General features: G+C 38.4%; 8 protein-coding genes across 13 annotated transcripts in view; 5 read left to right on the forward strand and 3 right to left on the reverse strand.

Annotated features, from left to right (window-relative positions):
- Positions 1–13,748: 13,748 nt before the first annotated feature.
- On the forward strand, positions 13,749–25,462 carry lman1 (lectin, mannose-binding, 1). 2 transcript variants are annotated; one of them, XM_053478975.1, is made up of 13 exons: positions 13,749–13,989; positions 15,835–15,989; positions 16,080–16,187; positions 16,511–16,572; positions 16,699–16,798; positions 17,130–17,253; positions 17,662–17,720; positions 18,014–18,146; positions 20,114–20,307; positions 20,441–20,514; positions 23,237–23,393; positions 24,605–24,726; positions 24,958–25,462. In XM_053478975.1, exons 1-13 carry the CDS (start codon positions 13,794–13,796, stop codon positions 24,992–24,994), a joined length of 1,521 nt encoding a protein of 506 aa, XP_053334950.1. In that variant the 5' UTR covers positions 13,749–13,793; the 3' UTR covers positions 24,995–25,462. The 2 variants fall into 2 exon arrangements, with proteins under 2 accessions (XP_053334950.1, XP_053334951.1); XM_053478976.1 differs by having other exon boundaries at positions 13,750–13,989; positions 20,114–20,301; positions 20,444–20,514; positions 24,958–25,460.
- A 3,549-nt stretch (positions 25,463–29,011) lies between these two features.
- cplx4a (complexin 4a) lies at positions 29,012–32,250 on the forward strand. The gene is made up of 3 exons (XM_053478859.1): positions 29,012–29,265; positions 30,191–30,278; positions 31,631–32,250. Exons 1-3 carry the CDS (start codon positions 29,102–29,104, stop codon positions 31,856–31,858), a joined length of 480 nt encoding a protein of 159 aa, XP_053334834.1. The 5' UTR covers positions 29,012–29,101; the 3' UTR covers positions 31,859–32,250.
- Positions 32,251–35,823: 3,573 nt separating this feature from the next.
- rx3 (retinal homeobox gene 3) lies at positions 35,824–37,772 on the forward strand. The gene is made up of 3 exons (XM_053479111.1): positions 35,824–35,956; positions 36,736–36,971; positions 37,344–37,772. Exons 1-3 carry the CDS (start codon positions 35,830–35,832, stop codon positions 37,770–37,772), a joined length of 792 nt encoding a protein of 263 aa, XP_053335086.1. The 5' UTR covers positions 35,824–35,829.
- A 3,181-nt stretch (positions 37,773–40,953) lies between these two features.
- Positions 40,954–50,670, reverse strand: grp (gastrin-releasing peptide). The gene is made up of 4 exons (XM_053479189.1): positions 50,618–50,670; positions 45,973–46,291; positions 41,939–42,189; positions 40,954–41,214 (listed from the first exon to the last, which is right to left on the reverse strand). Exons 2-4 carry the CDS (start codon positions 46,109–46,111, stop codon positions 41,161–41,163), a joined length of 444 nt encoding a protein of 147 aa, XP_053335164.1. The 5' UTR covers positions 46,112–46,291; positions 50,618–50,670; the 3' UTR covers positions 40,954–41,160.
- A 1,177-nt stretch (positions 50,671–51,847) lies between these two features.
- Positions 51,848–76,474, forward strand: znf532 (zinc finger protein 532). 5 transcript variants are annotated; one of them, XM_053478867.1, is made up of 10 exons: positions 59,481–59,982; positions 60,213–60,280; positions 62,840–65,135; positions 65,311–65,492; positions 66,965–67,141; positions 68,716–68,878; positions 69,001–69,315; positions 71,064–71,176; positions 73,699–73,840; positions 74,461–76,474. In XM_053478867.1, exons 1-10 carry the CDS (start codon positions 59,893–59,895, stop codon positions 74,956–74,958), a joined length of 4,044 nt encoding a protein of 1,347 aa, XP_053334842.1. In that variant the 5' UTR covers positions 59,481–59,892; the 3' UTR covers positions 74,959–76,474. The 5 variants fall into 5 exon arrangements, with proteins under 5 accessions (XP_053334841.1, XP_053334842.1, XP_053334838.1 ...); XM_053478866.1 differs by lacking the exons at positions 59,481–59,982; positions 60,213–60,280 and adding an exon at positions 51,848–51,932 and having other exon boundaries at positions 74,461–76,473; XM_053478863.1 differs by lacking the exon at positions 60,213–60,280 and having other exon boundaries at positions 74,461–76,473.
- Positions 76,475–78,820: 2,346 nt separating this feature from the next.
- On the forward strand, positions 78,821–91,137 carry oacyl (O-acyltransferase like). The gene is made up of 15 exons (XM_053478036.1): positions 78,821–79,016; positions 81,463–81,596; positions 82,236–82,314; positions 82,703–82,838; positions 83,211–83,416; positions 84,399–84,581; positions 85,516–85,618; positions 85,952–86,053; positions 86,993–87,158; positions 87,402–87,481; positions 88,272–88,382; positions 89,584–89,707; positions 90,421–90,598; positions 90,755–90,897; positions 91,033–91,137. Exons 1-15 carry the CDS (start codon positions 78,821–78,823, stop codon positions 91,135–91,137), a joined length of 2,046 nt encoding a protein of 681 aa, XP_053334011.1.
- A 9,198-nt stretch (positions 91,138–100,335) lies between these two features.
- agxt2 (alanine--glyoxylate aminotransferase 2) lies at positions 100,336–109,257 on the reverse strand. Its single transcript, XM_053478628.1, has 13 exons — positions 109,183–109,257; positions 108,704–108,894; positions 107,637–107,760; positions 107,413–107,507; positions 107,130–107,223; positions 106,950–107,043; positions 104,901–105,001; positions 104,447–104,539; positions 104,153–104,285; positions 103,967–104,055; positions 103,703–103,852; positions 102,271–102,369; positions 100,336–101,444 (listed from the first exon to the last, which is right to left on the reverse strand). Exons 1-13 carry the CDS (start codon positions 109,237–109,239, stop codon positions 101,322–101,324), a joined length of 1,443 nt encoding a protein of 480 aa, XP_053334603.1. The 5' UTR covers positions 109,240–109,257; the 3' UTR covers positions 100,336–101,321.
- A 7,022-nt stretch (positions 109,258–116,279) lies between these two features.
- The window catches only part of prlra (prolactin receptor a), a 19,936-nt gene continuing 4,233 nt past the window's right edge, over positions 116,280–131,982 (reverse strand). The window contains exons 2-9 of the mRNA XM_053477888.1: positions 129,343–129,427; positions 128,521–128,653; positions 127,817–127,986; positions 126,090–126,262; positions 125,146–125,287; positions 123,614–123,710; positions 123,424–123,493; positions 116,280–119,289 (exon numbers count right to left, since the gene is read on the reverse strand). Coding sequence (XP_053333863.1) covers positions 118,381–119,289; positions 123,424–123,493; positions 123,614–123,710; positions 125,146–125,287; positions 126,090–126,262; positions 127,817–127,986; positions 128,521–128,653; positions 129,343–129,406 — 1,758 coding nt within the window. The 5' untranslated portion in view covers positions 129,407–129,427 and the 3' untranslated portion in view covers positions 116,280–118,380. The remainder of the gene's footprint in view (positions 119,290–123,423; positions 123,494–123,613; positions 123,711–125,145; positions 125,288–126,089; positions 126,263–127,816; positions 127,987–128,520; positions 128,654–129,342; positions 129,428–131,982) is intronic.

Here is a 131,982-nt window from a genome sequence, read left to right on the forward strand (position 1 = left end):
TGTAATATTAGTATATTTTTCTCATGGGTTTATTCCTGCAGCAGATTTAACTAAAAATAGCATTACCATGACAACCAAAACTATTTCAACAGCCATCAATCAATCAGCAACATTATCTAAGCCTTGTGTGTGTTTGCTTAGCCCACAGGTCCTGTGAGGTTGTAGCTCACCTAAAAGCTAGAAACTAGCCAGCTAACGCTAGATATATGGATCACGTTTGTGCTGATGAGCTGTCTCTCCTGGACGTGATGAGCTAGCTCAGATTGTTCCACTGAATTCAAATGGATTATTGAGCTTTCAGAGCCACGATGGCGTCCTCGTCCACTAGGTTTAGTGTGGACATCTTGGACACGACCACAATCAAGAAAGCTGAGCAGTTTCTGTTTCTCTTCAGCAACACGCTCAGGGTCTATATGAGACGAGTGCATAAGGCACTTACAGGACGCCAAACCATAAGGAGCTTCTAGAGTTACATCGTCTTTTAAAATGTTAGTTTAGCCGAATAGCACTCCCCGCTAATCTTTAATAATATTTAAATGGTCCGAGCATGGAGTGTGATGGTGGTCTCACATGCCTCTCTCATCTCTCCCCTACACACACACACACACCACATGTTCCCACTGTCCTATAATTCTCTTGCTTGTCCTGTAAATTCTTTTTGCATTTTTCATCTCCATCATGTTCATCTTGAGACTGTGATGTGTGTTTGAGCCTCTGCAGCTCTGCGCTGACCTTCTGTGTTTTTGCTGCATAACTTATCCTCAGTGGTGGGCAAAGTACACAAATCCCATACTTGAGTAAAAGTAAAGATAGCCCAGGTACAATATTACACTTAGAAAGAAAAATAGAAGTCTTTTATTCAGTTAAGTGCTTGAGTTTAAGTACAGATTTACTCGCCTTCCAATTTACTTAACGAAGTGAATTAAGTAGCATTATTAGACTATCAATTAAATTGAATAAAATTTTAGTTATATAGTGCTTTAAGGCCTTGTTCACACGGGCGTTAAAATCGAGCGTTTTTCTTGCGTTCGTAGCGTCCGGTGAGCGCGGATCAAGCGCAGAGTGTTTTCTACACGTAGGAGTCAATGAGAGTGTTCACACGGGCTCTGGTGACGTGCGTTTGTCCGGCTGCACGTTTATACGGCATTAAAAAAAAACGTTGCATGCAGCTTTTTCTTGGCGTTCAAAACCCAACGAACGCAAGGAAAACACTTCTAGTGCGTTTTCTTCACGTTTATTTTACGCTTCGGAGGACCGGATATATCCCATGATCCTACATGCTATACATAGGGGAAATGCGGAAAAGGGCAAAATAAAATAAATTGTTGAAAAACATACGCAGAAATTTTTGCATTTCTTCATAAACCACAAAAAAAAAAATCCTTAAATCCGACGTTGTGCAGTCAGAGGGTGAACCCAGTAGCAGCGGGATTTCATATCCAGTTCCCGACACACTGCCCCCACAGGTTAACACACAAACTACAATTTGGGCTGCAGGCTGACTTTAGACGGAGACAAACGAACGCCGGTGTAGAAGTCAATCGAGCGCCACTACAAAACACAACATAAACGTCTAGGACGTTCAGAGCACGTTCGGTTATCCAAAAATGTAACGCTTGTGTGAACAAGGCCTTAACAGTGGCCATTGTCTCAAAGCAGCTTCACAAAATAAAAAATATATATATGGAAATGTGTAGGAGAAAGTAAAAGTAAAAATCTGAGAAAAAAAATTATAGAATTTTTAATTTAATGTTAATAAAGTTAATTCTCAATGGTTATAAAAGGTATTTTTATGTTGGAAAGGTCTATATAAATATAACATGTAACATGCAATTCAAGCTTATTTTAGCATTTTTATGCATTTATGCAAACGTTATAAATCAAATACATTCTGTTGATTTTTTTTTCCCCACTCTGAAATAAACACCAATTCTTTACAGCATGGAGCGTTACAGAGTGTAAAAGCACTCGTCCGTTCTCTCCACCTTCCTCTTCTTCCTCCACATCATTTCACGCTCGGTCGATCTCGATCCTGCAGTAATGAGCCGTAAGTTGCGTTAAACCTCCAAATTCACCCAAATCCCTCTCCCTCTCCTCCACCGAGACCTGAACGACACCGGCTGTGATTTCTGCATGAGGGGAAAAAGCAACATTTTCATTTCCATTCCACAAACATCAGTGTGATTAGGATGAAAAAAGAAAACGAAACACACGGGATGGAAACAGTGGAGGGGGAAAATGTCATTCTAACCAGTCAGGGTTGAACACTTAATACTCAGTTTGCAATGTCCTTAAATTAACCTCAGAATTATTGGCACCTTCAAATTATCAAAAATAAAAATTACACACACGTATGGATCATTTAAAACCTTCAAGAAGTTTTTGTCTCCAATATTCATCGCAAAATCATGAACATGTGAAAATTATCATTCCTGGGTAAAAAAAAAAAAAAAACCTTCCTTTCAAAAAGTTATGTGATTAAATCTTGCTCTCATCAAGAAAATCTAAGCAATTTAAACATTAACAATTATCAGAGGATGAATGCATGAAATAAAAAAAAATAAAAATCATTATTAAATAGACCTAGACAAAAGAATAGAAGCAAAACACAAATCTAAAATAGGAAAGAAAGAAAACACATGAGGTGAGATTTGTGTTAAATAAAATATCTGTATTAGAACAAAACTTACCACTGCCTGAAAGTTCTTAGGAAAACATTAGTTTGGGTTATAAAAAAAAAAAAAAAAAAAAAAATATATATATATATATATATATATATATATATATATATATATATATATATATATATATATATAGTTTAAAAAACTATTCATCTGTCTGTTATAAAATAATATCGTACAAATTTTCCTACAAATATTGCTTTAAAATTAAGGTTGTCCACTTGAACAGAGATGTAACATTCATTTCCCCCCTTTATTGCGTTTATTTACACTGCATCCGGGAGGTATTCACAGCGCATGACTTTTTCCACATTTTGTTATGTCACAGCCTTATTCTAAAATGGATTAAATAAATTTCTTTCACAGAATTCTACACACAACACCCCATAATGACAACATAAAAAAGTTTGAGTTTTTTGCAAATTTATTAAAAATAAATACATTGAGAAAACACATTGAAAATTGAGCTCAGGCGCATCCTGTTTCCCCTGATCATCCTGTTTCCCCTGATCATCCTTGAGATGTTTCTGCAGCTTAATTGGAGTCCACTTGTGGTAAATTCAGTTGATTGGACATGATTGGGAGAGACACACACCTGTCTATATAAGGTCCCACAGGTGACAGTTCATATCAGAGCACAAACCAAGCATGAAGTCAAAGGAATTGTCTCTAGACCTCAGAGACAGGATTGTCTCCAGTTACAGAAAAGGTTACAGAAACATTTCTGCCTCTTTGAAGGTCCCAATGAGCACAGTGGCCTCCATCATCCGTAAGTGGAAGAGGTTTGAAACCACCAGGACTCTTCCTAGAGCTGGCCGGCCATCTAAACTGAGCGATCGGCGGAGAAGGGCCTTAGTCAGGGAGGTGAACCCGATGGTCACTCTGTCAGAGCTCCAGAGGTCCTCTGTGGAGAGAGGAGAACCTTCCAGAAGGACAAGCATCTCTGCAGCAATCCACCAATCAGGCCTATATGGTAGAGCGGCCAGACGGAAGCCACTCCTTAGTAAAAGGCACATGGCAGCCCGTCTGGAGTTTATCAAAAGGCACCTGAAGGACTCTCAGAGCGTGAGAAACAAAATTCTCAGGTCTGAGGAGACTCTCTGGCTGTACTGTAGATCAAAAAATAATTATGAAAAGTCATGAAAAGAGGAAGAATTGACATCTAAAGTCAACTTGCTTAAAATATAATCGGGAAGCTCAAACTTGCCATTTGTTCTGGTTAGTTTCTCAAGGATGGAAAAGCACAAAGAAAAAGCAGTTTTTGCCTGTAAAAAGAAAAAGGGATTTATAGACACTTTTTTGTTTGTTTTATTTAAGAATTTCTCGGAAAAATCAAAAATTTAGTTTGATAGTGAGGTCAAGTTTAATAAAGAGTTAATAATGTTAAAATTTAGATTTGTACATTTTCAATTTTAGAATTTTTTTCTTATTTCAAAAGTAATTTTTTTGTTTTTTTGTCATTTTTATGCACTGCTAAAACATTCATTTACTAAATGAAGTAATGTACTTGAACCGCTAGGTGGCAGTAAATACAGACAAATACTTTCGCCGGCATACTGAAACAGGAAAAAGTTTGAGTTTTGACCAGAAGGTGGCAGCAAAAGCCAAAATTAACACTTTACGATTGCTGTTGGTAAGAAATAAAATAGATACATTACACAAACATGCGTTACACAGAACTAATAATAATAATAATGATATTACACATGTAAATGAAATACATTTTAGGAGAATTTGTTTTATATTTTCAATATTTGTAATACTTATATAAGTTTTATAAATATTTAGGTGAAAAAAAAACTTAAATGTGTTGTTTTGGGTGTTTTATCTTATGAAAATTATACAGTTCAACTCTATCTGATTTTAAAAAATAGTAAAATTATATATATATATATATATATATATATATATATATATATATATATATATATGAATAAAGACATAATTTTCATATTCTGACATTTTGCTTCTGTACGTCACCACAACAGATACAAAAGTTCCTAGATTTTTTAGGAGTTCAGATGTAATTGGACAAAAATAACATAATCGTAAATATTACTTTTTGTATTTAAAAGCAAAAACTTTGCAGTCATTGAAACCTGAAACCCATAGACATCATTTAATGTTGACTCGCAGACACACACACACACACACACACACACACACACAGTACATATTTGGACAATGACAATTTTTAGATTTCTTCCTTTGTATATGACTTCAAGTGTGTATGATCAGTTTTAGTTTATATGTGAAATGCAAGGTTTTTTTTTTATATATCCGCAAATCATATAATATTTTTCTACATCAGCAATATGAACAATTATAATTTTTAATTCATTAAAAAAAGACACCAAATAAAGTAAAGTTATGTTGAATGTTGTGGAACGTCAGATTAGTTCCTATTATCACTTATGCTATGGCAGCTGTAAACATCTGCTAAACATCTGCTATTCATCAGGAATTCATTTGTTAAATCATTACCTCTTTCTGTTCTAAACCATTTCCATTTAAGGTGAATGATCTGGTATACACATCTATTTGAATGAGCTGCTGCTATAGAAACGATAACGTAATAAGAGGGCATTGATATTAAGTTTATAAGAGAATAATTGTATTAAAGAATTAAAAGTGCAGTCATAAAGTGTGATTAAGACGAGCTTAGTAGAACGTGTTACACAAAACCTTTAACCTGGATTGAATGCGTGTTTTGAGCTTGTAATTAGCGTGACATTTCTGAGCCTGTAATTAGCGCTCTATGGAAATGAGACGAGGTTAACGAAGTGTGTAAAAAGGGGTGCAGGATTAGCATCTTTTAGCTCATTCGCTGCTTTCACTGTTCGAACACAAACACATGGTGTTGTAACACAAACAGTGCAGGCCGGTCTTATCCCGATCCCCACTGTTCAGACGCAGATGGACAGCTTCCTGAATGAAGGACTTCGGCTTTACGGCAGACCTCGGGGGATGTCTCGCTCATTGGGGTGGGTGAGGGGAGCGCGAGGAGGGGGTCAGGCTGGGGCGAGGACACAAACACTCACTTTCAATCGCCCCTGCTGATGGAGGATAATGGGTAATGAGGGACACTCCAGAGAGAGTGTGTGACCTCTGACCCCTAGGCTGAGGTCACTCGGCATCGTCCGGCTGCGCCTGGTCAGCTAGGAGACTAAGTGGAAATGTAGTTTGAAGTCCGAATTTTTTGGCACCAATCGATTGGCGTCAGGTTGTGATCAGAAAAGCAAAGGTAACTACTGGTTACAAGCAGAAACGTGTCTCTGAACTAGAACAAAATATTACCAATAATTCCCAAAAATATGTGTCAAAATTATTGACACCCATCACCCTCTAAACAGCTCGTGCTGTAGTCAGGAAGGTGAAAAAAACTCCAATAACCACAATTTACAACCGTGTTAAGCCTCACAGTCTGCTAATCTTAATGTGGGTGCAAACTGCTCAGTTTCAGTCAAAGTTTTGTATTTCTCCTACTGTACATGCACCTAGTCTCTGTTTAAACTACTGTTTAATGCATATAAATATATAGGATTTGGGATTTTTTTTATATATATACTTATCTACATAATTCTCCAGGTAGCATCATTAACTTTTCCCCAGAACGTTTCCTTTCTTTTTGTTTCGACCAGATATTCATTAAGAAGTTAAGTCTCACAGCGAGGAGGAAACGTGACATTTAAATGACAAAAGAGATGCAAATGCTCCCTTTCTGCTTGGACACAATGCACTCTGTTGAGAGCTAATGGATTACTTAATGTGAGAATAACACTACAAATTAGCCAGGGCAAATATTTGGCCAGCCAATTATACGACCACAGAGCAAGAGGAAGTTATAAAGAAAGTGGTGGATTTTTATGGATAATGGGGTTTACAGGAGCGCACCGTTACTCCTTAAACATGAAGGATGTCTAGATTTTTTTTTTCCTTATTTAAAACTGAATTTAAAAAAAAATAAAATAAATTTGCCCCTTTCAAATGTTTTACTGCAGCTAAAAGTCTCATCACTGTACTGTGCGTAAAGTCCTCTTTCAATGTCCCTTTCACTCCTTCAATCACCAGAAATTTCATCACAAGACCTAATTTCAAATTATACGGCCCTTGTGGAATTTATTGTTAACACTTTAAAGCTGGGATATTAGGAAGGTTTTCCATCATAACAAATTTGACAGTTTGAGTGTTTTATTTTATTTAGAAAAATGAAGGGAACTGTATAAATTTGCATTTATTCAACATAAAAAATATTTTAGATTTTCAATTTAATCAGATAAACATAATGTAATCAGGTAAACAGGAAACAATTTAACAAAGTCAACATGTTCTAATGATTTTATTTAACATAATTTATTTGCTACAAATGTACATTATTTTAATGATATAGAATCAGGGTTTTTTATTAGTGAAATCCATCATGAATTAATTGCTATTGTAACAATATTTCATTAGTTTTCAATAATGTTTTTCATGATGATAAAATAAAAATCTGTCAATCTAATATAAAATATGATTGACACATTATTAATCATAAGTAAAAAAAAAAAAAAAAAAAACATAAATATTTCCCTACACATTTTTATTCAATTGTAATTTATTTCTCATACAGTATGGAAGGCTTTCATTTTTATATTTATTTTTGTTATTAACTAAATAAGAAACAAAAAAACAGACTGTACTGTATGGTTACTTTTTTTGTTTTTATAATTTTTTTCCTCATTCTTCTTTTTAACGTCCCAATAGGAAATTTTGGTTGTCAAAATGTGAAAACAGACGTTCATGTTACAAAATGTTGATATTCTGCTACATGAGCTAATAGACGCATACGATTGGTCACTCTCAGCATGATTGACAGGAGAGTTTAAGAATGCCGCTCCCACCCAGACAGCACAGCAAATATAATACATGTTTGACTGTTCAGTTACAATCTTTGGATGAAATTAGTTTTAATGCTAATAAAGAGATAAAGTGGTAACGTCGCCATGCAGTCATGCTAGTTTGCTAATCTTATTAGAGGAATTTTACATAACGGACCTTTAGAGTGTCAGAAGTTCAGGACCTCCAACAGATTTCCTCGTACACTTTATTTTATTTTATTTGACCTAACAATGTTCTACACACAAGGGACCTCCAGTGTGTGTGTGTGTGAGAGAGAGAGAGAGAGAGAGAGAGAGAGAGAGAGAGAGAAAAAGAGAGAGAGAGAGAGAGAGAGAGAGAGACAAAGGCGTAAAGAGAGAGAGCACATGTATTGAAACATTAGGCTGAAGTGGTCCAACACTGTCCTGTGTGAAGCCTTTTCTCACTATTCACGCTCACTAAAGTGCATTCAGGAGAGTGTGCTTCTCTCTCACTCTCTTTCTCTCTCTTTCATTCACTCCTTATTTCTAACCACGACAAAAAAAAACCCAAGTACTCAAAAAAAAAAAAAAACAATACAGAAAAGATTCCTTTATCTAGACGAGTGCTCACCTCTGCGCTCCCAACTCGCTTTTCAGATACCTGCACGCAAGAGAAAGGGGAAAGTTGAGAGAAAGCCAGAAACAAAGAGATCTCCTCAACTCTCCTCCATCCCCCCGTCCTGCTCGAGGAGGACTCTTTTATTCATCCAAAGCCTCTCATTAACTTTGCTCATGCTGTCTTGCTCTAGGGAGGAAAAAAAGCCACCAATTAGTCGCTCATCAGCTCCAATTAGAGAAGACAAAACATGGGGGAAAAAACTCGGCTCCTAAAGAAGCTGAAAAGACTCTGGACGATATTGTCCTCCTTCCTCGAAATAGACAGTTAGTGTGAAAGAAAATAGCATGAAAGGTTATCTTGTGTAAAAATGACCGAAAATTAAAGATGATGTAAAATATTAGAAGCGTTTTTACTTACGCTTGTCTTTTGATCATTTCAAGGATGTGTTTTACTTCTTGAAGTTAGCTAGCTGCTGCTAACAAGCTAACAAGGCAGAAGATTAAAAGAGCATGCTAACTCGTCACTTAAATCGACTAGATGCTGTTTTTGTAATTAGCAGATTAGTTTTAGTTCTGGATCAGTCCAGATCAACTTCTATTGTTGAGTAATTCATGATTTTATATAGAAATAATTTTAAACTAAAATGAACTGTAAATGTTTCCCAATGCTAATGGCTCGTTATGCTAACACCTGATCATCGAGGAAACCTTGAACCACATGTGTGTGTGTGTGCGCGTGTGTGTGTGTCTGTAATGTTGTGCAAATCATATATTAATTAAAACCAGAGTAAGTTAACTATTAACTATTTCTTTAAACGATTGACTATTTCTCTCTGTAAATCTACCTGTCTGTCTGTCTGTCTGTCTCTCTCTCTCTCTCTCTCTCTACACATCGAAGGTCAGAAAGTAAGACAGACAGAGAAAGACAGTGAAAAGGGGGTTAGAGAAAGACAGACATTGAGAGTGCAATACAAAGAAAGACTTTCTGTCTCACTCTCTCATATTTTCTGTGCATGTCTGTCTCTAACAGTGCTTAGTGTCTGTCCATCAGTCTCTCTCTCTTTGTCTCTCTCTGTATGTCTATCTATCTTACTTACTCCAAATGGTTTTCCTTTACTTTCTCTCCCTCTTTCTCTTTGTTTATTTCCGTTCGTATGTCTGAAATCTTCTGTCCCTCTTTGTATGTCCCTCTTTTGCACCTGTCTTTTTGCATTTTTCTCTCACTTTCTGTTTTTCCACCTGTCTGTCTTTCAGTGCAAACAAGTCCTTATCACGGTTCACTTCTTTCTGCGTATCAGTTTCTGAATGTCTGTCTTTTTGCGTGTTAGTGTGTCTTTTTCTTTCTCAATGTCTGTCTTTCTGTCACTCTCGCTCACTGTCTTTCTCTCTGTCCTTCTACTTTACTGTCTGTCTCTCTTATTTTGTCCCTTTCTTTCAGACGGTCACTGTCTGTCCTATTTTTCTTTCTGTCACTGTCTGTCTAATACTATTTTGTCCATTTGCCAGCATTTTTTAAATCTTTTTTAATCAGTCAGTCTCTTTCTTGCTGTGTGTCTCTGTCTTTCTTTCAGAGTGTTGTATTTTCTTTTCATTAAATCAAGTCTTCTCACTGTCCGTCTCTCTCATCATCTGTCTAACGCACTGTCCCGTGATTACACGTGAAAAGCTACAGTGTTTTAAAGAAGGTTTTAAGGGAGCGGTTAATGCGCCGCTTGCTTTTAATCCCCTTAAAGACATTAATTAACAAAGAGTGAAACCCTAATTTCCTGCAGTATGGGCAAAGCTAAATGAGCCTTACTAATAAAATAACCTCATTAATGTCTTTATTTGTTCACAGTAACTCATTGAGCATTATTCTGATGCTGTTTGAGCGGAGAGGAGGAGTGTGTGTGTTTAGGGGCGTCTGCTTTCACTCGTTTTGTTCCCTCCGTAGTGGGCAGGTCTAAATAATGAGGGCCACAGCCTGGGAGATAGAATTAGGAACGAGGGCCACTTCAACAAATATTTGAGCTCTTCTAAACCTAGCCCTTGTTCACCAATCACTTGTCCATTAATTACTTCCAGATGGGATTTTGTAGAATTTTTTTCTTGCCAAACACACATGCACACACATGCACACACACACTTTACAAACTCTTCCTGTGATAAGGACAGACTTCATTCTTTTGTCTGTTGTTTTTGTCATAGAACGTTAATTACCACACCAGCTTCTGCCTCCAGAGCGGCAACATTTAAATGTCCAACATGTAAATAATGTCGTTGCTGCCTGCAAGCTGCTATTCAAATTTTATTTGTCACATACACAGTCATACACAGTATGATATGCAACGCTTATACGACCACCAGTGACCTTAAAAATAAAAGCTCATTAATAAGAAATAAATATGAATTAAAAGAAATACAAATGAAAATAAATTGAACTAGGATAAAATAAAATAAAAAATATTCAGTACAAATAAAAATATTCTATACAATATAGAAAAATATAGAAAATATAGAAATTTTAGTGTAAATAAAGAAAAAAGGCTGGGGGGGGGGTGCAAATATGCATGAAAGTGTCATATTAAAGTGACTTGTGTGCAATGATTCAAGAAATGAATGAAATATGTAAGTGTGCATGATTGTGTCCATAAGTACCCATGAATGTTGTCCAGGATGAATGCAAAGAGACAGTGTCATAATAGTGGATGTTTAAAAAATGATATTACTCCTGTGTGGTGGTGTAATTGAGAGACCTTATCGCCTGCGGGAAGAAGCTCCTCCTCAGTCTCTCTGTGTTGGCCTTCAGGGAGCGGAATCGCTTTCCAGACCGCAACAGAGAGAACAGTCCATTGTTGGGATGGCTGAGGTCCTTCACCATCTTCCTGGCCTTGGTCCAGCACCGCTTGCTGTAGATTGAGTGCAGGTCAGGGAGCTCGGTGCGGATGATGCACTCAGCTGATCACACCACCCTCTGTAGAGCTCGTCTGTCCTGCATGGTGCTGTTTCTGAACCAGGTCGTGATGTTTCCCGTCAGGATGCTCTCTATGGTGCAGGAGCAGAAATTCCTGTCACGCTGGAGGGCAGTCTGAAGTCTCTCAAGCGTCTGAGGTGCTAAAGATGCTGCCGGTCCTTTTTCACCACTGTGTTGATGTGACAGGACCATGCCAGGTGCTGTGTGATGTGAACACCGAGGTATCTGAAACTGTCCACTCTCTCCACTGGGCTCCTGTTGATGACGGAGGTCTGGTAGTTCCTCTCCTGCTTTGTACTGAAGTCCACTTTTAGCTCCTTTGTCTTGCTGACGTTCAGGAGGAGTTTGTTCCTCTGGCACCAGTTCTCCAGATTTTCAATCTCCTCTAGGTAGGCCGTCTCATCGTTGTTCGTGATCAGGCACACCACTACGGTGTCGTCAGCAAACTTGATGACGGTGGTGGAGTTGGTAGACGCCACACAGTATGTATGTGTACAAAGAGTACAGCAGGGGGCTCAGAACACAGCCCTGGGGGGCTACAGTGCTGAGAGTGAGGGAGACTGAGACATATCCGCCCATCCTTACTGCAGGTGCTCCACCTTGGTGGGGAGTGTGGAGGGAACTACGGTATTAAATACTGAGCTGTAGTTGACAAAGAATATTTAAACATAATTCCCCTTCCAAATGGCCAGGTGAGTGAGAGATGTATGGAGGAGATGAGAGATCATCTGTAGAGCAGTTCGGGCGGTATGCTAACTGTAATGGGACCTGTGTATTAGGTAGTGAAGAAATGATGAAGTCTCTGACCAGCCGTTCAAAGCACTTCATCACTACTAAGGTGACGACTACAGGGTGATAGTCATTAAGGGGAAGCAGGATGGGGTTTCTTCGGGACAGGAACAATGATGGACTCCTTAAAGCATGTGGAAATCACCGACTGGAATAAGGAGAGGTTGAATATCTCTGTAAACACACAGGTGCTAGATTGTCTGCGCAGGCTCTGAGGACTTGAGATGCCGTCTGGTCCTGCTGCTTTCCTGGTGCTCACTCTCCTGAAGGTTTTCCTCACATCATGCTTGGAGATGATGAATGGGTTTCCAGTGCTGGCATTGTCTTCCTGTCTTCCCGTTCACACCACTAGCATTAGCATCGCTAGTGTCTTCAGCTGCAGCCTCGAAGAGAGCAGCTCGTTTGCCAGAGTCACGTATGCGTTCATCATATACTGTATATATTTACTTCTTTAGTAGCTTTAAGGTAACCAAGTTAAAATATTTTTTCAACATCTTTAAAATCATTAAACTCAAATAATTTGGTCCCAGTGGTGCCATCTTTACAAACTGATTACAAATTTTTTTTTTTTTTTTTTAATTAGCTGTCGTGGGTGGCACGGTGGTTTAGTGGTTAGCACTGTCAATTTGCACCTCCAGGGTCCTAGTTCGAGTCCCGTCTCTGTGTGCATGGAGTTTGTCATGTTCTCCCCGTGCTTGGTGGGTTTCCTCCAGGTAGTCCGGTTTCCTCCCACACTCCAAAGACATTCAGATTAGGCTAATTGGTGTTCCCAAAATTGCCCGTAGTGTGAGTGTGTGTGCCCTGCAATGGATTGGCACCAATTATTCAGGGTGTACCCCAGCTAGTGCCCTATGTCTCCTGTGATAGGTTTCAGGACCCTCACGACCCTGTATACAGGATTAAGTGGTAAAATATAGGCCACGCCCCCTACCTGAGTCTGACACCAAACTGTAACCGATTTCCTTTTAAAATCAAGTCCTCACACGTTTGTGATATTATTTACTTTTGGTAACCAATTTGCTAATAGACACTTTTTTTTACTTTTTTTTCTTCACAGGTTAAAATGTACAGAAATTAAATTGATCAAATATATTCATCTTATTCATCAGTAATTTGAATGTTATTGCCAATCGGTCGGTGTGTCAAGAGTGTGTCATTCAAGAAATAAGAAGAAGTAATAATTGGCAAACTTCCGTCATATAATAGGGTATATTATATTAAACCAGTGTTAGAAATCATTGTTGATGGGGAAAAAAGTTTGTAGAAATAATTAAAAGTGGTCGGCTGCAGCTCCCCCTCGATGGGAGCAGCTGAAAGATTAACAACAACAAAATAATGTACTGTATGTCTTTCACATACACACGTGTATTTACCGTACACTATTGCGTTAAGTGTCTCTGTTGAGTGACGCGTATAACCACATATAATAAAACCCTGGCCCAAACCTCCCCATAACTTCACTTCTACTCATTTTGATTTCATTTACAGCCCAAGTTGACCCTTACACAGGTACACAGTTTTGCAGGAGTGCAAAAGTTTAATTCAATTCTGATTCTGACTGACAGAAGTAAATGTTCCTGAGACCATGAAATGTAAATATATCACTGAAAGAGGGGGTCCTCAAAACTTTTCTTTTATTTATACAGATTATATTTAATGGGATGGTTTAAAATAGTAAAAAATAAAAATAAAAAAAACACACACACATGAACACAAAAACACAAACACCCCTGTATGTGTATAACGTCATGCTGCGCCTGTGTGATCTTATGGACACGTAACAGTAACGTGCGGTTCAATGCGCGCGCTCGCCGCCGACCAATCAGAGAGCGCCCTGTTGGCCCTTCGGGGTTTTCCCGTCATCCTTTGCGCGCGCCGGCGGTTCGTCAGCAGCCAAACAGCTCGGGAAAGATGGCGGTGTCCATGGCGAAGCTCCTGCACGTACAGCGGTGTCTGCTGCTCGTCTCCGCGCTGCTCCACTGCTCGGCTCGGGGACAAACAGCGAGCGACGAGCCGCCGCACCGCCGCTTCGAGTACAAGTACAGCTTTAAAGGCCCTCACCTGACCCAGAGCGACGGAATGATCCCGTTCTGGGTTCACACTGGCAGTAAGTTCAGCCCTCAGCTCGGGTTAAGTTCAGCATGGATGTTCACTCACCTAACCGTGTGTGACTCTTTAACGATATCACTAGACAGGATTAAAATAATACTACTGATAATAACATGGACAACTTTAGAGAATTGCGCTGAGAGAGGATGCTGCGCTGTGTTGAGACTGCGCATGCGCAGTAAGTTGGTTAAACAAAACTTGGGTCAAGTTCACCCTGACTTCTTTTTCTTCTTCCCTTTTTTTTTTTGCTTTGTGCTTTAATTGTGTATTTAAAAGTAATCTTACTCACAAATACATTTAATGTGAATGCACTTAGCAGGCTAAACTCAAATAGCAAAATTATAACAGTTTCAGTTTTAAAATACAAACTCTAGATATTTATTTATCTTTATTCTCTTAATGATTTTTTTTAATGTGTAAACATAGCATGTAATTAAAAAATTCAGATGGCATGTTTTAAAAGAGCAATCACACACACACACACACAATCACACTCACTGCACAATTACAAAAGTGACAAAGGATTTTAAATGAAACTTTAAATCACAAAAAAAGTGCACACTAAAGTAAATAAACTGCATGATTGCAAATCTGTAAATCTTTTCATAACCGTTTGCAGATTCGAGCAGTATAATGCATGTGATCCAGAATCATTCCTGTTAGTGCTGGCTCAAGATATTTTATTAGGTGACCCTTATGAAATACCCTTACAAAGCACTGGAGACTCCTTCCGTAAAATGTTTAACACGCATTTATTCGCATAAATGTTTCCAGCCGATGAGCTTTTTAGTGAAAAAAAAAAAATGCAACGAAACAAATTCATCTGTAAATACCTGTGATTTGGTTTTTAAACATTCTGACCAATCAGAATCCTTAATGTAAAATCCACCAGAGAAACAGTTTCAGGAAAAGTGCAGACGACTTTCAGTAAAGCGAATCAGCAAAACTGACACACAAACTGCTTCTGATTGCGTCCTGAGATTTAAAAAAATTCCACATCAGATGGTTTCGTGTGCATCCTTACCCGGAAGTAATGGTGCAAGAAAGTGCTTTCAGTTTTAACACTTCAGCTTCTTAACCTTAAACGTTTTTTAAAAGAATGTAGTAAAGCGAGTCGAGTCAGCGAGACTGCACGTATTCTCACACACCTTACTTATCAGGGTCTGGTGCGCGGCTCAGGGTCAATATCTGAGCTACACACAGTGAAACATGGCCTCAGGGTGTTTTTTTTTTTTCCTTCCTTGTAGTTGCTAATGAGCTGTGATTGGAAAAGAGTTAAAATCAGAGAGTTCCTGTGAGGTAGGGGTAGTTGTTGCAACATGTTCTACGTTCTCACTAAAGCTGAGTGCAAATCTCAGAATCGCTGACTCGTCTCGTCTCAACTCGCGTTGACTTGCCTCGCACTTCACGACTTCATTTGGTGTGTGTCGTAGCACGTCAGCAAAACCTGAAGATAAGGTGCACACACACACCAAACAACATAATCGCTGATTAGGGATAAATGCGCACAATTCAAAAATCCTGTCCTCTCATGTGATAACTGTTCGTCACCTGACTCGCTTGATTTGTTTAGAAATAAAAGAAAATGTTGAGAATTAAAAGAATTATTATTTTGACATTTTTTCCCCCTTCAACACAGATGGAGAAAAAATAAACCAAATCCATGTGTAGAAAATATGCACGTGAGCACGGAGTTACTGACACAAAGCATTATTGAACCATATTATGATTTTGTCCCAAGAACATGATTAAAAGAATTTAAGCCAATTTATTTACCGAAGTCAAAATTCCCAGCTGCAATCATTTTCCTGAACTTTCAGCCTGATGTCGTCCTTTTTCCTAGACGCGATCCCAAGTGCAGATCAGATCCGGATCACGCCGTCTCTGCGCAGTCAGAGGGGCTCGGTTTGGACCAAATCCCCTGTGAACTTCGAGCACTGGGAGGCCGAGGTGGCGTTCCGTATATCAGGAAGAGGAAGAACTGGTGCTGACGGACTGGTAAGTTTTTTTTTTTTTTTTAAATGAACTTAGGAATCGTTGGATTTTAGTCTTTTTGTGTGTGTTTTAAAGCTGTGTGTTTGTGTGTAGGCCATATGGTACACACAGAATCAGGGTCTGGAGGGTCCTGTGTACGGAGCTGCTGATCAGTGGAACGGCGTGGGAGTTTTCTTCGACTCCTTTGATAACGATGGGAAGGTCGGTTCAAACGCCACTTAGTATTTTAATCTTTTGATAGGTTTAATTAAGGAAATTTAACATATCCTGTATACTCAGTAGTACTTTTGACTCATGAGTTTGAGAGTAAAATGTTAAGATTTTTCATAATATTAAATGTAACTGTAGCTCTGTTGTGAATTAATTTCAATTACATATTTAACTTTCTTTGGTGGTGGAGTTCGAATCTGGGACTTTCTGATCAATAGTCCAACGCCTTTTTGTAACCAATGAGTTTTCCCCATTTTTACCTAAATTTTCTGTAACGTAACACAAAATGTTCCTTTTTTTTTTTTTCATTTTAGAAAAATAATCCAGCCATCCTCGTTGTGGGAAATAACGGGCAACTTGTTTATGATCATCAGAAGTAAGTCAAGTGGATTATTTTTGTCCACTAATTAAATATTTAACAGTCTGTGTGAATGCGGTTATAACGAACTCGATGTATCTTACCGTCTTGGATTCAAACAATAAATCTTCTGTTGGCGCACAGCGATGGTTCGACCCAAGCCCTGGGTACCTGCCTCCGAGATTTCAGGAATAAACCGTATCCTGTCCGAGCCAAAGTCACCTACTACAAGAAAACGTTAACGGTAACGAGTTCATCATTTATAAATTATCTTAGCTTAATGATTTTCGATTTAATCCTCTACTTGCACTAATTAGTCATTAATTGAAGCAATTATTTTAAATGCAGTCACATCAAATATATTTTATATTTACAATTTTATTAATTTAATGATATATTTAATTTATTGAACTTTAAATGGTTTAAGACACATTTCAATAATACTGTCCAGAATGTCTTACCTTTGTGGGTGTGGCCTATTTTGTATGTGTTCTTGTTTATTGAATATTTATTTATTCGTTACATTTATCCGTAAATGTTTATAGTAAGACAAACATTTTTTTTTTTCTTCCCAGGTTTTGATTAATAATGGATTCACCCCAGGGAAGGACGATTATGAATTCTGTGCCAAAGTAGAGAACATGGTCATCCCATCCACGGGATATTTTGGCATTTCCGCTGCTACAGGAGGACTCGCAGGTCTGAGAACTAAAATAATCAAAACATTACACTGTAAAAAGCAATGTGTTTAAAAAAAAAAAAAAAAAGAAAAAAATTTCTTGCATTTTATATATTCTTATTTTACCCTTAATTTCTTTGTATTTTATCTTGTAAGTATACTTTTTGTCCATATATCTAAAGCAAACTTGTATCTTATAGCAATCTTATATAATCTAAAGCATTTTTTTTTCTTTTGTTTCTTTTTTAAAATGGTTATGATTTAAATCAAATTCTTTATATTATAAAATTAATTAAGTATATATAATTGTTTAAAATATTTGTATTTATAAATGCAGATTCTTTTTGTGACTTTTTCTTCCCTCGTCACGCTGCAGCTTGTTGCCGTTGTTTTATTTTTGGATGTTTTTGTTTGTTGATTTGTTCCAGATGATCATGATGTGCTGTCGTTCCTGCTGTTCAGATTAACCGAGCCTGGACAGAGCCTGGTACGCGTTTAGTTTCTTTCTCTTGCCACCACACACACCACACACATACACACACACACACACACCACTCCGGACTCACTTAAACAACGTTAAGAAAAAACCCTCGGTCCTTATTGCATAAGTGTTCACCAATTACTCCATTCTTTTGTGGACAGTAATTGGAGTAGGAGTGTGTGTGTATGTGTGTATGCATATGTTCATATATATATGTGTGTGTGTGTGTGTGTTGCGCTAGGCCTCCCGTGAGCTCTGAATGTGTGTTTTGTTTCTTTCTTTCCTTTTTTCATGTGAAGCCTCCACCTGAACAAGAGATTCCCAAAGAGGAGCAGGACAAGTACCAGGAGGAATTTCAGAATTTCCAAGAAGAGCTGGACAAAAAGAAAGAAGACTTTCAGAAGGAGCACCCTGACGTCCATGGGCAGCCCTGTGAGAGATACACACACACACACACACACACACACACACTACAGGTCCAACATGAAGTCCTGCTTTAACAACAGTGAGGACGTGATGGACAAATTAGAGAAAAATTAGGAAAGTAGGCTTCAATGGTGGCACACTGCTCTTAAAGTGCAGGTCAGCACACACACACACACGATGCATTTGTTTTGTATTCCCTTTTTTAATACCTCTTTAAGAAGTGCTGGTCTTTAATTAATGACAAATCAGAGTTAACCCTAAACACTCATCTGCTGTACTTCTGATTAAATCTCAGTCTTAACAAAAGACTTTACAGTGAGGACAAGATGCATAAATGTAGACAATGACCAGGACAAAGCGATTTTGGGAAAACCCATTAAACAAAATGAAAAGTAAGACTATAATCATGCGTCATTAACACTAGAGAATAATGTTATAGTCATTTCTTCATGGCACTGAGAGCAAGAGAAAGCAAAATAGGAAATTTTACATTGTGACTCGATTTTAAAGCTCCAGATCATTTTGAGATACTTAAAGCTGTGTTTTACTTTCAGTTGGTTTAAAAAATTTTTTTATCAATTATTTGTTTTAAAAAATGTGAGCTATGAAACTCACTTGAGGACTTGACTAATTTCAGCAAGATGCATGAAAGAATTATGGAAACTTATTTTAATCACTAGATGTGCCCACAACTTTGCTCATGTGGAATTTAATTGCACATTCATGAGCATGTTTTAAAAAATTTACAGTCCATCTGTTAAATTTTGCAATGGACAAACAAGAAGTGCGCGGAATGAAGGTGTGAGATTGCGTTTATTAAGTAGATTTTAATTGCACACTCAAGCAAGTGTTTAAAAAATGTACTGTTGAAATTTTGAGATGAAGTAATGATTTTTTTATGATAAGGGCGTTTAAGTAGCATATCTTTTTTTTTTTTTTTTGGGTGGGCCGATTGTGATTAAACAAAGCCTATATGTTACCTCAAGCTCGGCCAAATACACCTGTGAAAACCCCATTAAAATTCATTCAGTAGTTTTTATGTGATGCAAGAACAAACAAACAGAAAAACAAAAATTCCAAAAACCAACTACCTGGGAGCAGCCGAAAGACCAACAACTAGATGTGCTCTATTACTCATCTTGCGTCTCCACAATTATTATTTTGCAAATATCATTAATGTACAGACACGCCTACTTTACAGTTTTATTATATTATAATATTTTTGTGTATCAATTTTTTTTTCTTTTATAAATTCAATTTTAATTTAAAATGATAACATGAGAGATGTGATTCAGGTCTCAGCGCTGTATCTCTATAGATATAAATTCTAAAACAGTGCCACAGGGGAGCTACTTTTTGTCAGTCACTTGTTTCGTCTCCTTTTTGGTTAATTAACCAACAAACGTGACTTTATCTGGAGGCCACAATCACAATAATTCTTACCATTATGCTGCTGCTGGTTTGTTTTCGTTTGTTTGCCATGACTATAGTCGATGTACACACAGATTCATTCATTTTCTTTAGCTAACCTTTCTGAAAATTGTTTAAAATTCGCAAAATGTTTTTTCCCATGTAAATATAGCTAGTTGAATAAGAAATAAAATGTGCAATAATTAGCAGTATTTTTTTTCCTGTATTATTAATTTCAAGATACCAGGTCATAAATTTTTATAGAGGAATAAACTTTTCTAAACCTTAAAAACAAAATATAACCGCAGTTTATGGTGTGGCAGTTTTTTTTTTTTTTTAATCTTTTACGTTTATTAATAGATTAAGACAATGACACACCACTACAAAAATAAATACCTAAAGATTTATAGTGTAATCAGGATAAAGTTCTTCTGAGGGTGTTATAATATTTAAAATATTGTGTGTTTGATATCATGATGTGTTCGCGATGCTGCCGGTGTTAAACGGCTTGTTAGATATTCCGCCTGTGACGTTCCAGTGATGTAACTTTTTCTCTTCCTCAGTGGAGGATCTATACGAGAGCGTAAGCGACCGCGAAATCCGCCAGGTGTTCGAGGGTCAGAACCAAATCCACATGGAGATCAAACAGCTGAACCGGCAGCTGGCCATGATCCTGGACGAGCAGCGGCGCTATGTCTCCGTCATCACAGAGGAGATCTCCAAACGCTCGGGACAGACCCAGTCAGGGCAGGTAGGGCAGGAGTTGAAGACCACGGGGGTAAAACATAAGAGGAGTGCAATGAGAAGTGTTACTGCCACACACTATACAAACGTCCCAAAAGTGAATGAGATTGTGTTAAACCGTCTTGTGTTGCGTGCAGATGTTTGCTCAGGGTCCGAGTCAGGAACTGGACACGATCATGACGAACCAGCAGGAAGTCTTGCGCAATCTCAACGAGTTAAGGTGAGCTTAATGACGCGTCATTTCAACACAGGATTGAACACGACGTAAACGCCACTGAACACACTAAGTATAACATCGCACGTGAGCATGTGCAGAGACGTTTTCTGTGCGAAGACGTTTAGAGAAGGAGGCTTCATTGTCAGAGCAGTGAGGTATAAATACTTTGTGATGTATAAATTTCTAATGGACGTAACCCATGTGAAGATCTCCCGAAAAAAATCCTAAGTGAAATCCGGGACGACGTCGCTGCCGTAGGTCTGCACTAACCCCGACAGCTGAGGTGTCTGAGCACAAGTGAGTAATCCAGCATTAATCACTTCCTCAGGCGAAATCCTCCGTATGTGGCCATTGATGAAAATCACACGACCGTCTCCCCCCCAAACTGCCCTGAATAACAAACCCCAGTGACCCCCTGCTGGGAGGCTGCAGTATCAGAGCTTGTCTCCCCTCACACTCACTTTTGGTTGCTCTGACCTGCTGAGTTTCTCTCATGAAGAAGAAGAGGTGGAGGAGGAGTCATTACTTTCCAAGGCTGATATGACGGCTTGGCTGTGGTTTAAGGCTGGTCAGAAGGTTGTAAGTTAAAATCCCAGCACTGCCAAACTAACACGACTGATCCCTCAATCCAATGTTTCAGCACTTCTGAGCCTGTATAGCTCAGGCCGTAGAGCATCAGACTTTTCTCAGTGGTTAAAACATAGTACTATCAGTCACGAGGTCAAAGGTTCAAACCTTGTCAGTGTTCAGCCCCTGAGTAAGCCCTTAGCTGCTTAGATGCACAGTGAGATGGATGTAACTGACATGCTGTGAGTTTAAATCCCATGTTGCTTTGTATGCTTCTGAGTGGTGTTTCCAACAAATCTGCAACCGGTGCGATCTCGAGATCGAAGGGGATTAACAGGACCTTTGTCCAAGTTCAGCAGCTTTCAGAAGGCATGAAATAAACATTATAGAAATTTGTTATTCGTAAAGTTATTCGTAGGTGGGTTGTGGTGATTTGTAGTTAATTCGTGCCTTTTTGCACTTGTTGCAGATTATCCAAAATGCTCGAACGGTGCCTTGGACGAATCCTACACCATGTGGTCCGATGTTTTCCGCTTTCTCTAACTGCAACCAGTTGGAAGTTAAACTCTTTTTAACTGGAACTGAGCCATAAGGCTGAGAGGAATTTATCATACAGCTGAATCCTGTAAAAGAAGAGTTTAATCTGTCCTAAATACAGCGTAACTTTAAAAAATACTCACTCGGTGTAGCTCAGTGGGACTGCAGAAGTTTCATACAAGTCTCAGCTCAATTTGAATGGAATGAATTTTTGCACAGAATGAGGGTTGTGTGGAATTTGGCGTCATTTACTTACATTGTACTCGCGTTCTGACTGACAAACTACACAGTCAGTGTGCAGAACAGGAAAATTTATAACGACCACCACCTACTGTAACATACTTATATTCACCTCAATTTTGATTTAATACCGACTTAAAGAAACCTAAATTACATCTGTCGTTAGTCCTCAGTGTGGAGGTTTGCTCTTTTGGGTTAATCCGCTTCATATTGTTTGAATTACGTTGCAGATTTTTTTTTTCTCTGATCTTGTCTAGATTAGCAAAATAATCTTTAAAGATAAGCCTCTAACGCTGAATTAATCTATTGATTTGAGTGTACAGCTGATACGAAGGCTTTTGCCGTGCATGTAGGTCATTTAGAACAAATGTAGATTAGGTGAAGAGTTAACTGTGTGTCTCGGGAAGTTCTGGGATGTAATGCTCAGAGAAACGTTTGCAAAACAAATTCCTCTTTTTTTTGATTTTTTATTTAGTTTTATTTATTTATTTACTGACACTGGAGACTCCTTCCAAACATGTTACATAAATGTTCTTATGATTTCTGTGTTCGTGTGTGTGTGGTAAAAATTACTCAATAGCTTCTGACCATTTGAAATGTCACGTTCAGGAAGTCTCTCTTTTATTTATTCTTTTTATTTATTCATTATACATTTTTTATTTTATTTTTTATTTATATTTTTTAACCAGCCAGATATAACAATTTATGAATATTTTTCTTTGTTGCTTAAATACATGGTCAGTGGTTTTTGCTCCTTACATAAATACACAACCTGTCTCTGATTCTGTTCTAAATCAAATTATTATTTTTTTGTTTACTGAACAATGCTAAATGAAAGCATGACATCCCTTTGTCTAATTCCTTTTGTTGTAATTTTGTGCAATATGTTTAAGAAGGAGAACATGGATTGTGGGGGGATTAATTTAGCTGTCATTTAATGTTAGTTTTTAGAATAAAAGATTGATTGGGGTGGAGGATTAGAGGATTACATCAGGGAAGACATGGCGTAATATTTATTTTTATTTATGTTTGAAGATGTCCATAAAAAAGGGTTGAGTGTTTGGGTGCAGTGACAGTTACTGGCCACTAGACGGTCAGTGGCGCTGCAGACCCTTTTTACTCTGATTTATCAACTTTATAAAGCATTGTTTTTTCCAGAAAAGGAAATGCTCGGATTAAAATCCTGAAATAAATATAAACGTTAAATGATAGAGTAATTTAGCACCCTAATGATATATACCAGTTATTTCGATGATTTTTATATTTATTCTGAGACACTGTAATCACTGAGAATGCGAATGTCTGTGTTTTTGTATAATTTCTACACTTTTTAGTGAAAATCTAAACTTTGGTAACATTTTGTTGTGTGTGTGTTTAATAGGAACAGCTTTTCCGTGGCGGTGCAGCAGATGGGTGTGGCACAGCAGGGAAACGCCGGTGGTTTGGGCACGTACGAGGCAATCCAACACTTTAATGACATCAAAGAGCATCTGCATGTCGTCAAGCGAAACGTCGAGCACATCATCCAGAGAAACACGGTGAGCTCATAACCACATAAAAACATATTAATGTAGATTAATTAATGGAAAATAATTTTTTATTTTATTTATTTTATATTAAAAGACTTTAATGAAAGTATCTTTGGACCTGGGACTTGGTTTTAAATAAAAATTAAATCTAAAACGAAAAATAATGCATAAACTTAACTACACAAGCATTGCTTGGTCATTAATAATAATTATATGTATACTGTTGTATACAAGAATATAAACATTATTGTTTTGTTGTATTTATTTTCTAAAAGTGACACAAAGTTCTTTTAACACTTGAGCTGCGTGATTTGAGATTTCAATCAATTTTAATATTTTTTTTGTTGATTTGATTAAGTTTCTCAAATCAATGAATCGGTTTTCAATTCTGAATCGATTTAAACTTTTTAAATTGCTAAGATAAAATTGCAAAGGTCTATTGACAAATTCCTTAAAAGGCACAGCTTTAGTAGAACATATAAACCGCTTCCATCGTCTGCAAATACTCGTATTTTGGGAGACTATCACGTCTTCACCTTTTGAGTTGTGGGTGATTTAGTATGTTACTGCTACCTCCTGGGCTGGAGTGTGGGGCACAATATTTGCTTTGTACAAGACGTGACATGACTTTCTAATTAGTTATAGTAGTTTTTAATCATTTTAATATGTAAGACTGCTTGAGACAATTTTCACAGTAAACATTAAAGGTGTTAAATCGAATCAAATCGAAAAAATCTCAAGACAAATCTTAAATCAAAAATCCTAATGAAATTAAATCGACAGTCTATCTAGGATTTACAGCTCTATTTAACACTTTGCAGTGTAGATAGAAAAGGCCTTTTTTTTATATATATACCTAGAATTAGAATTTTTTTATTATTTTAATGTAGCGATGGAAAACCCAAATTCTATTAAACATATGCAAACTTAATCTCTGATGCTTTTAATACTTTTCCAAAGAACATATTAACACATAATAAGACCAAGCTTTTTTCTAGTACTATTTTTTTATCATTTATATATAATTATTTATTATTGTAATTTATTTTTTAAATAACCCATTTAATACAGTGACCTAAATGATGATGATAGTCATATGTCTGAGTGATATATTTGTCTGTGTGTGAAAGACTCAGTATATGATATGATATGATATGTCACTGTGAGTAATCATTTTGCTGTGGTTCATTTTGATCACGTTTGATCCGTTTCCTCCTCAGGCTCCAGCGGAGAAGCAGAAGTGTCCGGAGCATCCTCCTCCTCCACCCTGTCTCTCCACAGTCCACTTTGTGATTTTCATCGTCGTCCAGACGCTGCTGTTTTTCGGATACGTAATGTACAAGTGAGTTTTGTTTGGGACCAGCACTGTCAGAGAAATGGATGCAGGACGACAAAATTAGTTTTTCTTAAAAAATTGGACACATTTACTCACTCATTTTACTTATTTTTTTGTCTAGACTAAGTCATTTTAATGTTACATTTAATAAATATAAGAAATTAATTCTTCTGTTTGAGAGAATTGTAATACAATATATTAAACTAATGTAATATGCTTAAAAACTCTCTCTTTCAGAAGCCAACAGGAAGCAGCGGCGAAGAAATTCTTTTGATGAATTTTTCAGTGAACGCAGAGCACTCATCTAGTTTTGTTGAAAAAACAACATTGTTATAAGTTATTCTACTTGAAATCCTGAAGTATTTTTTAATTTGATCTGAATTGTACAGGGTGTAAATGAGTAAGTGTTTCTCTTTTGGTTGAAAGTCCCTTAAATTTCATGTATTAATATAATTGATTAGCGTTATGAATTTATCCTTCAGTCTGTATTGCTTCAGGAAATTAACCACTGTCCCTTTGAGATGTCACCCTACTGCAGAAACATGATCTTTTTATATCAGAAGTTGTTTGGAGGGGAAAATGCTGTCTATTCCTGAAGCCTTGTAGCCAAACTGCCAAAAAAATCTTTTTTTTTTCTTCTTTTTTTTTTTAAGAAAAACAATTTACATAAACAGAACACAAACCCACAAGAGCTGTCTCATTATTTATTACTGAACTTTGTGACCTCAGAATCTACACAGAAAGGTTTATTTCTTACATTTTACATTTATAATTTGTTTTATTAAAAAGATTTACAAATTTATTGGGGTTTTAATTTGTCATTGCCAAATCCTGGATTCTGATTGATCAGAGAAGGGGGTGTTTGTTAGGTTTCTACAACAGCAGAATGTTTTAAAGGAAAAGAGAAGCATGGGAGCAGTTTCTAGCTGCTGTAACCTGCAGGAACTTTAAAGGGGATTAAAATGATGTCATACTTTAATGAATAACATTATAATAACTAGCAAATTGCTTTAGGAGAAACAAAAAACTTTGCGGCAAATTTTTATAGAAAAAATCAACTTTTTGGGTAGTGTCAGTAACTAACTTCATGACTAAATTTATAGCAGATGTTTTTCAATTAGAAGTGTTTTTCAAACACTCAAATATTTTTTGAGAGTTTTGGCTCTAATTCATCTTACATATTTAATTTGCTGAAATGCGACTTTTGGTTAAGAGTTTTTAAGGCTGTATCATTTAATCTTAAGCCCAGATATGTTACTGCACAAACAACTGCTAGCTGATTTATATGACAAGGTGACACTATGCACTAAAATCTACAGTACATTCTGGTGTAAATAGACCCGAGTTGTAAAAGTATTTGTGAGAATCGCATGTTGCTTCTCCCGGTCATGAATGAGAAAGAGTCTCCTGGTGAGAGTGCTGTGTAAACGCTGATCATGCTCAAACCCCCCCGTTTTGCTTCGTTCACTCCAGCACATTGTGTGAGGTTAAGGATTAAGAGACACTTTCGCTGCCTCATTGATGCTCCTCTTCTCACAGTGCTCATTAGCTGTGTATGGGATTCGCTTAACGATTAAAAACAGCAAAAGGTGGAAATCCTCACCGCAGGAACTTCAACAAACACAGTAACACTACGTTTATTTGTTCAAAGGAGATTGGTTTGTAGCAGTTCCTGCCTTTATGCTCGATATCAGTTATTTCAGTCTACATTGGTCACTAAATATGTGACATTTTGTTATACTTGACGCATTTTATAGCATTAGTTAGTAAAGAAAATTATTGTTTGGAATTAAGCTGTATTAGGATGGATAAATTGGGTGGAAAAAGAGGTGGAAATCACTGTTTCAGTAAGGTCAAATTATAGGCCTGTGTTAACCAAAGAAAACAATAAAGGAGATTGGGTTAGGAACTGTCCAATGCATTATTAAACCCTGGAAGGCCAGTTCTGAACCCTCAACTTCACAGTACAAATGTGGTCAGAAAAATTAATTAATCCTGAATTAGTGTGATGAGAGATCACAGAAAACGCTTGAAGTTGCATGGTAAAACATCAGCAGTAGAAACAGTTAAAGAAAACAGTAGAAAGTTTAATAGTGAAAGTAAGAGCATTTCCATACACAGTGTGATGAGAACTCTCAGGATTGGGATTAAACAGCTGTCTGTCTATAAGAAAAAAAGTTTTTAAGTTTGCTAGGGAGCATAAAGACTGGACTTTAGAGTGATGGAAAGACCTGACGGGTCCAGACTGACCCTATTCCAGAGTGATGGGTGTGTCAGGGTGAGAAGGGAAGGACATGAAGCGATGCTCCCATCATGTATAGTGTCCACTGTACAAGCCTCTGGAGACAGTGTTATGATCTGGGGTTGATCACTTACTCAGGTCTAGACTCAGTAACGTTATGTGGAATAGAAATGATTTATCACATCTATGGAGTTTTTCTTTTATAATGCCACACACACTATTTTCACAGTATTGAAGAGCATGAGGAATTATTTTCGCACACGAACAGAACACCAGTGTGTGCACCACAATCAAAAGTACATGAAATAAACATTAGTGTGTGTGACTTTTCTTCTGGCCAGGCAGTGTGTACTTATCTGTATTTGCGATGTAGACGATGATCAGATTACAAACAAAATTAAATTTAAACCAAACCAAAAAAATTTGTACTTATGGTAATGCTAGCTATAAATTAGCTTTAATTTCTTTTGGCGCATCTAATCAGGGTTTAGCAGTAACCACAACACAACTGGAGGGAAAACTGCTATTGGTCAGATTTATTTTAAAATGGAAAAAAGTATACATCATTGTTATTAATTATGCTAATGCATTCTTTCTTGTAAAGATTTTACGTTTGTCCAACAAAATCAGTTTATATAAAATATAACTATAATATTCAAAACAAAGACCATCTAAATTTACAATAAATAGATGAAATGTATTAATGATAAGATCTCTACTCTTCTGCTCTTTAATGTGACAATTTTGAAAAAAATGTATCCTGGTTAATATTAAATATATAAAATAGTGATAAAAGAAACTGACCCCAAAAAAGCAAAAAATAAATAAATAAAATTCATGAACACTTGCTTGTGTGTTTTCTCTTTTAAGTGGTATCACTATTTTGGTATCTCTCTCTCTCTCTCTCTCTCTCTCTTTCTCTCTCACACACACACATTATCTATCTATCTAATTCCTCCACTACCTCTTGTTTACTCTCTCACTCTCTCTTTCATCAGATGATCCAGTGAAAGCAGGCACATCTGTCATGTTGTTTCCGGGTCACGTCTCTTATGTCATTTTCCTTTTCTGAGTTTAACTCCCCTGTCCATGGGTTCTCAGTGGTACGTCCCACTGTACTAAGCCATCCTGATAAAACTGTAATATACTGTATATTTGTTTCATGAGCTAAATAAAACACATGCAATGGACAGAATGTAAAGCAGTGTTTCAGACCTAAGTTTTGGTAAATTTGGTAAACGCAAGCACACAAAATGTCACTCATTTCACTCCTAAATCTCAGTTCAGTTCAGTGACCCCTCTGAATCATAGCTCCATGATGCAGGAAGTTAAAGGATGCTGGTCCATAAAATTCCTATAAGCGGGATGTTTTAGAGAACATGGCAAGCAAACCGCTTCTGGATTTATATTTTATAAGGATACTTGAATGTCAGTCGGTATCAGTACAATCGGTACCTGTTTCGATACTAAGCTTTAAATTTCATAGTTTTAAAAAAAAACAGTTCACAGTTAAACTCTTTCACGCACCTGCACTGAAAATACAATAAAATCATCTTTAATACTTAGATAGATAGATAGATAGTATATTGCTCTTTCAGGTATGATTCTTTAACACTTCATTTGGATTTGATTTTGATGATTTAATTAAAAATGATGCAGATTCCTGTTCCGTGTGCATTATCCTGAATCCTGTGACATGTTTTAGTATTTAAAAGATCTTTGACCTCCAGAGCTGAGCTACATCATGTGTTGTCTTCTTTATGTAATCTGAGCAGGCAGTCTTGTTTTTGAGACACACAGTGATGAACAGAGAGAAAAGCTCCAGAAAAAAGTCCAAACGCTGTCATCGTCTTTGATTTTGTTAGTTTTGGGGTTAATGGCTGTGGTCAGACATGTCTCTGTGCTTTACTGCTGTTGAAGAGAAAAACTCATGACCATCTGCTAAAGTTTAATCCAGATTACAGGCTCTCTCTCTCTCTCTTTCTCTCTCTCTCTCTCTCTCTCTCTCTCTCTCTCTCTCTCTCTCTCTCTGTGTGTCTTTGGCAGAAGCTGGTGGGTTAAACAAAGCTCCAAACTCTGCTGGATTGAAAACCTTACACCAATAAAACAAGGAGCTAACAGTCTCAGACAGGGGGGAAGATGGCGTTTCTTATTAAGAGCATGGTGGGGAACCCGCTAAAAGGGATGGGACTCGGAGGAGGAGAGGACAAATCCGAGGCAGACGCTCCCAAGGACCCGGCAGCGGCGGCTGGGATGACCAGGGAGGAATATGAGGAGTACCAGAAACAAGTGGTGGAGGAGAAGTAAGTCTCAACACACGACGGGTTTCCTAAATATCAATAAATTAAAAAATGATTGTAGTTGTAACTCCAAATGTGATGATGTGATATTTGTCCTACAGTTCTGGCTTTTAGGTAATAAAAAAAGAAAGTCATATGAACCCTTTTTAATCTCATCTCCCATGTTTTACTGCATTATAGAATAAACTGAAATGCAAAAACATTTGATGCAAAAACCTGAGCCTTTTCCGGTTTTGTTCTAGGTTTGATTATACGATAAATCACTGTGACATAATCCTGTCCTCTCTAATCCTCTCCTGAGCCGAGCCCATCAGTCAGCCATCATGTTACATCCGCTCAGACATTTAGTAAGAGAATAGAAGAGAATAAAACACTCTGTATGGTGTTGTTACAGGAAAATAATGTGATGAAGAGAAGTCACTGTTACAATCACAAAGTTGTACATTAACATTATAAAGTATAACAGCAATTTACTAACAATTACAATGTTTATTTATTTTAATGTTTATTTTTAAAATGATACTTTTTATCCATTTTTAGCTACAATTAATGTTTTGGAATATCACTGAAACGTGTTTGTGTTCTCATTTACATCAAACAACTACAAAAAGTGCAAAGAAGCATGAACTTCTCCACCTCAACTCAAGGTGTTGGACGACTTCAGGTTACAGTGTAGCGGTAATTCTGACACTGGAGACTCCTTCCATCGATGTTTCCTTAATGTTTCTCCTCCCCAATGTTGTTTAAAAAGTCTCTCGCACCGTATGAATAATGCAAGAGAAAGAATTTATTATATAATCTGGCACACAGCAATCATTTATCTTGTACTAAACGTAGATGACATTATAAGATGAGTCATCACACACTGGACAGTAAATCACTCTTAATACTGATTGCAGACCTAACCTGACCTTGTTGTGACCTTCAGGATGCAAAGAGATGCAGATTTTCTGCACAGGAAGGCAGAGAGGGCGACGCTCAGGGTTTGTCTTCGTGAGAAATACAGACTGCCAAAGGTAGGCACCTTCATGAACTTTTCCTTTGTTTGCTTTTAAATGATCTCCTGCCTAGTTTTTGATGAGCCGCAGTAAAACGTTCGAATGGTGCAAAAGTCTTAAAGAAGGATGTGCGTCCATAAATGACGATCTCGGGCCGAGGTGGCTCGGAGCTCACTGCAGTGAACAGCGAGTGGATCCATGAAAATCGATGCAAAAAAGACGCATCTGTGTGTGTGAACTGTACACACACTCATTCACCAACACCACTTACACATTACAGGATCTCAGCTGGGAGTTATTGCCACATGTTTGGGCGATTAAAGGAGTTCCTGGGAGGCTGGTGTTTCAGCATTACAGATACCACGTTTCAATTGGTATCCAAGCACTAGTGTGGTAAGGGTACTTGAACGCCACTTATAACAATCATCACATTATCACATGATTCATGTTCAGTAAGTCCAAGGTGTATGTTGTGGCCTGTTTGCGGCTTCCTGTGCTCAGATTTAGTGTTTATTTAAAGCTTTAATCCTTTACTGAGGTCAGTGTGGAGAAGAATTACACTAGAGATGGCAAACGTAAAAAAAAAAAATACACAATTCACTTTTGTAAAGCTTTAGCCTTGTTATTTAGTAAATGTAAAGTATATACAGGGATCTGATTTAGAGATCTAACACACTCATGTGATCAGAATTACATCATCTATTGTACAAAACTAAAAAAAAGCTAAAGTTTCAATTACTTTGTACAGCATGTTGAGGAATTTCCTATTTAATAATAATTACAATTATTTTCTGTAGCACATTTATATCACAACTTTAATACATTATAAGTGAAAATATCGTAAACATAAATGGATCTAACTTTATACTCATTAGATTGTGTTCAGGTTGGAGGTGTGTATCGATGCGGGGAGTTTATTCGACATGTTGGTCTGTGCTGACTTTGGTCATTGTTTCTCTACATTACCCACAATGCTGTTCAGCTACCTGTCATGTTCTTCTCCTCTATGACATCAAGCTACAAAGTCATCAACAGTTATTAGCAACAAGCTAGCCAGCTAACTGTGCTAATTATGTGTCGTTCTGTGAGCAGCCATGTTCATTCGACGCCACTAGCTAAACTTGAAGATCATCCTGAGATCCAGGTTGGAAATTCCAATTTAAGGGTGTTTCTGCTTTTTTTCCCCTTTTAGTCAAATACAGCATTAGCTCCCGTTCATCTCTACTTAAGAGTGATGCAGCAGCGTCCAGCTTTCTCATGTCTTCTTTTATAGATTCTGCTCAAGCAGATCATCATTTAAAGCTTTTAAATCTTATCTTATTTTATCTCATCTTTTTGTAAATGACCCTTTACCTCCTATGTGTTGTCAGAGTGAGCAGGACGAGAATATGCTCCAGATGGCTGGAGACGACGTTGATGTCCCCGAGGAGCTGCTGAAGATGGTTGACGAGGACGCAACAGAGGAGGAGGAGAAGGACTCCATCATGGGTCAGATACAGAACCTGCAGAACATGGACATGGATCAGATCAAGGAGAAAGCTTCGGCCACGTATAACGAGATGAAGAGCAAGGCCGAGGAGAAGTGTTGTGTCATGTAACGATCCTGATGAGACACGACACACTGAGAAAGAGAGAGAGAGAGAGAGAGAGAGAGGGAGAGATTCATATTCAGTATTTTAACCATGGGTGTGTATGATTATGTGTAGTATAACTGCCTCCATATGTGTTTATGTTTAAGTATGATCACTTATACTGTGACATAACATCTTCTTTATTGATAATAATCAACTATGCTGCTTTGTTTTTGATTTTATTTTTTATGTAAGTACATGCTATTTAAACTGGAAGTTATTGTTCTACGTTGTCTGGCCGAAAAAGCCACATTTCCAAAGTGTTGAAAAATCTGCCTGCATGTACCTGTTTTAAGAAATGTCCAACACATTATTAAAACCTTGGAAGAATCGTTTCGAGGATGATGAAAACATCCTGAATGAGCGTGATGGGAGATTACTTAAACACTTGATCAAGTTGCATGGGAAAAATTTTAATGGTACAAACCTGAGCTATGTTTCATAGTAAACATGCGTTTCCACACGCACACACACACACACATGCACGCACACACACACACACACACGCACACACACAGTGTGATAAGAACTAAACAGCTAAAGGAGGATTGGGACTAAACAGCTGTGTGTCCATAAGAAAACCACTTGTTAGTGAGACTCAAAAAAAGAGGCATCAGTTTACTAGGGAGCATAAAGATCAGAGCTTGGTTTTTGGGCCTAATTCCGTTAATGAAGCTTACGGTATTTTAAAACTATCGCAAAAAGTTGAAGGGAATTTGTAATTCTGTATTCTAACAATTATTATTATTATTATTATTATTATTATTATTATATTGATTCCCTGATTTGTCAAAAGTCTATACTTTTTTTCAGTATACAAATAAAACTGAATTTAATTAAACTGAATGAAATGAAAGATGATTGTCAAACATGGGAAAAGAGAGAACAGACATTAAGTGAACTTAATGATTTAAAATCACTTTTTTATAATTTAGTTTATGGCCACAATATGGTATTGGTGCTAAAAAAAAAAAAAAAAAAAAAAAAAACTACAGTAGGTAAATAAGTGGATTTTCAGATAGGATCATATGACATCATTTTTCATAATACTTAATGCTTCTTATCTCCCGATCAAATATTCATGCACATTTATATTTTTATCAGATATCAAAAATAAACACATTGGCTAAATACAATTTTATGCCCTTTTATGTAGTGTCCATACTTTTTAAAATTTTAATCTTTTAATGATCTTAATTGTCATTCAGATGAAATTTGGCCAATTTATATTTCACATGAAAAGACATAAAGTGTATTATTCTAAAATGCGAAATTGTTAAGAAATTGCAAAAATTTGACATGGTTACGGACAGTACAGATTTTTTTTGCTTTTACCAAAATCCGTCTCTTTTTTATTTAAGCAACAATTTTTACAGGCCAAATGCTTCTACAAGCTTACACCAAATTTTGCGTCAATACCCAAAGAAATATGAATAATTTGCATTTGAAATGATTATTGTTTGAATCGAGACAGTATAACACTGAATATGGCCACTTTTGGGGCTCATATAAAATCATCTCATTTTAAAATTTTGCTACAACTTAAATGTATAAACTTTAATTAAAATTTTCTTTGAAGCAGGATTGGTTATTTCCATGTTGCATAAACTTCAGAAGTACAATACACATTTTTTTCTATTATATGCATAACAAAAAATAAAATTAGCATCAATGCTGTGTTTCGGCCGTTAGTTTATACACATATATTTCTCCTTGGCTTGCACTCTTTTAAAATGTGTGGCATGAATTCCCCAATGGACAATTCGTTTGAAATTCTGGGGGGAAATTTATAGCTTTAGTTAAACTCGTTAACTATAACCTCATAACTTTTAAATAAACTCAGAGATTTTATTAAACTGGGGAAGCAGAGGTTGTCCTACAGGAAGCACTGGGAGTGTGTGGAGGATCAGTGTCGCACAAACTCCACGTGCGCAAAACCGCCACTGTATCAAATCAGCAATTTTTTCCTCCATCATTGTGTGTTTTTCGCTTTCACTGCTGAGAAGAAACTCAGAGAAACTGAAGGAGTCTGATGGACCATTCTGAGCTGGAAGAAGGAAATCCAAACAGTTCGAATGAAGCGGTTTTGTCCTGATGAGAGCGTTAATCCGCTTTCTCCCTGCGCGCGCTGCGGCTCTGCGCTTTTGTTCCGCCTGAATCCCGCGATTCCGCTCGAGATGGAGGAAGTTTCAATTCTTCCAATAAAGTGCACCTGAATCGCAGGTTACAGAAGTGTAACTAAACCCGCTCTCAGGAGCACGGAGCAGGGATTAGTGGCTTTCAACGTCCTAATTAACGCCTTCATTAAGCACTTTGGATTGTTCTCTTATACCTCTTATACCACACACACACACACACACACACACAGCAAAGCTGCACTTTGTCTAAGCTTTGCCGCTGTTTTTCCCCTCTTATACAGCAAGTCTAACGTGTGTCCAAAAATGTAGTGTATTATGAGCTCCTAAAAGACATAATTTTATACACTTTGGAACTTTTATAACATAACCAGATTTTAAATATCACAATAAGATGTGTTTTATTGCTTAAAATTGCGCGCATTAAACAGACTGTTCATGTGTAGGAAAATCATCGAAGGATAACTATAACTGGAAACCACAACAAGAAGAACAAAAACCGTCAAATGCGTTAATAAATGTTTAAATTTGCTAATGACTGAAGTAATATTTTAATGATGATGTAAAGTAATTTAGGATTGTCGCAGTTGATTTCATAGATGAAACAAATAACGCTTTTTCGGTTGTTGTTTAAAAAAAATAATAAGCTAACTTTTTTTCTTTAATTGAAATTTCATGTAGATAATTTGTTAATAAATATCGGAGACACTAAGAATGTTAATTAGTCTAGAAGTCATGAAATATTTCATGTTAAATTACGGTAAGGTTTACTATATGAGTGACCTGATTTATTTCTTTGTATAAATGCCTGAAATGTTTTAAGTAGTTTTAGCTGCAGTAGCTGTTTCATTAAACACAAGAATCCTTTTAAAATTAACATTTAAATTAAAACGATCCCAATTAACTTCATTAATTTATGTTTTAAAAAATTCTTTACATTTTCTTCATTTAAATAAATACTGATACACACACACACACACACACACACACACACACACACACGCAGAATGTCATTATACTTATGATAAATATTCGGATTCTATAGTCCTTAATAAGCGAGATATCAGAGGGGGGAAAGTCATATACACACCTGCTCAACAGGCCAAGACTAAGATTCCTCCCTCTACAACCTATTTAACATTTATTTATTTAAATTATTTATTGTGCTGAAAGACAGTGGATATGTAGCTAATAATAATAATACTAATACTAATAATAATAATAATAATAATAATAATAATAATAATAGGAATTATAGTTTTACTTAAGAATCTATAGAAATTAATATTATTAATTCAAATTAAATATTTGTGAAAATAATAAAAAAATTAAGAAATGTATTTTTTAAATTTCGGGAGAGTCGCACAGACACTAAAAGAATTCAGCGGGATAAACAAGTGATTTGATTGGGTTTCTTGTAAGGAGAGGAGCAAAACCAGAAGCCCCTGTTCCACCCTCTGACGTGTCCCGCGGTGATAGAGAGAGAGAGAGAGAGAGAGAGATGAAGAGAGAGAGAGAGAGAGAGAGAGATGAAGAGAGAGAGAGAGAGAGAGATCCTGCTGAGGAGGTCTGCTATAAAAACCCAGGAGAGAAGTGAGAGAGGGGAGACACCTGACACACTGGTGTTACTGCAGCAGATCAAAACACGGACTCACACCACTGCCCTGAGACCTTCAGCACAAATTCACTCAGACTTTTCTTTCTGGTAGCTTGGCAAAAAAAAGAGGCTTTTCGTTCATTATTATTTTTATTTATTTATTATTATTATTAAGCCTATTATTATTTCCGGGTGTTGAAACTTCAATGCGGTTTCTGGACTCAGAGATGATGGAGGAGAGAGTTTTAGGCCACCAAAGCAGAGTTCACAGCATCGAGGCTATTTTGGGCTTCAGAGAGGAGCAGAGCAGCCTGAAGAAGAACAGGATGGACAGTAAGTCAGGACTATTTCATTCCTGCGTGTGTGTGCAGAGGTCATGTGACCCAAGTAATGCAAAATAAACTGCAAAAACTTTAATTTTCTCGTGGTGTAAAGCTATCTTATTGTTTTATTTTATTTTTATTTAGCATTGTGTTCTGTTCTGAACCTAATAAGGGACAATATTAACCGACAAAAAGAGTAATCTTTTTAAACACAAAATTAAATGATTACAAATACCAACGTTGGTGTTTATGGTTAACAGTAAAAACCAGTAAAACACTAAACCTGGAGATGCTCTTAAAATGTATGTGTGTATGTGTGTGTGTGTGTGTGAGTGTGTGTGTGTGTGTGTGTGTGTGTGTTTAGAAAAGAGAAAGAGAAACATGCTGAAATAGGGCATTTCAGAAAAAGCATTAATTAATGATTTATTACAATGCCAATGAAAACATTTTTGTTGATGCTCATATATTAAATCTCATTTAATGACCTCCTAAAATTATAAACTGATTTTAATTACTATGTGTCAGTTGGACCACATGCAGTACATGTATATATGGATTTAACAAAATAATTGTTTGCAAAAATGTAGGTAAACTACAGTTTTTCGGTGTGTTTTGGGTTCAAAAGTCTTATTGCACTTATTGTGGACTGCAATCAGAGGGAAATTTACTGATTGTTTTTTTTTTTTTACTGTAGTTGTTTTTTACTTTAGAACCTTTTAGTATATATGTACCATTGCACAATTTTTTTGGGTTGTTTTATTTTAAAATAACATGTCCGCGTGCTCCCAGGTGTTCTTTGTGACGTCAGAGCCGGCGACCCGGTGAGCCCCGAGTTATCGGAAGGTGCCGACGTGAAGCTCTCGGACGAAGAGCGCGCGAAAAAGAAGCACCGGCGCAACCGGACCACGTTCACCACCTTCCAGCTGCACGAGCTCGAGAGGGCGTTTGAAAAGTCGCGTTACCCGGACGCGTGCAGCCGAGAAGAGCTCGCGCTCAAAGTCAACCTGCCGGAAGTGCGCGTGCAGGTGAGGCAGAAATATGGGGAGGAAGAATAAGAGAAAGGACATAATGCAGAAATAAAATAGATAGAAATATAGAAATATAAAAATAAAGAAAAACGTAAAGAAAGAGAGAATGAAAGAAGATACATATAAAGTATTGTGTATTTAAAGAATGGTTAAATTTTTTAATTTAATAAAAAAAATTTGCTTTGTTTTATTTATAAGTGCTTTTTCCGTTAAATTAGTTAATTAATTTTTTTTTTATATTACACTTTTAACAATAGTCATTGTCTCAAAGCAGAATATCCATGTCAACTATAGTGCATCTCGTACACCTGAAGTTTTAGCTCTCAGAGTTGTGTTGTAATTGGTGGTGACACGGTGTGTTTTTCGCAGGTTTGGTTCCAGAACCGTCGTGCTAAGTGGCGTCGTCAGGAGAAGTTGGAGTTGAGCTCCATCAGCCCCATCAAGCTGCAGGACTCATCTATGCTCTCCTTCCCCAGATCTCCTGCTCTCGAACCCTGGATTGCACCACCTTGCATCTCTTCCTCCACTTCTCCACTGCACTCCTTCCCACCGTTCTTTACCTCTCCAAACAGTTACACACCTCCATCTTTCCTCGGGACACCCACCATCAATCAAGCTCTGCCCCCAGTGGGAGCTCCATGTCCTACTCCTTCAGCTCCTCCTCCTCCACTTCCCTTTCACTGTTCAAGCTTCATGGACACACTGTCTCTGGAGGACGCTGACCCTCGCAACTCCAGCATCGTCTCGCTCAGGATGAAGGCCAAGGAGCACATTCAGGCCATAGGGAAGACCTGGTAGAGCCCACAGAAAAGGACTGGTATAGGAACGGCAAATCACTTCCATGCTCCCTGTAGACACTGTGAGAGCGAATCAGAAGTAAAAAAATACACTAAATACACTTCTCTATAACACATAAGAAGGTCTTTGTGTACGTGAAGGATTCGAGAACTGAGACAGAAGAGACTGTAAAACCGCAAATGGACATGTGTACGTTTGCTTTGTCATGACAATCACAACAGAGACTAAACAAGCTATAAAACAAAAAATCTTAATTTACACAATTTCATAGCACATTTTATACAAAAAAGCAACTTTATATAAAAGAATATAGAAGAATAAGCTTTAAAAATTATGCACATAAATGTCATAGAAATGTTAATGTTATAATAATAAAATATTTCTATAATAATAATGGGTATATTAATTCTAATATATAATTTGTAAAAATATATACATTAAAAAGCAAAAAGCAAAAATATGAAAGGGCACAAATTCAAAATGATCCAACATAGTTCTACAAGTCACACAACTCGGGTAAAAAGTTGATTTGGATAAAAGAAAATTGAGGTTCTATGTTAATTCCTAAAACACTGTATGTCTTAATCAGTATGCTTTTTTTGAAGCTACAGGTACTTTTAAAGCTAGCTATTAGAACCCTAAAAATACCCTGTAAAATAAAAAAAATAAAATAAATAAAAAAACAGATAAAATCATCAGTGAGGGTGAGGGTTAAAATAAATTTTTGTTTAAAGCATGCTTTTAGTGTTTCAGAAATCGGTTCCACCTGACATTTTAGACCTCGTAGCTGTTCTTATGACTTTATTCCACTTTGAAAAAACTACTCTGAAATGTACAATTAAGAAAGAAAATTACTGTTCAGAACTGATACGCTATGTAAAGTATGAAAATGAACAAAAAAATAAAGTGAATCAATTTAAAATATTAAAATATAAACAAACAAGCAAACATAAGATCTCTGTTTATAGTTATTTACATTTCTAAATTAATTTGATTATTCTTGCTTTTATAAGCTACACTTGATGTTGAATTATTATGGTATACAAAAATAAAATACACATATAAAATACAGCTATGCTGGAGTTGTCATTATGTGTTGTCATTATATATAAAGCAAAATTGCAAAAAATGAGTTCTGTTAATGAAAGAAGTGATTTTTAATAAAGCTTATTTACTTTGATCTCTGTAAAGGCAGGACAATCTATTTATTCATCTCCTCTGTTGCTTTGTGTAAACTGTGATTACAAATGAAGCTTGTATTTACCAAAATGTAAATATAAAATGTTCAGTAAACTCTCTCTTTTTTTTTTTTTTTTTTTTAGATATTTGAGTCTATTTAGTTCCTCTATAATTTGTGGAATGAGACAGTTTCAGAAACGTCATTCTTAAAGTTACACTCTGTGAAAGAAAAAAAAGAAAGAAAAAAATATACACAGTATTTCATTAAGCTTTACTGCCCTCTAGTGGTTCATCTTGGGAAATAAAAAAAAATCATGGAGCGTGATTGCTTTTCTTTCTTTGTCGCCCTCTAGCGGCCTTCTACCCATTCTTTTTTTTCTCTCCAAAGTTCTATCTGCATTTATATTTTATCTCTATTTTTAAATGTGGTAAATCAGGTGAATGTGCCTAATTTTCATCATGTTCTGCTATGACCTCTGCTTTTTCTTACAAAGCCCCAAAGTTATGGAATAGTCTTCCAAATAGTGTTCGGGACTCAGACACAGTCTCAGTGTTTAAGTCCAGGCTAAAAACCTATTTATTTAGCCGAGCATTTTTATAAATAGATTAGCCTTAGGTAAAGGAGCAGATCTGGGGGACTCATGGACGTAGAGTATTATGGTGAACTGGTATGTTTAGATGCTGTCTTCCTCACTCTCATTGATCACTCAGGTTTGTTGACGGTGAGGTGATTGGTTGCTTTACATCCCAGTTCCCCCTCATGTCTGTGTTTCCTTCTACTGTACCTCTCCCTTTTAGTTATGATGTTATAGGTACTGCCGGAGTCTCTGCTTGCACTCTGCATTAAATATACATTACATGACTGTGACCTAACTATTATCTTCTCTTCTCTTCTCCTCTCTTCTCTTTCGTGTCTTCACTTCTCTCTCTCTCTCTCTCTCTGTCTCTTTCTGTGGAGCTTCACATGTTGCTCCTGAGCTGCCAGTGATCCAGTTTGATAGTTCAGGACTGGAGTTTCCTACAGTCTACCTGAGCCTCCAATAACCAACTGGACTCCATATGAACTTCTCCACATCTCCTGTTATACTGAACTTCCCGCCTCCTAACACACAGTATGAGTGCAGATCAATCCCTGCTATCTGTTATCACCCAGATGAGGATGGGTTCCCTGTTGAGTCTGGTTCCTCTCAAGGTTTCTTCCTGTTACCATCTCAGGGAGTTTTTCCCTCAGCACCGTCACCCTCGGCTGGTTCATCAGGGACGAACTGACCATTTAGATTTTTATATATTTTCTCATATTTTATACACATTTCCCAAATGTTCCTTTGATTCTGTAAAGCTGCTTTGCGACAATAACCGATGTTAAAGAGCTATACGAATTAAATTGAATTAAATAATTACAGCTGCTTTATTGATGACTTTTTATCAGTTGACGTTATTTTTACTCACATTATCTGTTAATGAACAGGAGGTGACTGACTGACATATCAACAGGTGAAGACAATAATAGAGAATGCAAAGAGTACGAAAAGCAATAAGGCATTGATTCACTGTTGTGTTCTACCTGAGGCCAAAATGTCTCATGTCTTAAAAATGATTGTTAACCATGATTAAAAAACATTTATATTAAACACTTATTTAACAAAAAGATGGCAGATTTATGAAAACTGCTTCAGTCTCAGTAAGAACTTTATCCTGATCAGGAACATGAACGATTAAGAGTATAACCCATGAGCATTGAGTGTTTATAGCTATAAATGGATAAAATTAAGTCAAGTGTTTTGGTTAAAAAAAATTTATTAATTGTTTCGGTTTGAGAGGAAGAGTACCTCCACTACATCACATTCATCTTCGTGTTAATTATTTTTCAGAGTGTTTAAGTTTTTGAGCAAATTACTCTCATTAAATCACACTTGGTTTATTTCAGGGTTTTATTGAATACATTTAATGAAACATCGGTCACACAGACAGTTCAGAATTATTATTATTATTATTATTATTATTGTAGTAGTAGTTGGCCTATAAAACAAAGGCATAGAATTATATTCACTTACAAAAAATAGGACACGTTTGTGAGTTGATGTGATGATGCAGAATGAACAGACAGCGAGATTTAGGTGCTGATTCTCTAACAGAGTTGACTGTGAGGCAGCACCGTCACTTCTCAGCTGCTTCCAACTGGGTTATAAATCCGAAGTGACGCTGGTCTTCAGCTGGCGTCGGAGTCTCTCGTGTTTAACGCCAGTAACAAAAACCTTGCTGCCTGCATTGAGGAAAAAAAAAATAATGATAGATAGTATAATTCAGTAAATGTTGTGATAAACCTTTAAGCCTTTAATTTACATACATAATAGTATGTAATTTTTTTTAAAATATATTTAAAATATATTTAAATATCCTAAATATACATATAAAAACTTATATAGTATTTTTATATAATATATTTGTATATAAATATATAGTATTTTTTTATTTGGTAAATAAAAAAAAACTCATCTCAAATGTCACCACGAGGGCGAGCGTTAGTGTTTGTTCTGAAAAGAACAGTTTATCTAGTCATGGTCTGGATGTTAGGTAACAAAACAGACATGAGAATAACTTTGGGGGAAAACTACAAAGACAGATATTGCTGTTAATTAGAACAGTAATAAAAGGTTATGATATTGACATTTGTGAATTTCTTTTTTGTTTGGACCAACAGTTTGTTTTTCCACTATAATGTAAATATTATTGTGGTCAGTCTTCATATTGTTAGATGTAATTAAATGAAATGGAAACGTCAATTAGTCTAAGCTGCGTGTCTTCTGACTGTGGGAGGAAACCAGACTACCTGGAGGAAACCCCCCAAGCATGGGGAGAACATGCAAACTCCATGCACACAGACCTAATGGGGAAATCGAACCCGGACCCTGGAGGTGCAAGGCAACAGTGCCACCCAGCAGCACATGCATAATTAGGAATTTAAAAAATAAAACATATGAATGCACCTGATTGCTCTCCCTCTCTCTTGCCAGCTGCTCTTCCCATCGTCTCCTCAGCCCTGCCAGACGCTCTTGTCTTTCCCTCTTGTCTTCTGTCTCTCTCTCTGGTCCAGCCAGAAACTCCTCAAGAGCCTTCAGCAGTCTGGACGGCTGTGTGTGTGTGTCGGCTTGCGCTGTGAATAAATAAGCCTGAGCATCGACGTCGTGGTTGTCCGAACCCAGCGTCTCGTCTATGCTCTTCTTACCCATCAGGTGTCCTGTGGAGAACGCAGGGAACTATTTAAAGACACAAATCATGTCACCTACGGCTATAAATACTGGAAGAAGGAGCAGAAATTGTTGGTAAACCACACCCTAAGGGGCGTGACTTGGGGTTAAATACATCATAACTTTTACAATGTTGTTAATGTACAGTGTGGAATTAAAAATGTCATTAACTGTTCATGCTTTTATCATGTAGTTAGTTTTTCTATTTCTCTATGACCTCTCTGTTCTTTAAGCTTTACAGTATTTTTACCAAAAAAAAACATTAGCTGTTATATGAAGCATGTTTTTTATTAGCTTTATAGCGTGAATACTGATGAAGGAGAGCACTGTTGCTAGGCGACCAGGAAACACTGCATGTGTGTGTAAACCTGTCTATGCTAGTTATTGACTAAAGCTAATATCTTTGCTAGTCAGCATAAGGCATATACACACTTACTCACTCACTCACTCACTCACTCACTCACTCATCTTCTATACCGCTTTATCCTGTATTCAGGGTCGCGGGGGCCTGGAGCCTATCCCAGGAGACTTAGGGCACAAGGCAGGGTACACCCTGGACAGGGAGAACATGCAGGGAATCGAGCCTTAAACCATATACAGTATAACCATCACTTCTTTTTGATACAGAAAACTTCTGATAATTGCAAAAACAAATTATGGGGTTCCTCAGTATGACAAAACACCAGGAAGTTAAATTAGCGTGTCATGCTGAGTGTAACTCCGGTGAAATTTTAAAGCTCAGAAATCATAAAGAATATATATCTTTCCCTTAGAAAAGCATCACACCCCAGGAAAAAACTGTCACTCGGCCCGGAACAGGATTTATAATTTATAGCAAGCGAATAAAACATTTTAAATTTTAAATTTTGTAATTAGGTTTAAAATTCCCATAAAATATTTCTGATTAAGTATTTACATTTCATGAGAATTAGAAATACTGTAATATTCTTCATTTATCTCAGTCTCATGTGACGATCACAGAGGATTTCTACACTTAAAGTCGTTACAGTTTCGACAGCATTAAACTACTATTAAAAAAATAATTCAAAATGTAATAACTGGGGGTTTATAAAACAGACAAAAAAACTTTCAAATAGAAATGGAAAAACTATAATATAAAAATATAAAAAATAATCAACATTAGGCATTTAAAGCCTCTAATTAATGCTTACAGAGACATTATGCTGTAATTTGACCTCTTTAATGAGGGACGAATAAAAAGATCAACATGTAATTAATGTAATCGTTTATCCATATCATTTAATAGAAGCAAACATGTCAGAAAATAAGGAGTACACACACTTCATTAAGCTTTCTAAAAAAAAATCTTTTTTTTTAAATCAGTGATATCCATTTCGCTGCCTCTGAGCGCTACTTTAAATCACGAATAAACACAATGAGAACTGTACGATAATGAGAGCAGCAACGCAAAACAAAACACTTTAACCTCCTCCTGGGGCTCCTCTATCGAATCACGCCGTAATATGGCCGTCATATCCGTGCCCAAGGAGGCTGTTAGAATCACGAGCAGCAAATCGAGGAGATTATCAGCTTCTGCAGTCTGATATTAAATCATGAAGAAAAAACCACCAAGAAGCTCACAGTGGTTTAAAAGGTGAAATGTAAAGCAAGGTGAAACAAATAGAGGAAGAATTCAAGTAGTTTTGGACGACATTATATTATTAAATATAGTACAAGACAAAATTAAACCGGTTAAACATTTATAACAATGCATTGCTGATAATAATGACTTATTACAAAATTATCACAATACATATTTAACTAAAAGTGAATGATTATTGATTATTGGAGCATGCTAAAGTATAAACTATGCCACCATTTATACAGTATATACAGTATGTACAGAAGTTCATACTAAAATATGTATACATATTGTTCAGTGGTTTAAAAATAAAGATAAAAGCTGTATATTTTAGATCTGATCATTTTACAGAAATATATTAATTTGCATAAATATTAATCAAACTGCAACTTCACTGTATTCTTACTTGTTTGTTGACTGTTAAAAACGCGTTAACGAGAAAGGTAACGTTTAATAAGAAGCAGCATCGTTCCACATTTTATGTGATGTGACTCTAATAAACCGAAAAGTGGATATAAATTTAAAAAAACTTGCATTTTGGAGTCATTAGGATAATTAAGCAAGCTAAGAATGTTTTTTTTTAATTATTGATATTTGGTATTTGTAGTTATACTTGTGTTGAGTTGTTTAAAGGATATGATGTAAAAGTTAGAGTCTTGATTAATTTAGATGTAAATTGCTAAGTTGCACATAGATTTAATATGTTAATTAATTAATCAATTAATTACTAATTAAAGAAATGTAAAAAATTTTTTTTTTTAAATATGTATTTTTTTCTTTTTTGTGAAAGAAGTTACAAACATTCAGTGCGAGTATGATTATTCGATATGGTTTGGCGACGGTGCAAACACTGTAATGTACGCTGCAACATCATCATTCTGGTTCCACACAGAACCATGCAAAAATTGGTTCTCCAAACATGGATCTTCGAGGCATTATTTCTGGTTCTTTGACTTGAAGAGACAAAAATCCCTAAAGATCCCTAAATTCTGAACTTTTTAAGTATGTATGGAGGAGATGGTTTTACTCCAGTACCTCAATTAACTCATAACTAATAACTAGACTGAGGGAGCTTCTTCCCGCAGGCGATAAGGTCTCTCAACCACAACCACACCACTATGCAGAACTAACAATCTTTTCATCTTTTTCATAATTGATCAAATCTATCAATCTTCTTACATCCATGAACACTATGGACAATTACACGCTCACCTTCCTTCATATATACACTACATGTCGTACGTTTACATCCTGGACCAGTGCACAAAGACACTTTAATAACTTTGCACACCTACCTTCACAACTACACTACATTTTACAGTTTTATGTTTACATCCTGGACCAGTGCACAAAGACACTTTAATAACCTCTGCACAAAGTCACTTTGTTCTATGCATATTTGCACACCCAGTACAGTATATTTCAATTTGTACAGTAGATTTCTATTTTTGCACATCATATTTCTATTTTTATTTTTAGTTCTATTTTTTCTAGTTTAATTTAATTTTTTAATTAATTTCTATCGTATTTCTTTTATTCATATTTATCTCTTATTTGTAAACTTTAATTCTCTTCTAGGGTCAATGGCAGTCGTATAATGCATTTCACTACATTTCGTACTGTGTATGTTTGTGTATGTGACAAATAAAATTTGAATTTGAATTTGAAAATTTGAATTTGAAACTAATCAAGCCCTAATAAAAAGAACATCAATAAAAGTAATTCCTTCTCTTTCTGTTGCTCTGTTGCTCCTCTCATCCTCTCATCTTTCCTGCCTGTTTTATCCCGATGTTCTAATCCAATCTTCCTAATCACATTCACATCCCAAAGTGCAGTCAAGGTTTAATCAGACTTCCCTCGCCATTGTCTTTACAAACTAAATTAAATTGAATCAAGTTGATTTGCATAAAAGTATTAAATAAACTCCGTTTGACTGAACACCTCACAATGGGCTCACACAAACCTATTTACTATAGATAGTTATTTACTAGTTTGGCTTTAAGGGTTTTTGTTGTGCAGCCTCAAATGATAAAAGTTACTTCTATACCATTAAAATAAATGAATTTGTTACTTTAAAACAACTTAAACATCATCTTTGCATAAAATGCTCATCATGGTAAAGTGAATTAGTGTTTTCTAAATAAGAGATGAAAAAGAATGTCCTGCTTACCCACAGCCCAGTGGTTCCCGCGAGCGTACACCAATTTGCCTCTCTGTGCTTCGTTGTGCAGATCAGCGTCACAACCGAGGAAAAACAGCACCACAACCAACACCGACATCACGACTTTGTATCTCCACAGGTCGCACATGGTGATGGAGAGACGGCTGGACTTCTGCTACTCCTTCTGTGCAGTACGGTGGAGTGTGTCTGGGTCTGTGTGTGTGTGTGTAAGTGTGTGTGTGAGTGTTTGCTTGAGTGTGTCCGGGTGTCTGGAAATCAGTGTATTTATACCAGAGCAGGACAAAAAGCAGGTGAGCCGCTTGGATGCCTAATGACGTGCAAATGAACAACATGTCAATCAACACACACACACACAAACACACACACACACCCAAAAACATCATTCACCATTCATGGCAAAATGTCAAAGGCTTAATATGGTGATTAATATCATCAGAACCAGCCATCCACCCCTCAGCCCACAAACCCCCACCATCACCCCAATGACCAAAGAACCTTTCAAACTGATGCAATCGATACGGGAGCTATTTTCCAGGGTTTTTTTTTTTTTTTTCAGGTTTTTCATTTTCATTTTTTGTAAGAGTTTTCTTGTTCCCTTCTTTCCAGTGCATTATCAAAAGTAACAAAATGCATTAAATAGATTACATTCTGTTTTGAAAGTGTCAAATGGTCTCAATTTAAATACACCTGTTCCTCAAAGAAGTCACACACAACAAAGAACATCTTGAAAGTTCTGGGCTTTAAATGTTCCATTTAAATGAAATTTTATTCACACACTACTGGCAATCTGGGAAAGCCAGTTAGCTTAATCTACATGTCTTTGGGTTGTGGGAGGAAACTGGAGAACCAGTAAAGAACATGAAAACTCCATGCACACGGACCCCCGAGGCGGGAATCGAACCCAGACCCTGGAGCTGCAAGGCGGCCCAAAAATAATGGCCAAAATAATTTGGTATAACCATAACTAGGGGAAGGCATCCACCAAATGCCCCTGACCAGAGAAGCAAACAAGAGTGCAAGGATAACTCCGAAGAAGCTTGAGACCATAGCCCTGGCATACCATAACACAAGGCTTTGTGATGAGAAGAGTAATGAGAAGAACAAAACACTTTATGAAATATCATCTTGAGCTTTCTCTAAAAGGCACATGTGGAAGGACTGATAAGAACACAACTGTCTAAAAGCTTTAGAACTTTTTGTTAAATAAACTGGTCAGGATTGAAGATGTGATGGATGAAGTCAAATACTGAACTTTCCTAGAAGAAGAAAAAAAACTGTTCCAGTCGGCAAGGGATTTGAAACTGGGATGGACCTTTATGTTTTACCAGGACATGAGTTGTATCATCAACCTGCACTGGATGTGTTAGAAAGAACATCCCCTTCATGTGTGAAGGCAACTCTCATTAAGAAGATTGTCTGAATGAGAGTCAGATTCACATGGGGAGGGTGTGTGTGTGTGTGTGTGTGTGTGTGTGTGTGTGTGTGTGTGTGTGTGTGTGTGTGTGTGTGTGTGATTTCTCTTTAAGGATGGGCCTTGCAGGAAAACAAATGAGAATATTATGCTTTGAGTTTATGAAGAGAACATCTCCCTAAATCTTTAAATCTCACTGTTCAGAAACGGGTCAGGTTGGATCTCAGTCCAGTCTCTGAAACCAGGGAGGGTGAAAGCTAACACACACTTCCTCCCGGATATAAAGCCATTTGTATTTTATTTATATACATTATATTACATTTATATTTTGGAATTTGGCAGATGCTCTAATCCAAAGTGACTTACAAAAAAAGTGCTTTGAAGTTTACATCACTTAATAGATACTTACACTGGGTTACATGGTTACCAATTGAGTGCCATCAGTCAAACACAACTGGGAATTATTTTTTTTTTTTTACTTTTATACTTTTGTTTGTTTGTTTCTTTTTATATTTTTCTTAATTTTTTATACAATTCCCTTCTTTCCCTTTGTTCTTTTTTCTGTAAATAGACATTAAATAGAAAAACTTTCTTAGATAAAATTGTTTGTTTCTTCCATTACTTTCATTTTCTTGTTCTTGCTTTCTTTTTTTTTATTTTAATTTCTTTCTTTGCTAATTTTCTTAACCTTTTTAGTGTTTTCTGTTTGTTTGTTTCTTTCTCTTTCTTTTCTTTCTTCTCTTTTCTTTAAAAAAAATCTTTATTTCTTTTATTAATTATGTTACTGTTTATTACTTTATTTAGTTAGTTTCTTGATGTTGTTGCTGTTTTCTTTCTTTCTTTCTTCTTTTACCCATGAAAATATAATAAAATTTTTGGAAGGCTAACATAATCTGTCTAGTATTTTTGTGTATGTGAGGTGATCGAGGCTTGGGCAGGCAGAACGCTGCCCCTGGTTACTGGCCACAGACTTCGGAAAGCCCCTGGTCTTCTGCTTCTCTGTTGTGGAGTCTCCATCGCCGTTATCACTCTGTGTGTTCGAGTGTTTATGTTGCTAAGATTCTCCAGTCTTTCACTCAGCTTAGTGACAATAGTGTGACAGATGAAGAAGTGAATTGAATCACAGAGCGCAAACACCGTCGCTCAGGTTGATGAAAGAATATTACACACTCGGATAAGTCAGAGAAATCTCCTCATTGTCCTGAGGGCGCACTTCAGGGAAGTTAGAGTGGAGCTGATGGAAAAACAAACCCACAGACAAAAGCAGGGAATTAGCTCAGCATTCATCCCTGTAACTAACACACACACACACATGCACACACACTCACACACACAATTGCCTTATCCACCGTTGATCCCATCAGGGTTACTTAATATAAAGATACTACACAATCACAGGCGCACACACACGCACACATGCATGCACACACACACACACAAACAAGCTTTTCAGGAGCTGCAGTAACCTTTAACATGAGATGGTTTGCGATTCCCCCAAAGGCACAGTTATCTCTGGTTCTAAAAATCACACACACACACACACACACACACATTTTATTTTTACTCAAAATAAGTGAACAACATTAGACTTTTTGTTAATTTATTTTCTTTCTTCCTTTCTAATCTACAAGATATCTTCATTATGATCAACAGTCTTTCTCATTTATTATGTAAGGCTCAGATTGTAAGAAACAAAAATGGTATAAATTATTTTACAATCCATTCATACATCCATCCATACATCTAAAAAAAAAAATGATGTTGCAATATGTTGCAATTGATAGACTTTCTCCACTAGAGGGCAGTCTTTGTTTTGAATCAGTGGTTCCTGACCCTGGTCCAGGAGGACGTCCTGCCCTGCACATGAGTGTTTTCTCAGAGACAACTGATTGAACTAATCAGCTAATTAATAGCCTTTTTTTCAACTGAAGTGTGTGTGATAGAGCAGAGAACCAGGAGTGACAACCGCAGTTTTTAATCATACACTTCTGCATTAAATCTGCATTCATTTTTATTCTTCTTCTTTATAATCCTTAATTTTGATTAAAAACAGAAATTCCTATGAGTTTAATTAATTAATATTGCATTATTGTTATACAAACAGTAATACAATCACATTCCATTGTTGTTTTAATGCTGCATCTGTAGGTGTTTAACATAATAAGAACTTAAAACTAGTGATTCCATTTAAACCGTCGGGATGTGGTGGTGTTATAAATTACTGCCCAGAGATTTGAATTGTAGCAGGAACATGCTGAGAAAATTACATCATGGTGGTTTGGTTTCCTTTCATTTCCAAAAACACTAATTAAATGAATATTGGATTAGACTGATTTAAACAAATATGCATAGACCTTCTTACACAGAGGTATTCGTCACTGCACGCATAACCTGAAATGTAACCGCAATAAAAGCAAAGGATGAACTAGGATGAACTTTCCTAAACGATCTTGCCAAACAAACTTTCCAAACAATCAGGATTGGTGCTGAGCGATACATTAATGTGAATCTGGGCTGAAATGAGAGAAGCACATGGTCGAGGCCTTTAGAGCTCTCGCGTTATAGAGGAAACTTTCTATTAGAGATGAAAAGGTCAGACAGTAAAATGCTGCAGATGCAAATTTAAGAACACAGTGTAGGATGAGCTCAAGGTCAAGTGTCTCTAGAAATCTTGTCAAAAACAGGACCTTTTTGGTAAAGCGCTCAGATTATAAGGCTGGCTTTAAGTCAAAGAAAAAGAGAGTCAGAATTGTTAAATTTTAAGATGGATCAAAATAAATAGAATTATTGTTTGTTGTGTGCGAATCACCTCGATATACTTACCGTCTGGGCCCCAAACAACCAGGAGAGACAGACAAACAAACACACGCATGCAAGAGGTCTGAAGTTCTGTGTTTAGGAGAGCATATTTAAGCTTTTGGCCAGATTTCCTGGGTCACATACATCCTGTAGTGGTGGCGTAGTGGTTAGCACTCTCGCCTAACACCTCCTGATAATTAAAGCAGGTTAGACTAATTGACGTCCCAAATTGCCCATAGTGTGTTAATGTTGACCGGAGGTCATACTACAGTTATAAAAATGGGAATAAATACAGTTCCCAGTTCCACGGTTCCCAGTTGGACTACAGACGTTCCTAGATGGATTGAATCCTCCTTAAGATCACAGCTCCAACAGTTTCTAAAAGTAAAGAGGATGTGGCTGTACATTTTGTTGTTTGTTTACTTTTTATTCTATTGTGATCTCCGGTGTTCCCACAATGTGCTGCGGCAGGCAAGGGATCTACTGATGGACCCTGGAGAAGTTTTATAGACATTTATAGGGAACAGGGAAGAGGGAGTAGGGTGTGTGTATGTGTGTATAGGGAGTAAGGTGTGTGTGTGTGTGTATGTGTGTGTGTATAGGCTGTAAACAACTGGGAAAAGTCAATATGTAGGGGGAAATGGTCTCCATGGTTACAGGACCAGAATCTGAACATGAATAAAAGACATTTCGCATCATGTTAGTTTGAAACAACAACAACAACATTTAGATATCTGTAAACAAATGGGTTAACGGCACTTCCGGGTTCATCAGTCGCTTCCGGTCAGATGCGGACAGATTACCGCGGGGGCTTATGGGTATGTAAAATATATTATAATCACAAAAAATCGTTGATTACAAACAAAATACCATAATCCAATAAAAAAAAGATTAATCGCATTTTTATTTATATTATACTCCAATCGCGTGCTTGATTTGAAGCAGTTTAATGCAGTATAACTGTATAAAGTTATGTTTTTCCCCCGAGCAGGATTTATATAGATGTGATATATATAAACCATAAATATATATATATATATATATATATATATATATAAACCATAAATATACACGAACCACAACGTGTGTGTATTTTTTTTAACGTGTCATCCTGAAATGCGGCGCGAAAGGGATTGTGGGTAAGCTCCGTTGGGACCGCTGCTGACCAATGGGGATATTTTTCTGTCTGGGGTAAATACAGGACGGTTAAATCGTTCAATAAGTCGCTGTGTGGACATAAGGAACCTTTTGTCTCAAGTGGATTCGCAGCTTCTGTGTGAGAGTGCATTAAATGTCGGAGTATTTGTAGCTTTTTAACGCGAAAGCCGGATCGATAGGACACACGGGGGGTCACGTGACTGCTGGAGGATGCTGGGGGTGGGCAGCATCAGCATCATCAGCAGCAGCATCCTCTTTTGCAGTGTCTCCCAATGCCTTTCAGAATGAGAAAGCAAAATGTGTCCCTTATCAAAGCCTTTTTATTTCCTTTAAAGTGCATTTTGGTTTTTGTCGCATGAAATGCACTAATAGTTTTTTTTTTCTCTCTCTTTTTAAAAATCCTTTCCCTAATCCTTTTATCTTTAATGCACCTCATTTAACCCTGCTGTGGTGATGAATGGTGCAGCAGGAATCATGGCTGGCCTTCTTGCCACAGCCATTTATCTTTTTTTGTGCTTCCCATCTAAGGAAGAGAATTCTCCCATCTGAACAAAAAGCCCTGCTTTACAGTAGCACTCAGGTAGGTCATGATCCGTCTCCTGTTTGCTCTTTATTATAATGTTTTTTTTAATCAAATGTTACATTGTGAAGTTACACAAGGCCTAAGATTAGATTGTGCTTCTGCCGTATTAGACACACACACACACACACATGCACACACACACACACACACACTGCATGGGTATTCTGATACTGATACTGCTCGTTGCTTTTCCATTATGCATTTCTGTTTTAGAATGAGATTGTCCATTAGTCTACTGTTCGAAGAGATTTTATTCTTTCTTCATTCCTTCAATGGAGGTTAGAGGTTACATGGATTTGATTGGTTGTGAGATCTCGGGTACCTGCGGTTTATGTTTTCATTGGAAGCTCATCTGCAGCAGGTTTATTGACATTTTAAGAAGTTTGTTCATGCACATTTGTGTTTATTTAAAAAAATTAAGATGTGAGCTCTATTCATATTGTTGAGACGTGAGCTCTGTTGTTTGCTCTGAGTGATGTAATCATTACTGTCAGGCATTTTCCCTGTCTTAGCCTTATTTGGATGGGATTAGTTTAGTTTAGCAGTTTCTTAGTGATATACTTGTAGAATTTTAGTCCTGTACAAATCTCTTATGCTGAACAACTTTGCCATGTGTGGAAAAACTGAGCCATCTTTTGTAAAAGGACTTATGGTCAATATGTAAGTTATGTACAGTTAAAGTAATATTTTAGTAGTATATCCCATTTAGGGTGACATGTTAGTAAAGTTTGCAGTATATCCTGTAGAAAAAGAGTTTAAAAAAAGTTTTTAAAAAGTACATGTTACACAGCAGAGGCTGATGTAAGCCCAGTTGTAATGTCATTATCATCATGTCTGGATTTATTTCTGGTAATTGTTACCGACTGAGCGTTCCTGTCTCTGTAAAAGTTATGCTGTGTTTTACTTACTATAAAACAATGTGTAAAAATTATAACACGTAACATAAAGCAGAAAGAAAGGCTTTTTATTTTTTAAACAGCCAAAGCTGATGTAAGCCCTGTTTAAAAAGGATTTGTTAGACATGGGTAATTTAAGGTGATGTAAGTATGAGCAGAATCTCTGAAACTTTGGAAAAATCCCAGGTAACTTGTATCCCTTCTTATGTCTTAGGATTCCTAACATCCTGAAACAGTCACGGCAGAAATAACCGTCAGAGCCATTAGCTGTATTATACTGTACTGTTAGGATATAAACAATAAGACACATGGTCATCAATGTTATATCATTATATTAACAATATTAACCATACTTATCATATAATACCCAAAAGTAGACTCTCTTTCCTCTTTTAACTACATATAAAAAACACACACACATTCTTCTATTTACTTTATTAACACAGCTTGAGAGTCTTCATAACAGATCGTGACGTGAATACACTTTTTTTTTTTGGGTGCTATTTAATATCTGTCTGACTAAGGGTCCAGGAAAAGCAGATTATTTCACAGTGATGCACAGATCCACTCTGCTTTCCCCTACACACAGAATATAACAATGTAAAATAATAAAAAGAAATCAGGTCTCTGTGTGTGTGCATGGGAGAAAGGTTGAAGTTAAGAAGCCACCTCATCACGGCATTAAAGGTCAGGGTTTAAACTGAGCGCTCGTCCTCGGTTCGGCTGCTGTCTGAGAGATGAGGGAGATACGAGAGCTCTGAGTGTCATCTGATGCTGCGATATGAACCAAAATAGCGCGCAGGCATCATGTTACCAATCATACTGCAAACATGGGTGTAGCTTACGGATACAAGACGTGTTCTAGTAACAAACTGATGGTGGTCTTTTTATTTATTTATTTATTTATTTATTTATTTATTCATTCTGGATCGCCACAGTTCATCAGAGCATGCAGAGAAACGTTATCTCGAAGACTAGAATGTGTAACACTGACAATATGGAGTGTTAGAGCGCTCATTTTTATACTGCATGCGTAGTGGAATAGACTAATATCAACAGATTGAACTAGCGATTAAGGATGGTGTAAAAAAATATGTAGCGCATCCTTTGCAACATCACATGTGGTCACAAACAGAAATACAGCGAAACCTCGTCGTGCAATATAATCCGTTCCGGAGGTGAGCAGTTAAGGTGAAATGTCGTATTGTGAAACACATTGTCCCATAGGAAATAATGTAAATGCAGATAATCCGTTCCAGAAATATTACCAATATTGCTAATTTCCAACACTATTATCATATTTTTGCATATAAAAACAATTATAACATTTAGAAAAGACATGAAAAAGAGTTAAAATATGAAATAATTAGATATTAAACTTCTCTTATGATTCCTCTTGGCACCAAACTGAAAGCGGCTCCCTTTTCAGAATCAGATCAGAAAGAGTTTTATTGCCAAGTACGCTTACACGTAAAAGGAATTTGTTTTAGTGACAGAGCTTCCAGAACAGAAAACAAATGACAAGACAAAAACAGCACGACAAAAAAAAAAAAAAAAAAAAAAAACATTTGACATCAAATGGAGTAGAGTGTGAGATACTTTTTAAATAAGTTATATAAATATCTGAAATCTGTGGTATTATACAGTATATTGCACTATATTTATTGACAGTTGAAGTTTAACTGTTCATGAGGGAGATTGCCTGGGGAAAAAAACTGTTTTTGTGCCTGACTGTCCTAGTGTTTGGTGCTCTATAGCGTCGACCCGACGGCAAAAGTTCTAATAAAATGTGGCCTGGGTGTAAGGGGTCCAAAGTGATATTCCGAGCCCTTTTCCTCACTCTGGATGTGTACAGTTCTTGTGGCGTGGGCAGGGCAGTGCCGATAATTCTTTCAGCAGTCCGAACCGTCCTTTGTAGTCTTCTGATGTCTGTTTTCGTAGCTGAGCCAAACCAGACAGTTATTGAAGTGCACAGGACGGATTCAATGACGGCTGAGTAGAACTGTGTGAGCAGCTCCTGTGGCAGGTTGAATTTCTTTAGCTGGCGAAGGAAATACAACCTCTGGTGGGCCTTTTTAACAATAGAGTCAATGTGAATGTCCCACTTCAGGTCCTGAGAGATGGTCGTGCCCAGGAACCGGAATGACTCTACTGCTGTCACAGTGCTGTTCATGATGGTGAGTGGGGGAAGTGCAGGTGGGTTCCTCCTGAAGTCCACAATCATCTCCACTGTTTTGAGCGTGTTCAGCTCCAGGTTGTTGAGACTGCACCAGACAGCCAGCTGCTTAACCTCACTTCTGTAAGCAGACTCGTCACCGTCCTGAATGAGGCCGATGATTGTGGTGTCATCTGCAAATTTCAGGAGCTTGACAGTGGGGTCTGTAGAGGTGCAGTCATTGGTGTACAGGGAGAAAAGCAGTGGGGAGAGAACGCATCCCTGAGGGGCTCCAGTATTGGTGGTGTGGCTGTTGGACATGAATTCCCCCAGTCTCACTAGCTGCTGCCTGTCTGTCAGAAAGCTGGTGATCCAGTGACAGATAGAGCTAGGAACAGAGAGCTGGTTTAGTTTGGTCTGAAGCAGTGCTGGGATGATCGTATTAAAAGCTGATGAAAAGTCTATAAACAAGACCCTTGCATAAGCCCCTGGTTTGTCCAGATGTTGGAGGATGAAGTGCAGTCCCATATTGACTGCATCATCAACAGACCTGTTTGCTCTATAGGCAAACTGCAGGGGGTCCAGTAAGGGTCCTGTGATGTCCCTCAGATAGGCCAACACCAGTCTTTCAAATGACTTCATGACCACAGATGTTAGGGCGACTGGTCTGTAGTCATTAAGTCCTGTGATTTTAGGTTTTTTTGGAATGGGGATGATTGTGGAACGTTTAAAGCACAAAGGCACTTCACATTGTTCCAGTGATCTGTTGAAGATCTGTGTAAAGATGGGAGCCAGCTGGTCAGCACAGGATTTCAGACAGGCTGGTGTCACGCCGTCTGGGCCTGGAGCTTTCCTTCTCTTTTGTTTTAGAAAGATCTGGCGAACATCCTTTTCACAGACCTGGAGTGCAGGGGGGGAAGAGAGGATGGTTGCTAGAGGTGATAATGGTGGTGTAGAAAGAGGGTCAGGACAGGGGTGTGGTGTGAAACTGGGTGATAATGGTGGTGTAGAAAGAGGGTCAGGACAGGGGTGTGGTGTGAAACTGGGTGTTTCAAATCTACAATAGAACTCATTCAGGTCATCAACCAGTTGTTGATTCCCTGCAGAGTTGGGGGTTGGCGTCTTGTAGTTAGTGATGGTTTTCAGGCCTTTCCACACAGAAGCAGGGTCGTTTACAGAAAACTGATTTTCTAGTTTTTCAGAGTAGCTTCTCTTAGCCTCTCTGATTGCCCTTGTTAGTGTGTTCCTGGCCTGTTTGTACAAGATCCTGTCCCCACTCCTGTAGGCATCCTCTTTAGCCTGACGAAGCTGTCTGAGTTTTGCTGTAAACCATGGTTTGTCATTGTTATATGTTAAAAAAGTCCTGGTAGGGATGCACATGTCCTCACAGAAACTGATGTAGGATGTTACAGAATCTGTGAGCTCGTCCAGATTGGTGGCAGCAGCTTCAAAAACACTCCAATCAGTGCAGTCAAAACAGGCCTGTAATTCCTGCTCTGCTTCACTGGTCCATCTCTTTACTGTCCTTACTACAGGCTTAGCAGTTTTAAGTTTTTGCCTATAGGTCGGGAGAAGATGAACCAGGCAGTGGTCAGAAAGTCCTAAAGCTGCTCTGGGGATAGAGCGATATGCATCCTTTATTGTGGTGTAGCAGTGATCCAAAGTATTTTTGTCTCTGGTGGGGCATGTAATGTGCTGTTTGTATTTAGGCAGTTCACGTTTAAGGTTTGCTTTGTTAAAATCCCCAAGTATAATTAAAACCGAGTCCGGGTGTTGTTGCTCCGTGTCTGTGATGTGAGCAGCCAGCTGTTGCAATGCTGCGTTCACACACGCTTGTGGAGGGATGTACACACTCACAAGAATGAATGAGGTAAACTCCCGCGGCGAATAGAAAGGCTTGCAGTTGATGAAATATGCCTCTAGATCAGGACAGCACATCTTCTTCAATGGTGTCACATTTGTACACCAACTTCCTGCTATCTTCCTTGCTAACATTCTTGGGACCTATGGTGCAATGTCTTTACTAAATATTAAGAAGGGCTTTGCTTGGCTTTCCAAGTTTTTAACGGCTCTCGACCGTACGCGCAACTTACTTGGAATTTGTTTGTTCATATGGGAAAAAAACTGGTTCATATTTATTACAAAATTTCAGTTTTTAGGGCAAAATTTCGTAAGGGTTGGGAGTGTTTGTATGCCAAAGTTCCAGCATCAACCAGGTACAGAGTTTGTATACAAGTTTACTCACTCTATACCGCTTTATCTTGCATTTAGGGTCGCGGGGCGGAGCCTATCCCAGTGGCTTAGGGCACGAGGCAAGGTACACCAAATCCTGGTTGGGTGCCAATCCATTACAGGGCACACACACACATACATAAACACACTCACACACACTACGGGTAATTTTGGGAACGCCAATTAGCCTTACCTGCATATCTTTGGAGTGTGGGAGGAAACCAGAGTACCCGGAGGAAACTCACCAAGCACGGGGAGAACATGCAAACTCCATGCACACAGAGACGGGAATCGAGTCTGGCCTATACAAGTTTACATTGTGTAAATAATGTGTTTTCTTGGATCCGTGTTAACTTCTTAAATTTTGTTTTGTTTTGTTGTAAAATTGTAAAGTTAATTAATTAAGACGACAGTCTTATTAAACAGTCAAACTAATGGGAAAAAGTGAACAGTGTAAATCTTTGGTTCTATTTGGACAGGATTAGCTTTAACATGTTGAGGTTGAGTAATTCTCAAGGTGTTTGTTGGATTTTTTTTTCTCTAGTATGAGGCAGCAAGTAAACAGTCAGTGCTCAAAGTTGGTGTGTCAGAAACAGGGAGTAAATGTGGGGATCTGAGTGACTTTGACCAGGACACACACATTGTGCTGTCTAAACGACTGGGTCAGAGCGTCTCCAAAACAGCTGGACTTGTAGGGTGTTTCCAGTTAGTACGGTGGTTACATCAGTCACAGGGTCATGGGCACTCAAGGCTTTTTGATGTGTTTGTGGGAAGTAAAGGCACATCCCTCTGTCCGATCCCAAGGAAGAGCTACTGAAGGTCAAACTCCTGAAAAGTGAACGGTGGCTCTGAAAGACAGGACTCAGAACATGCAGTTCATCGCAGTTCGCTGTGTATGGAGCTGTGTAGCGGCGGACGGGTTAGGGTGCCCATGCTGCCCCGTGTGCTCCAACAAAAGCTCCTACAATGGACACGTGAGCATCAGAAGTAGATCACGGAGCAATGGAAGAAGGTGTGGCCTGGTCTGAGGATTCAGCTGGGAAACCTTGGGTCCTGACATTCATGTGGATGTTACTTTGACACGTACCACCTACCTGAACATTGTTACAGCTCTTCATGGAAACAAGGTTCTCTGATAGCAAAGACATGACAAAGAGTTCATGGTGTCGACTCGGCCTGGAAATTCTCCAGATCCTGTGTGTGGAAAAAATGTTTTGTTTGAGGATAACGACACTTCAGGAAGAGTTAAGAGCTCAATGTTTGATTACAAACAGAAAGCGCCTAAAGTAAAGGTGATGATAGATCGAACAGCTTTCTCTCTCTTCTACCCGACTGAGGTTTTAGAGATGAAAATAAAAATGACACACAACCACTAAACACCCAAAACTTTGTGCACCCCTGACCATCACACCCATTTGCGCATGTTGAACGTCTCGTTCCAGATTTATTTCTCCTTACCGCTATAATAATGCGCTCGACTCTTCTGGGGAGGATTTTGCACTGGATTTTGGGGTGTGTCCGTGGGGGTTTGTGTTTATTCAGCTACAGGCCCGGAGTGCAGTCAGTGTTCCAGTTCATCCCGAAGGAGTTCAGTCAGGAGGACACTCTAACCGTGACGCAGCAGGTCTACATGGAGCTGGCTTTGTGGATCTCACAGGACCGACCGACGTGCCGGATGGAGAAGTCTCTTAGAGAAAGCCTAGTGAGATGGTCTATGAGGTTGTGTAGAACACGTTGTAGTATAAGGAAGCACATGTGGGTGTTAAAGATGAATAAGAAGAAATGAAATAATAAAACTCCTCATTAGGATGCATTTTTGAATTGTAGTGTCATGGCAACACTAATGACCGCACGGTGTGTTTGGTTTTCTTTTTATTAAAAAGTAAGTAAATAATTTTTTTTTCTTTCCGACCTTAGGACATATTGTTATATACTTTAGCGTTAACATCACCCTCATTTTCCTGCTGTGTTTGTCTTTTCACTCGTTCCTCATCGTCATCATTCAATATTTTATTTGCCTCTGACTCACCGTACATAAAACTCTCCCGCTTTAATGATTGACGTGTGATTATATATTATTATATATTATTACCCAGCAGCGCGGTGAGTCTCAGGACCAGGCCCTGATTGCACACACACACACACACACACACACACACCCCTGCAGAGCCGTCACAGCTCTCTAGCCGCCATGATGCCAGGCCTTTGTTCTTTTTTTTTTTTTTTCTTCTTTTTTTTTCTTCAATCTTTCCACCAAAAAGGTACAAAACCCCAGTTTCCAATCCTTTCCTTCTTCATCTCTCTCTTTTTTGTTGTTTATTTCCAGCCTCTCCTATCGCCCCCAGCTCTCTGGCTTTCTGCAGCTGGTTGCATTTGCGAGCCAGTACTGTCTCTTCTGACACACACATACACACACACACACCACACACACACACACGTAGACAAAAGGCCAGAGCTGCCTGTCGAACACTGCCCCCTTTTTCCTTTGCATCTGCGAAGACACAGGGTGACCCACAGGACAGGAGGAAAGAGAAGAAATCAAAAACAATAATAAAACACACAGGCACACACAGATACTGAAACACACACACACAAACACTCACACACACACATACACACACACACACACACACACACACATATACATACATACTGAAAGACACACAGACACAGAATGGGGCCTGGATGGATCGGGATGCAGCGTTTGCAAGGACCTCGGAATCATGGAAGATTCCCAGTAGACGAGGGAGCAGAGAGATTTAGGGTAGGCACCAGTTCATGCATGTTTGCATTAGTGTGTGTGTGTGTGTGTGTGTGTGTGTGTGTGTGTGTGTGTGTGTGTGTTTATGGCCTTTTGTTTTCTCTCCCACAATCAGAGAAGACAGGATGCTTGTGTTGCCCAGGACTGAAGGGCAAGGCTGCTGCTGCTGATTTTAATTGACAAAAATACCCCCCGCTCTCTTTCTCTTTCTCTGTCTTTCATTCTGGGAGAAGACAAGGAAGGAGCGGAAGCAGGGACATCGGATAAAGGGAGAGGAGCATGAACCGGAGAGAGTGAGAGAGTGAGTGAGTGAGTGAGGGGGGGAGGTAGAGCAGGAAAACGGAAGAGCAAAAACCAGTGCTGCAGAATGGGGTAGAAACGGAGAGGCAAGAATCAAAAAACGAGGCCAGGTACCGAGCCGTGTTTACTGTTTACTACTCCTCCTTCATCTTGCTCTTTTTCTTTTCTCAGGGAGAGACAGAGGGACAGAGAGAGAGAGAGCGAGAGTGAAAGAGAGTGTGTGTGTGCACGATGCTCTTCGTTTCTGGCTTGTGTTCAGCTTTTGTTTCCATCTTAACCTCATCCGTCCATCCGTCCTTCCATTCCTCCATATGAACCCGTTCCTGAGCCTGGCACATGCATGTTCACCGTCCATGAGCGTTCCCGTTCCTGTTTTTCAGGCCTAATCCTTTCTTCAGAGGAGCACTCGAGATCCCGGGCCGTGAACACTCTATCCATGTTTAACATAGATCAGATCAGGAACGACGTTTTTTTCCCCCTCCTTTGATTGTATTTCAGCTTTTCTTCTTTTCAGCAACTGTGAGTAATCCTATTTACAGGTCATCACTCCAGGATCATCCAGACTCGACGCTGCATGACATCAAGGTTTCTGTCAATAATAAAAAAAAAAAAAATCTGACCTAACACGACTCTCTTGACAGGAATGTTCCAGTTCTGACGGAAATGTCTGTGTGTGTGTGTGTGTATGTGTGTGTGTCCTGTGAGGCTGCACTGCAGCACACACATTATGCGAGGGGACCGGAACCGGTTGAAACCGGTTTGAGGCAGATGGGGAACAATGCAGTGACTATGCTACAGGGCAGATAGCAAGGCTTTAAAAAAAATGGAGCAAAAGAAACCTGTTCCCAGGGTCACGTCAGGGTTTCATCAGGTTCTGCTTCCCATCGCAGGTTCCTGCGTGTCCGAGACAGGGCCGGATAGCACCAGCAGTCATGGCGGACGAGGGAAAAGTCACCATTAGCAGCTATTTTTATTATTTTTTTTCTCTCTGGGTCACGATATCAGAGCGTCTGTCCGGGCCGAGACGCTGTTTGTCAGGTGTAACGTGACCCGCGAGTGCTGCGAGGGGAAAAATGAGATTTTTTTCAGTGGAGAGAGAGACAGACAGAGAGAGAGCATGAGGGCGAGAAAGGAAGGAAGGAAGGAAGGAAGGAGGGAAAGAGGGAGGGAGGTGTTTGGTGGTGGCAGAGGGTGAGAGAGAGTGGTATGTTTGAGGGGGAGGAAGGAAGGAAAAAAGGATGAAAGGAGGTTGTTTTGCAGTAAAAATGGTCGGAAGCGAGGGTGAGGAGTGCTTCATTTGCATGCTTTCACTACTCTGTGTGTGTGTGTGTTTTTGTCAGGATCCCTGACTAGATCCTATCAGGTTGTGTTGCTTTGTGTGCTCTGGGGCATCTGATATTTCTGGTAGCTTTGCTCGCTGGCTCGTTTTGAGGCCTTGTTTTAAAACCTTCTGCCTCTCGGTTCTCCATCATACCATCCTCTTTTTCTTCTTTCTTTTTTTTGCTGTTTTTGTAACGTGTTTGTGAGTGTAGATGAATGTGTGTATGAAAGAGAAGAAGAAGGAGGAGGAGGTGGAGATGGAGGAGGAGGGAGAAGGCCATTTTGGCCCTGCCTGTGCAGAGCGTGCAGATGTTAATAACAGTAATGGAGGACATGCTGGCTGCAGTGAGCTTAACCTCTAGAATACAGGCAGCAGTGGGATTAGCGCTGGCAGCTAACCTGAATTAACCCATTCTCGTCTGTCTGCATTTCTTCTTGTTCCTCGATAAACTGTCATTTTTTCTTATCACAACACATTTTTAAAAGATGCATGGCCACATCTGCTTGTGATCCTTCATGGTACATCCAGGTTCTTCATTTAAGCAACTTTATTAAACCACTTTAATCTATCTTTATTTAAAGTATATCAATAAAACATCCTTAATCTTAAACAACATGACGCCTTGATGTGTAGATTGTCAATTAGGTCAGTTACAAAATGTTTTAATCTTTAAGAGTTATTCAGTTTTAGCTAACTTTGATTGGAAAATAATCATCCAAAGGGCCGCATGATGAAGCAGAGTGACTGTTACTATCCCAAAAACTGACACTGGAGACTCCTTCCATAAACGTTAAACAAACATCTACTTACAGGATAATGGATTAATTATTTATATAGTGGACCGTCTGGCCTACAAGTTCAGCATCCATCCATCCATCCATCTATACTGTTCATCCATCCATCCATACATCTATCCTTCCATATAAACATGGATAAATGGATGGATAAGATGGATGGCCCGAAGTAATAATGAGCTCGTTAATATACTCCAGTGATCTGCAGCTGCACCACAGTCATAGCAGCTGTCATAGAAAATTAATCAACTCCTTCTGGCCAATCAGAATCCCTAATGATAATAGGTGGTGCTATGATTGCAATCATGTTTATGCAGATAATTAATCTGTGTATATGTTAATAGTTTAAGGACAGTGTTCAAGTGCTGTGTATTTTATGCCAAGTGAAATTGTTTTGATGCCAAATTAATATCATATTTATTCTTTATCTCTTTCCCCCCCAAAGGGTGTTAGCTCATTTTCATAAGACCATGGGCGACATGAAAACCCCAGACTTTGATGATCTACTTGCGGCCTTTGACATTCCTGATATGGTTGACCCCAAGGCCGCCATCGAATCCGGCCATGATGACCACGAGGGGCAGCTCAAACAAAACGTCCACCATGATGAGGACTCCCACGTTCCCTCGACGCCTGATGTCGGAGTGAGCGTTATTGTCAAGAATGTTCGAAACGTGGATGCCAACGATCACTCACTTTCAGACAAAGATATCCATTCCTCAGTTGAAAACGGAATGCACAACGGGTTCATGGCCATGTCGCCTAACAACAGGTTGAGCAAAGATGGTGAGAAGAGTAAAAAAAGTGGAAATCATGGAACAGAAGTGACTGGCTCTAGGTACAACCAGTTTAGTCCCATTTCCAGTGCTGATGAGTTTGACGATGATGACAAGATTGAAGTAGATGACCCTTTGGACAGGCAAAACAGTTTACCTTGTTTCAGACCAAATCCTCTTACAGGACTTACATCTAAGCAAAAGGAACTTCCTTCTAACTTTTCAGGCAATGGTCCATCTAAGATGGGAACTAATGGCAATCACAGCCATTTAAAAACAGCAAACACCAATACTAATGGTACTTCAGGAAATCATAATGCCTATGATCCTCCAAAACTAAGAAAAACACAGGAACAACACAAAGAGGTGCTCAATGGCCAAGATGGAAAAGAAGCAAGGGAACCAGTTGGTGGATTAAATATGTCCAACCAGTCTCAATCCAAGTCTAAATCATCTTCTAAGCTCTCATCATGCATTGCTGCTATTGCTGCACTTAGTGCAAAAAAAGCCAGTACGGACTTGACAGCTGCTGAACCCCCTATTAGTAAACAGGACTCTCTAAAAGAGGCTAAGGAGAGTCCAAAGGTGACAGAAAAGATCCCAGAACAAGAATCAGCCCTGGAGCTTGCCAAGAAAATGCTTTCCAAACAGCCAGAGAGTCCTTGTAGTGTTACCAGTGAGAACAGCAGCAAAGGATCTCCATCATCGCCTGTTGGATCCACCCCTGTAATTCCTAAAGTGCGCATTAAAACTATCAAGACGTCTTCAGGCCAGATCAAGAGGACTGTCACAAGGGTGCTGCCGGAGTTTGACCCTGAAGGCCTAAAGAAGGGTATTGACTCGGGATCGATTGTGGTATCTTCCTTCTTGTCCTCCCCAACATCAAATTCTGTTTTATCATCTCCTACCCGAACAACACTCCCTACCACAGTGGTGACGACTTCCGGAGGTTCGACCATTGAAGTCACAAAGCAAATGACTATCAAGCCAGTTGCTACTGCCTTTCTACCGGTGTCTGCAGTAAAAACCGCCGGTTCCCAAGTAATCAATTTAAAACTGGCCAACAATACCACAGTAAAAGCCACCGTCATACCTGCTGCATCTGTTCAAAGTGCAAGCAGTGCCATTCTCAAAGCTGCCAATGCTATTCAGCAACAAACGGTTGTGGTACCTGCGTCCAGCCTTGCCAACAGCAAACTTGTGCCAAAGACTGTGCATCTTACCAATTTGAATCTCCTTCCCCAAGCTGCATCAGCTACCGAGCTCCACCAGGTTCTCTCTAAACCTCAGCAACCCATCAAACCTACCATGATGGCCACTCAACCGCCTAAGAAAGTATCCCGGGTGCAAGTCTTGGCCAGTTCTCAGAGTTCAGTAGTTGAGGCTTTCAACAAGGTCCTAAGCAGCATCAACCCTGTGCCAGTGTATGTTCCCAACCTTTGCCCTCCTTCCTCAGCGTGTATTTCGTTACCATCCCGTGGCTATAAATGCCTCGAGTGTGGTGACTCCTTTGCTCTCGAGAAAAGTCTAACTCAACATTATGACCGAAGAAGCGTTCGTATTGAAGTCACGTGTAACCACTGCTCCAAGAACTTGGTCTTTTACAACAAGTGCAGTCTCTTATCCCATGCCAGAGGTCACAAAGACAAAGGAGTGGTCATGCAGTGTTCCCATCTTATCCTAAAGCCCATCCCTGCTGAACAGATGATCTTGGCCCCATCGGTGACTTCTAGTGCCCCCATTTCAACTACAAATCACAGTTCCTCTGCAGGAAATCAGGGGAAAAGTGAGACGACAGTGATTTCGGCACCTTCTTCGGCTCCTGTAGTGGCTGCCATGCCCCTGGATGAAGATGCATCTCGGGTGTGTCGATCGAATTACAAGTGCTTGGAGTGTAACGAGTTGTTTCAGGACGAATCATCCCTGGCCATGCATTATCAGCAAGCTGCCGAGTCGAGTGGACAAGTATGTTTGAACACTACAGATTCACTAATATGAGAATTTAAAAAGCCAGCCTATAATAATTGTGCATGCAATGCAGTATGATACACACAGGACACGAAAACAAAACAATTTAATCTCTGTGTGTAGTTCTTCTGTTCTTTTACAGTACATTCTTTTTATTCTCCTTCTGCTGCAGAAAACCTGCACCATCTGCCAAATGCTGCTGCCAAACCAGTGCAGCTTCGCCTCTCATCAGCGAATTCATCAGCACAAGTCTCCGTACATCTGTCCAGAGTGCGGCGCCATCTGTCGCTCCGTCCATTTTCAATCCCATGTCACCAAGAACTGCCTGCACTACACGCGCCGAGTGGGCTACCGGTCAGTCCCCGCTTCAACTCATGCTGTCATTACTTCATTATGTCATCACTTCACATCATTGTTTGGAAACAGAAGCTTTTTTTGCTTTTCTTGTACATTTTGCTGAACTTCCCAGTTTATGAGGTAGGGGTATCCTGCAAGCATTAATCTTTCAAAATAAGTCATTATTTTACCATCAGCAGTAGCGTTGCCAGGTCTGATGCTTTAACTTTACTTACTTCATTCTGTGGGTAGCTTCTTTTTTTTGTCGATTGGTTTCGGTTTGCGATTATTAATACACAGAACATAAATTCAGCAATTCAGTGCATCCATTCTAATATTCTTTGTTTTAAAGTTATATTTACAAAATTGAGATAACCATCAATATAAAATGGCATTACATTAAAATATTACAGTGGTGGTGGTGGTCTTTCGGCTGTTCCCGTCAAGGGGTCGCCACAGCCAACCATCTGATCTGCACTCCAGAGGCTCTTCTTGACAGAACCTTCCCATTTTATCCATCTTTGGGAGTGTCAGTACATCCTGTGGCTGGGGTTTGGGCACTGGCTGGGAGTTGAACATTTGCCTTCCACTTGTCAAAAGCAGTTTTACCATACTTCTGTTGAATTTTAAATTATTCAGGTTGATTAATTTTAGGTGGATGTAGTGGTTAGCACTGTCGCCTTGCACTCCCATGGTTGAGGGTTAGATTCCAGCATAAGGTCTGTGTGCGTGGAGTTTGCATGATCTCCCCGTGCTTGGTGGGTTTCCTCAAGGTACTCCAGTTTTCTCCCACAGTCCCAAGACATGCAGATCAGGCTAACTGGTGTGCCCAAATTGCCCGTAGTGTGTGTGTGTGTGTGTGTGTGTGTGTGTGTGTGTGTGTGTGTGTGTGCCCCCATAATGGATTGGCATCCTGTCCAGGGTGTACCCTGCCTTGTGCCCTAAGTCTTCTGACATAGGCTCCAGGCCCTCCACGACATCTTTTAAGCACTGTAGAAGATGAAAGATTGAACAAATGATTAATTTTATGAGTACATACTGTAGCTAGGGATGCACCAATACTGACACCAATATCAGATATTAGTCTGATATTATGCTCAAATACCACTTTATGGCAAAGAATTTACACAATTTACCGGTCTCTCGGTGACAGGAGCAGACGCGTTTTTGTTGACTTTAAATAAGAGAGAACTAACATGGCGTTAACTGTAGCTGTAAGACGAGTTTAGCATTAAACTTTGAAGATTGTGGGCTGTATAAAGAGGAATCTCAACATCACTCTACACTATTTTCCGTAACAGCATGCCACTTGTTCCTTACTTATTTTGCTCTTTTACTGTACTTATTTTAAATCTTTTTAACCTGGCAACTCTGCTCAGCAAGTGTGGAGCTCTGAAATTACAGCAACAACCACTGTTAACACTTCTTATTTAACAGCATCAGCATAAGGTCCAATGCTTTTTTTTTTTTTTTGCTCTGTTCATCCTCAGATGTGTTCACTGTAGTGTGATCTTTGCGGACGTCGCTGCTCTAAAGTCACACACCCAGGGCTCGCACTGTGAGATCTTCTACAAATGCCCTATCTGCCCCATGGCCTTCAAATCTGCTCCGGGCACGCACTCCCACGCCTACACTCAGCACCCGGGTGTGAAGATCGGAGAGCCGAAGTGAGTCTTGTCTTCATTTCCTCTACACACTGTTTAGATTAGTGATTGTACACGTTTACCTGTATCATCATCTGATTTGGGAAGAAGAATATAAATGCCAGTTTGCTCCGAATGGCACAGTTTTTGAAACACTTAAATCATTCCTACAAATTGTTTTCTATCAATAGGGCACAGATTTGACTTGATAATCTAATAAGCGAGTCTAATGGGTTCCTACAGAGTACACCCACTTCCTCCTGTGATGTTTTGTTTCCCAAACAGTGACAGATCCAAAACAAATTATCTTGTACAGTAGCTTGTAGATGTTTTTTTTTTTTTTTACCTCCACACCCAGCATCTCTTCCACTAATCAGCACTCGCTAATGAAAAGAGCAGGTGGCTCCTTTGTGCTTCAGCATGACTGTCAGGAAACATAATCACACCTCGACTAAACAATCCGTAATAAAGAGCCGTGACATGTGTATTGACTCTCGCTGACACGTTTGAGTGAACGTCTTTCCATGCGGCCGTTTTTCGTCCATGTTACATGACGGGGAATTTTCCTCTTTAATAACAGATGTGAGTGTGATTGAAACACATCCTGTTCGGTTCAGCCGTGTTTGTTGAGCATGCTGTCATTTCCACGCTGCAGCAACGGGGTTGTTCGGTGTTTCCTCATTACTTTCAGTCTCTCCTGTTTAGTTGCTACCGGCATTTATAAACAATTTCAACAAAGTTTCTGTTTGGATTTAATTAAACAAGTAATTAAAAGGCTGTGATTGGATAATTACTGCAATGATTAATGAGTTTCAGCTGCTACAATTCTTTCTTCCCTAACTGATGCAGTGAGAAGCTTCTCATTTCTTAAGCAGCCATGTTGGAATCGGTATAATCTCAGTATTAGTGCTAATTTTAGACAATTTGTGTGCTACTTCTGAAATTTATGCAACATAGAAGTGACCAATCTCGCTTCCCTAAAAATTTCAAGTTGCTAACTTCTGCCGTTTATGAGAGATGATTTTATATGAGCCCCAAAAGTGGCCTTTTTCCAGTGTTATACTGTCTTGCTTCAAACAATAATCATTTAAAATGCAAATCATTCATATTTGCATATTCATAAAATGCATAAGCGATTTTTATTTTTGGTTTTCAGTAAAATCATAAAAAGAAAAAAATCTGTAGTGTCCGTAACCATTCATGTTGAATTTATATCGCAATATCTTAACAATTTTGCATTTTCGAATAAAATACTTTTTTCACGTTCATGTCTTTTCAATTGAAAAGCCACCTTTGCCCAGTAAGAAAGTACACACAGTGTGATGAGAACCCACAGGACTGGGACTAAACAGCTGCGTGTCCATACAGTGAGAGACAGACTGCTTATAGCTGCTATAATGCAAGGTTCTGCTCTAACATAACTCTGTTCACAGACATTCCAGAACCATAAATGGAACAAAACAAATATTAAACATTGTCCTTAGTGGGAAAAGTAAATATTCGTGACAGCTGATTGTTTTCCTGTAACAGCTTGGCACACAGTGTTTTATTATTTACACAACGGCCCCTTTTTCTTTTTTTTCCCTTTTATTTTGTAGGCTGATCTACAAATGCTCCATGTGCGATACAGTGTTCACCCAGCAGATTCTTCTCTACACGCACTTTGACCAGCACCTTTCCAGTCAGAAAGTGTCCGTCTTCAAATGTCCGGACTGCTCCATGCACTACGCCCAAAAGCAGCTCATGCTCGATCATATTAAGGTGATGATGGAAACGAGCGCGGCCATGTTCAAGATTTACTTTGATACCAATAACACTGTTTTTGTGTAGTGTTTATTTCGCAGAACGTTCCCCTTAAACATGTCTCCGTTCCCTTCTAACAGTCAACGCATGGGACGCTCAAGAGCATCGACGGTCCCCCGAACCTCGGCATCAATCTACCGCTCAGCAGCAAGCCCATCAACTCCATGACCCCGAACTCCAACAGCAAAGACTCGTGTCCCCTAAACAGCCTGGATAAAGGGGACAAGAAGACATCGTCGCCTTTGAAGAAAACCGGTAACGAGACTGACATCCACAAAAAGCCCGTCTCGTTGTCCATGTCATCCTCGTGTCCTGGCTGGACGTGTAAGGAGTGCGACCGTCTCTTCACACAGAGAGAAGTCTTCATCACTCATATGAAGAGAGAGCACGGGAAGGTAATAATGAGAGGAAACCCTCTGACTGTCAAGCTAATCATAAGTCCTGCATTTTAATTGTGATTTTAAATAATAATAATAATAATAAAAATAATAATAATAATAATTATCAATAGCTTCCAAAAGGACCTGAAAGAAAAAATATAGTATAGAATAAAAACATTTTTTTAGATGTAAAATAGTCCTTTGATTGCGAGATCTCACAAAACTTCATCCCGGGAGACTCTAAACTCAAAACTTCACCTCTCGGGTGCTTTAAACTGTGCTTGAAAACGCGATTTAAGACCCACCATCATCCTCTAGGTTTAACCAATCATGGACTGAATTGTTGTAACCAATCGTAACACAGAAGGCGGGAATTCCTTAAAGTTTTCCGTGTGTTCTTTTTTTACTATTTCAATAATAATCAACTCATAAACAAATAAATAAACCACTTATTCATACATACATCTGGTTTGGACTGACACTGAGGTTTAATATAATTAAATTTAATAACAAATATTTTCCTAAACTGCGCTTAAAAACACAATGATTCACATAGCTTAATGTTTCTAACCAATCGCAGACCAGACTGAATTGTTGTAACCAATCATAAGAAAAAGGCGGGATTATTTTAATATCATTATTTAGTCACCTACAGTAATTATATCTTAATGTGTTCAATAATTTTTTTATTGTAAAAATATAATGCTTAATTATTAAATAATGCAATTATATATCCATAAATAATAATAATAATAATAATAATAATGATAAGTAAATACCTTTATTTAAATAAAATAATAAATATTAACACAAATATTGTGCTAAACTGCACTAAAAATACAAATATTGACTACACTGATATACACTCACAATCTCTGCCATAAATTTTTTTTTTTCTTTTCTCCTTTCATGTATCATTATTTTTGTATTTTGTTTGATGATGTTCCTTAAGGACGTCAGTACAGGGCACTAAGGTCAAAGTAAAGTAATGAAGTGAGGTTAGTGTAGTGTTTTCTTCTTTCCTTACATCACTTTTCCAATAATTACTATTTATTAATAAATAATCACATGATGCATTTATCCATTTAAATTATAGTTAATTAAATGTCATGGACTAAGTTAGATCTTGAAAGTAAAAAGACAAAAAAAATAAATAATTATTTAGCTTGTAAGTTACCAAGAAACTGCAAAGATGTATAACATCCACATCAGAAACATGTCACGTATCGGCTCTGTGGTTGTATAACTGAGCTGCGGCGGCGCGAGCGGTGTGTATACAGCGTATAATTTGCGATAATCGGAAATCAGCGATGATAAGAGGGAACGTACGACTAGAGTTCTTTACCGTTCATGCCACTGAAGGTGAGGTGAAGTGGACTCCATGCACAAATAATGGCTCGTAAATGAACAGTCTGAGCCGCACCGCCATGAGCAGGATAATACTAGCCCTTTAAAGAAAAATAACACTCGTTAGCTAAGTCGTGACGCGCGTGCTGATAAGTTTAAAATGCACATTGAGGTGATTACAGCACCGACGAGGACCGAACAGCACGGACGGCTGATTGTTGTCACAAAACAGATCCATGAGTGCGTTTCTAAACTGTGTGTACTCGAATGATTAACAAAAGCCGTCTCTGCTGTGAGCACTAACGAGGCATTATTCGAAAGCTATGTAGGCTACATTAAAGTCAGAATCCATTCTCCACAGCAGAGTGTTTATAATGTTTCTGTCTTCGTCTTTTTATTACTTTTTCTCTTTGCAGCAACTGAAGAAACACCCGTGTCGTCAGTGCGACAAGTCCTTCAGTTCCTCACACAGTCTGTGCAGACATAATCGCATCAAACATAAAGGCGTCCGAAAAGTTTACTCCTGTCCGTGAGTATCGCTGAGACCCTGATGTGAATGATTAGAACAATTAAGATCTCATTTTTATATTTGTTTTTTCATCTATTCTAAGCTAAAAATAATCTGCTGATCTTTAATGTGATCAGTGATATTATTATTATTATTATTATTATGATTATTATTTGAGGTTGAAGCCCACGTACATGTCTGTGTGTCTCTCTGTACAGCAGAACTCTCTGTCTAACTTATTAATACAAAGAAATCCCATTCTGTAAGGTTGAGTATCTTACGCCTTGTTTACACTAAGTTGTCCTTCTTTGGTGCTCAGACAAATACACTCCCTGTTCGGTAATCGGAGAGTGAATCACAGATGAGAAATGGAAAAAGTAGATAAAAGGATAAAGATGAAGTTTTGTCTTAAAACCACTCCAGCGTGTTAAAATTCACTTATACCACTTCAGCGCTGTTATTTCAGCCAAAGTGAAAATATGAACTAATCCCAGTAAAAATATTCTAATTAATATCTATTGGTGCAGGTGTTTGTTTACATTGGTTAGCGCATTAGTAGATTATTTTAAAGTAGATTATTAAATCCCACACATAACTTTTCATAACATCACTTTTACTCAACATTTAGATTTTACTTATGGTGCAGATTAAACTTCAGGCAAAGATCTAAATACTGCAAAAGATTCAGTAAATTCTGTCCAGACAGATTTTGTCACAACGTCACACAAAACTGTCTGGACAGTCAGTGTATAATATGTAAAAGTTATCATTGAAAGAGTGAGTTTTATATATAAATATATATACAGTGGAATATGTGTGTGGGAATATGTGTTGTGTGGGAAGCCGAAAGGAGGAGGGGGTGGTAGGGGGGCTGTACAGGCGAGAGTGTGTGCACAAACGGAAACACTTATCTGTTTTCCTTTTTTAGGGTAAAGTGCATGTTAATTAATTATTTTTATGTATTTATTTTTTTGGGCTGTAGAACGAATAATTAGAGTTTCCATTATTTCTTATGGGAAAAGAGTGTTTTGTAATACGAGCCCGCTTCCAGGAACGAATTATGCTTTTAATCCGAGGTTCCACTGTAATATATATATATATATATATATATATATATATACAGTGGGTACAAAAAGTATTCAGACCCCCTTCAATTTTTCACTCTTTGTTATATTGCAGCCATTTGCTAAAATCATTTAAGTTAATTTTTTTCCTCATTAATGTACACAGCACTCCATATTGACAGAAAAACACAGAATTGTTGACATTTTTGCAGATTTATTAAGAAAGAAAAACTGCAATATCACATGGTCCTAAGTATTCAGACCCTTTGCTCAGTATTTAGTAGAAGCACCGTTTTAATCTAATACAGCCAGGAGTCTTTTAGGGAAAGATGCAACAAGTTATTTACACCTCTGCCATTCCTCCTTGCAGATCCTCTCCAGTTCTGTCAGGTTGGATGGTAAACGTTGGTGGACAGCCATTTTTAGTTCTCTCTAGAGATGCTCAATTGGGTTTATGTCAGGGCTCTGACTGGGCCATTCAAGAACAGGCACAGAGTTGTTGTGAAGCCACTCCTTCATTATTTTAGCTGTGTGCTAAGGGTCATTGTGTTGTTGGAAGGTAAACCTTCGGCCCAGTTTGAGGGCCTGAGCACTCTGGAGAAGGTTTCCGCATTCATCTTTCCCTCGATTGCAACCAGACGTCCTGTCCCTGCAGCTGAAAAACACCTCTACAGCATGATGCTGCCACCACCATGCTTCACTGTTGGGAAGTCTAGGGAGGGTTCTGGTCGTCCCAAACGTCTTCCATTTAAGAATTATGGAGGCCACTGTGCTCTTAGGAACCTTAAGTGCAGCAGAGTTTTTTTGTAGTTTATTTTGTAACCTTGGGTAACCTTTGGGTGCCTTGCCACAATTCTGTCTCTAAACTCTTCAGGCAGTTCCTTTCACCTCATGATTCTCATTTGCTCTGACATGCATTGTGAGCTGTAAGGTCTTATATAGACAGGTGTATGACTCTCCTAATCAAGTCCAATCAGTATAATCAAACACAGCTGAACTCAAATGAAGGTTAGAACCATCTTAAGGATGAACAGAAGAAATGGACAGCACCTGAGTTAAATATATGAGTGTCACGGCAAAGGGTCTGAATACTTGTGATATTTGACTTTTTCCTTTTTTAATAAATCTGTAAAAATGTCAAAAATTCTGTGTTTTTCTGTCAAAATGGGGTGCTGTGTGTACATTAATGAGGAACAAAATGAACTTAAATGATTTTAGCAAATGGCTGCAATATAACAAAGAGTGGAAAATTTAATGGGGTCTGAATACTTTTCGTATCCACTGTATACAGTATTTGCAGGTTGCAGGTCAGAACATCTCATTTACTGGAAATAACCCTCTCATGTTCATGTTTCTTAAATTTGAGTCATATTAGGTCAGATTTTGACAAAAGACATTTAAAAAAAAAAATTTTAATCAATGTACTAAGGTTTCTTTAGTTGAAACTCAGGGTTTTTTTGTCCTCATTTCTTCCTTCAGGCACTGTCCGGACTTCACACGCACTTTCACCAAGAGGCTGCTGTTGGAGAAACACATCCAGCTGATGCACGGCATTAAGGAAGCCGAGAGGAAGTCGGGTCCGGAGTCCGGCAGTATGGAGGAGTCCACTGTTAAAGACCAGGTGGATTTTATTAGCTAGCTCTAAGGAACAAGTTACGTTAAGCTAACCTGCATTTCTGATGTATCAATCAGGAGTGTACAGTGTAAACAGGAACACGTATCAGCTCAGGGGAATGTAACCTCTCTCCTTCACCTGTCCTGGATTAGTGTGGAAAAGTCAGAGGAATATAATGTTTTTCATAAGGTGTAAATGCTTCTGTTTACACTTCAGCTTCATCTGTTATTGAGGTTCATGTTAACGAGGTAAAAAGTAACGGCTAACTAACGAGCTCGAGATAAACGCCCTTCTGCCGGTCATGTTACGAAAATGTTTCCTAAACAACTAACATCCTAAATAAAAAAAGGATTTTATGATATACATAAAGGTTTCATTTAGTACATCTGGGTACAAACGAGCTTATATACTGTAGAGTGAAGGATACAGTGTGGAATTCATGAAAAATTATTCCACAAAACGCTCGGTCAAAGATATACAGTTGCGACTACGTTTTTTATAAATCGACTTGTGTGTGTAACACGACTCTGAATACTCGGAACTTTCCCTGTCTAAACACTAACAAAGGTTTTAGCTCTAAATTGTAAAGTTTGTATACACTCTCTGACATTTGTGTGTGTGTGTAGGTACGCAGTCCAAAGCGTAAGCTGAACTCTGACGGCGAGGACGCTGAAGAAGAAGAAGAGGAAGAGGTAGAGGAGAAGCGGCGCGAGGGAATTCCCAGTCAGGGGCGCACGGGCTCCTCGTGTCCGCAGCCCATGAAGAAGCTGAAGGTGAGCGTGTTAAAGACTCACCGGTGCGCCGTGTGCAGCTTCTCCACCACCGAGCTGCCGCTTTTCCAGAAGCATCTCCCGTCGCACAAGACGGACGGCTCGTCACACCAGTGCTCCGAGTGCGGCCTGTGCTACACGTCGCGGCACTCGCTCGCTCGCCACCTCTTCATCGTGCACAAGATGAAGGAGCCTCCGAGCGCCGAACAGCAGGAGAACGCTCCCAACGTGCCGGACACGCAGTGCAGGGTCTGCGGCAAGACGTTCGACACGGAGCCGGCTTTAAACACGCACATGCGCACGCACGGCATGGCCTTCATCAAATCCAAGAGACTGAGCGCGGCTGAGAAATGAGAGTTTCTGATGTCTGTAAAAAAACCTCAAACTCTCACATAGACTCGTGTTTGGGACACAATGAGAATCATGGAGCAGTAAAACTCGGGAAAACAGACTGGGATTTTATGGAAATGTAAAAATGGGAGATGTGCGGCAAAAACACGGCCTTAAACACAAATGTACATGTGGGAATACATAGAGCTAGTTGTTTTGTTCATTAAAATGTGAAAATGTGGATAGAAGGTGAACCACGGAGACGTCATACGTCTCGATCCTGCATCTCTGTACGCCTCACGTATAGCCGACTTCTATTATAAATACACATATATATGAAAAGTGTAAAGATATAAATAAGCACACTTGTGTGTTTGAGGATATGTAATATATTTAAAGTGGAATATGTGTATTTAAATATCTATGAAAAAGGCATTTTGTACACTTTATGATAGATGTTTGTATGGATGTCCCATAGATCTTTTATACGGCAGAAGTTTTATTTTCTATTAGACCCGTCTCGTCGTCGTGTTCTCGAGCGAGCCAAACGTGTCGAAAGCTGGTCGTCTTTACCAGGTTCCAAGCGCATCCGCTTGGCTTAAACGCGTAATTCATTTCGAGATCCTTTATTAAATTAAACTGTTCGTTCGGATTCAAAACAAAAAGTTTCAGACGGAATTTTACGGCAAAATGTGCAGCATGTGAAAAGCAAAGACGTGTTTTGTGTCTGCAAACCTCATGCACTGCGGAAAGCAAGAGAAATATTTTTAAACTTAGCAACACCTAGCTATAATTTCTTGAAAGATGATTACGACAAACCAAAATGGAAGATTATTAATCATTTTTATTTCTAGTTGAATTTTACCAAAATTGTAAACAAATATTTAAAGTATTCTATTTTCCCTGTTCTAATTTTCCTTCTTTAAATAAATCCTTAAAACTAGCAAAATTATCTGCCAATATAAAAAAAAACGATCTTATTTTTTGGGGTAAAATTTGATTAGAAATAAGTTCAATAATCTTATATTTAATTTGTTGTGAAATTATTTAAAGAAAATGTAGATAAATGTACCTCTGTTCAAGATATTTTCACTTGCCTAAATATTTTTTGCAAGTGTGTATAAATCATTACACTCACCTGCTCACAAAAACTGTATATTTCTTCACAGTGCCGTGCAAAAGTATTCACACCCCTTGAACTTTTCCACATTTTGTCACGTTTATGTATTTAAATGTGTTTTATTGGGATTTTATGTGATAGGCCAACACAAAGTGGCACATAATTGTGGAAGTGGAAGGAAAACGACACACACACACACACATACACAGACAAAAAAAATCTGAAAGTGTGCTGTGCATTTGTTTTCAGCCCCCATTACTCTGATACCCCTGACTGAACTGCACAGATCACCTTCAGACGTCACCTGATTAGTAAACAGAGCCTAAAAAAGTAGATAAAGAGTCCACCTATGTGTGATTTAATCTCAGTATAAATACTGTTACGTAAAAGCCCTCGCAGGTTTGTAAGAGAACATTAGTGAACAAACCGCATCGTGTTTCGTTAATGTTCTCTAACAAACCTCCGAGGGCTTCACGGAGCAGCTGTATTCATACTGAGATTATTTTAAATGTATAATTCTCCTTCCACTTCACAATCATGTATGAGTGCAGATCAATCCCTGCTATCCGTTATCACCCAGATGAGGATGGGTTCCCTGTTGAGTCTGGTTCCTCTCAAGGTTTCTTCCTATTACCATCTCAGGGAGTTTTTTTCTTTCCACTGTCCTCGGCTTGTTCATCAGGGACAATCATATCATTTTGATTCATACACGCTCAAATTTCCTACACAAGCTGCTTTGTTACAATGTCAATTGTTAAAAGTGCTATACAAATAAATTGAATTGAATTATGTCCCACTCTGGTGGTCTGTCACATACACTCACAATAAAGTACATTCATGTTTGCGGTTGTAACGTCACGGGATGTGGAAAAGTTCAAGGGGTGTGAATACTTTTGCAAGGCACTATACATCAGAATAAGTCTGTGTTAGCGTCTGAATTCAGCCCTCTGAGTTTACACCTGGGGCTAAACTCGTTCTTTAGGCCAAAATACTCTCTTCATTTTTTTTTCTTATCATGACTTTTTAGATATGATTTATTATGTAACCACTACAGATTCCTGATATTTTAGCACTTTCAGCCACTGCCAGAGGACCTTATCAAACCCATGTGTCCCAGCCTTCGTCTTATCCTCCTCTCCTGAAAGATCCTTATGAATTGAGTTTCATATCAGAGCTTTTTATTTTGTATTTTACTTTCTTTACTTTCCAGTTTCATCGTCATCTGCTGAAATACACGCGCAGGGCAAAACGCTGCATTACCGGTATGTTTTAGTACTCATGTAACCCCGTAAAATTCGGGTGAACATGTTCTGCCCTGCTATTCAGGTTCATTTTAAAGTCTTTCAAGCAGATTAAGTCTTAAAAAATATTTGCCAGATTTGTTTTCCTGCCAATTCACAGGTGTATCATTTAGCTGGGCCGCTCCATCGTCTCCGCCGGTTGTCCTGACGCGCTCGCGTTCCACAGAAGAATGTGTCTATACTCCTGAAAATGGAATGTTTTCAAAACTGTTACTCGTTAGCTAAGGTGTTTTTTTTTCAACATGTACATCTGGTGAGACATTAGATATTGTATAAGCAAATCACAACAATAAAATATTACAGTGCTGCATCTGTTCAGAATTTTCACACAGGACACAGGTTGGATGTATTTATGTGTGTGTTTTTTTTCTGTTTGTTAGTTTGTTTTTTTACTTTTTAAAGAAATGAACATTTGTGGGAAGACGTTTATTTGTGCATGAGAGAAGCTGTTTAACGATGGTCGTTTCATAGGCTGTCTTGCTGCTGTTCAGTAGACTCGTCCGATGTTTGTGTAAAAAAACCCACAAAAATAGTTATTGTCAATAAACAATACGAGAAAACAAACCTGAACTCTGATGTACTGTGGGGTTTTTATCTATCTGGCATTTAACGAATTGCAAAGATTGTTATCACACATACAGTATCGTAAAGTGCTGGGGTATTTAGTTATTGTTTAATTAAAGTATACTCATACCAACACATGGCCATTGAGAACTTGCTTATCAAAGTATAGATGAATAAGGAGGGGGTTTGTCCATTGGCCACACATTTTTATCAAACCTGTAGTCAGATAAAGGAACATTGTGGCATGTAAATGTGTGACAATAGTCGGGTGGATCAGGTGTAGATGTAGAGGCAGTTTCAGTAATGATGCAAATAAGGTAGAGCAGATCCGGTAACAAAACTTATACTGATGGAAAAGCAGATGGGTTGCAGATCAGGTAGCAATGATCATACAGATGGTAGTTTTGTTTGTGACTGGTACCCAAGGGTTGCAGATCAGGGAACTATTATGACATGGATGGAAGTGCAGTGAAAGTTGCACAAGGGATGCAGATCAGGTAACAATGACAGATGGAAGTGTTGGTTACAATAGTTACACAGAAAAAGGCAGATCAGGAAATAATGATGCCAGATTAAACGTTTGGTTGTGACACTTGCACAGGAGATGCAGATTAAGTAACAATGAAATCACGTATACAGTATAAGTGTTGTTAGTGACAGTTACAGTATACAGGGAATGCAGATCAGGTAACAGCAGTGAAACAGATGCAGGCATGATAACAACATGTACAACACAGTTATCATTACTGACAAATGATAGAAACTGGACGTGAAAACACACATTTATGTAACCAAAGCTCTGACCTTTGTCTCTGGATCCTCGATTTGCACGCAGGATTTAAAGAAGCCAGTAACATCTCCATCCTTCTGTAATCACATCTCCCGGCCGTGGTATTTAAACATGGTCCATCATAGCCGACCTGAGAGTGCAACGATGCTGCAGGTGAGAAAGACCGCTGTCCTCTCCACCCTCGGCCTCTTCTTCTGCTCCTGGACGGCTGCATGTGGACTCAACGTCACCGCCAGATGTGCTCGGGATGCTGTGATGTTCCTCACAGAACTGAAGAGAAATCAACCTGACAAATACGCAGTGCTCAGTAAGTCATAGCCTCATCCCTAAATTGTTATAATTATATTACTTCAAAAATTGATGATTATTACAGTACATTATTAAAGAACTGATAAAAAATAATTGATAACTGATAATCTTTTATACAGTAAAAAAAAGAATTGGTCCTTGTTTGCACTTAATGATCCATTCTTAATTTAATTAAACAATATATTGATTGGGTTTCTAATTATTATATTATACTATAGTGGGGGTGTGTGTGTATATATATATATATATATATATATATATATATATATATATATACACACAGTCCTGTGCAAAAGTCTTAGGCACATATTATATGCTGTACTAATTTTGTTATATATGTTTATCATGTCTGTATAATTATGTACAAAATCATTTAGTATTTCCATATATTAATTAATTTTTTTTAATAAATGATAGAATCTTTTAACAGCACTAATGGCTACAACACGGTGGATTTTTATACATTTATAGTTACATTTACAGTAACGTTGTGTTATATGACAAAAATACCAAAAAGTTAGGATAAAGATATAAAAATGTCATAGAAGAAATCATGAAGAGAAATATGAGATAAATTTGATTATAATCAATCTTTTTTCAGTTTACAAACCGTTAAACAGCTGTAAAGTAACCAAATTGCAAAAAAATAATAAAATTAGGCTTCATAGAGTATTTGTTATTTTCGTTTCACTTTATACATGTAATATAGCGTCTTGGAGTTTTTTGGTGTATGTTTTTATAACTGCTAACAGATAAAACTGATAACAGATTTGTTTTGTGGCTGCAACTATGAATTAATTGTTACTGTAAATAGATACATTTATTGTGCCATTCTGTAATAATTTAACAACTTGCTGTGTTATACAGTACAGCGCATCCGGGAGGTATTCACAGCGCATGACTTTTTCCACATTTTGTTATGTCACAGCCTTTTAAATTAAATTCATTTTTTCCACAGAATTCTACACACAACACCCCATAATAACAACATTAAAATAGTTTCTAGAGATTCTAGAGATGCAAATTTATTAAAAATTAAAAAATTGAGAAAGCACATGTACATAAGTATTTACAGCGTTTGCAAAATTGTGCTCAGGCGCATCCTGTTTCCCCTGATCATCCTGTTTCCCCTGATCATCCTTGAAATGTTTCTGCAGCTTAATTCGAGTCCCCCCTGTGGTAAATTCAGTTGACTGGACATGATTTGGAGAGACACACACCTGTCTATATAAGGTCCCACAGGTGACAGTTCATATCAGAGCACAAACCAAGCATGAAGTCAAAGGAATTGTCTGTAGACCTCAGAGACTGACTCAGTAGACCTGTCTCCAGTTACAGAAAAGGTTACAGAAAAATTTCTGCCTCTTTGAAGGTCCCAATGAGCACAGTGGCCTCCATCATCCGTAAGTGGAAGAGGTTTGAAACTACCAGGACTCTTCCTAGAGCTGGCCGGCCATCTAAACTGAGCGATCGGGGGAGAATGGCCTTAGTCAGAGAGGTGACCAAGAACCCGATGGTCACTCTGTCAGAGCTCCAGAGGTCCTCTGTGGAGAGAGGAGAACCTTCCAGAAGGACAAGCATCTCTGCAGCAATCCACCAATCAGGCCTATATGGTAGAGCGGCCAGACGGAAGCCACTTCTTAGTAAAAGGCACATGGCAGCCCGTCTGGAGTTTATCAAAAGGCACCTGAAGAACTCTCAGAGCGTGAGAAACAAAATTCTCAGGTCTGAGGAGACTCTCTGGCTGCTTTACCCTATAGGCCTGATTGGTGGATTGGTAATTTATTAATATAAAAATTTAAAATTTAAATTTAAATAAATTTAAATGCAAGTTAACTTGCCAAAAAAAAAAAATCCTCTCGGCCAACTGCAGATTAAACTAAAAGCATTCTATGAAACTTGAGGTTCAAGTGAAACCTACTGTATTAATGCTCAGAGCAGACGAGTCTATTTGTAATGAGGTAATACGAGAGCTTGTTGACAGACGGATAAAGTGTCTTGAAAAGCAAAAAGATTATGTTCAAGACGACGATGTATTCGTCTTTTTTAAAAATTTCTTTAAAAAAATTCTACAGCCAGAGTGCAGATCAATTTTGAAGAAACTAAAAATCAATTCTATATTTAATTGGTATCCGATGAGACCGAGCCAAGACAGGAGTGATGTGTGGTCTGTTCTTCATTCCTGTCTGGCTGCTGAGTTCTTGATCCATTTGTTTTCCAGCCAGGATGGAATGAGGAAACCCCAAGTACGGGGAGTTACAGTAATGAGACTAAATAGGCTTTAACTTCAATATTATAACTGTTTATCTAAAAACTGCCCCCTTTTTTAGAAACTTCTATCGAACTATTGTTTTCGCAAGTCAATCGTACTTTGCTTAATAATGAATCTGTTCCACGGCATTAAAGAGTCGATCAGTAAATCGTCTCCTCTGTGGTCTGATCAGTGTATGACGCATTCGGGAAGTTGGGCAGCGACGTCGAGGGCGGGAACGTGAACAGAGTCGGCTCTGTGCAGGAGTGTCTGTCCGTTAAAGGCCCTGGATTTGGAGGACGATACTGCCAGGTCTTTCTCAAACAGGTACCTTTATTTAATACTTATGGAAGGAGTCTCCAGTCTTAGTGGTTTGTACCAGTCAGAGCTGAAGCTGTAACTTTGCCTTCACAACTTTAATTTGTTTACATCTTACAAGTTTACATCCGAGGTTTGTTTACATACAAAAGAGGAACACTTCCGCACTATTGCACTTTAAAAATGTACGATATCACTGCTGTTCATCGGGGTCATGTGACGCTCCATGACGACCCTGTACTGCTGCTGTCTGCACATTCCACATACTTTATATACTTTATTTATACACTTCTTATTTTTTTACATTCTTACATTTTATATTCTTTACATATTTCTCCTTTGTACCTTACTTTATTTTATTTTATTGTAACAATAAAATAAAATAAACTTACTTACTTCCATTTCATGGTCACAAACATTGGTGTAAGCGTTTCACTGCGTATCATCCTGTGTATGGTTGTGTATGTGACAAATAAGAATATGAATTTGAAGACAGATAGACTTATTTAACAAATTGTGCTTTTCTTTTCTTGACGAGGAAAAGAAAAAGAAGCAAAAGTCCAGCTTCCAGCGGAGTAGGTCAGGATGATGTGGGAAATTGTTTCCTCTGTGTTTTCACGTTACTGATAACACAATGTTGTTATGTAGGGGGCGCTGGACTACTTTGTAGGTATTTGTGTTCCTGATTCCTGCAATGAAGCAGACGTGAGCACGCTTATTGTCCATGGTGAGAGATTTATTTGAAATCGAACAAAAAATAACCAAAATCTTTTGAGTCAGACAAAAGATAGAAAACTAAACAACAACAATTAGAGCCATTATTAAAATCATTTTAAGAAAGGGTTCCTCTGCTGCCTAAATACCTAATAAATACCTTATATTTATTAATTTAAATTAACCTCACTGGATCTTACATTTATTTTTGTTGAAAACTTGTTGAGAAATATAAAAATAGACTAAAACTTTATTTCAAAGCCTGTAGTTTTATTATAATTATTGCCAGAGTGTTTGTACAGAATTAATCAGTAATATATATTATTATTATATTATAATTTATACAAACACATATGATATATATATAATTGTATATATTATAATATACAATTTGTGTGTAGAAGATTTCCTACAGGGTCGGACCCCCGTCATTCCTCTTGTACCGGATCCGTTCACATCAGAACCAACACTGGACTTTCTTATGACTCAGTGTATCAGAAAAAACATCACACCTGACCTGTCTGCTGTAGTGTGTCTGTAAGTCTCTCTCTCTCTCGCACACACACACACACACACACACACACACACACACACACACACACACACACACACACACACAGACACATATTTTTCCTAAGATCCTCTAATTAGCATTGAAGCTACTGTATGTATCTCACTAAAAATTATTTCTCTGACTCAGAGAAATAAAAACCTTCGTAAAACTGGCTTCAGACGACCGTATGAGGCCGAGTTACCCAGTTAGTGAAGACGTTCTGAGTGTCGTGTGTGAATCCCAACCGCATAAAGGACGAGTGTTTCTGGCCTAAAGCACATGAACCACAGCCGGTTTAATGAAATGCATTGAATAAATAATGTCTTTTTTACAAACATGCCATGCTTTGTTCTCAGGTGTGTGTGTGTCGTGATGGTGGCTCTGCCGCTCGCGGTGACCGTCTGGGTTGCTCTGGTCCAGTGGAATAAAAAGAGAAAAGCCCGGTCAGAGGTTGAGCCCCTGAACTATGGAGCGATTCTGGTCAACAGTTCAGCCAATCAGAGCAAAGAATGCATTTTACTCCAAAACACACAACAGAGGGAGCAGGAGGGTCAAGACACAGGCTAGTACACACACACACACACACACACACACACACAGATAGAGAGAAATCTATCTGAACGAGAGAGAGAGAGAGAGACACATTTCCATGTATAGATTTGATGTCACACACATTCCCATATACAGACTCATTGAGTTCCATATTTGGCCTCAATATCCTAATATATTCCAATATGTGGTCGTAGCCCAAAAGCTCAAAGCATTTTACCTGTTATTTGTTTTCCTGTTTTTTTTTTCTTCTAATAAACATATATACTGTAAGGCTCAGGATTGTGCAGTATAGAGTGAAATATCCCCTTTTTCAGCACTAAATCAGCAATATGATGAACTGAATTTTATTTTATTTTAACTGACTATGCAAATATCAGTTCATGTGTTTATATGGTTGTTGTCAGTTGTTTCTATGACCAAAAAGAAATAATAATAATAATAATAATAATAATAATAATAATCTGCTTATTTTAAGAATTCAACATTTTGCAGCTTCATTCCCATATTCCAGCCAAAAATTTCCATATATGGTCTTGATGATGCCCACATTTTTAAATATAGAGTCATCAATGCCCACATTTCAATCACACCCACATGGTGCCCACATTTTATTACATGCACTTGTCCACATATGGTCTCAAATATATTATGTATACATTTCCATATATTGCCTTAATAAATATTCCATATATGGACATGTACGCTTAATAAAGAACAATTTATTTTAATTTAATTAATTACATTTAAAACAGACTCAATGCAACTGACATTTCTATATATGGAATCAATGTCCTCCATTTGTCCGTATATGGACTCAGTGTAACTAACATTTCCATATATGGACTTAATCACAGCTACACGGTACTCATATTTCCATACAAGTGCATGATGACACCTATACAGTATATTCATATAAGGACCCAATAATTCACACATTTTACTAAATGTCTCATTTTTTATTTCCTTCTGTGTCTCGTGTGTGTCTCTCTCAGGCCATGTGATGTCGTTCCTGCGTTCGCTCTCCGTCCGGGTCCGTGGTCTGTGTTTCGGTGACGGGGAGTGCCACGGTGTGTGTTCCAGAAGCAGTTATCCGTCTCTCAATGGTGTTCGTGTTCTCAGCCTCTTCTGGATCATCTGTGGACACACAGTGCAGCTCAGCGCCTGGAGCGGCCTCGGTCCGAACTGCACACACACTCACACACACACTCACTCACAGAGAAAGAGAGAGAGAGATAACCATATGCTGCGCGGTAAAATAGTATTTAGAGCTTAAAATAGAGTATTAGTGAAGGGTCGTTCATGAACGATTGGTTCTTTTTGAACGGATCTTTAATGTGACTTAGAAGAACAAGTCGTCTCGGAGAGTGATTCGTTCATTATCTACTGGGCGCACATGCACAAAGCATAGCAAAACCTTCATAGGTTATGTACAGGAAACAGAATTAAGTAGTTACCTTTGAGTCTTTGGTCCGAGTCATTCGTTCCTTTGTCACGCGACTCCCATAGACACTATGTGGTGCGATGGATTCAAAAGAACGAACGACTCGGACTAGAAGATATAAGAGTTGAGCTACTCGTTCAGTTTATTATAATATGGCCTTAGCTGCTTTTTATTATTTTCATTAATGGAACTATAGCCTAAAATTTGTGTATGTAGACGTGTTGGGGGTCTGTTTATTAAAAATGTAACATTTTATAATTGAACTAAATGACTCAAACAAAAGATTTGTTCATTTTGATGAGCGAGAAGGAAAAGATTAAAAGAGAAATGAAGCAAAATCACAATGTGTGAGAAATAAACTACAGGAATTTAGCACAGATTACATTCTTATCTATCCATATATACTGTATATATAATTTTTTATCTCTTTATAAATACAGTTAGTGTTCAGTGAAAAGAAGTTAGCTCCTGTTGTCACTTTTGTTATAGCAGCTATAAACATTATTTATACTTCATGCAAAATATAACATTATTATTTTGCATGAAGTTGATAATTACAATACACATAAAAATTATGTTGTAGAAAATTAATCAACGCCTCCTGACCAATTAGAACCCAGAACTGAGCAGCAGAGTGGTGTGTAAATGTTGTGTGTTCTGCGTTTTAGATAACAGTAAGCGCTGGAGGGCGGCGGTGGAGGACAATCCTCTGTACGTGGTGGCTTTCAGTGGACCAGTTTATCTCGCCGTCGATACGTTTTTATTACTTGGGTAAGAGTGGCAGGCGTATAATGTCATCTCTGTCTCGTATTAGTAAAGAAACTTAGGGCTGAAATAAATAACACCTGGTTTATTCATTTCATTTATTAATTTTGTAAATGTTTCTAATGCATGTTTTATGTTTTTTTTATTATTATTATTATTATTATTATTATTATTATTATTATTATTATCATTATATATTTTATCATTATATATTTTTATTAATATTTTTATCATTATTCTTATATTTATTCCTTTCATTTGTTAATTTTGTAAATGTTTCTAACGCATGTTTTATGTTTTTATTTTTATTATTATTATTTATTATTATTATTTTCCCAGGGGTCTCCTGAGTGCAAAGTCTTTTCTTGGCTGCGTCCAGAAATCGGATGACAAGCTGAGCCTCCGACTGATCGCTCACTTCCTGTTTAGAAGGTTCAAGAGGTTTGGGATATTTAAGACTTGTATTTAAGACTTGTACCTGTATTATTTTATTTAAAAATAGTTCATTTGCATAATATTTTATTAAATGTTGTTTAATAATTAAAATAAATAAATAATAAAAAAAACTTTTATGAAATATACATATATTTTTGTGGAACATGATTTTTACATGATTAAGCTTATTCTGTATTATTGTAGAAATTGTATTTAAATGTATTTTTGTATTTATTTTTATTGTTAATCATTATAATATTATATTTTGTATTATATTGCATGATGGTGCTCTAAAATTATTTTTATTATTATTATTATTATTATTATTATTTCCTTTATCTTTTAAAAAATATTTTCCATTTATTTTCTCAGTAATATTTAATACAAATATAAATTTCATATTATTGTTTTATAAATATATTTTGTCTTTATTTTGATTAATAATTTATGATCTCAGACTTCCTGTGCATTTTCTCTCTTTCTCTCTCTCTCCCTCTTTCTCTCTCTCTCTCTCTCTCTCACACACACACACACACACACACACACACACACACAGAACAAGGAATACATTTAAAAGTAAGTACAGTAAAACCTTGGATTGTAAGTAACTTGGTTTGCTAGTGTTTTGCAGAACGAGCATAACTTTTTTAATAAATAAAAAAAATCCTCTTTGATAAACAAGCAAGGGCTTGATATACAAGTACATCGCAATCGCTCTGTCTGCCGAGCGTCACATGATCACAACTGAGCGAATGGTTCTTCATCTGTGTTTCGATTATTTCTTATGGGGGAATTTCACTGTGATATACCAGTGTTTTGGTGTACACACACACACTTCTGGAACCAATCATCCCGCAACCCAAGGATTAACTGTATAATTAGATGTTTTCATGATTTTTTTTTTTAATGATCCCTTTTTATGTGTGTGTGTGTGTGTGTTTCCAGGATCCAGCCGCTGCACCTCTTCATCGTGTGTGCGATCGTTGCACTCTTCTCCTTCCTTCATGAAGGTCCGTTCTGGTTCACAGTCGAAGACCAAATACTGAATTGTAAAGAGTTCTGGTGGTCCAACCTGCTGCTCGTCAACAACCTGATTACCATCAAACATACGGTTCGGATCTCTCACACCTCACACACTCACATACACCCTTAACTTTCACACACGTTGTCTGAAAAGGTCCGACATGTTCGTCAGTATAAAAATTACAGATTATATTGATACACACACACACACACACACACACACACACCATTACACACATTAAAACTATAAATAAAATATAAGAATATAATAAATGTTTACACAGTACTGTATGAAACTTTAGTGTAAACATATGTTTTTCTTTGTTTGAAGTGTGCACCATGGACTTGGTACCTCTCAGTCGATTTCCAGTTCTATGCAACGACTCCATTCCTCATTTTCCTCTACAGACTGTGAGTTCATGCTTCTAAAACACACCTGTATTCGTCTGTCAGTGCCTACACAGTGCCCGAACTGATACTGAACTGAAAAATGCCACAAAAATGCTGGATACCATTTAGGAACAACTTTTTATTGAAAATATATACATATTTTTAAAATGAACTATATATTTGAGTTTTACATAAGTAAATAAGTAAATAGGTGATGAGCCTATTACGTTGATGAGACTCTTAGCCGCAGTAAAACATACGAACGGTGCAGACATGAATGTGAATGATGATCCCGAACCCTCCGCAGTCGTTTCTGTAAACATTCAGCAAGTGAAACGCCTGGTCCTTAAAAAACGATATATAACTTGTCATGGACTTGCAGGAGAGACGCAGCTGTCTGTGTGAACTGTACACACAATCATTCACCAACACCACTTGCACATTACAGGAACTCGGCTGAGAGTTATCGCCACGTACCCCTGACCTCGCTTTCAGGCATTTCCACATGTTTGGGTCATTAAAGGAGTTCCTGGGAGGCCGGTGTTGTAACGTAAAGCCGGCAGTTCAATCATGTCTCTGGCTTACTCAGAAAACTTTTTCCCTTAATAAAAATTTCAACCAAGCACTAGTGAGACACTGGGATAAGTGCATTAGTGTATTAGCAGATTATATAGAGACATAAAGGGAGTTTTTACTCCTGTTCTGTTATTCTGCACAATCAAAAGTCCTGCTTTGACTTAAACGCTATTGGTGTAATTGTATCAACGGACACTTAACAATAATCTTCCTTTGTTTTTTTTTGTTTTTTTAGGAATAAGCGTGTGTTGGTGGGCGTGGCTTTCACAATGTTGGTGATGTCGTGTGTTTCTAGTGCTTTAGTCACTGAGTTTCTGCACCTACCTGTTCACCAGCCCACAACACTGTGAGTAAACCTTGCTTAGTCACTAAATACAATCTCACACTCTTTCTATGTCCTTGCTCGTAACGCACACACACAAAATGCTCTTATCATCACACAAAACATTCATTTCTTTTAGTGTAAACCTGAGCCAGAGGTGCCAATATTTTACACCTTGAGTTTGTTCTGATTCTCTGCTGATAATAATGATAGATTTAACATAATAAATTAAATTATAAATTATAACAAATAAAAATAAATTAAGATAAATTGCACTTAAAACAATTATTTCGTCAATAATGAAAGATAAAGGTCTAATTTGATATTGTGCATTTTTAATATAAGAGCATAAAAATGTAATCTATCTTCTCTTACTTGATGCATCAGATGTTTTGAGTATTATTATTTATTAATAATTTAAAAAGTTGGTAAAAAGCTGTAACTTTCCAGACGTCTTCACGACGGAGGAGTTTACACTTTGCAATTTCTTCATAACAAAAAATGGTAAACTTTATTATTAGGCTTTTAGTAACGTCAAGAGACTTTAAATAAAAAAACGAGGCTGGTGAGAGAACGGGTGTTTATAGCTGCTATAACAAAAGTGAGAACATGTATCATTAACAGATCAGATATTAACAGAACATTATGAACATTCTGCACCTAGTATGCAAAATCCACTTTTAGTCATGTTTAGACGGTCAGATTTTCTCCCTACTGTGACCTCGGATAAGAAGTGGCCCCTCCCCTGGCTTGTTGTTCAGCTCTGCTGTTCCTTGGAGGGGCGTGGCTCAGCAGTAGCTCATTTACATAAAGACTGTATGAGTGAAATGGAGGAGATTGAGGTATAAAAAATGCTTTATCTGAGATGTACAGTATTTTAGCTGGAGCATTAACACACACACACACACACACACACACTTTCAGAGGGTCTCTGAGACTTGTGTTCCCTGTGTCTGAGACTAGTTAAAACAATTAATTAAAACTTGAATAAAATATAAAGTTATTTAAATAAAAAAAAAGTATTTAGTGACAAATTGCTGTAGAAATAAGTTACTTTCTTAATAAGTTTACTCTCATTTGATTGCTATTTACTGTGTACAAGAACAGTAGCAGCGGCGTGTTCAGATCAGCGAGCAGAGCAGCAGGCATCACGTCATTTATTCATTTTGAGTGATGGATGGTGTAAATGTACTTGTCTATGTGTTTCTCATCGTCTTCTCTTCAGTGAATATGAAAGTTACTTTGAGTATTACTACAACAAGCCGTACACCAGATATGGCCCGTACCTGCTGGGCGTCCTCGCGGGGATTTACACGGTGACCAAGAAGGAGGATCTCATAAAGCAGCGGGTAATGTGCATTAAACAACAGAGGAAATACAAAGAGATATTTTGGCATAATTGGGAATTAGCTTAGAGATCGCCACTAAAGTCTAAAGACGCCTGTGTTAAAATTTATACTTGATTTCGGAAGGCTGATGAAAATAAGTTGAGATGAGTAAATATTATTCAGTACACAAGAAGAGTTCATATGCTTTGACTTGAGTCAGTTCTCACATGTGAGATTTTAAATGCCTTTACTATACAATATACTGTAGTTACAGTAACATAAACTCTGCTCCATGCCTCCCTTTAGTTTTCAGGAGTATTTAGTAGAGATGGGGGAAAATTGATTCTGCAATGTCTCGCAATTTTCTTTGTTTGTGTGGAAATTTGTGTGTCACCACAAAACAAGTTTGTATCAAACGAATTGTTTGATTTATGGTTAGCACTGTGGCTTGGCACCTCCAGGGTCCGGGATCGATTCCCGGCCAGGCTCGATTCCCCTCTCTGTGTGTGGAGTTTGCATGTTCTCCCCGTGTTTGGTGGGTTTCCTCCGGGTTCTCCGGTTTCCTCCCACAGTCCTAAGATATGCAGGTTAGGCTAATCGGTGTTCCCAAATTGCCCGTAGTGTGTCTAGTGTTTGTTTTTTTATATTTGTTCGTTTTTGTTTCTGCTACAGTTTGTCTAGCGTTTATTTTAACGCGACTCCATTTGCATCTACGTCCCATCCTTCTTCCTCAGTGGCAGGCGGCTTCCGGTTGGTTCGTCTCTCTGTCCATCATGGCTGTGATAGTGGGATCTGCTTACTTGCTGAGGGGTCAAGGGTCACCCGGTCACACGGTGTATCAGGGGCTCCATCGCTCACTCTGGGCCCTCGCCGTGGCCTGGGTCATCCTCGCCTGTGAGCAGGGATACGGAGGTACCAGCACAATCACCATGTGGTCCGGATCAGACCACACGAACGTAACGGAACCACAGCAACCGGTTTATTCATCACATACAGGTTACTCGCCATGAAATTGGGTGCTCAGTAAACCTTCCGTCTGTGTGTGTGTGTGTGTGTGTGTGCGCGCAGGCTTTGTGAATAGGTTCTTGTCCATGCGTGTGTGGGTTCCTCTGTCCAACATCAGCTTCGCCTGCTACCTCGTTCACCCTCTTCTCATTTTACTCTACGACTCCAAACAGGAAACTCTCCTCCACTACACTGACCTGAACTTCGTAAGTGTTTTCACGATGCAATATATATCATATAATACATATATACATTTTTTATATACAGTGTAATCACAAGACCTATTGTTGAATGACGCGCTCTCTCTCTCTCTCTCTCTCTCTCTATCTCTCTCTCTGCAGTTCTATCTGTTCCTGGCTCACTCGGCCCTCACCCTGGTTCTCTCCTGGGTTCTCACTGTGCTGATTGAGAAGCCCTATCAGCTCCTGAGCTCACCTAAAGCATAAATACAGCAACAAGCCGGACTGGAGCACGATGGACTGAGAGTTACTCACATGCAGTGTGTGGATATAAATAAATGTAAAAAAGTCACTTCATGTTTGTTTGTTTTTGTACCTGAACAACATAAGTGTAAGTGTGTGTGTGTGTGTGTGTGTGTGTGAATACACATGAACATTGTGTTTTCAGATGTCACACGTTGCTGTTTGATGGTGAGTGTTGGGCAGAAAAGCGCAGCGTCAGTTTTGGCATTTTATTTGATCAATTTCCCTCTGAAGCTTTTATTCCGTGTTTGTTTCTGGACTCCTGCTGTTGTTCTAAATGAAAAAAAAAAAAACCATCAGAGACTTATAAGTGTTTTGATCTACGCGCTGGTGGTTTGCAGACCGCATGCTGACTCGCATAATCAACATTAAAAGACCTCTTAAGTTTTTAACAACAAGTCATTTCAAACGTTTGATGTAAATGAACTGATTTTAATATTGCTGTACATTTATAATCACGTTTCCTTACGAACAGGTTTGTGGAACTCAGTGAGGAACTGTGTATCGAGTGGGCAATTTTGCTTTTTTTAATGGTGTGTGTGTGTGTGTGCATCATTGTTAGCCAGTGATGTATCAAATATAAGAAAATTAAAGGTCTGCTTTAATAAAACACAGGTTTGAAAAGGAACTGAGAAACTTTTTCATGGAAGCTAAATTATGTAATATTTCTTTTAATTGGTTGTAAGTTAATAACTGAGTTTGGCTTCTTATTTAACTTATTCAATGTATTTAATTAAGTTTGAAAACTGATAACGCCTGACCAAAGCTGAGAATTTGATACCTTTAGAATTTTATGTAGTATTTTAGTAGATATTTAGGAATCATATAACAATTATTACAATAATTGTGTAAATGTAAGTGTAATTAGGATGTGGACAACATCTATAACAAAGAATACAAAGTAATTATAGATATAAAACTAGCAACAAATCAAATTTCAATATAATGTTTGTGGGAAAAAAAACAAAATAATTGTCTAGAATTATAAATACAGGATGTTACACTAGGCAAGTAAATGGAGGAGGAAACCTGAACAGGCCATGCGTGGTATAATAAATGTTTATCATGCACGACATATATCAAATTATCGAAAAAAGTAAGTGTGTAAATAAATAAATAAATAAGCAAACAAACAAACAACTTTTGTGTTGAGTGCATTTGAACCACACCTGATTTAAAAGGACTGTTCTCCAGAGGGTTTCTTAGTGAGACAGCGCCCTCTTGTGGATCATTTGAGATTATGTTATAGTTAAGGAAGGTCAAGAAAAATGTACCAAAAAATAAATAAATGCCTCTCTCATGAAGACCTTCCCAGGAAAACAAGGCCCAAACTGAGCTCTGCTGCAGAGGAGAAGTTCATTTAGAGTCACCAGCCTCAGAAATCACCAACTAACCTCAAACAGCACCTCAGATTAGAGCAGTGGTTCTCAAAGTGTGGGGCGCCCCACTAGTGGGGAATAGAGATATGACAGGTGGGGCGCAATGAACGGGAGGGAATTAGTGGAAAATAATATGAAAGTACCTTTTCTAATTCATGCTTTTCTTTATTGATTTTTTTCATCTTTATTTTCTTTATCGGACACTCGAAACTAAATAATGACACACAAAGAAATGGATTATTAATACAAGTAAATTAAAATAACATCAGAGAAAAAGTGGAACCATAGTGCAACAATAACGGTTTAACGTCGGCATGTTGATTGCAGAGGAACAATATATAAGGAAACATTCGGTATTATATATGTCATTTCATTTATTTCAATGTGTATGCTGATGTTTCTGTGTTTTTGTTAAACATTAATATTTTATCAGGCAGTACTAGTCTGGCATTTCTAGTTTCCAGTGCGGCAACAAAGTTGCTTTTTGATCCTTCAGGCGCTGAACAGAAGGGAAGATCAATATCGTTCTACGCTTTTTGTTGGTGTGCGGCGTTTTGCGATGATCCCTAAATCATTCGTTGTGCCGTAGAGAATAATGGTGTTTATAATTTTAAACATGTATAATTTAAGGCGGATGTAGCTTAAAGACAGTGTAGAGAGGAAATATATCTGGGTATCTTATTTGCGGGTTTATTTACGCAGCTATTGAATTCGGAGATGCGAATATCAAACTAACTTTACCGCGGACACAAACACGTGTTACGCGCTAAAATCCCCCCCTGCCACGGATTGACCCCCTACATAATCTCTATCAAATATTATATTAGGACATACATTCAAAGGTTTATTATAATCAAATATATTATTACTATTATAATTAACCCTAGGCACGTGACAGCCGTCGAGACGATTAATACAAATTCCCCCAAAATGATTATTTTATGGCACATTTATTTTGCAGGGGTTTGTCAATGTACAAATAACAAATTATTTATCACAAATTACACTAAATATTGTTTGTGGTGAAAAATGACAGGAAATTATTTTTATTATAAAATAAGCAATATAAAAATATACATGTGGTATATGAAAAAATATATAATTTATATATTTTGCCCCCTATACAACCTTTTTTTTATATTGCTTACTTTATAATTAAATTCATTTGTTATAATTTGTAATTTGTAAACCATAAACCTATGAATTTAGGTGGGCGATCCGTGGCCTAGGTCGGGGGCATTTTAGACCATAACACAGTAGCGTACTGTATGTAGTGAGCATAATAACATCAATGGATACATTTGTTACATGGACCACAAATAAGCAGGTGATTCAGCATCATCAGCCTAATCAACCAAAGATCCAGCCGAAAGGAAAACATGATGAAGCCTATGTTGCGCTTGAATTCATGGTGGGGATGGTGAGGGCAGAGGAGAGACCTCTGTGTGTTTTGTGTCTTAAACCGCTGGCAGCAGACAGCATGAGACAAAGTAGGAAGACACTTATCGACAACATCTTTTTTTGAAAGAAAGCTCTAGATAAGTGACGAAGTAAGCCTGTTATAACAATTGCACGTGTATTTTAGTTTTGAACTTGGTGTTATTTGATCTTATCGGTTTAGAAATTGATATTTCAATAAATAGTACACTTGGCCGTTTTCGTTATCATTTTGTTGACAAGTGGGGCTTGAAAATTCGCCCACCCCCTTAAGTGGGGAATGACAGAAAATGTTTGAGAACCACTGGATTAGAGCCGTTATGAAGCTTTACAGAGCAGAAGGAGCAGATATACATCTCAATATCAACATTTTGATTTATACACACTCACATCTCATACAAACTTCAATAACAATGCGACAATGTCAATTGTTAAAATGACTATACAAATAAAATTTAATTGATTTGAATTGAATATCAACTGTTCGAAGGAGATTATTGTGTATTTTGGATAAACGCCTTCAGTATAAAAATAAAATAATAATCAGAAACGACCGTGGAGTTAGAAGAGGTGTACAAACTTGTAGTAGGTAGTGTAGGTAGTGTGTGTGTGTGTGTGTGTGTGTGTATACCTGACCTTGTGCCCCTTGGATCGGCTTCGGGCCCCAGGGACCCTATAAATGATAGACATAGTGGAAAATGAATGTATGAAAAATAAAATAAATAAATAAATAAATAAATAAAACAGAGAATAAATATTGAAAAAAAAAATGTTTGGAAAAAAAGATGAGAAAAGAGGATTATTATTTCATTTATTTAATTATTTAATTATTTATTCTATAAAAGAATAAGTAGGAAAAGACCAAATACAAAGCCAAGAAAATACAAAAGACTGAGAAAGAAAAATCAATATTAAAATAAATCCATAGGAGGAAAGAAGGGGAAAAATCCTTGTATCAATTCAATTCAATTCAATTTTATTTGTATAGCGCTTTTAGCAATTTTCATTGCCGCAAAGCAGCTTTACACAGTCAAAAGAATTATTTAGGTTTGTATGAAATGTGAATTTGTATGAATCAAAATGGTCAGTTTGTCCCTGGTGAGCAAGCCGAGGGCGACAGTGGCAAGGAAAAACTCCCTGAGATGGTAATAGGAAGAAACCTTGAGAGGAACCAGACTCAACAGGGAACCCATCCTCATTTGGGTGAAACAGAAAGCAGTAAATGATCTGCATTATTACAGTGTGTAGGGTGGGAGGCAGTTCAGCTATAATAGCTGATGTTAATTGATGTTAATATGGAGTCCAGGTAGTTATTGAAGACCCAGGTAGACTTGTAAGAAGTTCCAGTCATGAACTATCGAACTGTCAAGTCCCCAGAGAAACAGTTGCCAACACCAGTCAAGGCCAGAACCATTTTCTAGGTGGAGAGAATCATTCCCAGACACCAGACGCATCCCAGAGAGACACACGGGGCATCCATGTGACGAGATCTTCAGCCAGAAGCGGGGCACCAGGATGGGTCAGACAGGTCCGGAGGGCAGCGGGAGTCTGGATCACTGGCAGCTCAGGAACGACATGTGTAGCTCGACAGAGAGAGAGAGAGAAAGAGTGAAAGGGGGGACAGGAGGAGAGAGGAAAAAGAAAGAGGGGGGGAAGAGAAGAAGAGGAGAGATGGCAAGTTAGGTATGGTCACAGTCACACAATGTATAATGTGAATGTATATTAACTGTAGAGTGCAAGCAGAGACTCCGGCAGAACTAACTATGACAGCATAACTAAAAGGGAGAGCCAGAAGGAAACACAAACATGAGGGCTTCCTGACATGTAAAGCAAACAATCACCTCACCGTCAGCAAACCTGAGTGATCAATGAGAGTGAGGAAGACAGCATCCAAACATACCAGTTCACCATAATACTCTACGTCCATGAGTCCCCCAGATCTGCTCCTTTACCTATGGCAAATCTATTTATAAAAATGCTTGGCTAAATAAATAGGTTTTTAGCCTGGACTTAAACACTGAGACTGTGTCTGAGTCCCGAACACTATTTGGAAGACTATTCCATAACTTTGGGGCTTTGTAAGAAAAAGCTCTGCTCTTGTATCAGGATCGTAGAGGCAGAACAGGCCGAATTAGTTTAGTTTGTAGTTAAAGAGATTTTAAAATTTCTTTCGATTCTATGCACACAGACGAACTTCACCATTAATGTTGGTTAATTAAATACTTAATGTATACCTAATGTATTTAATTAAGTTTAGCACATAAGTAACACTCTAAATTAGGATAAAAAAAAAACAGATAAAAAAAAAGTATATAATAAAATGAAATTTTATGTCACCTTTATGATTTTATCCTCACTGCTGTTCAAGGTGTGATGTGGCTCAGTGTGTTGATGGTCGACAGTTCGAGTCCAAACTCCACCAGGTTGCTGCTGTTGGGCCCCTGAGGGAGGCCCTTGACCCTGTGTAATGGCTGATTCTGCGCCCTGACCCCAGCCTACTAATAAAGCTGGGATACGTGAAGAATGAAAAATTTCACTAATGTGCAGTAATGTATATGTGATGAATAAAGGCTGAATTTAACCTCTTTTGCCCTTAGTTTCTGAAGCCTACAGGGGGCGCCACATGTCCTGTAGTTCAGAAAATCTAATGATCAACATAAGTGTCGGGGAAATGAGAATAAAAAACACAACACAAAATGAGAACACGAATCAGAGTGTTTATGTTCATGAGAGAATTCTAATGAGACGATAAAGACAATTCGCATTTCGTTTATTTTTGTTTGGTAGAATTCGCTAAATTCACTAATACTCACTCTAACTCATCTTTTATATAACTTTATCCTGTGTACATGTCTCAGGAGACTTAGGGCACGAGACAGGGTGCCAATCCATTGCATGGCTCTGGACACGAGGACACAGAGGGCGGGAATCGAACCCGGACCCTGGAGGTGCAAGGTGACAGCGCTAACCACTACACCATCACGCCGCCTGAACCTGTAATAGTTAAAAGCAATTTGCTTAAATTTCAGAATGTTTCAAAAACATAGGACCCCCCCCAAAAAAAGTAATAAAGTGTAACTTAGTGTAAATTTCCAAAACGCCTCAGACCTGGGCTTCACACTGTTTGTATCACAACACGTCTTTGATCTTCTGAGAAAATACAAACTAACTAAAGTTGAAAGATGGAAAATTAAACCCTTTAGTTGACACCTCACACAACCACACACACACACACACACACACACACACACAGGCGTGCACATATTCACACGACTCAGGGTAGAGCTGATCAGGTGTGTGTGTGTGTGTGTGTGTGGTTGTGTGAGGTGTCAACTAACATACACACACCTGCACATAATTACATAATGATGTTAAATTTGCATGCGCAGAGGAAGGAGGAACATAACAGGGTTTAAACAGAAGAAACAACAAACTGGTGCTGCGATGAAGCCAATGTATGTATTATAGAACAACACGTCTCACTTATTTATCTGTTTATAGTCAGGTTTAAACTTGTTAATTCCTGTTGTCGCTGCTGTTATAGCAGTAGTATGTATGTACACGCTCCCTCACCAGCTCCTCTTCATTTCATTCTCCTGAAGTTAAAATAAAGAATAAATGAAAAAGCTCTACAGTCGGAGCTGGAGAATTAATCAACACCATCTGACCAATCAGAGAGCAGAACTCACCAGCGCGGAGGTGTAAAAGCCAGCACTGGACAAAACCTGATGGAACGAGAAAGAGTTAATGAGCTCCCAGTGACTGGAATAAATGTTAAAAGTGTTGATGTTCAGGAAAAAAAGAAACTAATGACGTTCAACTCCGGCGTTCAGGAGACCAGACGGACAGGTGGGAGGTTTTAATGTTCTCTATTTTTAATGTTCTCTATTTTTAATGTTCTCCAAGGCACCAAAGCACATCGTTGAACAACACACAACACCCTGGGGCACATATGGAAATATGAAAAATATACACACACACACACACACGTCCACACGCCCAAACCACAAAGCCCACGTGCATGTAATGTGTTTTCAGCCTCTTTTCGGTGTTTAGTTTGTGCTTTCCTGCACTTTACTTGTTTGTGTTATTGATTTGTTTTGTTTGGGATAAAAACACAGGGTTAGAGAAGGATGCGGGTTCAAGTTCCGCAACACGACCAAAACAGCATCAGCGGTTATGTATATAACATGCGAGTGTGTCACATTTTCAGCATGTGTGTGTGTGTGTGTGTGTTTAATTTATTTACATGTATATAAATATGGAACAGCGACTGTATACATTATTGTGCTTCATCAGAATGTGACATCACATGGATGTAATGTTTTTCTATCTAACAAAAACACAAATTTCAGAAACTTTTGAAGTTGAAAGGAAAAATATGTATTTCATATATTAAATAAGAAATACATTTAAAGTCTAAGGTAAAGAATGTTATTGTAGGATATGTGTTCGTGTTCTAACATGAGTTATACCAGACTGGAATTACTGACAAACCGGCGTAAGTACAGAACATGACGTTTAAGGTCTGGCATCAATCAAATTATAAACATCTGGCTTAAATACTAAGTTCAATGGTTTATAAACTTTTAACCAATTAAACCTTTAAACAATTAACCACAATTAATGATTAAAGCTTTAATTTGAAGTTACTTTCTTATTGTTCAGTGTGGACGTACAGTACTGTTCATCAGGAAGTAAATAAATTATTTAGTAAACATTTAATCAAACTTAATATATTATGAAACTGCAGATAAAGTCTGATCTTTGGTTGACTTTTGGACATTTTGTTTGAAAATTATTTCAATTGCATTAAAAGTATAACATTTCATTCCCTTAGTACAGTAAATGAATTCCGTGCAAATCGCTGCGGTCTAAGAGGAACGAACCACAAGCGTGTTATTCTTTACTGAACAAACATTACTTCACTTTAGTCACACTGTCGTCACTGTGGGTTTTATTGGACTTTATGTCACCTATTATTTTTCAAGAAAAGCACAAATTTATCTAGAGTTAAAACACAGCTAAGTTAGAAATAAAAGGTGGTGAACGAAAAAACAAGGATAATGGATGGATAGATACAAGCCATAGAAATAGTCTATTTAATCTGTTTTTTATAAAAAGTCCATCATCTAAATACTCCGATTGAGCCGAGTGTAAACACTCATATGTTTGTTGTAAACAAAAAACAACAGCTTAGGACAAATAATTACCTTTGTCTTAAATGAATGCAGCAGAAACTTTCTCATTTTTAGCGTTGTTTATTTTATTTTTTCATCTGCTGGAGTGTTGCGCAATATCATTACAGCTTATCTAATCAACATCATCCTCAAGGTCGTGCTGTTGCACTGAATATCAGCACGCCTGTGGTGTGGCTCTGCTGTGTGTATTTAGGTGCAGATTGCGATTTGTTCCTTTATTTAATCAGCTCCTAACTAACTAACTAACTAACTGCGACTTGTGAAGCTCACGACCGTCAGTTAGCGATCGACAGTTGGTCTAATTAACAGGAGGTGAAAGTGGTTATTAGCGACACGCTTAGCAGCACTCTGTAGCTAAAAGGTGAAAAGAATAAACCATGAAGTTAAATGGAAACCCATATGGTGTTAAATGGAAAGCTAGTGCACCATGTAGTGCGCACACACACACACACACACTCTGTAGTGCCCTTGATCGGGGGTTAAAGAGGGATTTGGGATTCAGCCTCGTGTTAGAAGCTAGTTAGCATTCCAGCTTGGCTGAAGTGTAAATAAAACAACACCTTTTCTACGCCCACTCATATACATACAGTTACGCCTCACAGTGCTGTTACTGTCTGTCATCAGCACTCATGGAATAACGCCTCTCGTCCAATCAGATTACTCAGACGGAAATAATGGTTGTGTAATTGAAAAATCAAGCTCAATATAACGGGACGTTTCTAATTATGACAAAGGTAGATGATTTTTTTTTACTTATATGAAATTTAGAAATTTTTTTCAGGATGAACATATCTTTAAAACTAAAACCACGTCAGATGGAACCACGTCAGACCTAACACCACTCACCTGTTCTCCTCAGACTGATCTGGACGTCCGTAGTTTATCAGAACAAATCCATTAACAAACGTTTAACTTCTTGTATTCAGCGTACACACACACGTTCACTTTAATTTATTTTTTGTAAATACATATTTGCCTACAGATCCAGACTCTCAGGTCATCCTGTGTTTATGTGTGTGTGTGTGTGTACATAAATGTGTCTCTTATTTGCATGTTTCTCAACCAGATGTTCCCCAAAAATAAGTAAAAAAATGAAAGTATAAAGACGATCTTCGTTAGCGAGAGGAACTCGGCTCTCGCTCTCAGCTGGTGTTGATGAACTTTACAGTGTTTGAGGACGTTTCAGTGTGTTTGCGTAACAAAGCCTCTGTTCCAGGTGTTCGGGGAAATTCCAGGCACGAGCCCGAGCTTTTTACCGAATTTCACCAGATCTGAGAAATGTAAATGCTCCGTTTCATTCAAAACACAAACAGCAGGTGGATGAGAGCACACACACACACACACACACACACACATACACACACCACTCACACGCACACACATGAAGCACAGGCACAGACAGACAGACAAAAATGCTGACGTTCGAGTGTAAAGTGTGTGTTTAGGAAGATTAGTTAAGCGCCTGAGGCACGAACTCCAACGTCTGGTCCGTATCTCAGGTGTGTTCAGGGTCGCGGAGCAGAGATTATTTTTACAGATATCGGAAGACATTTAAATACTTAGAACGGTTATATCTACTGCTTTCATTTTTGTATTCGTGAATCAACACTTTAGACATGTTTTTTAAAAGTTTCGATTCCTTTACTTTGGATACAAGTGAGTGTTTATATTAGACAGTGTTTATTTTTTATTTATTTTAATAAAAGTGAATTTTATTTTCTTTATTCGTTCATTCATTAATGCTGGTGTTTGTGATCAGCGCTGAAACGAGTCTCTAAACTTCAACAGCTTCATCTATTACTGACTGTAAGACCCGGTGATTTGGGCCGAGCCATGCAGAGGTTAAAGTCTCTGAGCCTGGAGACCAGGTGGTGATCTGTGCTCTGTAGGGAGAAAGGAAAAGTGCATTACGGGTTGGTTTAGAGGAGAACCCAAGAGTCGGGCTTATTGCTGAACTTCTGTCCTCAGTAGAAGAATTGATTCTGTAAAGCCAGTGATGTGCTGATCGGTCCTTTCTAGATGTACTGTGTGTTGAACAGACCCAGAGTGATCAATGCTGTTAGACGTATTAAAGAGATGGACGTATTGGACTGATTTGGAACAGCATCAGGTTGTCAGGCTCGGTGTTTCATCAGCGGCTTCCTCTCTGGTCTCCTCTCCTCTGGGTGTAGTTGTGCAGCGCCTGATCGAACACGGCGATGAAGAAATCAGCATCGTCTTTAGTGATGCACATCGGTGGCTTGATCCGGAACGTCTGAGAGAGACCGGAGAGATCAGGAAGGAAAAAAAGAGGACGAATAGATCAGTACAATTCATTTATAGCTACATTGGCGGGAAAAGAGTTTGTAGAAATAGTTAAAAGGTTAAAAAATTATCTGCCGATCTTTAATGTAATCAGTGATATTACTATTATTATTATTATTATGATTATTATTTGAGGTTGAAGCCCACGTCCATGTCTGTGTGTCTCTCTGTACAGCAGAACTCTCTGTCTAACTTATTAATACAAAGAAATCCCATTCTGTAAGGTTTTAAGGTATCTTACGCCTTGTTTACACTAAGTTGTCCTTCTTTGGTGCTCAGACAAATACACTCCCTGTTCGGTAATCGGAGAGTGAATCACAGATGAGAAATGGAAAAAGTAGATAAAAGGATAAAGATGAAGTTTTGTCTTAAAACCACTCCAGCGTGTTAAAATTCACTTATACCACTTCAGCGCTGTTATTTCAGCCAAAGTGAAAATATGAACTGATCCCAGTCAAAATATTCACTTTATCTTTTCTAATTAATATCTATTGGTGCAGGTGTTTGTTTACATTCAGACAGTATATATATATATATATATATATATATATATACATTTTATATTACAGAGATTTTGTACATTATCCTAAATACGTGTTTCTAATTGGCTGGAAAGTTGATTTCACCATGACACTAGGACTAGTACGGTTGTTGTTTGAGTGTCACCATGACAACAGTCACCCTGTAACTCCTTCCCCCAACATCCCCCCCCCCCTCTCCCCGCAACGGACCCCCTTTTACACAATTTCCCCGGTCAGTCATGTTTTAATCTTCACCTGTCCGTAAATCCCTCCCTTGCCGATCAGCACGCCCATGTCCTTCGTGTCCTCCATGATCTCAGCCACGGCCTCGGAGGGAAGAGGATCTCGACTCGCCTTTTTAAAAAAGGAAAAAAAAAAAAAGTAAAAACATGAAACTATTTTAATGATTTTAATATGAAGCTCCGTCTTGTCTTTTTTGTATAACCTGTAAACACTGGGGTCAGTGATGAGACAAACCTCACAAACCCTAAACACACACACACAAACACACACACACACACACACTAATGTACCAGAGGAAGTACATGTGTTTTAATAATCTTATAAAGTTTATAAATCATCTCAGCTGAGTTTAAAAAAATGTGTTAGGGTTAACCTAGCTCTGAATCTCGCATAGTATTTACTCAAGTGTTAAAAAACTTCACCACACACACACACACACACACACACAGTGTGGTCCTTCTGCTGTGTTACGCTTTAAACACTTTCCTCACCACAATGTTATGATTAAGCTCTTTTCAGCTCACGTCTCATTAATGATTAACTGCAGTTTCATAACCTGGAAAAAGGGATCAGCTCATAAGCACGTACACACACACACACACACACACACACACACACACACACACACACAGTTTAGCAGTTCACCAACCTTGCTCAACAATTCTGTAATAAATCAAACACTTGTTGTCGTGCTGTAATTAGAAAGTAATCAGTGATGAGACCGGTGTGATGAAGCGGAGTCGCTGTTACCATGACAACGTTGATCATGTTCCTATAAGAGCCCCGCCCTGAAGTGTTTTATTCCTCTTACCCCACAGCGACTCACCAATCATTACAATCTTCTATACATCAAAGAATAACAATTTTACTTTCACAACTAACAATAAAGCAGTATTAGATATTTACTGTTTCAGCATCTAAACTCTCGTTTCCTCACGGTGCCGAGAGGAATCATAATTTAATGTTAAGTGAGATTTATTACATATTTTAGTTCATTTACACGTTTATCTAAATCTTTTGATTGTTTTTATATGCAGAAATATGATTAAAGAGGAAATCGGTAATATTACACAGGATACTGGTAATATTGGTAATATTTTTGTGTGGCTGGAATTGGCAGATTATCTGCCTTTACATTATTTCCTATATATTTTGCAATACGCAAAATTAGGCAAAATGTGGAAGTTTGAGTGTTTGTAAGTCACGTCTCGTACAACGTGTTAGTCTTTTTCCTGCCAACCATCTGCTCTACCCTCCAGTCCAGTAGGTGGCGGTATCGCATCCAACCGCACACAAACTCAGAAGAAGCAGTATTGCGCGATGCAAGCATTTTTTTATGTTCTGTAAAAGCTCTGGTTTATTTCCAATCTGTGAAGTTAAACCATTTACACATTTATCCTCCCAGTTTCTCCTCTTGCATGTGGAATAATGATCAAAAGCTCACTTTGTCCTTAACCATCTCCACGCCGATCATCAGTCCTTTCCCGCGAACGTCCCCGACGATCTCGTACTTATCGCGCAGTTTGGCGAGTTCCTTCAGCAGATGCGTTCCCACGACGACACAGTTCTCCTGGATCCGTTCCTCTTTAATCGTCTAACACACACACACACACACACACACACACACACACACACACATATATATATAATAACCCTCGTTATTCATGTCACATTTATTTCCTTATTTGGTAACAACACTAGCGCTCACGTCCAGGACGGCCGAGGCGACGCTGCAGGCCAGAGGGTTCCCACCGAATGTGTTAAAGTGAACGCCTTTTACAAAGGCCCGAGCGATTTCTACAAAATGAGAGAAAAAAAAAGACAAGCTCTGTTTCACTTTAGTGCTCAGTGCATTTGATTTGAAGTTCTTTAATTCTTTATAAAGCAGACTCGCCCTCGCTCGTGACGACGGCAGCCATGGGAAACCCATTGGCGATTCCTTTCGCCATCGTCACGATGTCTGGAACAACGTCATGGGCCTGAAAACCCCAGAAGTGACTCCCTGTGCGTCCAAAACCGGTCTGAACCTGATAGACCAAACAGACCAAATCAGAATCAGTTATTCTTTATATGACAAGACATATCGAACACAAGAAAGAACACGCAACGCGTAAATGAATAAGAAGAGAAAGAGACGTAAAGTTAATAATAATAATAATAAGAAGAAGAAGAATGTAAATATTTACACCTCATCAGCGATGCAGACTCCGCCTCTCTCTTTCACTAGCTTGTACGCTTCTTTCAGGAAGTTCTTAGGGTACTGGACGGTTCCCCCTACTCCCTGCAAAGAAGAGAAAAAATTAATAATCAGGAAGTGATGTGCTGTTCTGATGTTCTAGCACTTATAAACAACGTGTTTGGTTGCTCTTATACCACAACAACTGCTCTCTCAATTAGACTAACAATCACGGAAATCTCACCGGACCTGAACAGCAATGATGGAAAGTCCACAGCTTTACCTCTACCTACAGTAAGCTCTGTTACAGAGCACTGACACTGGAGACTCCTTCCGTGATAAGATAAATAAACACATTAGATTCATCTCTCCTTTTCCATACAGGTTTATGTGAATGAGCTTCAGCCTATTTGAACAAGCTATTGAAGTATACGCTACTAGCATTAGCATGTCCAGCAGTGCTAACCTGAATGGGTTCGGCGAAGAACGCGGCGATACGACTGGGTACGCTCGTAGCGAAAAACTCCTTCAGCTGCTCGACGTACCTGTCGTTGGCGCGGCACTGACCTGGGATCAGAACACAGCGTTAATGACACCGATTCAAAAAACTTTATAATATGTTACTCAATAGATACGTGCGAAGGTTTGTGCACCCGTACAGTTAAATTGAGTGATGTGTTTTACAGAGTGGAAAAAAGTCCTAAAGTTCTCCAAAAGCTTTGGATTGACTTGCTCTTGCAGGAGACATTCGATTTTCAACTTCAAATTTTGCCGCTTTCTTGTCGCTAAATCCGAAAGTTTACATCTTTCTCTTAAGGTCACATTTTAAATTTACGTTTTCTCTTCGTCTATCCAAACATCTCGGGGGAGTGTAAACTTTTTCATAGTCATAGATATTTTTTTTCACCTTAATTGGACCAACCTTTAGACAATATTAATTAATTTGCTTGTTGTTCTATTCACTCAGTTATGTATTTATTATGTATCTGCCTCTTTTACAAACATATTCCACAATCTCAGTAAATTAATGAAAAATCCGTCCTGACTACATTTTTGTTTTGTAGTTGATGCATTGTGTATCTTCTTACTGTAAATTAATTTTAAAGTTTATATCATCATATTTTAGACACATCTATAGCTTTATTCTATTTGTTGATTTACCCGTTTTGTTTTGTTTCTTCATTCATATTTTAATTCCTTTTTCTTGTAAAATGTTTCAGACACACTCGTCTATCTGCCTCTGTCTCACACCACCGAACTACTTACTTAGTAAAATACACAACGATTAAACTCCTGCTCAGAAAGAATTTATTCACATTACTGAAATTACTTGATTTATTTATGTTTATGTTGTTGTTTGTTAAATTTTTACTGTAAATTTGTGATCACAGCTTGTATTAAAAGCACAGCCGTTATAGCAGGCTGAATCTCAGTACAGGTTAGGGTTACTTAGACACGTGTGTGTGTGTGTGTGTGTGTGTGTGTGTGTGTATGTGTGTGTGTGTACAGATCTTATCCTGAAGAGTTTTACAGTATGTTAGTTCCGCAGTGTAAACACTAATAGATACTTTGCAGTGGTTATATCTGCGGTTATCAGACGTGATGATAAAAAAAAAAAGGTTAATGTTTCACCCTGTTATAAAACCTGACCTTGTACTAAAGTCCAAAAACCTTCAGGTTTTACTCAACTCAGCTCAGAGACCCCTTTAACTGGAACAATACTGTATTTACATTCAATGAAATAAATACAAATCCAACAAACTGACTTTAAATTATTTTTACACACTCAAACTACTAATACATCAGCCTTATTATCAAAAAATGTATTTATTTCAGCTTTTATTTCAACAATCAGGAAAACTTTCTTCTAGAAGAAAACAAATATTGTTAGAGATATTTTTTGAGGTTTGGACCAAAAGCATTTAGCTTGAGTTAAAAAAAAGATAACTAGACCATATATAATTATAATTATATAAAAAATGCCTAACTTATGATGATAACTATTATTATTATTATTATTATTATTATTATTATTATTATTATTGCACAGCCATATTAATAATATTTTTTATATAAGAAAAATAATCTTTTTAACCAAAAAAATTATAATAATAAATGACAGACCTCCTGATTGATCGACACAAAGTTTGTGTAACGGTGTGTGTATATTGTATGTTTGCATGTGTGTGTGTGTGTGTGTGTGTCTTACAAAACTCCCTGTAATAAGGCTAAAACCTGACTTGCCCATGTTTATATCACTGTACTGTACATAATATCTCACTAGAGATTCATCTTTCGTGGCTATAAAAGATCTTATAGGTTAGAGACTGTAAAAGTCAGGAACATTTCTGTGACTTTACGAGGACAATAAGGTCAGCGGAGACGTGATCGCTGAGGCCCAGTGGCGGTGGCGGCGTCCGGTCGTTATGTTAAAGTTAATATGACATGCAGGGCTAAGAAATGATTAAACTGTAGACCAGACATTATATTTGTGTGTGTGTGTGTGTGTGTGTACCAGGAGAGCAGCTGCACTCTCTGACTGTCTGAACAGGTGAGTCTCGGCAGTAACTCCCGCCCCACGGCCCCCTGAACACATCAGGACACATGGTCTGAAAAAGAAAGAACTCACAGCTCGCTCAGGAGGAACGTGACATCAGAACAGGAAGCAGCGGACAGGAGGCGGAGCCGTACGTACATTATAGCAGCCCAGGCCGGAAGCCACGGGGTATTTGTAGATGGAGTTAGAGGTCAGACCCATCGCTAGTGGACTTCCGCCATGATAGGAACCTCTGGAGCCAAAATAAACGCACAAAGGTGACTTTAAATTGTAGATTCAGTGATGGTTAACCAGGACGAGCTACTCTTTTACTTCTTAACACATCAAAAACATGCAGACGGAGACACGCTGACGATGCACCAGATGTGTGCTGAACGGAAAACAACAGCTGGATAAATGAGTCATTTTGATGAGAGTGAACCTGAGAGTGACGGCGTCGAAGTTCCCCGTGTGTAACCTGGCCATGAGCAGAGCGAGGTCATTGGCCTCCGAGCCGCTGTTAGTCAGATACACTACCTGGAAACACACAAATACATTTCTGTGAAAATCATTTGAATACCTGTCATCATTTGGCAGAGGCACCTATTTATCACCGCAAACTGCTTGTGCGCGCGCGTGTGTGTGTGTGTGTGTGTGTTTGTGTACTTTTAGAGGTTCAGGCAGATGTGAGACGAGTTTCTCTGCGTATTCCTGGATCTGAGGATAAACATAAATGGCCGTGGTGTGCCAAAGATGCTGGAGCTGCTCCTGGGCAACTTTTGTCACTTTCCTGGAACACACACACACACACAGATCTGACCTTTTAAATCCACACACATTGTTAAAATGACATTGGCACTAATTAAAGGCTTTACATTAAGTATCTAATCATTAGGTGTGTCCCAGTGTAAGGGTGTTAATTACATTTTACACTCATGATATACCGTATGAAAGGTTGTGTGTTTTTTTAGGGCTGTCAATATTACCTCGTTAATGCATATGATTAATCTAGAAATTTTAACGCCAATTAATGACCAAGTTTGACCCTAATGGCTTCCCATAATCACCAGGTGCTGTGCTTCTAGATGGAGATTTGGATAAAAGTTGTGTGCTCGAGCCACCTACAAGGGAAACTATTTTAATATTATAATATAAGACATAGAAGTTGTGACTCAGGAGGCTCAGGCTCACTGTTGTGTTTTTTGGAACTGAGGATCCGGGTTCGTGTCCTGCCATGGGTGGGTTGCCACGCCCCACACCACCTAGCTGCTGCATGCAGTGCCGGTTACATTCAAGCAATTTTAATTTAACGTTATTTATGATGTTATAAAACTGCATAATGTTTCCTCCAACCAGTTGGTCGTGCATTTTTTAAATTCCAGCATTTCATCGCGATTATTATAGAAGTAAATCAGAATATTAATAAATTCCAATTAATCGTGATTAATCACAGTCATAGTTTGTGATTAATCACGATTAATCGGAATTAATCCAACGGTTCATTTTGAAGAAGGAGAAGAAGAAAAATGAAGGCTTAAACTCCTAAAACAACGTCAATCTTTAAGGTTTCTTTGTTAATAAATTTTAACAGAGCTAAATGCATACTGTATAAAAACTGTGCATAATATAAAATTAAACATCCCTAGATTTTTTCGTTTGTATCTACCCAATAGCAAACGACTGTGAGGTAAAATAGCAAAACTGGAACGGTCTCAAGTAAGAGACGAGCTTACGGGTGGCAGTGTCCCAGGCTGACGGTGGCGACGCCCGCAAACATGTCCAGATAGCGCGACCCGTCTACGTCCCACAGATACTGCATGAAACCCTGATGGATGAACAGCGGCTTCTTGTAGTACGTCACCTTCATCATCATGCCATTACAGTTCAGCTTCCTGATCTCCAGCATCCGCTCCTTACTCATACCCTACACACACGCACACACACACACACACACTCCACGGTAATATTCATAGCTCATCGGAAAACCTCAAGTTAGTTCTTTACCTCAAACTGTTACAAAGCAGAGAAACTGGAGACTCATTCCATACGTGTCACATAAACACATTTCTCCTTACAGGAAACTTCACAGCAATGTATAAACAGATGTAACTTTAACGTGAGCGACACAGGAAGGGCTTCAGGACAGAGTGCACTGTAACATCACTCACTACCATCACCCATCACACCGCCGCGGTGAGCTCTGCTGCTTTACCTGGTACGTCTCAGGCGTAAAATTACACGGGGGCATCTGGACCTGCAGCTTCTTCATCACCGCCTTCTGACACAACGCACCTAGAAGAACAGTTATAACATTATTCCCTCTCGAATTCAATGACTTTTCGGGTGTGTTCCAGAACATCTTCACATCTTAAAATAACAACTGACTGTTGTTTTGAAGTTGTTGTTGTTGCTGTTATTTAATTACCCAATGTCGTATGTGTTATTTCATAATTTTAAAAGAATCCAGTATTGTTCTAGAATGTAAAAATAAATAGATAAGATATACCTTTATTTGTCCCACAGTGGGGAAATTTCTACATTACAGCAGAAAAGAACAATGTGCAAGCATAAAGTAGTGACAGTACTGTGACTATATATATATATAGATAGATAGATGGATAGATAGATAGATAGATATATACACTCACCTAAAGGATTATTAGGAACACCTGTTCAATTTCTCATTAATGCAATTATCTAATCAACCAATCACATGGCAGTTGCTTCAATGCATTTAGGGGTGTGGTCCTGGTCAAGACAATCTCCTGAACTCCAAACTGAATGTCAGAATGGGAAAGAAAGGTGATTTAAGCAATTTTGAGCGTGGCATGGTTGTTGGTGCCAGACGGGCCGGTCTGAGTATTTCACAATCTGCTCAGTTACTGGAATTTTCACGCACAACCATTTTTAGGGTTTACAAAGAATGGTGTGAGAAGGGAAAAACATCCAGTATGCGGCAGTCCTGTAAGCGAAAATGCCTTGTTGATGCTAGAGGTCAGAGGAGAATGGGCCGACTGATTCAAGCTGATAGAAGAGCAACTTTGACTGAAATAACCACTCGTTACAACCGAGGTATGCAGCAAAGCATTTGTGAAGCCACAACACGCGCAACCTTGAGGCGGATGGGCTACAACAGCAGAAGACCCCACCGGGTACCACTCATCTCCACTACAAATAGGAAAAAGAGGCTACAATTTGCACGAGCTCACCAAAATTGAAACAGTTGAAGACTGGAAAAATGTTGCCTGGTCTGATGAGTCTCGATTTCTGTTGAGACATTTAAATGGTAGAGTCAGAATTTGGCGTAAACAAAATAAGAACATGGATCCATCATGCCTTGTTACCACTGTGCAGGCTGGTGGTGGTGGTGTAATGGTGTGGGGAATGTTTTCTTGGCACACTTTAGGCCTCTTAGTGCCAATGGAGCATCGTTTAAATGCCATGGGCTACCTGAGCATTGTTTCTGACCATGTCCATCCCTTTATGACCACCATGTACCCATCCTCTGATGGCTACTTCCAGCAGGATAATGCACCATGTCACAAAGCTCCAATCATTTCAAATTGGTTTCTTGAACATGACAATGAGTTCACTGTACTAAAATGGCCCCCACAGTCACCAGATCTCAACCCAATAGAGCATCTTTGGGATGTGGCGGAACGGGAGCTTCGTGCCCTGGATGTGCATCCCACAAATCTCCATCAACTGCAAGATGCTATCCTATCAATATGGGCCAACATTTCTAAAGAATGCTTTCGGCACCTTGTTGAATCAATGCCACGTAGAATTAAGGCAGTTCTGAAGGCGAAAGGGGGTCAAACACAGTATTAGTGTGGTGTTCCTAATAATCCTTTACGTGAGTGTATATATCATTTTTGTTAATTAGAAAGCGTATCCAAACATTTAACTGGTACTGCATAGTACATACTGTTGATTGATTGATTATTATGAATAGTCAAATTACAACAAAGTTGTTTTATTTATTTATTTTTGAGGAAGGGAAGGTGACGGTGAGATGGAAGGACAGTGAGAGAGGAGTAGCATAACCATGTAAGCTGTAGTGTTAGTTTATGAGGACGTTATGTTTGTTTTTGCCACCTTTGCCACAGAAATCTTCTTGTTTGTCTTTGGGCTGTTCCCTTTCAGGGGTCGCCACAGCGAATCATCTGCCGCCATCTAACCCTATCCTCTGCATCCACTTCTCTCACACCAACTAACTTCATGTCCTCTCTCACTGCATCCATAAATCTCCTCTTTGGTCTTCCTCTAGACCTCCTGCCTGGCAGTTCCAACCTTAGCATCCTTCTACCGATATATTCACCTTATATTCATCTCTCCTCTGAACATGTCCAAACCACCTTAATCTGACTTTATCATGGGTTTGATAACTCTAACATGGGTTGTCCCTCTGATGAACTTACTCTTGATCCTATCCATCCTTGTCACTCCCAAAGAGAACCTCAACATCTTCAGCTCTGCTACCTCCAACTCTGCCTCCTGTCTTTTCTTCAGTGCCACTGTCTCTAAGCCGTAGAGCATCGCTGGTCTCACCACTGTCCTGTACACCTTTCCTTTCATTCTCACTTGACACTTTTCTCCACCCGTTCCAACATGCCTGTACCCGCCTCTTCACCTCCTTTGAACACTCTCCGTTGCTCTGGACGGTTGACCCTAAGTACTTAAAATCCTGCACCTTCTTTACCTCTGCTCCCTGTAGCCTCACCAATCCTCTTGGGTTCCTCTCATTTACACATATGTATTCTGTCTTGCTGCGGCTAACCTTCATTCCTCTGCTTTCCAGAGCATACCTTCACCTCTCCAAATTTTCCTCCACCTGTTCCCTGCTCTCGCTACAAAGCACGATGTCATCTGCAAACATCATAGTCCATGGAGACTCCTGTCTTACCTCATCTGTCATCCTGTCTATCACCAGAGCAAACAAGAAGGGGCTTAGAGCCGATCCTTGATGCAGACCCACCTCCACCTTGAACTCCTCTGTCACACCTACATCACATCTCACCACTGTCTTACAGCTCTCATACATGTCCTGCACCACTCTAACATACTTCTCTGCCACTCCAGACTTCCTCATACAATACCACAGCTCCTCTCTCGGCACCCTGTCGTACGCCTTCCCTAAATCTACAAAGACACAATGCAACTCCCTGTTACCTTCTCTGTACTTCTCCGCCAGCATCCTCAAAGCAAATACTGCATCTGATGTACTCTTTCTAGGCATGAAACCATATTGCAGCTCACAAATGCTCACCTCTGCCCCTAACCCAGCTTCCACTACTCTTTCCCACAGCTTCATTGTCTGGCTCATTAGCATGCAACCACAGGGACACAATCCAGGGTCTTTTTGTGCCAGTCTGAATAAAGGCAGAGGGTTGTGGCAGGAAGGGCATCCGACGTAAAAAAAAAAATAAATAAAAAATTGCCAAATTAAATGATGCCAATCTGCAGAACTCTGTTACTATTCTACATTACAGTATAAACCATGTAGAGAAAAATATATAGTTTTCCAATATTTGCTAGATTGTTCCACACTTGGGCGTCTTTGTTGGTGGTATACGTAAGTAATAGGAAAAGATCGAGCTTAAACGACATAATGTTTCTCCTGTGTGTGTGTAGACGTGTGTGTGTGTGTAATATTTTCAAGCACCTTCAAAGAACAATGCCAAACTCGCGGATTAAAAGCGGAACTGGCAATCCTGGCTACCAGCCGCTCAAACTTTTTATGGAATCCGCTTTGGAGTCGACTCCTGGAAACAGAGAATCGACTCTTTTCAAGAGCAGTCTAAGACTAAGGAGTCGTTCTCCAAACGCTTCGAATCAGAGACTCGACTCCTTTTTGAATTTTTAGAACGTTTTTTTTTTTTATCATTTAAACGTCAATAAAACGTTTCATGGAGTTACGTCATATCATTTAAACCGCATAATCTCCACGACCTAACTGACTGCTGAACGGTTACAATGCCGTTACCATGGATACGCTTGATCGGCCCTCATTTTTTTCTCTCCTGTTTTCCTTTTATACTTTTTCAAAATACAAAAAAAGATAACTCGGTTGATTTTCGCTCTGTAGTTCACTTCACCTCTCTTAGTTTAAACATTGAGTAGATACAATCGTTTTATTTGTGTGTGTGTGTGTGTGTGTCATAGGATGCAGAATATGTTTAAATGAATAAAATTTAAAATATACTCATACTAAATATTAATCCTTATGCCTATTATAGAGCAACGAAGCAATCTCACATAGTTCTTGTCATATTTCTTTGAATGCATTAGTTAGTACTCCAGTGTGCAGTGCGTCACATGGCCATTAAATCTCTCCTGTTTAAAGGTTTAGACATACTGTATCCTGATCCATAAGCACCTCCCTCAATCCTCATTTAGATTATTTTGAATGTAATTGCATGCTTTTTCTTCCTTTGCATAAAAATGTAGAGACACTCACCACTCAGTCTGTGCAGCTGCAGCACAGAGTCCACCCTATGTCCATGTCCATGTCTCCATGGACACCCTGCAGACTTCACTCGGCCAAGGACTTTATGCATTTTTTAAACAATAGACGTACTGTAGTTTTCTCGGTGAGTAGTTGTGGATAAATGTGTGTAATAGGTTTCCGATCTATTAAATGATTAGCAGGATGTGTGGAGAGAAGCGCACTGATGATAAACCGGTGGAGAAAAGCTGTTCCAAAGGTTAAGCTCAGTTGCTTTAGGATTGTTTGCTGCAGCTGGGGGTGTCAGAGGAGCAATAAACCCTTCAGCTGTTTCCACCAGGAGGGATCTGGAAAATAAGGCAGACAGACGGACAGATCTTTCTTTAATCAACCTTCTCAAAGGAACAATTTGACCAAAAGTGCAACTTACCCGGTTCTTCCTCTTTGATCCGAATGTAACTCATCATACAAATCTGTTTGGTGTTTAGATTCTTTAGTTTTGCACTGGTGCTATGAGACTAATATAGATATCTGGTAATGTACACTCACAGTTCAGCCCTGAGTCACGATCACATGATCACACCATCAGCTGGTGTAGGTTAAACCTGATCCCTGTTCCTCAGGTCACTAAATGTGTCTGGATGTGATCTGTCCAATTGATAATTAAATAAAATGCTGAGCTGGACCTGCTCCAGCCTGAATTCACATCAGATATACATACAGTAGAGTAAGTATCTGCACTGATCTTATGTATTTCTTGTATGTAGTTTATGCATTTCTTAGATTAATGGAAAAAAAAGTTTAAAAAACCTAAACAACAGTGTGTGACTGATGATACTTACAGTTAGTTTCCTAGTAGCCCAGTGTAAGGATCTACTGTATACAATGACAGAAACTTTTGAAAGTCGCTCTTATGCCTAATGATGAAATGTAAATGTAGAACTGAACCAGGACGAATCTATTTAGAGATGTTTGGGGAAGGTCTGGGCCAGATCAGAGCCAGGGTAGATCACGTAAATCATTGTTTATTGTTTGTTTATAAATCAATCAATCTTTCACGACAAAGATTTAATCGTCTGTCATTTATTAAACTGACGTTTAAATCCGTGAATCATTCTGTCATGGCTGAGGTTTGTTTTGACCCATTCATAAATCATTGTGTAATTCAGCGGACGCTTCCACCTGTTTGTGTCTGAATCCTTTTTCACCACCAGGACTTTTTCCTATCAGTAATGTTTTTGTCATGACCAGGATTTTCGTCGCTAGGATTTCCTCGTCTCTTATTCGTTATATCTAGAAGTCATCATCATTTTGTCACAAAAATGTAATCAGTGATTAAAAGAATGTTTGTTTTTTCTCTCTCGTTCCCGAGGATCAGCATCCAAACCAGTGACTCTGAGTATCTGAGATACTCTCTTTTCACGTTTATCAGTCGAGTTTGAGGATTTTATTCTGCAAAAGCATGACGCCACACTGTAATATTTTAACATTTGTATTTTTTTTATTTTGTGCTGTTCAGAAAAAACAGTTGGAGTAAAAATGATTCACGCAAAACAGAACATCGCACAGACTCTCTGTGTTTAATAATAGAAATGAGCATTACATCATGAACAGTGCAGTTCAAACAGAGTCTCTTTGACCAACGCTATGGTTCGGAGTGTGTTTATAAAGATTACGGCTCTTAGCAAGCTAGGAGAAGCGAGAAGATACACACAACAATGAAATAACAACATCTGGCTTCAGTTAGTAAAAGGGTTTTCAGAAACATACGCAACATTTTCACTTTAAAAGACCAAGAAATGATTTCCTGCGTAAATATTTCAACACCGCAGGTGATGCATTTACATTAATCACAAGGCAGCTGAGAGGATATTGTGTCTGAGTGTGTTTAATCGACACTGTCCTTTAATAAGCTTTAAAATTAACTTTAATTCTTAAATACTAACTTAATTTTAATTAAAAATTAACTTTAATAACCATTATAATGATTAACTGTGGTTCTGGTCATTATGGTTAGAGCTTTAAATGTGAAGACAAACATTCATAACCATGATAAATGTTTTTTTTTTGTTGTTGCTTTTTATTCATATGTTCATACAGTATAGTGATGACAAACTGATCAGGTAAATGAGCTGAAGGAGGATTATTCATTCTCTCTCTCTCTCTCTCTCTCTCGCTCTTAATGCAGCTTTAGCTTTAATTTGTGCTGTTTAATCTAAACTATGGCACCTCTGTGGTCGAGGGTTCGATTCCCACTTTAGGGTCTGTGTGTATGGAGTTTGCATGTTCTCCCTGTGCTTGGTGGGTTTCCTCCGGGTACTCCGGTTTCCTCCCACAGTCCAAAGACATGCAGATTAGGCTAACTAGCGTTGCCAAATCCTGCAGTGTGTGAATGTGTGTGTAAATGTTGACTGGAGGTCCTACCACGGTCATTTTAATGGCAATCAATTGAATGGTCACATTGGCCTCCATGGGCCGCAGTACAGTAGTCGGAGTCCAGAGGTTCCTACATGGATGATGGATGGAATCGAAAATATCACAAAGTGACCTCCATTTTCTCGACGCAGTAAGACATTATGGTCAGAGATAATTAATGTCCATCTCATATAAACCTGTGCTGTCTGGGGGATCTGAGGATACAGTTATTGATAACATGAATGATGTCATGAGAGACTTATAATGGGTACTAATGGGTACTATGGTATCTTTTTCTAAAAAAAATATTATTATTATTATTATTATTATTATTATTATTAATATTAATATTATTAATAATAATAATAATAATAATAGCAATGGGAATACTTATTATTATTATTATTATTATTATTATTATTATTATTATATGTTACACCTTTACAATCTTTTATTTTTTATTATTTTCAGTATGATTTTTTTATTTATACTAAAATATATATGTTTTAGCAAATGCTACACTTTTTGCAGTTTTTTATTTATTAATTTTTTCAGTCCTATACATCTTTTATTATTGAAAAAATCTCTTTTTTTTCATATCATTAGTCTCTGCTATGGTTATGACGTATAAATCAACCCGATTGTTGGAGATTTGTGCAAAAACTTACTGCATTTACAACATATCAAATGCCTAAAGTAGTCTTGGACCTAAAATGTACAGTACACACACACACACACAAGCAAAGTAAAATAGGACATCATCAGTAGTCCACATCAGTGATCTAAAAACAGAGGCTATGTTTGACTATCTGAGTAAAGAGATTTTTTTTTAAATAAGAAGCATTAAGAGAACCATTACCCCCACGTAATCAGACGGATCAAATAACCTATTGGAATTTTTAACTATGACTGTCCCACGATAATTGTAAGAAATGAACGCCATTAGACATAAAAGAGCGATACTTAGCCTTTAAAACAGAAATGAAATAAAAGCAGGCATTATTATACAATCCAGTGCAAATCACCGTCAATCAATTAGAACCCAACCTACAGTGGTTCATTTACATTACAGCATTTGGCCGACGCCCGGATGCAGAGTGACTTACATTTTTATCTTGTTATCTAAACAGTTGAGGGTTAAGGGCCTCGCTCAAGGGCCCCACAGGAACAACCTGGTGGTCGCGGGATTTGAACCTGGGACCTTCCGCACTGTAGTCCAATGCTTTAACCACAGAGCGACCCCTGACCTTTGGATTCAGTCCTCAAGAAGCTCCAGGATCGAATCCTGACACTGTAAGTGCCATGTGTTCGTGGGTCTGAAAGTCATTTGTGTTTTTTCCAGTTTTCACCCCCTAAAAAGTTATCAGATCTTTTCAAGTTCAAAGTTCGCTCGCATTAAGAACAATTTCAGATATTAAAATGAGATTTATTTTTATTAAATGAACACGTCATGAAATGCGTCGTTGGTGATGAAATCAAGTCGAGGAACTTTAGAACTTTGTAAATACTGTACAGTGGGGGAAAATAATCATTTGATCCCCTGCAGATTTTGTAAGTTTGGCCACTTACAAAAAGAAATGAACGGTCTATAAATTTTTTCATATAAAAGCATAGAGACTGAATATCAACTAACAATCCATAAAAAGCACATGATACACAGTTTATGAACTGAGTGGCATTTCAATTGGGGGAAATAAGTATTTGATCCCCAAGCAGAACATGACTTCATACTGGGTGGAGAAACCAAGTAGGACGTCTCCTTTAGTTGGTTTGCACTGATCTCAGGAGGGAGTTTGTTCCACTGGTCTTTACAGATCTTTTCTAAATCTAAATTTCTAAAGGTTTCGTGCCTGTCGCTTGGCAACTGGGAGTTTCAGCTCAGAGTTACAGGATTGAGGACTGGAGACTGACTGGGCCTCTCCATGCCCTTAATGTGCTTCCTCTTGAAACACTCCATGGTAGCCTTTTTAATTGATATTCTGTCTCTATCCTTTAAAATAATAATAAAATGATTTGATTTCTAGATCTAGATTTAGAAGGCTTTAAGCCCCGCCCACTTCATTATCAGCTCATATATCCCAGAAATGTCCCTTTTTATCCTAAATTACTAAATACGTGTGAGAATGTCAGCAATCAACTGGTGAAGATAAAAATGGTGTTAATAATAATAATAATAATAAAAATTTTAATCCCAGCTCACCCTGTAGTGTCTCACTTTACAGCTAAGAGGACAATAATATTCGTGTCCAGCGTTGCATCACTAAATCTTCAATTGACTGATTGCGGTTAAGCCGCCTGCACGCTTAAGTCTCCGCTACGAAACATCTTTGGAATCTGGTACTCCAGTTCAGTTCGCTCCTTCCGACGCAAGCACCACCCAAGCAGAGCCTGCAACGTTTAACATGGGCTTTGGTTCTGTAGTACAGACGTTTATCCCCAGGTATCTGGCATACCTTCTCAGAACTTCTGGTGAACTTTCAGAACCACAAGTGGATAGCAGATTACCTGTCCATCGATTTGTCCCTGAAAGCTCTTATCTTGGAGATGTTAAGAGATCATCATGCTTGAGTCGACGTATCCGTTACCTCCCAGCAAAATGGACGGCGAGGACAAGAGTGTGTTTGATTTACACGTCTGATGGTTCTCCTGCTGAAGTGTGTGGCATTGGAGATCCCCGGAACACTGCGGAACGCTTCTCATGTCTCTCTGCAGCAGCAGCAGATTGTCTGAGATCACATCTTGCACCTTACTGTAATTCTCCCCGGATGAAGAGTCTGAAGGATCCTGGATTCGCTCCTCGCGGTCTGAGAGCGGTTGGACATGGAGGACGTTTTCCTGATCAACCGTCTGCACCTCTACGTAGTCCGTGCATTGGGAACCGTTGGGCTGGGGCTCACCGGCCTCCATGATGCCGGAATGAGCGTAGTCACAGTCTCGAGGTTTGTTCAGAAGTTCTCCGAGCTGATTTTCGGGAATTTTGCTGATTTGCACCGATAAGGAGATGCAGGAAATGTCAGGAACGTTGTGATAGGTGGATTTGGTGTCCTGTGGATGCTGTGGATGGACCTGCTGTGGATGGACCTGCTGATAATAGCGGTGCTCAGGGTGTAGCTGATGTGTCGAGAATATGTTATTCCATGTCCAGGCTTTTCCTTCTTCTCTGCCAGGCTCTATGGAAACCCAGTCGGCCTGCTTGGCTCCGCCCTCATTCCTTCCACCTGCACTTTTGTCCATCAGCAGGGTTCGGCTGTCGCAGCTTCCCCGGCCCGAATCGCTGTCAGAGGAGGTGCTTGTGGACTTCACTGATGCCACGAGCGGCTGTTTGGAGTCCAAAATCAGGTCTTGTGATCCATAATCATCGCAAACCTCCAGATAATCGACTAGCAGCTCCTCGTAGTTGGTTGGCGGGAAACTGTGGATCACCAGCGCATTATATATTTCCTCTGATTTCCCACTCTGTCATGAGGAAAGGTAGGGTGAGGATTAATAATTAACTTATGGTAGTAAAAGCATGTATGTCAGTAATCAGCCAGTAGTAATGACAATGAAATGTATGTTGGTAATTAGTGAATGCCAAGATTAAGATCACACACACACACACACACACACACACACACACACACACACACACACTCTGTTCATTCAGTGGCGCCATCAATCCATCCATCTATTCTCTATACTGTATAGTGCGTATTCTGTGTAGGGTCGTGTGGGTAGGGTAGGGTTCATCCAGGATGGGGTGCCAACCCATTGCATGGTGCAATTCAGGAACCCTAATTACGCTAATCTGCATCCATGTAGAAACCAGTAGACCCAGAGGAAACCAGGCACGGGAAGAGAACATGCAAACTCCACACACACAGACCCGAGGCAGGATTCGAACCCTCGACCCAGGGGGTGCAAGGTGACAGTACTAAGCTGCCGCCATTACTTTCGATAGGAAACCTTATAACTTTTTGTTTCTATTTTTATGCAGGTATTTAACACATGAGGAAAACAGTTGTTAAACGTAGGAAATTTAATACATCTAAAAATTACCCGCTTGTTTTTAATCTTTCAGCATCTCTGATTGGCTCTTATACTGGACAAGCTACTTTTCTAAATCAACGCCATTTGTGTTTCTTCGATGCTAATTATGCAGGCGTTATATGATATGAGAGAAAGTAAGTTCTTGATTGCTATTTCTAAGAGTCTCGGTTTGTAAACGCTGTGATGATCACCATGTTCATAACCGACATGATGCATGTGTATCTGATTCCCTAGCGGACCACTCACAGACCCTGGTGTACTCGTACTATTGGTCAAAGAAAATGCCGAAAACCATCTTTGATAAAAAGCTAAATAAAGGGGCAATAAGGCAAACCTTAGGGCTGGAGAGATCTCATTTAAAAACGGCTACGGATAAAGTCTTTTGGTCTGGGATAATCTTGTAAGCAGTGATGTACATGCTGGAGGTGTATAAAGGACCAGGGATGATGATGATTCATCTGCCAGCGTGAAGCTGAATAATCTGTCCAGCACACGGGCCAGGTTTAGAAAGCGAGTAAACATCGTTTAGAAAAGAAACAGCGTGGGGCGATCGACTTTTGAGCATACACTCGGCTCTTCAGAATCCCTTAAGAGCATCAGTGATGTTTCTTAACAGTGACACGGACACGCTTCAGTTCTCTCAACTTGCCGTTGCAGAAAGACGAGTAGACAAATACACCTCCAAGAGTAAACACGGGATTGACGAGAAACCTCTACGTCAGGTTGATTAGAGATTTGTTTTTGTAGGTGAATTACAGTAGAAGAACGGTAATCACCTGGTTTTATATATATATATATATATATATATATATATATATATATACAGTGGTGTGAAAAACTATTTGCCCCCTTCCTGATTTCTTATTCTTTTGCATGTTTGTCACACACAATGTTTCTGATCATCAAACACATTTAACTATTAGTCAAAGATAACACAAGTAAACACAAAATGCAGTTTTTAAATGATGGTTTTTATTATTTAGGGAGAAAAAAAATCCAAACCTACATGGCCCTGTGTGAAAAAGTAATTGCCCCCTGAACCTAATAACTGGTTGGGTCACCCTTAGCAGCAAAAACTGCAATCAAGTGTTTGCGATAACTTGCAAGGAGTCTTTTACAGCGCTCTGGAGGAATTTTGGCCCACTCATCTTTGCAGAATTGTTGTAATTCAGCTTTATTTGAGGGTTTTCTAGCATGAACCGCCTTTTTAAGGTCATGCTACAACATCTCAATAGGATTCAGGTCAGGACTTTGACTAGGCCACTCCAAAGTCTTCATTTTGTTTTTCTTCAGCCATTCAGAGGTGGATTTGCTGGTGTGTTTTGGGTCATTGTCCTGCTGCAGCACCCAAGATCGCTTCAGCTTGAGTTGACGAACAGATGGCCGGACATTCTCCTTCAGGATTTTTTGGTAGACAGTAGAATTCATGGTTCCATCTATCACAGCAAGCCTTCCAGGTCCTGAAGCAGCAAAACAACCCCAGACCATCACACTACCACCCCCATATTTTACTGTTGGTATGGTGTTCTTTTTCTGAAATGCTGTGTTACTTTTACGCCAGATGTAACGGGACACGCACCTTCCAAAAAGTTCAACTTTTGTCTCATCTGCCCACAAGGTGTTTTCCCAAAAGTCTTGGCAATCATTGAGATGTTTTTTAGCAAAATTGAGACGAGCCTTAATGTTCTTTTTGCTTAAAAGTGGTTTGCGCCTTGTTAATCGCCTTGCAGGCCGTTTTTGCCCAGTCTCTTTCTTATGGTGGAGTCGTGAACACTGACCTTAATTGAGGCAAGTGAGGCCCACAGTTCTTTAGATGTTGTCCTGGGGTCTTTTGTGGCCTCTCGGATGAGTTGTCTCTGTGCTCTTGGGGTAATTTTGGTCAGCCGGCCACTCCTGGGAAGGTTCACCACTGTTCCATGTTTTTGCCATTTGTGGATAATGGCTCTCACTGTGGTTCGCTGGAGTCCCAAAGCTTTAGAAATGGCTTTATAACCTTTACCAGACTAATAGATCTCAATTACTTTTGTTCTTATTTGTTCCTGAATTTCTTTGGATCTTGGCATGATGTCTAGCTTTTGAGGTGCTTTTGGTCTACTTCTCTGTGTCAGATAGCTCCTATTTAAGTGATTTCTTGATTGAAACAGGTGTGGCAGTAATCAGGCCTGGGGGTGACTACAGAAATTGAACTCAGATGTGATAAACCACAGTTAAGTTATTTTTTTAACAAGGGGGGCAATCACTTTTTCACACAGGGCCATGTAGATTTGGAGTTTTTTTTCTCCCTTAATAACGTAAACCTTCATTTAAAAACTGCATTTTGTGTTCAATTATGTTATCTTTGACTAATAGTTAACGGTTTTTGATGAGCAGAAACATTTAAGTGTGACAAACATGCAAAAGAATAAGAAATCAGGAAGGGGGCAAATAGTTTTTCACACCACTGTATATATATATATAAATAGATAGATAGATAGATAGAGGGATGGATGGATGGAGGGATGGATGGAGGGAGTTTTCCTGTCTTTTAAAAAGTTGCTAATAGCTTTAGATCTAATCTGGGATTGAGACATCGGCAGGGATTTATTCTGACTGAATAATCTGAAAGGTTGAGACCTATTTCATAAAAGCGCCTAACAGCACTGTGACAGTGTTGTTCTGTTCATGGCTAACACAAGCAACAAAGCTAACTAGCTTCTAACACAAGGCCGAAACCCAAATCCCTCTCTAACCCCTGATCAAGGGCACTACTTGCTGTGTGGAACAACATTTACATTTACATTTCTAGCATTTGGCAGACCAGGTCCTTATCATGGACCTTATCCAGGTATCTCATTATACATCTGAGCAGGTGAAGTTTAAGGGTCTCGATCAAGGGGAGCAACTTGGTGGTGGTTTTGGAGTTGCATGTTTGGTTGCATGGGGCAGTACCTACATAGTGCACTAGCTTTTTATTTAACACTACTTGGAATTCGAGCCCAGAACCCGGAAGTTACCTGAGCTGTTATTCTAAGGTGGAATAAGTGGAAATATAAAGTAAATCTGAAAAGTTTCTCAGGACTGTCCACCGCCTCCATGTTTTATTCTGATATTCAGTATAAAGGCACTTCCTCTTATATCTTTTTGCTGAACTAAAGTACATTCTGAGTCTGTTGTAGCATTTTGACCTAATTAGCATTTTCTACCAGCATGCTCACTAAACTTTATTATACTGTACATACTGTAATAATTCTGACCATGGATTCATAATGCTGTAAAATACAGACATCAAAAAAATATATACATGTGAAACTTCTGAATGTCTCATCAGCATCTAAATGAGTTAATGAGAAAAGTTGCACGTGCAGTAATTAGCTCATTCTGTTTCTGTCATTGTTTCCGAGTTACATCGTGAAGTGTTTGTTAACGAGCTGATTAACGAAACAAATCAACAGATCGATGACTCAACAGGACAATTAATAAGAAGAGCAATGGATTACTGGATTAGGATTATTTTTCACACAGACTTTCTGTGTTTCCCCCTTTGTGTGCATGTGTTTATGTGTGTGTTTATGTGTTAATTACTTTGAGCAGCTGTTCATCGAATCCTTTGATCTTGGGTCCGGGAACAGGAGGCAGCAGACACTGTTTCACACTAAACACAAGATTAATACAAACAATAAATCAGTGTTTAAGAAAAACTAAACCTGGGTCCGAGGCCACGCCTCTTTACTGAGACTATACACACGTAATTAACGAGGCGTCTCAGACTCACCTGTTCCTCTTAAGGCTCACGGTCCAGATGAGGACGAGGAGGACAAAGACTGAGAAAACCGCCACCAGGATCCACACCGAGCGCTCGTGGTCCAGGACTGTGGACGGGAAATAAAATCCTGATGTGAAAAACAACATTCACGTAATAATAATAATAATAATAATAATAATAATAACAACTATAATAATTAATAAACAAATAAATAAATAAAATGTTCAATTTTATTTATATCTTCATATCTCTTTACTTTATTCATTTTATTGTATATTGTTGGAGTTATTGTTTACAATCGGCCAAATCATGGTACCGGTGCAAAAAAGTGTCTGATAAGTGAATTTTTAGATAGAATCATATAAACATTATTTTCATAATACTTAAAACTTCTTATCTCCCGATCCATGTTTAATCTTTTTGTAAATATGTATACACATTTATGATTTTATCAGATTGAAGAAACACATAAAAAGATAAAAAAAAAAACACATTTGCTAAATCCAGCTTCGTGCCCTTTTATTGTAGTAGTGTCCGTAACTTTTTTAAATACAAATGATCCTAACTGACATTCGGATGAAACTTTAGGCCACTTTAGATTTCACATGAAGAGCCGTGTTATTAATCCAGATTGAAATCTTTCAGTAAACTGCTGCTTGTGTAAATTAACTCTTTTAACACAAGCTGCGACATAAACGTTCATTTTCGTCCTATTATGGTATCAGTGTGCTGTTTTGCAAACGATGTTGCGCAGGTGCAGAGTGACATCATCAGATTTCTCAGTAAGTGATGAGTAAAAATAAACAATAAACCTTGATTTTACAAAACTAAATGTCAGATAAGATCAGATCAGATGTCTTTATAAAATCGGACCATCTGCTGCCGGGGAGCAGGAGGCGAAGAGGTGAGGGGGCGAGGGGGCGAGAGGGCGAGGGGGCGAGGAGGCGAAAGGGGGAGGGGGCGAGGGGGCAACAGTGTGCATGGGGAATATAAATGTTGATCTTTATGTCCATGGGAAATAAGAGACGATGATTTCGACATCACTGCAGTAGAAAAGCTCATCACGTCAGTATGTTTCTAATGTGTACATCTTATCACTACCGGAATATGGGAATGACATTGCAAGAATGCAGAACCTTTTAAAATGTGCATATTATTATTATTATTATTATTAATATTAATATTATTATTCGTTTTGTGGTCATGAAAACACCCAGAAACACAACTGATCATGTGGATCTCTACTATTTCTTTGCTTTTTGCATATTTGAAACTTTTTTTTTTTTTTCTGCTTAATCATGTTTGTATAGTCGATTAAAATAAAATAAAATTCAGGTGATCATGTTGCCAACAATAGGTTGTGCTAAAAAAAAAAATGATGTTACTCTATACTGCACAGTCCTGAGCCCTGTATATGTTTTTTTTTTTTTTTTTACTGCGAAAAAATAACAGCTAATGCTAAATGTGAATGCTTTGAGTTTTAGGAGCTACAGTGGTATTTGATGCTAATGAGATTAACAGAGCTGAGGACGTCCACTTACACTCAGGCATCTGGACGTACACGGGCCTCGTCCACTCGCTCCAGAAGCCGTGGTTCGGTTTACAGCGAACCTGCACCATGTACTCTTTACCCGAAAGCAGGCTGAAGACGTTGTAGTATTTCTGCATCCCAGCGTCGTACTCCTGCACACACACACACACACACACACACACACACAATGATTGTAAAAGAACATCTCAGCCAAAACATACTCACACACTATCATGCTCTTTTAAATAAAGTCGATCAACTTTACAGGAGCTGTAATGCTAACGTCGCTAAGTAACGGATGCCTGTAGCCGTCAGGTTAGCATCCTGTACAGACTTCTCTAAAAGCAGGTGAGGTTTGAGAAGTGCATGCATGCACGGATACACAAAAGCCTTTAACATGACTCAGAAGAACGAGTATCTCAGAGAGGGATTCGATCATATTTTACTGCGCGGGCAAGCACAAATCATCACAAAACCTTTGTATGTTATGTACAGGAAACAGAATTAATTAGTTATCTCTGAGTCTTCTAGTCCGAATCATTTGTTTGCAGTGCAACAGATTCTAAAGAACAAACGACTCGGACTAGAAGACTCATGAGAAGAACCGCTCAATTCTGTTTCCTGTGTATTGCACTGCATAGCGTCTATAGGAGTCACATGATAAAAGAACGAATGACTCGGACCAGAAGATATGAGAGGTGAGCTGCTTATTCTGTTTATTATAATTTGTCCTTAAAACGAACTGAACTAAATGACTCAAAAAAAGATTCCTAAGATCCTTAAAGGAGATTTAAGGAACCGAGTCACTAAAATGATTCAAACTTCCCATCACTAATTCATTCGTCTTAGACGTCACCATTGTGAAACCATTAACAACATTTATTCCTTTATAACAGAATGAGATGGTAAACTTCTTATCCATTGATGGACACACACACACACACACACACACACCTCCCAGGTGTCGTCTTTGCCCTGTTTGACGCGGAGCTGGTAGATGAGCGTGATCCAGCCGGAGCGAGTGTCTGCAGATTGCGGCTTCTCCCACATCACACGCAGGAACGGAGCTTTAAATTCACCATCGTCCATCACCTCCACCGTCACACTCTCCGGGGTGTTGGGCTGAACTGCGGAGAGAGAGGGAGGGAAAGAGAGAGAGAGAAAAAGAGGGAGAGAGAGAGGGAGAGAGAGAGGTTAACAGCTATCATTAAGTTATTATTAAAAAAATATATTAAACTTAACAAAAAAAATAACTCTTATAGAACTGGACTGAGAATTTACAAGACTGTGCAAAAGTTTTGACTTTGTCGGTTCTCAATTTTTGTCTCTCATTCTAAAAGCCAGATCCCTCCAAAAAACATCAACTACAACTTAAGTCCTGAGCCAGTGTGAAACCGGTGCAGATGATGACAGATGATCAGGTGGTGATTAGTAACTGGTGATGCTGAACGCTGCGTGGTTGGAACAGACGAGAGGGGAAATGAGGTCGCTGCTGAGGCTGTTACATAAACAACACATTTATTAATTGTATTTTTGGGTACTTTGCCGCCTGTCGGAGTAAAACGTTTGTTCCTGTTGTTTATCACAGAGTATTGCATCGTGTCGTGTCGTTGCTCATGATTGCACATTTGCACTTTAAGCGTTCTTGTGCTGTCTTTTCTAAGTAGTTTTGTTAATTTATGCTCTTAATTTGTTGTATTAACTAGTTAGCTAATTAAGCGTCTTAGTTAGCTAGTTGGTTTTGTTAATTTACGTTGTAGAGTGTGTGCGGAAAGTCTCTCCGCAGCCGCCGTGTAGAGTAGTAGTAGTGCATTTACGCATTCTTGTTTGGCGTCATCAGTCTGTCGTACGTATCCGCGGAGTGCTTTACTAAACGTCAGCCGTGTACTTTTGTGTGGAAATGTTAACCATCGAAGAACGTGTTTTTCTAGTGAAGCAAGTTTTTGAAGCTGGCGGTAAACACATGGATTTAGTTTATGGAAAATTTCAAGCAGTTTTTCCGGAATATACCACAAGCAGAATACACGAGAGAGAGAATAATAATGAGTTTCATTAAACACTCACGTTCGTAAGTCGGATTTGTTCTTAAGTCAGACAAAGTGAGTCTTATTACGTCTTGGACACGAATATACAGTGTAAAGCATATCAATTCACTGGACTAAATCTCCTTCCCATTACCCCACACTGCCATCATGTGGCCAAAAACCGTAATCGCGCCTAAGGAAATTAATTTTACGAGAGGACTCCAGTTTTTCACTGTATTGGACTGTAAACTCTGTTTTGTTGTTTAATTTTGGATTTTTCAAAATTAAGATTATTCACCATCAGGACAGCTTTATAGGACAGACATTTTCTATCATCATGCTTCCGGACTGATTCACTGAAACTGGTAAGGTTGACTCATTTCTATCGTACACACACACACTCATACAACATATAATATACCACTTACACTCTAAAAATATTGTATATAATTGTAATATTAGTATCTGGTGCACTGCAGTATCTATTTTTTGTACAATACACATGAACTACTTCTGCGATTTGTTCGCATCTACCAATGTTCGTAGGACCGCGGTCCATTGATATCCGCGGAAATTGGTTACTCGAATGTCCGAAAGTCGGGGACTTCCTGTATACAGTATCTGTGAGGGATGAATTTGAAGGTGATGAAGACGTACCGATGTTAGCGACGTCCACCACGACCGGCTCGGAAACACTCACGCCCCTGGAGTTCGTGGCCACCACGGTGATGTTGTAATCCACCCACAGGGAGGTGTCGCTCTTATTAAAGAAACACGAGTTCGGTCCTGCTGTTTTATAATCCGGACACTCGTTCACTTTCTCTGATCTGCAGAGAGAGACAGGGAGAAAGAGAGAGATTTATATAGAGAATAAATAAATATTGAAAATATAAAGCTATAAAAATATGCACAAAGTTAATGAAGTCATGATTAATCAACTCTGGACAGATGCAAGATTTCAGGCTAATGAAGAGCGTGAAAAGAGTCTCGGGACGACCTGAAAGCAGCGGAAACAACATTTACACATTAGAACACTGAAGAGTAGAACACTGCACCACAACCGTTTCTGTTCCTGCACCTTCTGGGGGAAAAATTGAACAAAAACTGAGCTTTATGGATTTTTAATAATGGAACTTGAACGGTGCTGCATACGAGATCTCCAGACCCACAGTGAGGTACGGAGGCGAGAGCATAATGACACACACACACAGTCGCTGCTCTACAAACACACCCGGAGCATAAACCATCATTACAGGAAAGATAAATGTCCTTCGATTCCACAGATTCTCTGAAAACCCTGAATTAGAATGAGAGCGTGATGGAGTCGAAACGAGTCATGTAGAAGACGGGGATCTCCTCACCCCTCCAGGCGGTAGTAGAGGGCGTAGGTGGTGTTCAGATCCCCACTGCCACCCGGCTCCCACCAGCAGGTGAACGTCTCCCTCTCGGGTGAGCGACAGCTCGTCAGGCGGGGTTGATCAGGAGCACGGAGACCTACAGAGGAGGAGGAGTGGAGGGGGGGGGGTCGTGAGGAAGAAGAGAAAGAGATGATGGAGGTGAAGGAGAAAGAAATACAGAGATAGAATGAAAAGGTTAAAATAAAAGGTAGATGATTTAGAAGGGAAGGAGAAAAAGAGAAGACGGATGGAGATGGAGGAGAAGAAGGAAGAAGTCGGAAAATCAGGAGGAGGAGGAGGAGGAGGAGGGTGAGGCAGAAGAGGATAGATGGGTTAGAAAAAAAACAAAGAAGAGAAGATATAGGAGAGAACACAAAGAAAGAAAAGGCAGAACATTTAAGGAAAAAAACAGATTTAGGGGAAAAAAGAAAGAGAAAGGAGATAAGGGAGGGATGGTAAAAAAGAGGAGGAGGTCAAAAAAGAGTGGGAAGAATAAAAACACAGGAGAAAGGAAAAGAAATAGAAAACAGCAAGAGGAGGAGAAAGAAGAAAAAGATATATATGTTAAAATATTTTTATACTGTGATTTTTTAAATAAAATAAAATAGTGGAATCTCAGCGTAGAGTGAATCAAGATAATCGTAAAAAAAGTAAATATAATCTTTTATTTCATTTTAACACTTAACTCTTTTTTTATTATTACACTTATTATAACACTTCTTCATTTTTTATTATTATTTTTAAAAATTTCTTTAAATGATAACAGATCTTCATTTCGGTACGTACCAGCAGACAGTGACGGGAAGATGAGAAGGAAAACCAGGATCAGCCCGGGTTCGAGCCTCATCATGGAAAAGGATTTCTGCAGAAACTAAGGCAAAGGAAGAAGAAGATCAGAGAGAGAGAGGCGCGTTAAACTGACGCTTTCTCCGTATCTGAGTTTTAACTTCATGTGAGAGAGAGAGAGAAAAGAGAGAGAGAAAAGACAGGTAAAGGAACGACTCTTTAGCTCGGGGCTAGAGAAAGAGGAACTGCCTCGTCTCGAGGACGAGCCAAAACAGTAAATGTACCTAGAAAGATTTAACCCTTTAATCAGGTGAAGAACTCTGTTTGGTAACTTCTGTGGGGTGCCTAAAGTTTTGCTTTTGTTTTTTTATCTTTGTACTTTTGTATTGAGGAGCCACATGCCTTTACATAGAGCTCATTTAAATACAACATTAATAAAAAAAAAAATTCAAGAATGGTACATGTGATTTTTTGTGTCCTCACTCAGTAATTATATATAATCACATTTATAACATAGAAATGCCAAAATAAAAATATACAATCTTTAAATCTTAAAAAAAAGAGATAACAAGAAAAATGCACAAATTTCACAGACAGAGATATACAGTAACTTCACTGAACTCGATTCGCAACATAAAAATCACAATAATTATTTCTTGGAATAATTAAAATGTCTGAAATGTTATTAAATCGCTCAGTAATTCGAAGCGATGTCGAGGGGTTAATGTGAGAACTCTCTGCCTTGTCTAGAAGGGGAATAAAACACAACTGTGTGGTGCTGTGAACTGTAACTGTGTCCTGGATTATTTCCTGTAAGACCATAAGAGTGTTTTATCCCTTATGCTTTAAAAGTGTTTTTATGTTTTATTTGTAAGCGATGAGGTCAGAGGGCGGGGCTCCTGCAGCTCGGTCACTGTGTAACTCTATAAATCTGCAGCTTATTGTTCAATTCCCACCCGAACGCTTTTACTGTACGAGGAAGATCAAAGTCAATGTTTGTCAAAGTTTGAATGTTTCATTGCCGACAGCCGAGAGTTTTCTCCTGTTTTTACGCAGGCCTGTAAAAGGCGTCACAAGGTCACGTATCGTTCTGATTTTCTCACGAGATCGAAAAGCGCCACAATTCATGAGACGTTTAGAAAAACCTATTCACGTGGGATGCAACGAGCATCATCATTACATCATCATCATCATCATCATCATCATCAAAACAGTTTTCCAGTTTTCAGATAAAATCGTAACTGCTGACTCTTCGCGTTCCATATCAACTGCAAGACTCAGTTTCTAATCCACATCACACTTAATTAGGGGGCGGAAATAAAACACTGAGGACAAGTTTGTTGTTTTAGCTTTTAAAAGGAAAAAGAAATTCAGAATCTTAATGCTTGGCTTGTTTTATTTTATGAATTAAAGAAGTTTCCATTTCAGGTTAAATAAAAGTCTGTCCAGTATTAATCCATATTCCATAAACATTAAAAAGGGACGGATAATAACTAGACTTATAATGTTTTATTAAAGTAGTAATTACTTAAAAAAATACAATTTATTAGTTTTCATGTTCATACATAATGTTTTAAAAAAAAAAAGGTTTCAAGTGAAAAATTGTTAGATAATTTAAGAATTCTTGGTCTACTACTAATATAATAGAATTTATTGATTAATAATAATAATAAATAATTAATATGATGGTGTGTAATGGACAGTATAAGCGTGACAGTAATACACGTGTTCATGCGAGCGAGACTTCATACGTGTGTATGTGAGGTGATCCCTGTGATCTTAAACGTTTTAGACGTTTGGTCATTTTGGATCTAGTACAAAATATTCTCACGTGAACGTTGTGATAAAGTGATGATCACCGGAGGAACACATTTCCAGCACGTTCTTTTTCCATGCTTGCGTCATGTCACCGCACGTCATTCAGAGAAGCGGAAATGACTGGACCTCATGTTCTAGGTGAATGCAGTCGACTTGGAACTGCAGTTAACTGAAGACGTCACTGCTCCCCCTTGTGGAAATATAGAGCATCGCACCCAGCGTCTCATGGATCGGCTCGGCCCGGATCCTGTCCCCGACCAACCAGCTGTTTAAAATGCATCTGTAACAGACTGGCACACGCTAGCATGCTTGCTTTGACGTCAGCAGTTAACGTTGTAGCAGCAGCTCTGAATAAAGTCCTTATTTCATGTTTCTGTAACTTTATTTGAGTAGTAAATTACTAGCAACTACTTTACACCTGTACTCCACTCAAATCTACAGCAAATATCTGTACTTTTACTACATCTACATCTAGGCATGATGTATTTGTAGCGTGAATGTCGCCACCTGCTGACTATTATGTGTAACTGCGTGACTTGCCTTTCCTGCAGATTTTAAGGTGAGCATTTCAGTTTACATTTTACTTCTGCTCATAACCTTCTAACTATAAAATAATGTTAGCTCAAATATTCCAACTCTGGAAAATTTAGTTCTTTTGCTTTAAAGTGTTTTTTAAAAGAAATGAAAGAAATTTTCTGTAAATTCTTACATTTGTCCGCTGCTTTACTTGGTATGTTCAAGAAATTTATGTATAAAGTAATTTTTTAAAAACTTTTTAAAAAAGGATTGTACAGAATACCAGAGGTTAACACCGGCCGCGTA

Source organism: Clarias gariepinus, chromosome 19 (genome assembly GCF_024256425.1).
Source record: "Clarias gariepinus isolate MV-2021 ecotype Netherlands chromosome 19, CGAR_prim_01v2, whole genome shotgun sequence".
Taxonomy (NCBI): Eukaryota; Metazoa; Chordata; class Actinopteri; order Siluriformes; family Clariidae; genus Clarias; species Clarias gariepinus.

Coding starts and splice junctions, on each gene's coding strand:
- rx3 (XM_053479111.1), top strand. CDS start 35,830: ATGCGGTTTCTGGACTCAGAGATGATGGAGGAGAGAGTTTTAGGCCAC. Junction 35,957..36,735: donor GAAGAAGAACAGGATGGACA/GTAAGTCAGGAC, acceptor GCGTGCTCCCAG/GTGTTCTTTGTGACGTCAGA. Junction 36,972..37,343: donor TGCCGGAAGTGCGCGTGCAG/GTGAGGCAGAAA, acceptor TGTTTTTCGCAG/GTTTGGTTCCAGAACCGTCG.
- agxt2 (XM_053478628.1), bottom strand. CDS start 109,239: ATGAAGAAGCTGCAGGTCCAGATGCCCCCGTGTAATTTTACGCCTGAG. Junction 107,508..107,636: donor ATCTGCCTGAACCTCTAAAA/GTACACAAACAC, acceptor GTGTGTTTCCAG/GTAGTGTATCTGACTAACAG. Junction 107,224..107,412: donor TTCGACGCCGTCACTCTCAG/GTTCACTCTCAT, acceptor TTTTGGCTCCAG/AGGTTCCTATCATGGCGGAA.
- oacyl (XM_053478036.1), top strand. CDS start 78,821: ATGGTCCATCATAGCCGACCTGAGAGTGCAACGATGCTGCAGGTGAGA. Junction 79,017..81,462: donor TGACAAATACGCAGTGCTCA/GTAAGTCATAGC, acceptor TGGTCTGATCAG/TGTATGACGCATTCGGGAAG. Junction 86,054..86,992: donor CTGTTTAGAAGGTTCAAGAG/GTTTGGGATATT, acceptor GTGTGTTTCCAG/GATCCAGCCGCTGCACCTCT.
- grp (XM_053479189.1), bottom strand. CDS start 46,111: ATGTGCGACCTGTGGAGATACAAAGTCGTGATGTCGGTGTTGGTTGTG. Junction 42,190..45,972: donor CGGGAACCACTGGGCTGTGG/GTAAGCAGGACA, acceptor CGTTCTCCACAG/GACACCTGATGGGTAAGAAG. Junction 41,215..41,938: donor GAGAGAGGGAGAGCAATCAG/GTGCATTCATAT, acceptor TCCTCAATGCAG/GCAGCAAGGTTTTTGTTACT.
- lman1 (XM_053478975.1), top strand. CDS start 13,794: ATGGCGGTGTCCATGGCGAAGCTCCTGCACGTACAGCGGTGTCTGCTG. Junction 13,990..15,834: donor GTTCTGGGTTCACACTGGCA/GTAAGTTCAGCC, acceptor CCTTTTTCCTAG/ACGCGATCCCAAGTGCAGAT. Junction 17,721..18,013: donor CCGAGCCTGGACAGAGCCTG/GTACGCGTTTAG, acceptor TTTCATGTGAAG/CCTCCACCTGAACAAGAGAT.
- znf532 (XM_053478867.1), top strand. CDS start 59,893: ATGGGGCCTGGATGGATCGGGATGCAGCGTTTGCAAGGACCTCGGAAT. Junction 71,177..73,698: donor CGAAAAGTTTACTCCTGTCC/GTGAGTATCGCT, acceptor TTCTTCCTTCAG/GCACTGTCCGGACTTCACAC. Junction 73,841..74,460: donor AGTCCACTGTTAAAGACCAG/GTGGATTTTATT, acceptor GTGTGTGTGTAG/GTACGCAGTCCAAAGCGTAA.
- cplx4a (XM_053478859.1), top strand. CDS start 29,102: ATGGCGTTTCTTATTAAGAGCATGGTGGGGAACCCGCTAAAAGGGATG. Junction 29,266..30,190: donor AAACAAGTGGTGGAGGAGAA/GTAAGTCTCAAC, acceptor TGTGACCTTCAG/GATGCAAAGAGATGCAGATT. Junction 30,279..31,630: donor AGAAATACAGACTGCCAAAG/GTAGGCACCTTC, acceptor ATGTGTTGTCAG/AGTGAGCAGGACGAGAATAT.